Source organism: Lonchura striata, chromosome 14 (assembly GCF_050655825.1).
Source record: "Lonchura striata isolate lonStrDom1 chromosome 14, ASM5065582v1, whole genome shotgun sequence".
NCBI lineage: Eukaryota > Metazoa > Chordata > Aves > Passeriformes > Estrildidae > Lonchura > Lonchura striata.
The window spans coordinates 3,670,083-3,781,333 of record NC_140716.1 but is presented as its reverse complement, the minus strand read 5'-3'; the positions used below and the strand labels follow the sequence as shown (position 1 = coordinate 3,781,333).

Below are 111,251 nucleotides of genomic sequence, written 5' to 3'. Positions count from 1 at the left end.
TTTTTAATTTAGGAACCCCCTATTAGTTGGGATTGGAGCACTGAAGTTCATTTAAAGAAGGATTTGATTGTCTTAGAGGCCTGTGAGATAAAACTGGGGAGGGAGTAAGAACTGAAAGAGCTTGTACTCGAGAAAGGGGTTTTGTTTTAGGAAGTGAGTAAGAGGAAATGATCTCAGGTTGGCATCACAAAGCATAGCCCACGTGTGTGGTGGAGGGTTTGTTGGTTTTATTTTTTTTTCTTAACGACTTGTTCTTTTTGCAAGCAACAGTATCTTGCCCTGATGAGGGAGATCTGTGCCTGTCCTTAGCAGGCATATGGGAGTTGTGAAGGTGAGAAGGTTATTTCTAGTGGCTGCCAAGCAGAGTTACATCACAGCAGGACAGACTCTGCTTTTTAGGCTTTGAGGGGGGTGAAGAGATGAGCAGGTTTGAGACAAGAGACTCTGGCAGTAGATAAGTTGTGGTGAATGATGGGGGAGCAGTAGTGCTCTGTCTATTTGTAAGTAAATCATTATCTCTGTGTTGATTCAAGCCAGAGACTGTGCAACTGCTTTTTACATTTTTTCAGTGGGTGCCATATAGAGCTCACTCTGTCCATATAAAACATGCCCAAGTTTTGCTCAGCTATCAGTCCTTATCAAGTCATAATAACTAGGGGATTTGCCACCTCTTTTTTCTGCAACTTATAATGGCCATTATATAAGTTTTTGAAGTTCAGCTCTGTTCTCCAGTGTGGCACCTCTGCCTTTTCAGTTGCACCTTAGCTTTGTGGAGACCTTTATGTACCTAAAGATCACTGAGTTGTGACCAAAAAAACCCCCTGAATTTGAACAAGAGTTGCAGGTTGGCTTGAGAACAAAACCAAGACAGAAATAACAAGAAAACAAATACAGCATAAGTTTACCTAGGTTTTGGCTTGTACACCTTGAAATCTTTCTTCAAGGAGCTTAAAGGAGTTTATAGGGAGAGCAAAGGAACACCTGGCTAAAGATTTAATTCCCCAGCTGGTTGTGCTACTGCACTACTTTTCCCATTTCATTTTTGTAAATAACCAAAACATGTTCTTTGACAGCTGGTTTATTTTCTTTTTTTTTTTAATTTGGTGTTCTAATATCCATTGTTTCTATAGATGATGTTTTTAAAAAACAGGATTTATATATAAGTCACATTGAGATTAGCTGATGAGAATTTTGGTGATGTATCTTTTATGTGAGGCAGACCTGGCCCATAGATCTTTGCAATTCCAAGTTTTGGGTTACTAGGTCTTTTGTGTAATTTTTGAATATTTGTGAATTCAGGTATCTGATGTAGCAATGACAGAAATATCAAAAGGCTTCTGTTAGTATTTTTGTCTCAAAATTCTGAGATTAATTTAAAAGGCCACTTGATTTGAGATAAAATGAGGTGGATGCTGATGTGGAATAATCTCTTCTTACTAACAGTATCTTAAATAAAACTCCCCAAGAAAAGTAGTAAGTATAAGACCAGTTTTGCAGATGCTTTTTTGAGCAGCTTCTCACTGAAACACTTGTCTGATGTGCTAAGTTGCCCAAACAACCAAGTTGCATTCAAGTTCCTAAACTGAGTAGAATTTAGTGGTTGTGTACATTCTTTAAACAGAAGTTTATTAAATTTTGTTCCTGTTTCCCACCCATGATCTCTCCTAGTTTCTTGAGTGGAGAAAGAAGGCAGCTCTTTGAGTTTATAGTATACTAGTATATATTCTATATACTATTTTATATACTATAATATATATATACTATATAGAATATATATGCTATACATCTAGGAGATCCTGATTTACCAGGTGAGAAGAGCTGAAAAGAACTTATTAGAATTACTTACACTTTCTCATGCTGGGCCTCAGAAAGCTCACCTGTTTTCAACTTTTACAGGTAACTGGAGCCCTTCTCCAGACAGGCAAGGTAAACAAATGTATATTCTTTCAGGCACTATATGAAAGACAAGCTTTGTTTATGTCTGCCCAGTCAGTAGAGCTCACATCATGCTTTAAGGTGCTTCAGTAATTAGAAAAATTGCTGACAGACAAAACTGGAAAATAAATGACATGGGCTCATTGTTGTTACTACATTTAAAGCTTTTACCTTCACCCTAATAAGGTGCCTGTTGCACTCAGGCTTAACTGTCTTGCTTACCTGCACAGCAGAGCCAGTTCCTTGTCTTAGGAAAAGATGGGGCTTGTTACTGCTGAAAAGAAGTACCAAGCTAACTTTTCTTTGCTTTATGAAGATTTGGTAATTAGGTACTCTCTCCTGTAGAAAGATGAGCTTCAGGATGGCTCTCAGTCTTGGGAAATTGGATTGCTGGTAGTTAGAAGAATGTTGTCATCATAAAAGCTGCTGTTGCTTTTCACAGCTGTTGCAATCGCTGGTGACTGAAGCAGATATCCTCTATCCTGCTTTTAGTCGCTTGGTTTTCCCAGGCTTGGCTAATATTCATTCATGGATGCTGTGTGTAGTGACATTGTCTCTTGGAATAGTATCTGCATTATTGCAAGTGTTGTCTTGCCTGTTTATCCCACATTGCCCTAAGCTTTATTTACATGAGAGTTTTGAATTACTGGCTGGGACTGGAACCCTGCCTGAAAACGCTTCACCTATAATGCAGCAGAAGCGGTTGGTTTGTGGCTTCTCTTTGATATAATGTTTTCATTAGGTAAAAACACAGAGAAGGGTATTTTCAGAAGATGTTAGTGTGCTTGTTTTGGACTGAGCCCTTTTCCCCAGTGAATCAATCATTGCACAACTTGGCATGACTGGCGTTCCCTGATTGAGAGGCAGAAGCTCCAGCTTGCAGATCAAAGTGGAGCAACCCATCGGAATTTGGGTGTCCCAGCAAAACCAGGCAGTGGAAGCTTGTGGGTGGCCTCTGTGCTATGTAGGTTTTACAGCTGCAAATCTTTAACAGTGGATAGCTGGGAAGAAAAACCCAAGTGCAGTTTGTATTACTTCTGGGAAAACTGCTAAAACTGACCATAGATACGTTTATGAAAAATTAAACACCTCACAAACTCATAGAAGCTTTAAATCTCATAAGGGAAATGGTAATGGATTAGAAGTTTGTGACTTTTTAAGCAAAGCATAACTTCAAGATCCCAAAGCTTGTATGTATCTATATAATAGGTAAAACTTTCAGTATTTAAACTCTTGCACAGTTATTCTTTGGAAGTACTTAGAAATGGTGTTCAGATTCAATTTACAAATACGCACCCACTTCCCCCCACCCACAAAAAATAACCCCACCAAAAACCTGCTTGCAAAATAATGCGAGTGGGCAGACTAGAGAAGTTTTAGTCATCTTTTTTTAAAATAAGTAATTGTGTGACAGCGTTTGGAAACAAAGTAGTCACTGGAGTTTTGAAAGCAGACTCCTGATGAAAGGGGAAAAGAAAACCTTGTGTTCTGACTTCTAAGGAAAACACTGGTGTGTGCCTTATTGGCAAGGATTTCTTCAGCCTCTGCTTTCATTTATGTGTGGAGTTACACATGACATGTATCACTCCATGTATTTCTTCTTTCCAATTTAATTCTGCCCTTTATTTCCAAAATAAATCAATTTCATTTTACATTGTGAGCAAATGCTACTGTCTCTGTATGCACCTGGCATGCTTTGTATCCCAGAAGCTGTATTCTCATTCCCTTACTCTGTGATGTTTGGATCTCTGTAGTAAACTGATTGTGGTGGGAGGAACAAGGGTTAGATGCTGAGCATTCACTCCTCTGCCTTTGTTTCTCCTAGGTTCAGGTGTCCTTCACCCGTGATCCTTGAGGACAGGAGAGCTCTCTATTCCAAGGAGACTTTAAAGCTAAACACAGACCAAAAAAAGGAAGGACAGAGCGGGCACGTAGCTCCTACACTCAGGGAGGATAGCTGAGAGAGACAACCGTATGTTGTGTTTCTTGCTGTTGTTGCAGAGGGCACAGCAGCTGAGGGGGGCTGGTCAGAGGAACTATTCCTCAGTTTGTGACCATTTGGATGGGGATTTGGCCCAAGAATAGTGCTATTTACTTGGATTATGGACTTTCTGTTGTCCCAGCCTGTGTGTGAAGTGATGAGCAGGCATGGTCTCCTTTTGCTGTAGCAGATTTAAGTTTGAGTTTTCTTTTAATACAAGAATAATGGGAAAATCTCCTGTGGGTTGTCAGAAAGTTGCTGACAAAAATGTATGAAGTTCTGTATCTCTTTTCCAAAATAATGACCTTTGATATTACAACATGCCCATGAGATGTTACATCAGATATTTTGGAGGGGGAAATAAAGAAAGATACATTTCTTTAGTAATTCCTTAGCAGTTCATATGTCTTCGTTGACTTTTATTTCATCATCATCATTATTATTATTATTTTCCCCCTCCTCATCATAAGCCAAAATGTTTTGTCTGTGGAAATTTACATTGGTTTTGAAATGAGATGGAACATTAGTATAATGAGACTGTATCATAATGAAAGTAGGCTTAATTAAACAGTTATTTAAAGTAGTAATGACTTTTAGAGTCATGTTTATGCTGCAGCTGCAATTGATTTAATCTTTGGGAGAGCTGCCCTTGTTAGGAACTTTCTGATTAATGTAGAATATTTCTGATTAATAGTTAAGGTCCTCTGTGATATGGAAAGGGAAAAACTGGTTTTTTTTCCTTGCATATATATATTAAAGAAACAAAAGAAAACCTTAGGATTCTAACCCAGCTGAAAAAACTTGTTCCTAAAGAACCAGAGAGACTGAAGGAGCTGATTTCCCACTTTAGGTGAGTGCACTTAGAGTGAGTGCCAGCATCTTCCAATGAATGTGTGAAATCTCCTAGCACTGTTTGCTTGATGAGGATAGTTTTAATTATTTATGGTAGTCACTCTTCAAAATACTATCAAGATTTATGTAGTCTTGGATCAGTCTGCAGCATTATCTCTGCAAAAAGTGGAGAAACACAGTTCCATAAATCATAGCTATATTGATAATTTTGCACTGAGGAGACAGCCTTCGTGATGAAATAGCTCAGTCTACAGTCTAAAGTGTGTAATAGAGGCTGCACATAATAGAGCTAAAACCCACATGTGTATAGCATAACGTTAAGGGGAAAAAGCCATTTTAGAGAATATTTATTTTATTTTCAATTTCAGTCTCATCAGCTTCTGAAAATCAGTGATTATAAAGCATAACACCTATGCTGTAAAAGGAGCTTTTGATAAACCACAGCAGCTTCTTGTTGGCCACTGTCTATCTGAGCAAGAGCTGAATGGCTTATTGATCATATTTCTTCCCCATATGCTTGCACATTTTTGCAGAGGTGAGGTAATTTTGGCTAGGTCCTTGTTTTGTGGATTTGGCTGTGGGGTGTCTTAAGGGCTTAAGTGTAATATCAGTGCAGGGGAAGATGAGAGATTTAAATCACTGTGATTATGCTGGTATAATTCAGCCTAGTGGGTTCCTATTACATAGAAAAAGCCTTTTTCCAGTAGTTTCATATGAAGTAATTTAAGAGTACATTTAAAAAAAAAAAACCAAACCAACAAACCCTCCAAAAGCAAGACTGCTGTTCCAGAAGAAAAAAGGGTTATTTTGCAGTTACACTTGTACACTAAAATGGGTTTAATTATCTTGACTTGAACCGCTCTGTGTAAACAGATAATTTTGACTTCATCACCTCGATCCTGAAATAAATAACAAAAAGCAGTTGTCATGGATGGAAAGGTCCATTCTGTGCTTCTGCATTTTGGGTTCTACTCAGTCTAATGATTTTTATCATGTACACAATTCTTGTTTGCCATTGTCTACAGCTCATTTGAATGAGGTGTAGTCGTAGGACAAGAAAAATGGGCTTCCTTGCTGCTTTCAGTGATCCTGTCAGTAAAACAGTGATTCAGCAGTACTCTGTACTTAAAGCTGTAAGTACAATTCAGGAATCAGTTCTGCCTAGAAATACAAATAGCTGCTGTGTGGGGTTCTCCATGAGGATATCATCCTGTGTCTTTTGTGGATCATTTATATTGCAAGGAGTCTTGTGACTCCATTTATTTTTAAATAAGCACTCTGTGGAGTGCTTGTTTACCTTTGCAAAGTGACAGTTTTACTGTCATTCTTTGTTAAACTTTCTTTTGAGGAAAGCAGTAGATGATATAAGAAAAGCTGACTCATTGCTTTGTTTTACCAAATTAGAGGTTCAGGGTTTTGTTTTTTTTTCACATAATGTGAGTTTTTGTTGAGTTGTACAAAAGTAGTTGAGCAAAACCACTGAAGTGTCTTTGGTGATTAATCAGATGGAGACTGCTGAACATTGCTGATTTTGTCTGAAGGAAAATTAAATTCAATATTTCTAGGATAACTTAGAGAAGCAATCATAAAACAAAATTTTGTTGCTGCTCCTCTATCTTTAAGGCTAATATGCTTTTTTAATATCTTGGTTATTGAATCTGTGGAATTGAATCTCTTGCTTGCATGGTTCATGTTTTAAATTTGAAGGTTTAAACCCTTCTCAAACATAATTTCCTAACCAGATTGTGCCAGTTGTATTTTCTTCTAGAAGAGAAGGTCATACCATCCTACAGAAGTTGATTTTGTAGCTTAATTTCAGAGGGTGAACTATATGAGGAGGCATTTTTAATCTTCTGGGTATGCTGAAATTTAAAAAAGACTCACTTTGGAGCCACAAGTGAAAATACAGAAAGAACATGAAATCTAGGAATCTTCATTGTAGTCCAAATGCAGTATTAATTGTCGGTACATCTGAATTGTAGAGAATCATCTTGCTGAGTTCACAAAGGCATTTTTGGCAGCCTGACTGGCACGGTTGGATTAGAGCCCTGTGTTGAATGACTTGCCACAGTTTAGGGTATCAAAAATGTATTTTATTGGAATTTTTCTCCATGTCTCTTGGCACTAAGGAATATATTAATTATAAGCATATTAATGCACTTCTGTAAAACTCTATTGACTCTTAATTTTCTTTATCTGTGGCATAAAATCTTCCTCCAAAATGGGGAGGGGAAACAAGAATGAGCTATTGTCCACTGACTTGATGTGTAAAGACGTGCAAGACAGGCTAAAGGTTTTTCTAGCTTAAAATTTAAGACCTGCCTTTGACTCTGTCTGGAAAAGCAATTAAGTGGTCTGTGACCGAAGTGTGAAAATTGAGTAATGGAGGAAAGAAGGGGTTTTAGTCAGATTTTTAATGTTCTGCTATTGTTCAATCTGTTTAACATCAGTGACTGGCACTTTTCAGAGGGTGCCTCTGATCAAAGATTCAGTATGAGTATTTGTAAGACTGAAACCTGACAGTGGGGGTGCTAGAACATCATCACATAGAGCCAGAGAAAATTAGAGTTGGCAGTCTTTAATTACTTTTTTTTTTTTAATATGAAAATTCCTCTGGGATGCTCAGGGACGGTTACACTGTAAAGAACAAAAATCCCCAGACAGCCCAGTTTAAAAGGTCTTGGAGGTCACCTCTAATGATGAGGCAATGATGTAATTGGTTTGCATTACATTATTCAAGTCATCATCTTCCCTCCACACTAAAGCTTTTAGCCTGTGTAGAAATCACCAGTGAGAATTGGGCAGTAGGTTTACTTTAGGCTGTGAACTTTCATTTCATGAATGTGAAACACATTTCCACACCCAATTTCTGTAATTCTGAAGCTGTTTGGTCTAATCAGAATTGAGGAAGATGTCTGTGTCTGTTATGGCTTTTTTGGACAAATCTTTTATCACTTTCCTTACTGAGCTAACCCAGCTGGAGGTTTAGAACTGGGTAAGAATCTCTCCAAGGGTAATCACTGCTGGTGGAGTTGATGTTCCTGACTGGCTTGTTTCTTTTGCAGGTCCCTTGCAGTTGGCAGTAAATCAGGCTACAAATTCTTCTCTCTTTCTTCTGTGGACAAATTAGAGCAGATCTATGAATGCAGTGAGTATCTTTTTTTTTTTTTTTTTTTTTTTTTTCTCATTTTCTAATCCCCTTGGTTGGCTTAATGTGGGAAAAATAAGAAATGTTTTGCTTTTTCACAGGTTGTTTGAAATTGGTATAAAAGGAACCTTAAGTGTAAATATCACACAAATACAGTAATTGCCAGCAGGGTAAAACTATGAATCAGTGATCTGTATTTAAATTTAGCTGGTATGGTACAAAATTTGGTAGAAGCTATGAGCATTCTGCTTTTCTAATAATGTCCAGCCAGATTTTAGCCAGGTTATGTATTATTTACTCATGTGGGAGTGTCTTTTGGATCTTTATACTGGCTCTTGGGACATGGAAGCACTAATATACCCTTATCAAATAAGAAAACAAAGCCTTAAGTATATTTTTTTACCCTAATATTTCCTATTAGAATATTATTCTTTACCATGCTAGCTGCAGGCTTGCTCATCCAAAAGGGCAAATAACTCAGATTCCCATAACTTCTCAATGGTGATCATAGTTGAATAGGATCTGAGGTGAAATGGATAGAGGCCTGGGTGAGAAGTGGTATCCCCTGTTCTGGCAACAGTTCACAGACTTCCCTTTTTTGAGATGCTAATAAGTCAGCTATGAATTCTATGCATGAGTATCCTTGCTTTCTTGTAAACTCCATGTGAGCAGGTGGTGCCAATTGCTGTGATGTCAGCATTTATAGTGGGATCCCATGACAGAGCTGTCCTCAGACTCCATTCCCAAAGTGACCTGACCCTGTGGCATGTTAAGTTTGGAAATGAGGTGTGATTCAGATCACCCATTACCTGGGATGACAGCCTGCTTCTCTACACAGTCAATGGAGAGAAGTAATTGTGAGGTTCAAATTAGGCACCCGTGGTTGGATTAAACTGTGTTGTAGCTACATCTTCCTATTTGAGTCATGGTCTGGTTGTACTGGTTAATAAGTGCCTTGGATTCCATTTTCTGCTGTGGAGTTTATGTACCTGACCTCTGCAGTATGTCAGGCACTTACAGTGGCTGGCCTGGTGTCACCCCAGAAGATTCAGTGAAGATGATTCCCTGTTACACAAGACACTGAAAAATATCCTGTGAGGTCAGCTGCACTGGCCAGGACTGCATCTTCTGGGTAGTCCTTGAGAGAAAAAGTACAGATTGGATAAAGTGCCTTGTTCAACATCCTGCAATAAGCTGATAAAAGCAGCTCGAATTGGAATTTTGACCTGCTGATTCCAGTCTTGTCTTCAGACTGTTCTGGGATGCTTGTATTGACTTAAACTCTTGGGTATTTTAAGTTTTCTGAGCGTTAAGTCTGTGAAAGCTGAGCAGAGAGTGTGAGGTAACACTTAGTAGAATGTTTTGGGTTGGAAAGGACCTTAAAGATCATCCAGTTCCCCTATCCCAGGTTGCTCCAAGCCCTGTGCAACCTGGCCTTGGACACTTCCAGGGATGGGGCAGCCACAGCTTCTCTGGGCACCCTGTGCCTTACCACCCTCACAGGGAAGAATTTCTTCCATATACTGAACCTGAATTTCCCCTCTGTGAGTTTGAACCCATTACATTTTGTCCTCTCACGATAAAAAATCCAGTCAGTCTTGGCTAAAAGCAGATTCAAATATTGTGAGGCCTTAATTTTCTTTGTGTGAGTCAAATAATTTTCAGTCTTGGACTTGCAAACCATGCCTGTTAAAACTTGATATGAGGGTGGAGAGCTTCCTGTGCATTGGGTACCTCCTTTCCTCAAGGAAGGGTATCTTGAGGCCTCCCAAACACAGTGCCTCCCACTTCCCAATTTAGTTTAAGTGGATGTAAAGACTTCTTGTGTTGAGTGAGCACTGTTAAGGACCCCTCTTCTGGAAGACTGATCTGCTAACTCTTGTGTAGGTGTTTAAACTAAACTGCAGAATACGCCTCATCTGTCTTGTGTTTGAGAGAAACACAAAAAAAGGTGGGAGATTTGGCTGCTCCCATCACTGACTTCTCCTGTGACTGCAAATCTCCTGACTCCCTGTGCAGTTGATCCCACTGTAAAAACAAGCATTAGATTGGAAGGTGCTTTAAGGCTTAATGAATGCTTCTGACATGCTTCATGTTCTTGGATTAAAAATGGAATAAAGGCACAGCTGATCATAATCTAGCTGGCTCTAACCAGCTCTTGTCTGTGATGCTACATGCTTGTGTTTATGAAACTAATCTTGTTATGTGTTTGCTTGTTCTCCCCTTGCTGCTGATACTTAATTTGTTTTGCAGTTCTTTTTGTTCTTACTCTGTTTTGAATCTGAGTTTCTGGCAATGTTCAGTTGTGTAGTGTAAAGGAGATAATACTAATAGAAAAAAAAACCCTGTGTAACAGCATTGCTACAGGGCTTTATTGCTGCTAAACATATGATTAATTCAGGTCAGCTGAACATAGGATGGGCAGTATAGCCTGGTACCCTGTTGAATAGTTGCTGTTGGGAAGCATAAATTACTTGGCAGCTGTGAAGAGATTTTATCTCTTCTTCCTGTTAAAGGAAGACAAAGGAGCAGAGGTGCATCCTGTATTTTAGTGTGATTTTAATTAAATGCCCATCACTAAGCCTTTCTTTAAAGGTAACCGTCTGTATTATTGTCTGTGTATGGTGAGACTGAAGTATTATCAATACCTTTGAGGCATTTTGCTTATTTAAAATTTTTTCTTCTGTCTGGTGGCATAGCTGTTGATAGTGCTGTTCCCTGTGTGCCTTCTGTGCTGCCCACCCTTCCCATCAGTGCAGCATAGGACAGCACTATTTCCATCTGAATCCCTGCTGCTGTTCTTCTGAAATACCAGTTCTCCTGCCTGCCTGAGAGGAGGACAATTCCCAGAAGCTGTGTCTGCACACTTGTCCCTGGATGGGGAAAGAAGCTGTGCTCACCCTGGAGCTGGGAGCAGTCAGACTGTGGGGTTTGGGTCTCTGAGTGCTGATCTTCTGACTCTTTTACAAAGATGTCACCATTCTGAAGGATTTTAGATGGAAAGCTGATCATCCATCCTGTAAAAATATTCGAGTCTTTTATGTAGCTACTCTGATTCAAGGGACACAGACCTCTGCATTTCAAAGTCTCTGCGTACATTTATTGAAGCCAGTTTTTGTATTTCTTTTTCATGTGTTTTGTGTAGTATCAGAAAAATGGAGAGCAATTCCTTGAAAACAAAGTAATTACTAAAATGCATTATCCCTCTTGCATGAGAAAATTGAATTTTCAAAGCCTCTGTGAGCGGTTATGTCTTCTCTGGAAAAGTACCATATTAAATACAAGATGTAGATAAAAGTCAATTATGTATTGTGGAGTACTGAAAATGCAGATTGTAAACCTGCTCCTTTTTCATAAGTAGCCTGTTTCTCTCAAAAAAATGGAACATTAAATATTTTGTGTTCGCTTTCTTGAAATAACTGTCCAGAAAAAGCACTTTGAAAGCAGATGTGTCCACACTGATGGCAGTGTCATGTACTGAGAATGTTGAACAGAACTTTTTTCATGGAGTTTCTGTCACTGCTGATGGGAACAGTGCAAATTAATCATTTAATGTTTCTCTTGGCCAAAACAGAAGCCTTCAGAAACAAGCTCTTTTGGGTTTTTTTTTTTTGTTTGTTTGGTTGGTTTTTTGGTGGTTTCTTGTTTGTTTGTTTTGGTTGGTTGGTTTTTTTTGGTTGGTTGGTTGGTTTTGGGGGTTTTTTTGGGGTTTTTTTTTTGTTTTTTACTGGCTGTTCTATGGTTTGGAATGTGTTAAGCATTGAGCTAATCCAGAAGCTGGCTCCTGAAAATTTTGTTTTGATGGATCAAGGCCAAAGGTTCGAGTCACTTGTCTTGACTGGGCTCTGTAATAAAAGGGCAGGTGTAGCCAGTGGCTGTGAAAGAGCTGCAGAGCATGGTAAAACTCTCTCCAGCATCTCACTGCCCTGAAATCTGTATGCACTGTGTTCCTGGGGTTTTGGAGAAGAGCTTTATGGGATGGAGAGGGAGGCACAGATGCCCAGATAACTGGTGGTGGGACTTGGCCTCCTGCCAGCATGGTCCAGTGATGTGCTGTGATCAAATGCTCTGAAATTATCTTTGCCAGGGATCCTGGACTCTCCTCCCTCCTGCTGTCTCCTCATGCAGGGATTTGTGTTCCTCCTTTGCTTTCAGTGCTCCCATAGTAGAAGCACTTGGCAAATCTGATGTTTTATGGCTCTGCATGAATGCTGGGCATCAATGCACAAATTGCTCTTAGGGCCTGTCAGGTAAAAGACGGGATGTGTGGAAATTGCTAATTGGTGGCTGCAGCAGTCTTGTGGCAAATGAGTTTCACCAGCTTCTCTGAGTACTGTAACCTTTCTTTCTTCATAGAGGGGTAAATGGAAATGCCAAGGGTTTGGGTCATCAGAAACCCTTTCAAGCATAATACAGCTTTAAAAAGAAAACCCAAACCCACACACAAAACAAAGCCTTCCTAATTTTTCTGCAAAGATAAAGAAGATAATAAAATCTGGAATTTGACAATTTTCTTGGTCTTGTAGATTTGGGAATTTTTTTGTGTTGGATTCTGGGCATGGGAAGTAGACACTGTTCTGAAACATAAACTTGTGTGACACCTTGGGGAGAGGTTAGGAAATCTTTGGAAATCATTACTCATTGGGTAGATTTTCTGCTTTAAAAGCCTGTCCCATGTCCCACCTTGACTCTGAGCTGTTGTGGCAGAATGTTTGTGGTGTTAAACTGTATTTTTACATAGACTGAATCTATGATTCTGTGATTTTCTTAAACAGTATTTTCTGTTGATATGCATCATTCTTCTCCCCTGAAATGTCCCTCTGTATTTTTCCTCGTTCCTGTGATTCCTCAGCTGACACAGAAGATGTGTGCATTGTGGAGAGGCTCTTCTCCAGTAGTCTGGTGGCCATAGTTAGCCTTAAAGCTCCACGCAAGCTGAAAGTTTGTCACTTCAAGAAGGGGACAGAGATTTGCAACTACAGTTACTCCAACACCATCTTGGCTGTCAAACTCAATAGACAGGTGAGAAGTGGTTCTACCTAAGTGGAAATATGGAAAAGGGGTTGTGGATCTTATTTCCTCTGCTGATTGATGTCTCTTCCTTTAGCGACAGAATTGCTATTTGAAATTTAGTAGTACTTTTCCAAGTGTGGCTTCTGTATGGAATCTCAGTACTTGTATTTAGTTAAGTATTTTTGGTTCTTTGTTTATGTATTTACTTGGGGAAATACCCTAAGTAAGCTGGGCATGCTTTGACTAGGAGGTTGGACTGGAGACCTCCTGAGGTCCCTCCCAAGTGTGAATCACCCTTTCTTTCTAAATGTGAAAGTATGTAAGACTGACACTTTCTCTTCAGGCCAAAATTCAAAGTTATCTATTAAATTATTATTGTTCTAAGTGCTGTTTGCTGAATTCCTCTCAAAAAATAAAATCTAAAAAATGTCATGCAACTGGTGAGTTTTTTAAGCACCTGGAAGCATAGTTTGCTGTATGACTAAATCATTAGTAGGCTCTTCAGCAAGTATAGACTTCTCTGTCTTTAGCCAGTTCATTCAAACTACAGAGAATGGCATCTGGAGGAGAAAACCTTAATGTCTGACTTTGCCCCCAAAAAATGAGTGTGGGAGGAGGGGTTTCCTGTTTAAAGTCATGAGAGAAAGAGTGGGTAATTTGATTTCTGTCACAGGGAGTTAGTGTAAAATGAGTAATGTCTAGTTAGTCATCCACATGTAGTCTACAAAGTAAATGAGATAATGAAGAACTTGGTAAGAGTTTTTAAAAAAGGCCATTCACAAATGATTATGGATAAGTTATAGGTTTTATGAATGGTTAAAAAGTCTTGTCTGTTTTCTCTGTTTAGCAAAAGGAGAAAGTAATTTCCATTATTTCCACATGTAAATTGGTACAGAATAAGAATTAAGTGAAGGCTTCTGGCTTGCTGACTTAAACTCGTACTGGGCGTGTTTTCAGTTTGCACTGGTGAGGTTGAGGGAAGGGGGGTGTAGTGCTTGTGTCAAGAGCTGGATTTTGTGTATTATCTGTCAGACTCTTCTCCCCATCGGGTGGGTACAACCTCTTCTCTATTGGAAGATACCTACTGCATTTTGGGATAGAGTTTTTTTAGGATTGCTAGATCCGCATGAACTCCATTTTCACATCACCATTTTGTCCTGTTTCCCTTTTCTAGAGGCTGATAGTATGTCTGGAAGAGTCTCTTTATATACACAACATACGAGACATGAAGGTATTACATACAATCAGGGAGACACCTCCCAATCCTGCAGGTAAATGTGATGGTAGAATCAGCAGAACTCTGAAAAGTGCTTTTTGTGTCAGTGTATGAGGTTCTCTACAGGGAACTGTGGTGGTGTTAATTCTGCTTTCAAATACAATAACAAATATGAGTGTTGTCTGAAAGCCTTTAGTTAGATCCAGCTGAGAACAAGTAGCAGACTCTGCATCTTCCCAGTATTTTGGTCTCCTGGGGTGGATGTGTTGAAATGTTAGGAAAAAAACAGGAGAGATAAAAGCTGGATTTTGACAGCACTTGGTATAGTTAAAGACTTTGTCAGGTTAATACTTTAGGAATCATGGCAGACAAGGGAAGCTCTGCTGTTAATCAGTTATTGTAACTCTATTGGTATTCTTCCTTTTCTGTTTTATATTAAACAAACTTATGCTAAATAGTTGCATACATGACAGGTTGACTCTGAGATTAATCATCTTTATTTCTATTTCTGTTGATAATTTGAGTTGTTTTTGTAACATTCAAGCACAGGATCAGGAGGTTTTACTGCATAAGTCCTAGAATTTTCCTGTTTCTAATCCTGTATCTGCATCCCTTCTAGGGTTGTGTGCTTTATCAATAAACAATGATAATTGCTACCTGGCCTATCCAGGAAGTGCAACTATTGGAGAAGTACAAGTCTTTGACACCATCAATCTGGTAAGAATCTTTGTATGCTGTTTCCACCTGTAAAGATGCAGGTTTTGAAAATGTCTTAACTTGCTCAGGGAGGAACTACTGGACACTTAGGTTTCTGAGCAAGTTTGCAGCGTCTCTCACTTCACAGAATGTCAGCAAAGAAAATACACGTGCTAATACTAGATTTGATTGAGTAGAATTGGGCAAATGGGTGGAACCAAGTAATTTCTATTTGAATTGTCTTCCTGCTGCTTGTACTTGCTATGCATATGCTTCAGTGATAATTTTATGTACTTAGTTACTGGAAAAAATCTTGAAGCTGTTGTCCAGAAACTAAAAAACATATTTGCCTTGAATGTGCTTAAATATGCAGTCACTTGTAGCTTTTAACCTGTACTGTTCTAAAGTTCTGTTTTATTGATTCACTGCAGAGAGCTGCCAATATGATCCCAGCTCATGATAGTCCCTTGGCTGCTTTGGCATTTGATGCAAGTGGTACTAAACTTGCCACAGCCTCAGAAAAGGTAAGGGAGATTTTGATTGCCTTGCTAACAGCGATAAACATCAAATTTGTCATTAAGTATTTTAAGTGTGCACAGTTCCATATGCAAGTGCCAGAAAAGAAGGCTTACAGTTAAAATGGGAAATCTAAGTTAAGATCTGTTAATGATATTTGACACAATTTCCATGCTGAGAAATGCTGGATAATAAGGTTATTTAAATAAAACATTTTAATCTGGCTGTAATTAAGGCAGTCCTCTGAGTGTTCCTCCCTTTAGTGCAGGATATTTAATAGAAATTAGTTGTCTTGTTTTGATGCTGTCTTCCTAATGAAAACAAGACAGTTAAAATCCAGATAGAGAGAAGTGCCTTGCTAGTCTTTGGCATGTGATGACAAATTGTTCATGTAATGTGTGTAAATTAGAGAGTCTGAAGCCTCTGCTCTTTCAGTAATAAGCTTAGACTATAAAGGTGTAACTGATTGCACCTGATAAAGGCACAAAGTGTCTAGTGTGCTGGTTTTCATGATCAAATGTGATAAGAAGGGCTGGTTTGGATGCTCAGCTTGTTCTCTGCATTAATAGCTCCCACCTCTTGTTTCTGTACTCTTCAAACACATCCTACAAACCAGCTCTATAAATACGTCATGTAGTATCTGGGCTGCATCACAGCAATGAGTTAACAGCAAAGAGGTTTGCTGCTTCTAGTTGTGCTTACTAGAGCTAGTACACAATGAATGAACTTGAAATGAAAAATGATCTATTTATACTTTTTTTCTTTGCAGGGGACAGTAATAAGAGTGTTTTCCATTCCAGAGGGACAGAAACTGTTTGAATTCCGAAGGGGAGTGAAGAGGTAAAGTTCAGCTGGGTTAATTACCTGATGCTCATTCCTTATGGTTGGTTTCCAGTGTGTTCAGCAGTTGAGCTGGCATCCTGATTTTTTTGCCTGTTTCATCTTCATTCATCCCTGCATGTATGCTTAGAACAGTTTCAGCTTGAATGTTTTCCAATTTCCTTCCTTTGGACTTGACTATTCTACAAATCAATCCTGTCAGAATTGTACTCTCTCTTGCCTTTTAAAATTTATTGGTGAGGGAACTTGTTTAAAGTGGGTCACCTTTTGTAGGATACATTGTATTCTTATGGAAATTGGAGGCAGTACATCTAATATTCTTACTCTCTTCTAAATCCTTCTAATGCTGTGACCATCGATAGCCATTGTGCAATGGTGTTGTGATTTGTGGCAGCAGAGTAACTCTGTGGTTCTGCTGTACTTCATACAGGGTAAGACTGAGTTCAGATTGTTACTAATTGATCCCATATCTGGTAAACATAGAGCTGAACAGCATTAGTCTTATGCTTGAATAGCTTCAAGAAATTATCAGAGAATTCAGAATGCTAATTATTGAAGGGTGTTTTTTGTTACTTGCAAAGTAGTGGTGGCTTTAGAAATCTTCTTAACTAAGCTAAATAGTTTGACTTCTTTGTTTTTCTTCTCTTTTTGCCTTTTTCCCAGGTGTGTGAGCATCTGTTCATTGGCTTTCAGCATGGATGGCATGTTTCTGTCTGCATCCAGTAACACAGAGACAGTGCATATCTTCAAACTTGAGACTGTGAAAGAAAAGTAGGTTTCAAAGGGACCTTAGATTTTTTTCAAGGAAAAGGATTAAAAGTTGACTGTACTCAACAGAATGAGTTCTCAAAAGTGTGGACAGACTTCTTTTGAACTTTTATTGTAAAGTAAAGGGCATAAGAAGTCACTTATGAATCAGCAACTGCAGTTGAGCTGTGTACTGTTCTCCCACTGAGTAGAAAAGGTGTTTTCCTGCCAAAGAGAACTTGGCCATCCTTCACAGAGGAGTGTGGAGCAGTTTTAACATTTTCAGTTACTTTTGTTTCACCTCCTCTGACATCCACGTGGGAAGAGCTATGTCAGCAATGCCTTCCAGCTGCATATAGGGGGCTTTAAAAGACACCAAGTTGTAAAATGTGTATTTATGATTTGAGAGGACAGTCTTAATTCCATTTCAGTGGAAGTTATTGGAAACAATGATTTGCTTACTGATAAACAGATTAATAAAATCCTGAAACATGGTGCTTTCCAGTAGATTCTGCTCTTGTATAATGAATGTTATAAAATGGAGTCTTATATGCAGAAGTATCAGTTTACAATCAAACATGCTTAAATAACAAGCTGAGGGTATTGAAGGACACATTTTGTCCTGTAGTATAAATGAAGTGTGTTAGGATTCTCAAGGGTGTTAGTTATTTCTGAAGAGAAACAAATACTTATTATCTTTTAAAATAAAATGTTTTAAAGTGTTTACACACTCTTCTCTCTAAGGTGAAGGCAAAGTGGATCACTTTTCTCTTCTGACTTGTAGACCTCAGGAAGAGCCTACAACCTGGACAGGTTACTTTGGAAAAGTGCTGATGGCCTCAACGAGCTATTTGCCCTCTCAAGTAACAGAGATGTTCAACCAGGGTAGAGCCTTTGCTACAGTCCGTCTGCCCTTCTGTGGGCACAAAAACATCTGTGCACTTGCCACGTGAGTACAGAAATGGAGCCTGCACTCCCCACCCTGCTGGGTTGTTTGGGCTCTGGAGAGGCTGCCACTGTAAAACACAGCTTCATCTGCAGCAGAACACAGGTCACCTGTGATCATTGTAGTCTAAGAGCAACGTGGCACAGCTAACACCTCTCAGTCCTGTGAGAGAAGGAGGAAAGGGCATAACATTTAGATAGGAATAGCCCATTTCTAAGAGTTGTTTAAAGTTGTCTTTTAATTTTGAATCAAGAATATTGAGAACAGACCCGTGGGCTTTTATGGCATTTGTTTCCATTAGTGCTATGGGGAGCAATAGTGTATGTTGTTAGTGAATTGCAAAATTAGGCAATCCAGCCTAACCATTAAAGAAGTCTTTGAAAGCAAGTTCATATAATTCTGGTCTCTAAAACAGCATAGCATTCATTAAAGTTAATTTTGAGGACTAAATCTAATCTTTTATTCTGTCTTCCTCAAAGGCAGGTCCCATTTGGCACAGCTACCAAAGTAATAAGCTGAGCAGTAGTAAACTTACTTTGTAGGGGTTTTATTGTTTTTATGCTAAATTGACTTCATGTCTGTGCTCTCACTCCTCTGATCTCAAAGCACCCTTTAAGCAATAATTAAGCTTTGTAACATTTCTCAAATAAGTAAATCCTTCCCGTTAGACTATTTGTCTCTGGAATTGCACAAAGCTTGATAACAGGACGGTAACTTCTGAATCTGTTTTACTGAGTTATATGTAAATGCTTGATTCCTGTGGCATCCTGTTAGCCCCAAAATGTGGTTATGCTACAAATCTTTTACACACAGCTCTTTCCTGGGTGCTCTGTTAACAGCATTCCCTGTCCAGGAGCAAATATGTGGAAAATAATGCCTTAAAGTCATTAGAATCATTTAGGTTGGAAAAACCCTCTCAGATTGAGTCTAACCAGTAAATCATGGGAAGGGAGGAGAACATGTTTTCGTATGTTATTAAATCTTTTATATAATAATCTGTTATTTAATTACTTCTGCTCTAAACCTTTTTAGAATCCAGAAGATCCCTCGTTTGCTGGTGGGAGCTGCTGATGGGTATCTCTACATGTACAACTTAGACCCCCAGGAAGGAGGCGAGTGCACACTAATGAAGCAGCACAAGTAAGTCCATGTTAGCTGAGAACCATTGTATTTTATTTCTTCTCAAAATCCAGTTTCTTCTCAAACCTAGGTCTGTTCTGGAAAAGTCTAACTTAGAACAGCTCATTTCTTTAAACTAATCTTTTTCCAGACCTCTGACATGAATGAGTAACTTCAGAATCCCCCTGAGCCTTCCCTCCAGGTATCCCCTACACCAAGCACCACTTTACCAGCAGAAACTTAACCCTGTCCAAGTGCAGGGAGGGATCAATCGCTGTTCTCTCTGTGCTCCTGTTTCCTCTTGGCACTTTGAGTTGAGTTACTTAAACAAGAATTTGAAACGCGTGACACCGTCCTTTTCATCAATAAATGAAGTGGTTACAAACATGAGAACTTACTCTGACTTCACAGAGGGGAAACTGGCCTATGAAATTATCCCTATTCTCTCTCTGCTGGTGTCCTTATTAAACTTCCTTGCATATAGGCCAGGCAGCTGGTGTGCTGTAATAGTACTGTAGAACACTTAAGAAATAGGACAACAGAGTTTTTCAGTAAAGGTTGGCAGGAAAAGCTAGGGTAATACAGTCAAATTACTTGATCAATCATGGAACTAAAGATAATAATTTGTGATGATAATTCAGGTTTGCAGCTTTGGTCAACCTACAATTATGGTCAAAAACCATACATTTATCTGAACATTGGAAGACATGACCTCTGGTTAGAGATGAAGTGAAGCCTCATAGAGGGAAGCTTTTACCAAGTTGTTAATATTTGAAATGCCTGAATACTTTCTTTAAAGGGCTTTCTGGTATCTGTGTCAGAAGCAACCACTTCTATTGTGACAGTGCTCAAGATAACCTACAATATTGCTGATTGGAATGGGGTGTTTTACAATGCAGTCTTGTTTTGAGTCTTCTTTTCCTACTATGAGCTACTAGGATTTAGATCCTGATGCTGTGTCAGAGGCAAACATATTGCTGATGAGTCATCAGAAAAATACCAAGTGTCGTCAGGTACTTTCTGTCCAGGCCTCTGGAATAAAGGGACCAAGTTCCTCCTGTTGCACTTCTATGTACGTTATTCTTACACATCAGATGAAATATTTTGCTGTAAGCTGCCAGCTCGAGCTGTCTTGTGCCCAGGCAGATGACCTCTCCAGCTAACCCCTCTCTTCCTGGCAGGCTCGATGGCAGCATGGAGCCCGCCAACGAAATTCTGGAGTCTGCATCCCACGACCGGCCGCTGGTAGCGCAGACATACAGTGCCGCTGTGACTAAAGGTACATATGTGCCTTCCTCACCCAGCAGGCATGGTAAGGAGAGGGCTGGGAATGGGGCAGGGAGCACCTCTGCCTGTTGCTTCCTTCTAGATGGCTGCGTGAGCTGGTCCACGTCCGCACCGAGCTTTGCGTAACCGCGCGTGCGAGGTGGAGCCTCGGTGAGCAGTAGGAGAAGAGCACTCGTGGTGTGCAGTAGCTTTCTGTAGATGGGCCGCTTGTCTTTGCTGCTTTCTGGGTAGAATCTTGTCTTGAGTTGTGGTTGATGGCTGTAGTGATAGTTTCGGTTTTTGCCACATGGTTCTTGAGGCAGTTCTGCACCTGGACCTTGTGCAAAGCATCTGAATTATAGCCCTGCTCTTTTTTTTTTTAAAGAAATTTTTTATGAAAGGTTGATAAATGCTGCTGTTGTTCCTTTATGGGAACAGTGACCTTTTAGCCTGATTCACTGCTCTGATAAATCAAGAGGATGAGAACTTGGTTAATGCTGCAGCTCTCCAAGTCAGTGGAGCTTTTGCCACGTCTGGCACCCAGTTTAGTGCCTCGCTGCAAAGGGAGGGCATTCAGCACATGACAACGTCTGTATTGCATCAGTGGAGGCTGAAAACAGCAGCCCAAAGCTCCAGTGTGCATTGCACACACACAGAAGTTTAATTTTGATCATGAGCTGCTCTTGGCTTGGAGAAACAGTCATGAAACACAGTCATGATAAAAACAAACATAGGGTGGCAGTGAAACTATTTGAAGTAATGCCTGGTACTTCAACTCCACTCATTCACTCTGGATCCAAGCCTTAGTTTGTTGCTGCTGATTCCCCAACTCCTTGTTCCTTTCTCTCCAGCCTATACGGATGACCTGGGTGCTGTGGGTGGAGCTTGCCTGGAAGATGAAACCAACTCACTTAGATTGGACGAAGACAGTGAGCATCCCCCCATGATCCTTCGGACAGACTAAACTTGGACCTGTGAACTCACTCCTGAAGCAGAGAACACTGGCTTGACGTTTCTTGAGGAATCTCGTGTTATGCTGCTATGAACTTTGACATGAGTTGGGAGAGAGGATGACAGACTCTTACAGTTTTAAGTCATAGCTGTAGTTGTAATTCTATACAATTGGAAAAATACATGGTTTTCAACTCAGTGGCTTTTAATCTTGCTTATCTATTTTAGCTGTGTTTATTTTTTTTTGTTGCCAAAACCTGCTGTTTGTGCAGCCCTCAGAGCCTACTTAGCTTTGCATGCATTCATGTGCCAAGCAAGCATAGGAGGGGGAGAGAGAGAGAGAGAAGCCACTTTATAACAAACTCAAGTTTGTATTTTTTTAATATATGTATATAATATTTAGCCTATATAAGGAAGGAGTAGAGAAGTGGTTCTGGAAGCTGAGACTAGTTCTGCACTGACAAAGGTCCAAATGGTTCCCTGTGCATGGGCTTGCAGGCATACCTAGTGACTGACATGCAACCTTTCAAATGCAATGGCCTGTTTTTTTTGGGTTCTCCCTTCCCTTTCCTGGACCATTTTGTTAATTAAAATTCCTTCTGAATGTTGTGTATTTGTGGGACTGTTCTGTTTGTTGGGATGGAAAACTGGAAGTGTTTCCCTGCATAAGGATATAGAATATAGAAAGTGCCTTTACAGGGAAGGAAAGGAATTGCTGCAGGAAGAAGAGCTAGAATGAGGGAAGGATTGTTAGAGAATCGTGTCTGTACACCTTTGGTGCTTGGGTGTCTGTAGCCTGTGGTGGCTGATAAGCTTGTGGGTTTTTGAGAAAAGACTTGGAAAGCACTTTCTTTCTTTCCTGTAGATTGTCCTGTTTCCTTGGCAGAGTAGCAATAACCTTTTTTTATACCTTTTTAAATTATCCAAAGCAAGGATTCTGTCAGGCTGGAGGGAAGTCCCTGTAGAGTTTGGCAGCCCCACTCTCTAAACAGCCTTAAGGTTTCCTGCTAGAAGGCTCCCAATTCCTGCTTCTCCTCCGTCTGGGGCTGAGTATACTGCTCTAATACTGAAAGTTCTTGATTTTTTTTTTTTTTTTTCAGATTCTGATGTAAATATAAATGATTTGAAAATTTAATTTACTTCTGGGTTCTCTACTTCTACATAACAATGTTTTTCTTTCTGTTTTTTTTCCCCATTCCCCTTCTCATCAGAGTACCTCTTATAGACACATTCAAGGACTAATAGTTTCTTTGGCAGTTTTGGAATAAATCCTTAACTGCCCTGACACTGACTAGGGCTTTCCAAGGCTGAGTAGTGCTGCAGACTATTTTTAGGGTTGTAATGTGCCTTCTCTTAAGTCTTGGATAACAGTTATTGAGCAAGTGATTAGTGAAGTACTTGGTGAGTGTTACTTCCCTTTGCCAAAAGAGCCTGCTTTGCCTTCTGTGTAGCAATGTGGGTTTTTCCTTTCCCCCTACTGACTGCTTGCAAGGAAGTGAATATAAAGAGAGGCAAGGAAATGGCAGATCTTGAGAGGAGGACATAGGCTGAGTGCTCCAGCTGTGTGTGAACTCCCTGTCACAACTAGGCAGTGATGTTCTTTTAGGATTGGGTACCATGAACAAGTCTTCTGTGGAGCAGTAGCAGGCAGTAGGCTCTGTCCCCAAAGCCCTGTGTGGGCAGATGGGCTTCCCCTGCCTCTACAAGTACAAAGAAGGTGGCAGCTCCTGCCAGGAGAGCTCTCTCAGGGAGGCTGCTGTGAGTCCATGTCAATGGAAGGTGTTCGTACACAAGTGTGTGTGGGAGAGAAGGGATCAGGCTTGTTTATTCACTGCAAACCCTTGACTGTCCTAAGTAGTTGGTTGGAGTGGCTTGTGGTGTCCTCTCCAGAACCCAGCACATTCACAGCAAACCCCTGAGTCATGCTAAAATCTTACTTAATCAAGAGACTGTTCTGGCTGACAACTCAATTCCATGGTCTGCAGTTATTTATTTATATTCTGCTTTGCTGTGATGTTCCAAGCTGCAGAGTGAAATACAAGTCTTGAAGTAAATATAAGCTCAGTGAGCTTTGCTGGCAAACTGAACCACCCAGGAGATGTCTTCTCATTCCAGACTAAAGCTGGTTAACATTCCTGATAACATCCTTGGAGGTTTGGCCTAGACTCCACAAGCACAGTTAGCTGTAAACATGCACCAGCAACACAGGTCTGCTAAGCACACAAGTTTTACAACTCTTGAGTGTGGCAAAGGCCATGTTACACCCCTAAATGTAATTACTAACTTTACTGTTAAAAATTGAGATCATTTATTGTACTAATTTTATTCCCTTCTTAATTTCCATACCTTATTTTCCCCAGGTGAGTAGGAGAGCCCATAATCACTATATTTGTGTCTTCCATACGCTGTAGTGTGTTCCTGCTCCTGAGCCACACACTGTGGAATTGCTGTGCCCTACTTGGTTCACTCTTCTTAAATAGAAGCTGAAAGCCAGTTAAGAGTATCTTCTTGCTGTTATAACAGAGAAAATCTTTTTATAGAGCAAAAATATTCATGTTCTGAGGTTAGTGACCAGCTAGTAGGGTGGAGCAGGTCGTTTCTGGTCCCTGCTGGCTGTGTATTTGAGTGGTGACAGTAGTTTAACTGCATGAGGATATAAACTTTTTCTCAGATAAAACATGACTGATGTAATTTCCCTATGATGGCCTTGGGCCCTCAGTAACCACCCTGTTGTGGTGTGCTACCAAAGTTAGAAATCCTTTCAGGTTGGGGGTTTATCCCAGTGACACAAAGATGTATTTCTATTTTTTTTTTTTCTTTAAACATAACCAGAAATGCTGTTTGCAGCTGCATCCTCGCCTGAGTGTGGAGCATGTGATTGCACTGTTGTTCTCTGTGAATCAGGTGGTGTCTAAACATTTCTGTTCTGATGCTCTGACAGACCCAGGGTAAGCCAAGGAGGCTCGAGCCCTGTGCTGTGGCCACAAGCTGCTGGTCACAGGATATGGGAACACCTGTGCAGTCCCTCTCAGTTTAGACTGACCTTCCTTGGAAGGACAGTGTTTGTTCTGTACAGCCTGTCTCTCTCTCTCCATATGGGCTGCACTTCTTGATAGCTTTTAACTCAGTGGAGGGTTGAGACAGAGAACTGAAACAACCAAAGCTGGGGAGGGGGGAACACTGAAAAACTTGGAATCCTAAACTCAGGTCTTAGCTTGCGGTGGGATCAGTTCCCAGTGAGTACCGTAGGGAAGGAGCTGTTTCTCTTGATGTGCAAATGGGCACAACATCTGTCTGTTTACTCTGTATTTCAAGTTCTGAGGCACAAAGCTTTTATCTGCCCTGGTCTCTTCTTATGTCACTGTTTCCAAAATACAAGTGATAGATATGAATCTAGCAGTTAAAAGGCAGGGCCTGGCAGAGGAGGAGGAGGAAGTAGAAAGCATCAAGAGATTGGTAAAAGCTGTTTGTTCTGGTGCCCTGTTGAACAAGACATTGGCACGAGTGCTCCCTCTGAGATCAGGTGTGTGCTTGTACCTTGCTGCCCTAGGTCCTGCACAGCGAGTTCCTTGGCTGTGTTTTGCAGAGGATGGGGGGTAGAGGTGGTGGCTTTTCAAGTCTGCCTGAATGCAAATAAATACCTGAGAAGACCTTTAATGCAGTGGCAGGTGTCTGCACAGAGGGAACTTGGTCTGACCTGCGTGGAATAGTGAAAAGGGAGGAGTGAGCAGAGGAGCCCCGGGCTGGGTGAGTGCTGAGCCCGAGCACAGCACTGTTCCATCCCATGCTGTGCTTTCTTGGCTCCAATAATGGCATTAGCACCAGCCAGCATGCAGTAGGACAGTAGGATTTCTTTCCCTGTGGGTTGCTGAGCTGTTCAGTATCCCACTGGTGTGTGCAGATGCTCCACTGCTGTTTGCAGAGCGACAGGAGTCTTTGTCCAATGCGTTGGTGGGGATTAATCACTGCAGAGGTTTGGGAAGTTTTATTCTGTTTTATTCTAGCTCCAGCTGTCCTGGCTAAGAGTCAACTTTATTTAACCTGTTACTATCTGAGAGCAAGGCCCGAGTGTCTTCTCCACATGTGGAGAGCAGGCCTTTCTTTTCCTGGAATCTGCTGACCTGTGAGAGGCTTGCAATGAAGAAAGCTTGGCTCTGACTGTAAATAAATCCTTTCAGATTCCAGTTGTACAACCAAAGGAATTCAGCATATTCCTATTTTTCTAATCATGACATGCCTTCATTTTAATGCTCTTCTGACTGGCAAATCTCATCTTATGCTGCTTTGAAAATAACGGGCAAGAAGTTGTAATTCTGGCTTGCAAAGAGCTGCCCTTGTGCTCCTTACAGGTGTCAGTGCTGTGGCTTTGGCCCTGCGGCCGCAGGGACCCTGCATGTGTCCGACTCGGGAGTGGGGAGTTCTCCCCAAACCTGCAGCTCTGGCTTTCTGTGGGGTGTTGACTCAGCCCTAGGTCTACCTGGATCTATTTGCTCTTGCATTTGCTTCCTTACCTGGAGAAAACCCTGCATCCTGCAGTGCTCACTGCCTGTTTGGTATCTGTGTGGATAAGTGAAAAATCTGTCTAACATTCCACCTCACCAAGTGTCTGGCTCTCACTGCTAGCCCATCGCTCTTTGTAATTTTATAACTGCCTAAGAAATTAAATCTGTGTTGTGATAAGTATTCTGTGTCTTCTTCCTTTTGTTTGCTTCTTGGAGATGGGGCTGGATAAGATCAGGATAAGGCTACGTGGCCCAAACCAGAACAGCAGCAGTTCTGTGCCCTCGGTCTCACAGTGCTTTGTAGCTGCTCTCCATAGACACTGTCTGTGGAGACTGGGACTGGGAAAGGACAAGCAGAGTTTTTCCTGGCACATTCTGCTTGCAAATGTAATTTTCCCTCTTGTTCTTTCTTAAAGCTGCTCTTCCCAGGACTTGCATTTGTGTATTTTTCTCATGCTGCTCAGGTGAGTTTGATAAGTGCCTTTATTCCTATTTTTTCCATGGGATGCATCTCAAGCAGTACTTTCATACCCAGCCCACTCCCTGTGCTGTCGCTCCAGGCTTGTTGCTTCTCACATTCAAGCCCTGGAGGAAGATGTGGAGCAAGCCCCTGCAGATGGGAGAGGAGGCAGCTCCTGCTGCCGAGTCCTTCCTCCTGCAAAGCAGCGATGAGAGCTTTGATCAGGGTGGACAAGGGGAGCAAAAGCCTTTCTGCTCTTGTTGGCAGTGTCGGAGCACGCAGGATGAGATGAGTGTGAGACTCTCCCTGTTCTCCTGCGTGGCTGTTTCATGGCGAGGCCCCGGCTGAGGAGCTGCAGGCGCCACCTCCCCTGCTCCAGCTCTGGAGGGCAATGCTGCCCTGTCGCTGCTGCTGCTCTGTGCCTCCCTTCGCTCCAGGCAAAATCGGCTCTGCTGGCTCAGATGAGTGTCTCTAAACTGTTGGGGATGTTTCCCTGTCTCCTGCCTGGAGCAAACTCAAGATCTGAGGTGGGTTCAGGCAGTGGCAGTGACTTCCATCTGCTTCTCCTCTGTCCCCTGTGTCGCAGGTGGATCGAGTCATCCAGACCCACTGATGCTTTGGGAGGTCCAACAGCCCCTCTGCTTCTGCCCTAGAGGAGCAAAGCAGAATAATCTCCATTAAGCATGGGGAAAATTGTAGACAGTGTGTCATACCCAGCCCTGAAATTGGCAGCTGTGGTTGCCTTCAGGACAGCAGTTTCACATCTGTCTGCTGGTACTGAGTTTGGCCCACTGAGCATGAGTTTCCAGGGAAGGGACTGAGCAATCCCATGTCCAATTATTTATCTTACTACAAGGGTAAAGATGGACTCGTGCCTCTGTTCCTCTTTGCTTTCTCTTGGTGCTGAGCAGGCTTTTGGGTTCAGGTGTGATGGTCTGCCCTGACACCCTTCACTATGCAGGGCCTGAGTCCAAGATGAAACAACAGAGCAAAACCACAATCCTGGTGTGAACAGCCCCACTTGGGCTGTGGCTGAGCTGAGCACACTGCTGGGAGCAGAGGAAGGAGTGAGACACGAGCAGAGCAGCTCACACTGCCCCTGGCCTGGCTGGTTTGCAAGGTGGATGCAGCATCACTCATTTTTAGAGCCAGTGGGCAGAAAGGAGGAGCTGGAGCCAGAGGTGAGGACCAGCACCACTCTGATCCTGCCCAGGCTAGGGAGCAGCTTGTCCCTCTCTGCAGCACCCACACTCAGCTGGTCCATGAGCATTCACCTCTCCCGTGCCATATCCAGCCCACACCAGTCTCAGACAGGCCCTTGGCAGAGGTTTTCTGGCTAATTAATGAACTATGAGCTAACTGAGGGCATTGTGCCCAGCTTGCTGGAGCTGAGGACAGCTGATGCTGGCTCCTCTAGCACTGGGTTGGGAATTTTAGCAGAGTTCTACTAAGTTACAGGTTATAATAAAGGATTTGGAGATTGTTGTATCTGGGGTAAGTCCATAAAGTAAGCCAGAGGGTTTGGGGAGTATTTTGATATTTTGGATGCTGTTTTGCAGGGGCAAGGGACTCATTTCTCCACGAGCATAGTCCGGAGCTGGGGAGCACCAAGTGATGCAGGGGCACGGATGCACTTTGTCCATGTGATCAGAACCTCCTTGGCCACACGGTGGGTACAGAGTCACTTTTGGGTGCCAGCCTGCTGTGTAACTTCTCAGCATCTCCTTTGTCACTGCAGTCCCCTCCTCCCTGCTTGAGCGAGGCTGGTGACAGCATCAAGCCACTGCTCCTCAGTAGCTCCAGATTGGGGCTGATAATTTATTTTATCTGTGGAGGGCAGGCAGAGGGCTGGGCCAGTGGCTGGTGAAGGGAAGGCTTCTGGGGGCCAGCAGTGGGGGCTGTGCTCTGCTGTTGTGCAGCTGCTGGATGGAGGTGCAGTGGCCTGGGGCCACAGAACGTCCCTGTCCCTTCCTTGGGACCATCCCAGCCGTCTGTCCCCAGAGCATCCATGTTCTTTCTTCCCTTCTCTGGTGCCATCCCAGTCTTTTCCTGGAATTTCCATGTCCTATCCTTCCTCTCTGGGGAGCGGCCCTGCTCCTTCCCTGGGAGCATCCCAGCCTACATGTTCCCTAGCAGCATCCCAGCCTTTTTCCTCTCATAACCTCCCTATTTTTGCTGGCAGCATCCCAGCTTTTTCCCCTTGGTGCATCCACGCTGCTTCCCTTGTTTACTCCCATAACATCCCTCATGCACTTCATCAGCAGCTCTGCAGCACCTTCTGTGCGTGCTGAGGGCATCTGCCTTGCACTTGTGCTCCTTGACCCAGAGCCAAATGTGAGATGGGGGAAAAATACTGATCTGTGTTTGTCTTCACCTGAGCCAAAACTGCTGGGGGAGGCAGAGGGTGCTTGGCTGCTGTGTGTGCCACCAGCTCCTGCCTGGAGCTTGATCCGTGCTGGGACGAGGGGACTGTGGTGGGGCCAGAGCAGAGTGGGTCTGGCTCTGTGCCGCTGCTCTGCTGTGTTTTCCTGAGCAAATAATGCTGCAGCTTTTGGAATTGGGCCCAAAATTTGAATTCTGGCAGGGGAGGGCAAAGCTCTGGGCTTCACCTGGCCCCACAGCCTCTGCTGCTGAAGCCTGGAGCAGGGCTGGTGTGAAGGGAAATACAGACCCTCTGTGTCCCCTCCCTCTGCACCACTGGGGCACAGGGCTCTCTGCTCTCTGTGGGCACCAAGCACTGGGAAATCATGCAGAGCATCTCTCCTCTCCTTACCCGAAAACAATTTTGGAAATGAAAGCCGGGAGACAGAGCCAGGGACGTTTTCTCACCCCTTTTTACCGTTTCAGATAGGAAACAGCCTTTCATCTCTCCCAGGGTGAAAGGCAATTTGCATTTCAAGAGGTCAGGACGAAGCTTTTTCTCTTTGCGATCCAAAATTCGTTATTCAAAGTCTATTTGGAAACAAAACAACACATGCATGGGAAGATGGCCTCTGCAGGCTCAAATTAAGTGTTCCTGTCATCCCTGATTTCCCTGGCTGCTGCTGGAGGATGCGAGATCGAGGAGGAGGAGGCACTGCTGGAGATGTGAGTGGAGCAAACCTGTGATATCCTCGGAATGGCTGGAGCTGCTCCAGGGCTCGGGGGTCTCCCCTGGGAACTGGGGGGGCTTTTCACCCCCCTGCCAGGTCAGTTCCCTGAGGATAGCTCCAAACCTACCTCCCTGCAAACCCTGCTCCCTTCCAGCTCCCACACTCGCCTGGGCTGGACCTCAGCCTGGCTCCAGCAACCCAATCCTGCCCCATAAAAAGCCTCTGGCAGCCTGGAGCTTCGCTGGGCACTGGTGCTTTGTTTTCTCAGCTGCTGCCTCTGCCCTCACTGCTGCCACTTACTGATACCAGAGTTTGCATTAGCAGGTGCAACTCTGGGATATTCAATTACCTATAAAGAGCTGTAGCAACGCCAAGGCATTGCTGGAGGCATCAAGGCCGTTGGTTTCAGGGTTTTTTTCCTCGGTTTTGGGTGCTTTGTTTTGGTTTTTACCTTGCATTTAAAGGAGACGCGAGGATGGGTAAAGTGGCACAGACCGAATAAGAAACATAAGTAAAACATGGAGTAAGAGAGGGAGAAATAAATAAATAATCCTGTTTATTAAATGAAACAGCTGGGTAGGAAAAAAAATGATCTCCGGGAAGAAAGCAGCTCCCTGGGCTATTTTTAGCTCTTTTGTTTCTCCCCCCCTTTCCACCCCCACCCTCCTTGCACAGTCTGAGGGTTTGGTGCGTGTCAATCCTGCTGTTCTCCCTCACCTCCTGAGTGCCAGGTGATGTGCTCTTTTCTTATTTTCTTTTTTGTTTTTTCCCCCTCCTTTTTCTGCATCTTATTTATAGCATGGAGCCGGGGGAAGGGCAGCAGCATCAGAAGAGGCCGTGCAGGCATCGCCCTCGGTCCTGGCAGGGGAAAGGAGGGGGCAGCAGGGGCTGAGCCTCCCCTGCAGCATCGGGGGCTGGACACGGACCCTCCCTCTGCTCCTCGGCATCCTCAGGAGCTGCTGCAGCCCCCCCGAAATTCCCTTTGCCTGGATCCTGGGGGCTCCCAGCAGCTCCAGGGCAGGGGCCACGTTTGGTGTCTCCTCTCAGCTCTTGCACCAGTGGTGCTGGAGGAGGATTTCCACCAAGTCTTTCCCTCTCTAGGCACCATCATTCCTAAACCCATCCCAGTGAAGCTCCCCACTACCCCCAGGCACCCAGCCCTGCAACCTTCCCCTTTCCCAGCCATCCCTCCCACACCTCCCACCTCTTCTCCTGGATGCTGCTGCTGCCCCGAGGCCCCTCACCGAGCATCCCGTGGGCTCCCATCTTTGTGCCGTTATGGAAGAAATACATAATTCTTTTATTATTCAATTAGGAGTTTAACACACAATCAGGTGATCACTTTAAGAGGATTTCCTATAAGGCAGGATTTGAATAACGGGGCTATGAGTAATATATTCCCTTAACTGGTTTATTCCTTTATCAGATTTTTTTTTTTCCCCCTAAGCACTTTAATGCATTTACTTTCCCATTGTCGACACTTTTCTCTGGCTCTTCCTCCCTCCCCGAGCTTATGCAAATCCCCGTAAGGCGTTTAATGCGCCGTGTGTGTCAATAGTGCCCAAATCTTGCCACAGCATTAGGCTTCATGCATGCCCCGGCTGATTAACAGGGGTGGTGGGGCCAGCCTGGCTGCCCAAACCCCCTTCCAACCCCCACCGTGGGGCCAGCCAAGGGGCCTCTGCGCTGGGAGCTGCATTTTTCCAGAGAAAAGGCTGGAGCTGAAAGTAGCTTTTCTTTGCAGGGTGAATGGGGAGCGCCAGGCTGCCCTGTCCGCCGCTGTTTGCTGCCCTGTCGCTCAGATTTCGGCTGTGTGGAGGTGTTCGCTGCGACAGGGGGATGGCTGTGGGTGGGATGTGAGCAGGGAAGGAAGGGGAAGGAGGTCAAATAACCCCTGAGCCAGCGTCAGTGCTGGTTTGTGCACACACAGTCGAGCCTGTGTGGCAGAGGGTGCTCAGGGTTCCTGCTGGAACCCTGTGGGAATGGCTTGGGCATCACTTGGGCAGGAAAAACTAGGCTTTTCCCACTTTTTGTGCCACCAAGGGCTGAGGTCACGTCACCCTCACCACGCTGCTCAGCTTCCCTTGTGCTGTGGGTTTGCTTCCCCTGAGGCAGCCCCTGGGATTTGTTTTGGGGGGTTAAACAGCCTTTATAGACATGGAGTGTGATGTACTGTTACTGGGGGAGAAACCTGGAGCCTGGCTCAGGGGGATGCGTTTCCTGCTCAGCTTGGTGGAATGTTCACTCTGATACCCACAGACAGTGCTGGGACACTGGGGAAAGGGGAGCCTGAGGAGGAGGGCAGCAGGGATGAAGGGAGCACCAAAAAGGGTTGGCCTGTAATTCCTGGTTTTCCCACTGCCTGAGGGTTTTGTGGCTGCTGGTGAAGCACAGCACTGGGGAAAACACCCCCTCCAAGGGTAACTACCACCATTTTCTCCTTCCAGAGAAAAATCTCTCTCTCAACCTGTGTCTGTAAATAGCCTGGAGAGTGGGAGCAGGCTGGACCAGCCCTTCCCGGCGTTGTTTCCTCTACGCCCACCACTGATTGTCTCCTTTTTTTATCCTGTCCTGCCACTCTGCCTGTGCGTGCAGCAATTATGCAAAGTTGCAATCAAGGAGCTGAATTAGGAGCTCATCTTGGATTAATTAGTGATGGATGCAAATCTGTTCCAACAAAGAGGAGCGAGGGGAGTGCAAAGGCCATGGGTATCCTCCCAGGGTTTCTCCAGCTCTCCCAGGCTCGTCTGAGGGGAGGGATGCAGAGTAATGCCTTGTAGGAGAATTCGGGCATCCACGTGAAAGAATTTGGTTCTTGGCTTTGGGACAAGGCTTGGGTGCGCCAAAGCTGATGCTCAGCTCAGCCCCTGCATCTCCTTGGAGGTTTTAAACCCAGAGCTTTGGGCTTAGAGCATCTCCTCCCACCCCAGCCTTGCTGCAAAGCTTGGGGAAAAACCAGTTAATCCCTGCGGCCTCCAGAGCTGAGCTGCTGCCAGCACTGGGGATTTCTGTTCTCCTGCAATCGGATTGTGACAAACCCCTCCACTTGCATTGAACAAATTCCCTGGCTACTCCCCGCTCCTCGCAGGCCCCACTAATCCCCTGAGTGTGACTCTGGCCAAGAGGCAACATCCCTGATTAATCCCCACTGCTGCCGAGGATGCTCCTGGCCCGGCCAGTGCTGGGAGCAGACCCCGGGGATGGATGCAAAGGATGCAATGCTATTTAAAGGAGCTTTTCCAGGAGGGGATTGCAGGCTGGAGAACAGCCTCTTCTTCCCGTGAAGTGGAAGAGATGCACGTGCAGCGCACTGAGCCGGGGGGTGTGGGAAGGGGGTGCAGATGTTTTATCCCTTTGCCTGCCCCCCTCAGTGTCACCCAGCCCAGCTGGTGCAGAGGGGACACCCCTGGGGCACAGAATAGCCAGGGCAGCCTGGCAGAGTGAGCATGGCTTGGTTAAGGAGCTCCTTAGCCAAGGGACGGCTCGTGGCTGTGCCCACAGGGATGGGGACACTAGGGACAGCCCATTCCCATGGTCCCCAAGAATTTAAAGCCTTGGCTTGAGGTTTTTGGTGTGCAGACAGCTGAAAGGTCTCTCCTTCCTCTCACCTCTGCAACAGCAATGATTAATAAAACCTGACTCGGCTGGAAGGGCAAGGAAAAAAACAACAATACAGGACATTTCTGGAGATCATCCTAATCCAGCACCTCGGAGCCAAATGAATCAGCAGCTTCTTATTCTGCCAGCAGGATTAGTCAATGTTCATCCAGGCTCCTGGGAAGTGAGGTGAGGCTCTGCATAGCAAGGAGCAAGGTGGCCACAGGGTGTTGGTTGGTTCATGGAGCCAAACAAATCCCTCCTTGTAATCCTGCAAACACTGCTGGGATGCACCCACTCGTGCTGGGAGCCATGGGACAGCAGGGAGAGGCAGGAGAAAGGAATAATGAAAAAATACCTCTCAAAATCTGCAGTGTAGGTGAAGGATGAGGCTGTTGGATGTGGGGTGTGGGGGAAAAACTCGAGGCTAGGGCTGTATGCAAGGGATGTCCCTATGCAATAGGGACCAGGATGCCTGGGACCAGGAGCACCATGCCTGGCTGGTTTTCCTGGCTGTTAAAGTGGGTCAAGCAGAAACCAAAGGAGCATCTGAGCTCGCCAACCTTGAGCCAATTGTGTGGAAGCTGAATTATTCAGGGCCAGCTTAAAAAATTGAAGAGCCCAGCAAAACTCTAGGAGAGTGCAGCCCATGGGACCTCCATATCCTTGTCAGGCAGAGGCAGCTCAGCCCATGCTCAGGGGCCACCTTGGCATTTTGGGAGGGGAGACAGTGTTGTTCGTCTTTTGGGGATGGGCAAAGCAGAGTGAAAGCACCCAGAGAAGTTCACCCTGGTAGATTCCCCCGTATTCCCTGTAGAGCTCCAAGCTGTAGCAGCTACCTTGGGTATCCCAGCGTGGCTCTGTCACATCTAGAGCAGGAGCAGCTGAAAGAGAACTCCCTTGTCCCCTGAAACGAGGATGTCTTGATGGTGTGGTTTTAGAGAGGAGGTTAAACCTGATCTTTGCCACCAGCTGTTTGGTTGTGGCTTGGAGAAACCTACGTCCACTTGGGAGCTGAGGTGCTCCCCTCAGCTCGGTTGTCTCTGAAGGACCAGCCCTGCTTCTGCTCCCGGGGCTTTGGAATGGGGAGAAGCAGCTCCTGGGGGGATTCCCTGTGGTGAGTAACGCTGCCTGGCGAGCGCCGGGGAAAGGCGGCTGCACATATGCTGCAGCTCATCCTGCTCTTTTCGTGGAGCACTCTCACTGTCTGGGTGCCAACCGGCGGCAGACACGGCCAGGGAACCCCCCCCACACTCACCCCCTGCTTTGTTTTTACATTTCCAAGGTTTCTGGAAGAGGGTGATGGAGTCTGGTGTAGAGCAAGGGGATGTAACTCAAGGGGAGTGAGGTGCTTTGAGATTTTATAATGATACTATGAAATTAGAGCTGAACAAATGTGCCAAAGCAAACAACCCAAAGAGCAAACAGCCCCAAAAATCCCTTTTGCACCAGAGGGCCGAGCTGTGCAGGTGCTCAGCTCAGAGGGGAGCAGGGAAGGCTGAGCCCCGGCTCCAGGCTGTGCTTGGCACAGCAGTCAGATGCACTTTGAGCCAAACTCTGGCTATTTCAGACCAGGAGAAAAGATGGAAATTTCCACCTGGCCTGTTTTCTTCCCTGTGCTGAATTTGCAGGAGCCCCGTTGCCCAGCCCCGCTCCCTCAGAAGGGCTGAGGCGCTGCTGGCGCTTGTGTCTCTCATTTCCTCTGGCGGCAGCAGCGCGTCCCCGGCCCCGCACGCTGATTTACACATCGCAGCATTTATTGACTGCGAGGCGATTGTAATTCACAGCCCGGTGCAGCCACGGCCTGGAGCAGCGATGGTTCCTCTCCTCCATCCTCACACACTCCGCGGGGAGCCCAAGGATGGTTCCCAGGGATCTCACCCACTCTCTGGGAGGAGGCACCTGCTGAGTCCCTGCTCGGTGCCTTGCTGCTCCTGGAGAAAAGCATCAGATCCCCGTGATGGAGCCTGCACCCTGGGCCGGCTCACCCAGCCCAGGAGGGGTGGGGACACCCACGAGGTCCTTGCCTGTGTCACCCACCTTGGGGAGGCGTGTCTTCTCCCTGGGCAGACATCCACACTGCCCCATGTTGCTGGTTCCCTTCCTCCTCTGCTTCCATTCCCTGGTTTTGGAGGGGAGCAGAGACCCTCTTGGCTGTTTCCTCAAAAAGCTGGGGGATTGCTGTGTTCTGTTAACCAGAGCTGCAATCCATCCATCCCTCCATCCATCCATCCCTCCATCCATCCATCCATCCATCCATCCATCCATCCATCCATCCAACCATCCATCCCCCCACCCACCTGTCCTGCCATCCACTCACCCACCCGTCCTGCCATCTGTCCATCCATCCATCCTTATTCCATCACAAAACCCTTCACAGGGCAGGCATGGCCCCCTCCCTGAGAAGCTCATGCCCTAAATTAAATTACCGGGGCTTTCTTCCTAATTAATCTCTCTTCTCAATTAGCTCTGGACCTCCGAAATCCCTCCAAGGCACCTCTAGCCGGTACTTCAGGCGGTGCCTATGGACGGGGGTACGGGCGCGCATCGGGAAAGCCTCTCCGGGGCTGGCGGGGGGGCTCGGGGGAGGAGCGGGGGGCGGGCGGGAGGCAGAGGCAGAACCGGGGGGAGCAGAGGCAGAACCGGGGGGAGCAGAGCCAGAGCCGGGGGGAGCAGAGGCAGAACCGGGGGCAGCAGAGCCGGGGGGAGCAGAGCCAGAGCCGGGGGGAGCAGAGGCAGAACCGGGGGCAGCAGAGCCGGGGGGAGCAGAGCCAGAGCCGGGGGGAGCAGAGGCAGAACCGGGGGCAGCAGAGCCGGGGGGAGCAGAGGCAGAGCCGGGGGGAGCAGAGCCGGGGGGAGCAGAGCCGGGGGGAGCAGAGGCAGAGCCGGGGGGAGCAGAGGCAGAGCCGGGGAGCAGAGGCAGAGCCGGGGGGAGCAGAGCCGGGGGGAGCAGAGGCAGAGCCGGGGGGAGCAGAGCCGGGGGGAGCAGAGGCAGAGCCGGGGAGCAGAGGCAGAGCCGGGGGGAGCAGAGGCAGAGCCGGGGGGAGCAGAGGCAGAGCCGGGGCCGCCCCCGCTCCGCGCCGCCGCCGCGCTCGGTGCCGGCCCCTCCCGGCGGAGGCTCCGGTATGGCGGGGCCGGGGCCCGGCGGCCGCCGGGGCTGAGCGGGGCGGGCCAGCGCCGGTGCCGCAGAGCCGCCGCGGCGGAGAGAGGTAAGAACGGCCGCGACCTGTTGTGCTCGGCCGGGACCGCCGGGGAGCGGGGGGAACGGAGGAGAAGCCGCCGCTCCGAGCCCCTGCCCGCCCCGGCCCCACCGAGCATCTTCCCGGCTCCCCCGAGCATCCTCCGGGCGCGGCCGGGAGCTTCTCTTTCAGCCAGGGGACGTGGGATACTGAATTCCCCCCGTTTATGGCAACTTCGCCGCTGGCAAGATGTCGGGGGACGCTTTTGCCAGAGCAAAAATGGCTTTTGTGCCCTAACAGGAGGGCTGCGGTGCCCGGGGGTCCCGCAGAGCCGGGGGGCAGCGGGGCAAGGGCTCCTCTCGGGTGAGACCTCCCACCCCTGCCCGCGATGGAGAAACGCCCCCACCCTGGGGCCACAGGGGCGGCAGGGTGGAAATCCGTAGGGGCAGACGGATGTAAATCCAGCGGGAGGAGAAAATCCAATTTACGGCAGCGCAGGGATGCTCGGGGGAGCGAGGCGGAGAGCGCCGGAGGCTGGTCCAGCGCCGCGGCTGTGCCGCGCATCCCGCATCCCGCTCTGCTCCCGGCCCCGGGAAGTTTGGGGCACACACAGTACGTACGAGGCTTTTCCAGCTGGGATGCTCTCCATCTGGGATTCCTGCTATGGAAAAGCCCTGCAACAGGCTTCCCGGCATCCCGGGAGATGCTTCCCGCTGGGTTTTGTTGCCTGGGTGGCAGCAGGCGCAGGAGGGTGTGGGTGAAGGGGATTGCGGGCAGCTCCCCGGCAGCGGCACGATGGAGCGGTGACCCCAAGACAGCGTGCCCTGCCGGGCTGTTCTGCTCCGGCGCTCTGGGATGGGGTGTCGGGGTGAACCCCAGCATGGTGCGGGAGGGGGACCCCATCCCAGCCCCCCAGTAGTGCTGTGGCCTCAGCACAGCCTCGGGGCCGGGGCAGTGCTGCCCTGTGCACCTGCCCCTGCATGAGAGAAGCATTTTAGGCTCCAGGAACTCGCTGACGGGGTCTGTGGGCACCACGTTTGCCCCACACCTCAGGGCCCTCCAGCATCCAACATGTCCTGGCAGCTGGAAAACCTCTCTGCTCCTGCAAACATCATGTCTGGCAGGGAGACCAAAGAAATCACTGTCATTGATTTTTTTCTCCCTTGCCTGACTCAACCTACTGCCTTGGAGGAGATTATTTTCGCCACCACTACCACCACCCTGGATGTCAGGGAGATCTGCAAGAGGTTGGGCTGGGGACAGACAAGGAATTCAGAGCAGCCCCTTGGGGTTGAACCACAGGGATGAACTCTATTTTGGATGGCTTTGGTGGGTCACTGGAGGATGTCGGGTATTTGGAGAGCTCATTTTGGGATGCGCTCGGTGCAGCCCCTCAGGTGTGATGCTGGGGTCTCTCTGGCAGGTCTGTACTGGCTCTGATCCCCCAGAGAAGCAGATCTGAAAAAAGCAGGGTCAAATCCCATCCCCTCTCTAAAAGCTGCAGGAGTGTGTCTGCCCAGTTCTGCCCCAGAGCCAGGCACCAGAGATGCTAGAAGGGCAGAAAGCAGAGCAAATGTGCTGCCTGCAGGGAGCGAGGGCTTCCCGAGGCAGCCAGGATCTTCCCTGAGTGATTTCATCCATTAATTTCTCTAATTGCTTTTGGAAATCCCAGTGGCGTTTGTCTTCGGTAGCATTGCAGTGGGGTGCTGAGCCGGGCTGTGCCTCGGGGTGGCTCCTGTGGGTGCCCCACGAGCCCTGCTCAGCACCCCAAAGCCAAACTTCAGCTCAGAAGGTCGGTGGATCCCATCTGCCTCGGGGAAATCATCTTTCCAGGTGGAAAAAACATCAGAACCACTGTGATGCAGCTAGGTGGAGAAGGCTCAGGGCCACCCACGTGTGTCATTGTCCCTTGCAGACCCCTGGCATCACCCGGGGGGGACCTGTGCCCCCGGGGGTGTCACTGTCACTGCTCTGCCTCCCCCTCAGGGTGGCCGGGATGGGCTCGGTGGGAGCCGAGCGCCTCAAGGAGCTGAGCCCGGCGGTGACGCCCGAGGGGAACGTGGTGATGAGCTTCAGCTTCGACAGCTACCAGCTGGAGGAGGACGAGCTGCAGCGGGGCAGCCAGGCCAAGGCTGTCCTCACCTTCATGGAGCCAGGTGAGGGTGGGCACGGCCCAACCTGCCCCACAGCCAGGAGGAGGTTCCCTGCTGCTTTCCCCCCCTGCTTAGGAGCTTCCTGGGATGGGTTTAATAGCCACAAATAGCCTGAAATGTCACAATATAGCCCACTACCCTTTTTCATCCCTAGCCACCAGCACATCCTATGACAGCTCTGCAGGCTGGCAAGGTGTTGAGGATTGGTGCCCTGGTTCTCCTGCCAGGCTCACCCCCAGCCTGCAGCTTCATCTTTCTCCATGCAGGACTCAGGGACACTGCTGGGATTCACCCAGCTTTGCTCCACATCCTGAGGCAGCCCTGTCCACCTCCACACCCACCTTCGACCCTTCCTGCACCTTGACTTGTGCTGTCACCTGCACTGCCTGGCTCTCAGCTTGTTTAGCTGCAATTAAAATTCACCAGACCCCCAAAGCCCAGATGTTTTCCTGCCTCCTGGGTCTCCATGTCTTTATTTAGGGAAGGACCTTCTCAGAGCTGGGGCTGTTTATTTGTACATCTACAGGGAGCTGGGCTGTTTCCTTGCCTCAAGGCTGGGGTCTGATGTGGCTCCCAGGGGTGCAGCAGTGCCACTGTCATGTCTTTTTCTCTTTCTTTCCTTTTTCTTTCAGTTTCTGAGGACCCTGAGCCCCAGGATCGATACCATGGGATTTATTTTGCCATGCTGCTGGCTGGGGTGGGATTTCTCCTGCCCTACAACAGCTTTATCACCGATGTGGATTACCTGCATCATAAATACCCAGGTAGGTCTGGAGCAGCTCCAGCACATCCCTGACACCCCAAACCTTGAGAGAGCTCAATCCCACTTCCAAGGGAGCTGAACTCTTGTCCTCCCATCACCTTCAGGGACCTCCATTGTCTTTGACATGAGCCTCACCTACATCCTGGTGGCCTTGGTGGCCGTCATCCTCAACAACGCGCTGGTGGAGCTGCTGAGCTTGCACACCCGGATCTCCGTGGGTGAGTGGGGTCCCTGTACCCCCAGGCAGTGCTGTTCCCATGCTGTGCCCATGCCACCACCTCTGTCTCCTCCCCACAGGCTACCTCTTTGCCCTGGGGCCCCTGCTCTTCGTCAGCATCTGTGACGTGTGGCTGGAGCTGTTCAGCCGCAGACAAGCCTACGCCATCAACCTGGTGGCTGTGGGGGTGGTGGCCTTTGGCTGCACAGGTATGTGGCAGAGCAGCTGGGCTGGGACATGGCAGGTAGGGGTGGGAAACAGCCCCATCCCTGTCCCATCCTGGGACAACCTCCTGCTCTGATCCCTACAACCCTCAGGTCCCCGCCCCATCCCATCCACCTCTGTCCAGGCATTGTGGGACTGGCCAGGGGCATCAGCATCAAACTGGTCTGGTCACTGACACCACTGATCTGGGCCACCATGGTGGCATGCCAAGCCCCCACACCTGATGGCCACTCTGGGTGGGAACAGGCATAGTGGAGCATCCATGGAGGGGGAAAAAGGCCCTCCTGCTTTTGGAGCAAGGAGGCTGCTGGAAGGAGCAGCTCCCAGCTGCCACAGCACATGGGTTCCCTCTGGGATTTCTTCCCCCTTCCTGGAGTTTCGGCTGCAGCAATAATCCCTCCTTCTCCCCTCTGTGCATCTCTCCTGAAGTGCAGCAATCCAGCTTCTACGGCTACACGGGGCTGCTGCCCAAGCGCTACACGCAGGGAGTGATGACGGGCGAGAGTAAGTACCCACAGCCACTGAGCATGTCCCCAGCCCACCACATGGGCTTGCACCTTCTCCTGGGGCCCCAGTGAGCCACGCTCGGTCCCCTCTGGCCTCAGCACAGCCAGCAGATCAGGGATACCCCAGGGTGCTCCCCAGCAAACCAGGCAGTTTACTGGTTTATAAGTCTCTGCACTGTCATGCCAGGCTGAGGTGGGATGTCTGCCAGGAGCTTTATCACCCCAAAATCCCCGCTGGTGACTCCTCTACACTGGGAAGCACCACATCCACGTGGTGGGGGATGATGAGGATCCCTGAGCCGGGATTCAGTGGGACCCAACACTGACAGCTCTCCCACACCACCAGGCACCGCCGGGGTCATCATCTCGCTCAGCCGCATCTTCACCAAGCTGCTGCTGTCGGACGAGAAGGAGAACACCGTCATCTTCTTCTTCATCTCCATCGGCATGGAGCTGACGTGCTTCATCCTCCACCTCCTGGTGAAGCGCACCCGCTTCGTGCGCTACTACACCGACGGCTCCCGCAAGGGCCTCCCCGAGAGCCGCGGGGCCGGCGAGCCCGGCACCGGCTACCGCGTCCACCACGACGTCACCTCCGAGGACGTCCGATTTGTAAGCCGAGGGTGGGTTCCCCTGCCGCCCCCTGGGGTTCTTGGCCGCTGCACCTCAGCACTGCTGTCCCCTCTCCCCTCATCCAGGAAAACCGGGAGCAGGGGCAGCCGAGCTCCCCCCGGGGCAGCCCCGGTCTCGAAGCTGAGCTGGCTGGGAGTGGCACCTACATGCGCTTCGACGTCCCTCGGCCCAAGATCAAGAGAAGCTGGCCCAGCTTCCGAGGTGAGTGGTGGGCTCTGGGGAAAGCCATTCCCGTGGGGTGGGATAAATGATTGGTGATCCAGTGTTATGGGGGAGGATCATCCCCAAGGCTGGAGAGGGACTTTTGAAAAGGGCATGGAATAGCAGGACAAAGGAAAATGGATTCCAACTGAAAAGAAGACAGGATTAGATGGGATATTACCAAGAAATTCTTCCCTGTGAGGGTGGGGAGGCCCTGGCACATGCTGCCCAGAGAAGCTGTGGTTGCCCCATTCCTGAAAGTGTCCAAGATTGGATGGGGCTTGCAGCAACCTGGGATAGTGTAAGGTGTCAGCTGGGGGTTGGAACTGGATGGTCTTTAACAGTCTCTTCCATCCCAAACCATTCTATGATCCCTTTCCTAATGATGTGCCCATAACCATGGGGCAGACTCATCTTTGGAAGGCACCCCTGGGGGTCAGACAAAGCTCTCAGGCTCTGCAAGGGGGCTGGGCTGCAGTTTTGGCTGAGCTGTGCTGTCCCTGCCAGACATGCTGCTCTACCGCTACGTCGTGTCCCGCCTCATCTGGGCCTACATGCTCTCCATCGCCATGACCTACTTCATCACGCTGTGCCTCTTCCCCGGGCTGGAGTCGGAGATCCACAACTGCACGCTGGGGGAATGGCTCCCCATCCTCATCATGGCCATCTTCAACCTCTCTGACTTTGTCGGCAAGGTAGGAGGGAGGCCAGAGCCAGCACTGAGGGGGTCTGTCCTCCTTTGGTGCCCTCTTTCTAAGCCACTTGGCTCCACCAAGGGTCATCTCCACCCACGGGGGTCTAACCAGTGTGAGGCTGGTGCTCACCAGCATGGCCAAGGTTGGGTTCCCACAGCAGATGTGTTTCCCTCATCTCCTTGTTGCCCCATTTTGGGCACAGCCTCCTCATCCCCACAGTAGTCTCTGCTCCTCGCTGCAGATCCTGGCTGCCCTGCCTTATGACTGGAGAGGGACTCACCTCCTTGTCTACTCCTGCCTCCGTGTGGTCTTCATCCCCCTCTTCATCATGTGCGTCTACCCCAACGGGCAGCCCACCTTCGGCCACCCCGCCTGGCCCTGCATCTTCTCCCTCCTCATGGGCATCACCAACGGCTACTTCGGCAGCGTGCCCATGATCCTGGCCGCAGGCAAAGTGAGCCCGGAGCAGCGGGAGCTGGCAGGTAGGACTGAGCCCTCCCAGGAACCCCCCATGGTGTGGCCACAGCACCCTGACACCCCCTGTCCCTCCCCACAGGGAACACCATGACCGTGTCCTACATGACGGGCCTGACGCTGGGCTCGGCCGTGGCGTATTTTGCCTACAGCCTCACCAGTACCTCCCACAGCACCTGCTTCTACACCGAAACCTCCAATGGCTCCTTTACCTCGGGCTACTGAGCCCTGGGGCGGGCAATGGGGACAGGATGGGACCTGCTTCCCACCACGGTCCCCAGCGCCCCACGTCCCTCCTCAAGGAGGGAGCCTGGAGCCAGAAAGCCACCCCAGCATGGACAAGGACTGGCATCCTGTTGGCACAGGGCTGTGGCATTCCCAAACGGCCTGCGCTGCCCAGCCAGGCACTGCGCAGGGCCGCTGCTCGGGGTGACATTCCTCCCACCCCAGGGGACAGTTCTTGTTGCTTTTGGGGGTCTCCCCATCAGCAATCTCCAGTGAAGGCTGGGGATCTTCAGTTTGCACCAAGCCATTGACAGGAGGAAGAAAATACTGCCAAATCCCAAAGGGAATAGGACCAGCACTAGGGAGGAGGGTGATGGAGGGCTGGTGAGGAAGAAGAGGAGCAAGAGAGGAAACAAACACTCCTTCAGTACCCCGTGGCTCTGGGAAGGTGGGTCTCAACTTCCATTGATGGTGCTGCAGGTTTTCACCAGGAATGGCTCGAAATCACAGTCCCTCCCTAAATATGCGAATCATATGGTTGGGGAAAAGTTTTATTGTAAATTGTATCTTAACTCTCCTAACTGCAACAGAGGCAGGGTCTTGCCTCCCCCCACCCCACACTGTGAATCTGCTCCTTTGCAAGGGGAAAAGGGGGGGTCCCAAGGCTACAGCACTGCCAGTGCCACCTGCAGGCCACTGCTGAGCTTCAAGATTTATTGCACAGGATGTAAGTGAAGCTGATTAAATAATTAAATGTCTTTGCAACAATGGCTGGTCCTTAGCTGTGCCACTGGCACTTGACTGCTGTTGATGGGCTGGGCTGGCAAACGCACACAGGGTGATGCCTGCTGCCTGTCCTGTTGGGTTTTGGGGTGCCCCTTGTCACCTTCAGTGCCCCCTTTGTCACCTGGGGTGTTTGAACACGTCACTGGGTTACACCAAACCCCTGCCAGCCTGCAAACTGCTGTGGGCAGCACACAGGAGAGGGAACAGGCCAAGAGGAGCAGAAAACGTCAGGAGGAAGTGCCAACACCACGTTTTGGGACCAGCTGTACCTCACTGTGCCAACTGGTGGGTGCCATCTCCCAGGGAATCGAGCCCAAGGAGCCAGCGAGTGCCAAGCCTGGCCCCAACCTGGCCCCCACAGCACAGGCGGGTCTGGCCATGCCAAGCTCCTGCCTGTAGGAAGTGCAGCTCACACCAAAAAGAGCAAATCCAGCGTTTCATCCTCAGCACATGGTGCCCCGAGCATGGTGGCAGGGGGAGGACTCACACCTCCAGCCCACAGGGCCTGTCCAGCAGACACCTCTACTCCAGTGTCCAGTCCTGTCCATCGGTGCCACCACATCACACACATGGGTTCTCCCCAAAAAGCCACCAGGCACCTGGGTTGTGTCTTTCTCCAGGGCAGGGGCCGAGCCAAAAAGCCATCATTGCCACCAAGGGGAGAAGAACCCTGTGGTCAGGACAAGCGAGACAAAGAAAGATGCTTCGTTGGGTTGCTTTTTTTCAATTAGATTTTTTTTTTTTTTTATGAAAAAAGATCACACGGAGTTCTCCAACAAACAGAATGCCAAAAAAATTGTTTTAAACAAAACATAAACAAAACAAAACAAAAAGACAAAAACCTGGCTCTCCTTTCCTCTCGATTGTCTGAAATATCCTTGTGTTCCATAGAAGGCAGTGGGTTTTAAGTGCTTTCTATTTAACATTAGCATAAAATCTCTCTCGCGCGCTCTCTCTCGCTCTTTAAAATATGCTCACACAATTTGCTTCTAGAAGTACAGTACACTTTGAGCGTGGGGGGTGTGCCTGTTCCCAGATCATTTACAATCACAATCCAACAGGAAATAAAAAATAATATTCTAAACGTCAGACTGTGTTCATTTCTGCCGTTGTGGGTTTTTTTCTTTTTTTGTTTTTTATAATTTCATAATTTTTTTCACAGTTTTAAAAAGTTTATATTTATATATATATATTTATATTTATATTTATAATTAAAAAGTTGAATCCATTTAAAGACTTATAATACAGGAGGGCTAAAGAGTCTTTTGGTACATTAAAACTGTACAGGCTAGAACCGTCACTGTCCGCCGTGCCGAGGCGCCGGTGGCCCGGGGTGGAGATGAGCTCAGCACCATGTGGTTTGTTAAAAGGATGAGGGTTAACTCTGTGGGGCTGTCCCTCACCCCTGAGCCCCGGCCTCCAGTCTCTGGTACGCAGCCAGGGTGGAGAGTTTCCAATCTGTCCTTGGCTTAAGCGTCTCCCCAGCGGAGCGTGGGCCGAGCCGGGCCCGCTCCGCGTCCCGGCGATCCGTAGTGCGAGTCGGGAGTTGCAAAGATCAGTGCGTCTCTTGGAGTTTTGTTTTAAGTGCAAGGATGGTGCGTCGTTCTCCTCAGGTTCTCCTCCAGTGTTCCCTCTGGCCAGGTGTAACCCTGGAGCAGCAGTGGCGGTGCCCAAGGGGAGCTCAGCCCCTCTGTGATGGAGGGAGCTGAATGAAGGGTGCAGTCCCTGAGCCCGAGGTGGCAGCGGGGCTCTGGCTGTGGGAGCGCCGCGGGCAGGCACAGCCGGGTGCACACACTGCCCCTGTTCCCTTCAAATGATGGGCAAGGCTTCCCAGCAGCTCCATGGCGGGTAAAGCTGGGCGAGGGATGCCAGAATCCCGTGGCCTCTGATCTTCTCTCCTCCAAGCACCAAGCAGCAGCTTTTCCCAGTCGTTTCCTGCCCCTTCACTGCATGTTCCAAGATGAGGTCTCAGTTTGCACCCCCCTTGCCACCTGCTTGCTCTCTCCAGCACCATTGCAGAGCAGAAGGGGTGCAGAGCTGCAGAGGGTTCAGACTGTTTGTTCAAGGCAGTGGGAAGGCAGCATCCCAGACTGGATGTTGGCTCCTCTTCCACCTGGCTCCTCCCAGGCCAGAGGATTCTCTTCTGCCATCTCTGTGCTGGGGCCAGCCCTGCCCTGTCGTGCTCCACACGCTGCTGGAGGAGCCTCCAGGGAACGGGAACGGCAAAAAGGCGCTGAGAGGATCGAGACGAGGCGCTGAGAGAGACTCATCTCCTTTCTCTTTCACCCTGTCCTTCCTATAAAGGTCATGCGAAACTAAGCAGGAAAGGGAATATAAGGACGGAGAGGAGCGCACGCAGAAGGCCAGAGGGTCCTTCCACGCGCGGGCGGCTTCCGAGTTACTGATGGGGAAAAATGACACAAAAGGGATCCCTCCTGCCGGGGGGTCCCGCTGGTGAAATGATCACGAGACCCATGTGCTTTCCTGGACCAAAAGGAGGAAGGGAGAAGTTGGTCAAGTGTAACCTTACTTAAAGCCACTTCCAGAAGAGCCTTGGGGTTCAAGCACCACCATCACCACCATCCCCCCAATGGCATCTTCCTTGAGTCCTGTAACTGTTTCCCCGACCCCTTTCTTCAGCCTTCTCCTTCCTCCTCGCGTCTCTCGCGCTCTCCTGTCTGTAGTGTGACACAGAAATGAGCATTGAAAGAAACAATCATGTCGTCTGAACAGGCACGTCCTCAGGTTTGTCCCATCCCTTCCCAGAGGGTGGCATGTGTCCCCTGGGCAGTCAGCAGATGACAGGGACCCCGTCGGTGTTGAAGATCATGCCCGTGGTGGGCTCGTAGGTCCCTGCAAGGTAGTAGAGGTCCTCACTGTCTTGGTATTTCTTTGTCTTCAGCATCTGCTCATATTGATCCAGACCAACAACAAGACACTTGTGTGAGATGGTCTGGACATCATTTTCATCCACGTGAGAGGACTGGTAGAGGGCTCTCTGCACAACAGGAAGAGAAGGAAGGAGGTGGGAAAAAAAGGAGCCATTAGATCACACAGCATTTACAGCATCTTCTTCCGTAAGTAGGAAAAACACTCATCATCATGGGCTAGAACTCTGCTCACACTCAAGAACATCTCACTCATCCCAACAGCCAGCCTAGGGGAGGGACACCAGGAATGTGCAAGGTCCATGGCTGGACAGTCCCTCCAGCCCACTGAACCTGAGCCCTGGCTTTCACTCGGCTCCCACTGATGGGAATGCTGCAGCTGCCCGGCACACATACAGGGAAATACGGAGGCCAGGAGTTTGTCATCCTCATTTCGAGGATGCAAATGCAAAGATGGGTGCTGGATACCAGCTCCCTGTTCTTCCCCACACCCAGCACCTGCAGCTACTCCCACCCTCCCAGAAATATCCATCCCAAGTCCTGGGTAGTGCAGACTTTGCAGCTGAGGCAGGAAGAAAGAGCCAGAGAAGTTTGGGGGGCATTTCCTAGCAGTATTTACTTGTTACAGGGTACCCAGCATTCCCTCCCAGCCTTCTCCCAGTCTCACCAACCTCCATAAAGTCCTTCCTCTGGTTGGATGCTTGCAAAGCTGTGGCCAGACTCCTGCCCGATTTCTGATCCCAGCGCTGTGCCAAAGTAGAAAAGAGGAAACAGATGAAAACCTGGTGAATTTGTTGTTTTTCCATGCCATCACCTCCTGCCCACTACATGTGCTTTTGGAACTTCAACCCCTGCCCACTGCCACTAAGAATAAATCCTGCTGTAAACCAGCTGCACACATGTGCAAAATTAAGCATTTCTGAGCACCAGGCTCATCATTCTTACACTTTAAAAGCTTGATCTGGATCTTGACACTTTTTTTGGATGCACGCAAAAGTCTTTATTTCCTAATACAAAGAAACCCACCCCTCCCTTCTTCAAGAGGCCAACACTGGGCTTGCCCACACCACAGGCAGCCCTCCACAAGATGAAAGAATGGGGCCACCCCCTCCAGGGTACCAGTAACAAACTGGGCCTTGGGTGTTTTCTTCATTGTTGGAAACAAAAAGGGAACAAGGAGCTTTGCAGCCCTCTCAGCAAAGGAGACCAGCCTACCTTGCCTTCATTGAGTTTCTTCCCAGGGTTGGTTTCTTCTGGGTGATAAAACCATTTGACTCGGACCACCATGTTGTTCCCCCAGGATTCCCACATGCTCTGGATCCGGCCAATGTAGGGCAGGTTGGGGCGGCCAGCAGAGAGGAAAACGGCGCAGTCTCCGATGCGGATGATCTCCTTGCCCCGCACGATGGCTTTGTAGAACAGCTTCCTGGCCTTCCCTTTCATTCCTCTTCTCTGCCAAGAGAGGATCATGCAGGTGTTCAGACAGGGATTACCCGTATTTTCCCTATACACCACTGTTTGCCCTGTCCCACATGCATCCCTTTGCTGTTGACAGAGCCACAGTATTCCCAGAGGACTGGGACAGAGGGATACACCACCACACAGAACGGCTTCCCCAACACAGTGAAATCCAATCCCCATCTCCTCCCTGCACAATGGACACCTGGCACACCACGCCAGCAGTTCCACCACCCCAGGAAAAGGGAAGAGGCACCAGAAGGCAAAACCAGTGCCGAGCACTATGGTGCATTTACCTGCGTGGGCTTCCCAAACCACTTCCAGAGCTGCCGTGCCGGGAGGAAAGCAGCGATCTTGGGCCTGTTCTCCACGGAGGGCAGGCGCTGGCGCTTGGCCAGCTCCTTGGTGGTGGGCAGGTGGATGCCCTCGCGCTTCTTGGGCCGGCTCTTGTTGCCGCTCTGCGGCGGTGCCGGCTGCTGCGCCGGCTGCTGCGCTGGCTGCTGCGCCGGCTGCTTCTGGCTCTGCGGGTGGGAGGACGCCCGGGATTTCCCTGCCTGCTTGGTTTGCTTGGGTGGGAGGGTTTGCTGCACCGAGGAACTCGGCTGGGCCTCGGCTACTTCGTCATCAGAGCTGCAGGAGGAATCTTCATCCGTAGTGGAGGAGGAAGAAGAGCTGGAGCTTGATGAAGAAGAGGTTGATGAGGTGGAGGAAGAGGAGGAAGATGAAGATGAAGAGGAGCTGCTGCTAGAAGAGGAAGAAGAGGAGGAGTTGGAGGAAGAGAGAGGGGTGGATGCTCTTGAGCTGGCTGAGCTGCTGTCCTGGGCTTCCCCTTGGTTCTTCTCAGTCTCCTCTTCTCCCTCTGACTCCGAGCTGCTGTCACTGCTGTTGCTCTCAGACTCCTCCACACCTGCTGGACCTGCTGACTTTTCTTCCTGGTCCTTTGAGACAGCAAGGCTCTCTGCTGAGGCATCAAACTTTCCTCCAAAGCTGGCAGGGGAAGGGTCTCCCTCAGCCACCTTGGCTCGGGAAGATTTCTGCTTGCCCTCCACACTCACTGCAGCAGAATAGCCCAGCCCCAAGAGACTCTTCCCATCTCGGCGACTGGCCAGGTTCGAGTCCTCCAGCATCCTCATCGCCTCCTTCATCTTCTTTGTCTTTGGAGACATCACACCCTCATGGTCCAGCTTGATCAGGATTTCGTTGTCATGCTTCCTCTGAGCCTTGACCATGGTGCCAAACTCTTGTGTCTCTTCAGTGGGCCGCCCTTTCTTGGCCTTGGCTTTGGACACGGAAGCATCACTGGAGCCGAAGGCTGCCAGCGTTCCCGGGAGATCGCTGTAGGGCTCTGTGCCGAGGATGCTGCCGAACACAGCAGGCTGGTAAGAGGGCTGTGGGGGGCTGTGCAGCTTCGTGGAGATCTTCATTTTGCTGGCTTTTGACCGCTTTTCCTCTGTGGGAGCAGGAGAGCCTCCAGTCGGCAGCGGTTGCGATTTTCGTGACCCCTTCATGCTTGGTTTGCTCAAGCAGGCCGGCTTCTCTGGGACTGAGGAGGTAACAGGTGAAGAGTCCACCTGATCCTTCTCTTCAGGCAAGGCAGCCTCTTCTGCAGAGGAGAAGAAACACAAAGACATGATGTTATCCCTCCAGATGGGCTTTATTAGCTCAGACACAACCAGACACCAGCGCTGACTGGTCTCTGGCCAAGCATGGCTTGTTCCTGCCTGCTCAGGTACCCCCAAAGGAGCACAGGGGGTGCCCTCACTGCTCACTGAACAGCCTGGCCTGGTGCCAGTACTGTGAGAAGTGACTGACAATGCCCAGGGGTGCTGCTTCAACTTCAGGAGAACCCAACTACAAATCTCCTGCACCTCTGGCCCTATTGATGGCTGCAGAGATGCTCAGCTGAAAAAGGGACTCTGCTCCATATCCCTGACTGACAGAAGGAGGCTGTCACAGCACAGGCCAGCATCCGAGCCAGACTCCTGTAAACTGTAGCCACAGCAGAGTGAGATGCACGGGTGTTTTGCACTCAAGCAGCGCATCCATCCTCATCCAAATCCTGCTCCAAGCAACAGCTCTGACTTGGGGAGAACAGTGGGGAACAATGCAAAGATTCCCTCAGCTCCAGGTCTGGCAGTGTGGCAACTTACCAGCTTTGGCCTTGACACTTGGCTTTCTCCCTCGCCCTTTGCCCTTTGACACAGGCTCCTCTGACCCCAGTGCAGCTCCCTCTTTTCCTTCTCCAGTGTCTTTGCTGGATTTACGGCTACGGCGCTTGGTGCTGGGCACCAGAAGGGCAGGGGAAGGCTCAGCACCTGGAACAGGTCAAAGAGATGTTCAAATGCAGTCAAGTAACACACAAAATAGAGATGTGATATAGTGAAAGTATCCCAATCAAATCTGCAATAGGAACTGGCCTTTTTCCTTATGGGTGATATCCCACCCCAACACTGTGTTCTGTAATTGATGGTGCAATCTTTGTAAATGAGTCTGTGAACCTGTCCCAGAGTTTGAGGAAAGGACCCCAAAACTCCATGTATATCAGAGTGGGAGGAGTATTGCAAAAAACTCAACAGCAAGACTCACACTGGATCTTGTAGTCAGGTGGGAGAAGCCGAATGTGAGACAGTGGGATGCGTCCCGTGTCCCCGTCATCGAACTCTACTGTGATGAGATCACCATCTTCCTCCAGATCCAGGGTTCCTGTGGGATGGGGGAGAAGATGGGATTAGGAACAAACATCAGAGTACAAACCCCTTGGGGTAAAGGAAGTGGGGACACTGGAGAAAGATAGGGGTGCTACACCTGCTGCAAAGCATCCCACTTCACCTTTCCTAGGCTGTGCAGGGAGGGCACAGAAGGCTCACTCTGCAATGGAAAGTCCCTGATAACAATAAACCAGCCCACTCAGTGTGAAATTCCCCATCAACAGCACTGCTCCAGAACATTAACAGCCATTCCAGTTTGACTTCCCACCTCTCTCCAACTGTTTCCCTTTATTCTTGCAGAAATTCACTTTTCTCCTTTTACTGAAATATCTTTTTTTTTAACTAGTATTTCGTAACTACTCTCAGCCATCATAAGCTGCTGCTTTTCACTTTCTCCAAGAGAAATAAGCTGTGTTCTCACCCTCTCTTCTTGCATCAGCATTACTGGTTCATACATCACAAGTAAGTATTCCCTTTAACACATGTGGTATGACCAAGACCCCAAAAAACAAGACCAGCCATGAGAGAATTGTCCAGAACCATTCATTAACTTTTTAATGAGATCAGACTAGATAGTTTTGTGTCAGAGCAAAGTTGTGAGTGTCCAGGTGATTTAGAAATCTTCACAGCCTCAGAAATAATTGATGCCTGGAATAAATTCTGACTTTCTGAAATGTATTAAATGTCCTTGATATTTTTAAGCTCCTATATTGCTCAAACCTCTTCCAGAACCTGCAGGATGTTACTAAATCTGCATCATTAATGAGAGAGGCATAACCTGGGCAGAGATCAGGGCTTCCCCAGACAAGGCTGACATCCCTGAGGACACACAGGGCTGAGACATCCCAGCTTCACAGCAGCCAGGGCGGCCTTACCTCGGACAACTGTCCCCGGGTAGAGGCAGCGGTACTGCTGGCTCCAGTAGGCTGCAATCCTCGTGCCCTCGGGCAGGAACCGCACTGAAGGGGGCTTCACATCGATGATCTGCTCAGGGCAAGAGGAAGGCAATTACTGACCACCCTGGCACCAGCACAGACCATCCCACCACACCTGGCAGGAAGCAAAGCAGCTCTGGAGAAGGCAAGGAACAGCTTCCATGCTGGGGAACAGCCTCCTGTGTGCTCACAAGAGGAAGGAAGGATCACCCCTGCTGGAATACAGGACTAGTGCCTGCTGCCAGCGGGGAGCGAGCACACCAAGGGGAGTTCTGCCCACACTGACCATGGGGGCAGGACCAGGACACCCCTGCAGCTGGAGGAGGAGAGAGCTCCCAGCCAGCCTCCCCCCACCCCAGAACAGGCCAAGGGCACGGAGGACAGGCAGCCTTTGGCAGCACATACCGCTTCCTGCAGGAGCTGCTCCAGGCAGTAAATGTGGGGACGGTTTCCCCTCTCACCCTCCACCACCACCCGGTATCTGAAACACAAAGGCTGGGTCAGACACAGCACATGGGAGACACCACCCCAACCAGGTAACGCCTCCCTCTGATGGGAGAGGATGTGAGAGCACTTAATGAGAGATAATTGGATTTCCCTCAGTGCTGATAAACCAGAGTGAACTCTCCTTCCCTCCCTGCCAGACACTGTCAGTCTCTAAGCAGTCAGCTCTACACAACCCCCAAACTGATCAGTGCAGCAGCTATGTCCCCATTTTCTGGCAGATCTCAGGTGGATATGGCAGCCCCATAACTCACATGTCTGGTGAATGCACTGTTTTGACATGCCCAGCATAGAGCAGTTTGTCATCCATGGGGATGAGGACACGCAGGCCATCCTTCAGCTCATCCTTGTCAATGATGCAGGAGCGGGGAGCTGTGAGGTGTTGGAGCAAGATGGGGATTAGAGAGCACCACACATGGGAAGGGACAGTAAGGAGAGAAGGAAACTTCATACTCCCAGTACCACTGTCCCCTCTCTTGGTAACAGTAACATACCAGTAAATGAAAATAAGGCAACTGAGAGACTGGGCTTCGACTAGATGTCACAGTGAGCCATGCTGATCAGGCTTAGTTTTTATTGAATTGACTGAAAAAGTGGTATCTCCACCCCAAAGACTCATGGCTTTGGATGAGGAATGTGTGACAGCAGCACAGTTGTCCTCTGAGCAGCCCTGGGAAACCTGCCCAGCTCCCCTACCTACAAAATCCTGCCCTTACCTGGTGTGGGTGGCCTCTCAACCAGCATGCTCAGTGGGATGTTCTCATCCTCTGAGAAGCTGCTGTCTTGGTTGGGTTCAAAATCCTCCTCTGCTGCCATGCTCTCCATGAGCTTGCTGACAGCTCCTCCTTTCCCTCGGTTCTGTGGGACAGCAAGCAGCACATCAGCTGGATCACCACAGGAAACATCTGATCCCATCTCACCACCCTCCAGCAAAAAAATAACCTGAGGATATCAGGACAAACCTGCCTCCAGCCTCAGGAATGTTCATCTCACAAACAGTTAAGTATGTGTACCCAGACTTTTTGTTGCCTTTATCCCCAAGCATTACCAGCAGCTGACTAAAAGCTATTCCCCACATGCTCAGTCTTGCAGGTTGGGAGAGATGCTGTGGAGCTGCAGTTTTGCTCTGCATTCACCACAGTGCCCCTGAGCCTGTGCCTCCACTAAGGCACCAAGCTCTGTTCCTATTTCTTCTCCTGTCTCCATGATATGTTCCTTGCTGTACACACAGACCATAATAAGCATCACATAGAAATCATGTGAGAAGACAGCAATGTGTGTTATGAGATGCAGTGGAGCAGGAACCAGCTGTGATCCAGTGCTGAGCAAGGCTACTCCATCACCATCTCCACGGTCCTTGCTGTCCATGCAAGCTTTCCTTTCACCTCATGGCAGCCTTAGAGAAAATCCTGCCTGCTCACTAATTTGGGGGATGAAGGCAAATGAACAGCAGATGGTAGCAGCAGGTACTATCAGAGTCTCCTCTGGATTTTAGGCTTTTCAAACCAGCCCTTTGCGTGTAACACACCCAGCAAAACCTGCACCTCTGTTTGCCCTCTCTCACACTGCAACAGTCCAGGTGTTCTGCCAGCCACACTAGAAACAGCCCCTCACCTCTTTTTTCACCTCCTTGGCTTTCACCTTAGCTTTGCTCTTCTTGGTGGAGCCCAGGGCACTTGCCAGGCTGACCCGAACATCAGAGGGGGAGCTGGGGATGCCAGGGGGAGACATGGATGAGGAGGAAGAGCAGCAGGGTGTTTCTTTACCCTTCTTCCGCTGCTAAAAATAAAAACAAAACACTCCATCATTAAAGAGAAGATTGGTAAAGACTTGGGTCCAAGGAAAGGGAAAAGGTGGAACAAGGCAGGCTATGCACAGGTAGGATTATGTTTAGCCAGCAGTTAGTTCACTGCCCACATCACATCCTACATCTCTGCTTTCTGGCTTCACACGTCTTGGGAAAAGCTTTTCATTACACTGGAGAGCAACTCCTGCCCATCAAATCTTCCTCCAAAGAGCTCCAAGAAGATCCCAGCTGGCCTCATGTCACAACTAACTTGTCTAACTCTCCCCATCAGTGCTCTTCCCATATGAACTAAACTGGAGCCAGAGGGAGCCAGGCATTCAGCTTAGATGAAAAGCCACTAACCCAGAGACCACTGTCACCCCCAGCCAGGGACAGACCTCAGAAGTCACCATGGAAAAGGGGAACAGCCTTAAAGGCCAGTGTGGGTGCCACAACTCAGCAAGAGGACAAGCTCTTGCACAGAATGGGAAAGAGATTTCACAGGATCTGTTTTAATGCAGGATCATCAACTCTGGCCACCCAAACAGAATAGATTTGGTAAATAGAGGGCGACAGAAGTAACCAGTCCTATTCAAACACAGCTTTTACTCCCTGCAAGTCAGATTCAAGTCTGACAGAGCCTCCAGGTGTACATGGGGTGACAAGGGGCAGACAAACAACTGCTGAGACAGGACTCAACTCTCCTGTGCCTTAGCGGAGTTACTCGCCCTCCCTTCACCCTCAGCTCCCAAGCACCCCAACACCAATCTGGCCAGCACATTCCTCACCTTGCTTAGGTCCTTCCTCTCCTTCCCCTTGCTGCCCTCTTTTTTGGGGCTCATGGGGGCCCCCTTGCCACAGCGCCCAGGTTTGGAGACAGGGGTGGAGCTGGCAGGCGCCGTGGATGTCAGCATGGCCGAGGACGTGGTGGCGTCGTGGAGGAAGATCCGCTCGCTGCGGCGCCGGTTCCACAGGTCATCATCGCTGGCCTCCAGCCCAAACTCAAAGCTCAAGTCCTTAGGGGATTTAAATTTCTTCAGCTTGCGGCCTTTCTCAGAGCCCAGCTTGGCCTTGTCAGCGCTCCCAGACCCGGAGTCAAGGCTGCTGGGGGCCTGGCTCGGCGGGATGCTGCTGGGCTCCAGCGGCCCCTTCTTCCCGCGCAGCAGCCCTGAAGGAGATTTCTTCCTGATCTTGATCTCACTCTCCGAGTCGGTGTACTCAAACTCTGTCCCTAGGTGCAAAGGATTTAACCATCAGTCAAAGCCCTGGCTGAGCAAAGAGGGGACACATCCTGCTGGAAACTTCTGGGCTCCATGGAAGATGCTGTGCCTGTTCAATAGAGCTCTTGCTTGTTCCCCTTTCCAATCCCCACATCTCTCAGGCCTCCATTTCTGACCCATAAAACACAGTGCAAATTCCCTGGAAGTAAGCCTGCCCTGCTCCAAACCAGAGCCAAACAATTCAGGCAGTGTGGTTCAGTGTGTTCCCTGCCTCCATTTTCTCCACAAGCAAAACCCTGTAGGGAAGCTCTGAAAAGATACTTTAACGTGCCCCTCCTCAAAAAGGAGCTGCTCAGCTGAAACGAAGCATAAACCCCAAGCTGATCCCTCCTTCTTCCTGGTGGGAGCCCTCTCCAGTTTCACCTTTGTTTCAGGAGAACAATGTCTTTTAACAAATGGAATAAACCCAAATTTCAAGCTTATTTTTTCCCATTGGCTAACAGACACCACAGATCTTTTAACTGGCTCAAGGAGTTGCCTTAAAGTCAAGAGAGGTAAAGGATCTTTTGTCTGTGGCAAATGGAATTCCCCTCACACTGGCCTCTGCTCAGCACCATGAGCACAGCAGTACCCAGAGGCCTGAAATACTGTCATAATGCCAAGATGTTCTCCACCTTCACTGTATTCCCCTGAACCTGAAAAAGGAGAGCAAGATCATGTTTCCAGGGGCAGAAGAGAAACTGAGGCAGCACCTACACACCCAGCAACACAGGCAGGAGGTAGGCAAACAACTTTCACATGAGAAAATGAAAATAAATGTGGCACAAGCAAGGAGAGCATCTTCTCTTGGTCCTTCTCTCAAATACACTCACTCTCCTGGGTAAATTCAGTCTGCAGGAAACTGCTCTCATCTTCTACCCAATCCTCTTCCCGAGACAGCCCCAGCATGGAGAGAAAAAAGAGCCAGCGTGTCAAAAACAAAGCTGGCAAAGCTCAAAATGAAAAACCCATTGGAAGTTAAAACACTCCTCTCTCAGTACTGTATGAGGTAATTTCTAGATGCTTCCAGTTTCAAGGAGGGCAGATTACAAGACAATAAATTCTTAGCAGAGGCTGTTGGAACAAGTTGGCAAAAGCCTAATATAGCATGGAAACAGTGCTAAAACAAGCCAGGCTCCTGAGGAGACATCATTTTCCATTCTGAAGCATGCTATAAATTCCATTATCACTTAATAAATATTAATAGAGAATTTATAAATGGAACCCATATAGATCTGTCTGACCAGGAACAATGTCACCAATGGGCACTTGTGCAGCAGGGCATGGGGAGGGGAAGAAATAAACTCCCAACACATTGAAACTGAGACAGAGGCAGGGCAGAAACCCAGATTCTGGCACTGCAAACACATGAGCAGAGGAAGGAATGTTTGTTTCAAGTCTCTCTGGCTGGCTTCTATAAGTAACTTGATGGGATGAGCTGATGGAAAGAGTTTTTCTTCTGCTTGGGTGTCTGTGCTTCCCTTGGGTATCCAAGATCAGCTGCATTTAGCACATGCTTCCTTCCCTAAAATTTAACAGCACTTCACTGCCTTCTGCACTCTGTCCAAGGGGATGCAGCATCCCACTGCTTGCCTCTGCAGCGTGTCTTTTTGAGAATTTGCCAAGTAGGAAAAGAGGAAACTTTGACAAAGCCACAGCTGTCCCTAGGGAAGCCACGGCTGCAGCTGCTAACCTGCCATGTCCGTGACTGGCTTTTGTTTCCCTATCAGCCACTTTCTCCACCTTCAGCATCAGGACCAAGCTGCCAAAGCAAAGAAAGGGCAGCTCAGTGTCTGGGTACACAACATGCTCTCTTGCAGCACAGCTGGGACCTCCCAAACCTTCCACCTTGCCCCCACAGCACCACCCCACACCAGGGATCTCACCCATCAGGCTCTGCCGCTCCTCCTTCTTCTTCGCCTTCTGCTTGGCCTCCAGCTGGATGATGGACAGCGGAGGGGGCACGATGGGGCTGGGCATGGCGCTGGCAGCAAACCTGGCCAGAAGGCCCAGGCCACTCTCATCCAGGGCAGGTGACGACAGCCTGTCTGTGCCATCCGTGCCATAGTCCTCTGCTTCCTCCTCTTCCTCATCGTCATCATCCTCCTCCTCCTCCGAGCTGGAATCTGGCACGCAGAAAATAGGGAGCCCATTACGAATCTCACGGAGTTGTGCACCAGCCACATTCCCAACCCGAACTGCAACTCTCCTGCTGCCCTGTGCCCAACAAAGTGGCTCTGAGCCAGCCAGGACTGAGCCACAAGATGCTGGCCATGGGCATACACGTGTCCTTGCAGCCATAGAGCCAGTGTCACCCTGCCTGCCACCACCCTGGAAGGACACAGCAATACAGGGTACAACAAAGACAACCCACTCAGGGTAAGGGAGGGAAGAGCAGGGTGTTGGCAGATTTGAAAAGGATGCCAGGCACCCCTTCCCTACAGCTTTCAGGAGGAATTAAAAGTTAATTCCTTTGAAAATCCCGACCTGGGAGCTGTGGGATTCCCCTCCCGCCCACCAAACTTCCTCCATAACGAAATCTATTAAGTGTAATCAGAACCAGAGATCAGCATGGAAGGGGAATACCAGAGAGCAGTCTGTGCCTTGGCAGGAGGCAAGGGGAACACAGGGAGGAGAAGGGGCAGGAAGCAAAAATGCAAAGAGGGGAGGAGAAATAATAATTTGAAAGCAATGGATTTGGAATGCATAAGGGAGGAAAGTGTAGGTAGTGTTGGAGACAAGGAGCAGTGTTTGAACTCTCTGCCTCAGAACTCTCTCCACGCCTTTCATTTCCCTTTCTACAGCTCAGGACAGGGAAGCCCCAGCTCAGCGCAGGCAGAAGAGCTGCCCACAGCCAAAATCTAATTCTGGCAAAGAAATCAACCTCACTGCCTGCCTCAGCTGACACCTGCAGAGCAGTGGGCTGAGGGTTTCCTCTAGGGTGTGTACACAGCAGGTATTTTGGGGTAGATGCTCCGAGAGTGGCACCTCTCCCTCCCTTCAGCGCTTCCCAAGAGTCTGTCAGCAGCTCAGAGGCAATTAATTTTAACAGCATCTCATCCAATGAGTGCTGGTGAGCAAGCCACTTCACAAATGCACATATACCACACACACACTTATACACACACATATATGAGCACAGAGATCTATAAAAATGTATACATTTAACTCTGAAAAGTGAGTCTGGAAAAGATATTTCATTTCTCTTGAAATTGAGGGCTTAAGTAGGATCATTGAGGCTGCTGGAAAATTTCCACCACTAGCAGGAGCCCTGTTCTGAGCCCACTCCCCAGCTCCTACCAGCCACTATCCTTGTGTCTGAAATCCAGCCAAATGAGAAACCAGATCCCTTCAAAATGAGCTGGAATGAACATGAAAATCCTTTTCTTTTCACATATGCCCTCAGGGATAGATAAAAACGTCCTCAACACTTGATTGCTCAGAAAAAAAATACAATAACACAAGTGTTATTTTTCAATTATATTAGAAAGAACAGGAATTTCAGAAAACAATGTTCTCATACTTCTGTTTTATCAACTGAGGTAACTGGCAGCTTTTTCTTGTCTTTTTTTTTTAACATGGATAGTTTATCTCTGTAGCATATATCTGATAGTCAGAGAATGCTGATTTTTAACTGCATAAAAATTCCTTCCCCATTTCAGTTCCTCAGACTCGTTCCTTGTGATATAAAAATGCTACTAAACCTACAGTCCTGCAGTCAATACCAAGAAATCCACAACCATGTTCACTCCTTGCATAAAAACCACATGCAAAAAAAAAAAATTCCACAGCAAACTGGGATCAGATTCCTTCCCCTACCAGAAAACGGGTCACAACTGCTGTTTTTACATCACATTTTGCCAAAAGACAAAACAAATCCAGATGAACTTTATTCTGAGACGTGAAAACCACCTGCCTGAAAAGCAGCAAAACCTTGCCTGAGTTCAGTGACACCTTGTGGGATAGTGAGACCTTCTCCATCCATCCCATCTAGTTCTGAAATTCAGCAATTTCCAGCAAAAACAGAGGAAGAAAATTTAAAAACTCAACCTGTACAGCCCCTCATGCCAGACCTGAGAGCTGGCTGAGCAGCGAGTGACTCAGTGAGCAGCTGGGGAGGAAAATGCGAGGGGAAAAAAAGGGGAAAGTTTGCAGGAAAATCCATGACCAGTTCAGCCACATGGACTGCCCAGCAGCACCATTCCTTCAGCACTTACATGCTGCATGTGCAAGGGCAAAAGGGTGCCCAGCAGCTCCAGTAGTTCAGAGGCACTCAAGTAAAACAGATTTAAAAGCCAGGATGGCAGTGGCTGCTCCTCAGGCTACAGAAAATACACAACACAATGAGGTGCCTGATGGTTATTCCAACTTCCTGCTCATACACAGTGTCACACTACAACAAGACAACCGAAGACAGTCCCTTGTCAGCATTTTTACCACAACACTTACATTTTTATCTGCAGGAGATACAATTTCCAGCCTGAAAATAACCCCATTTTAACACATTCACAGCACAGATCTATCCTCCTCCACCTCTCATGGCGAGGATAGATGTTGCTAACCCCACTCCACACGCACAACACAATCCCTGCTCCTCTTCTTTCTGATTTTCCAAGGGACAAAAAGTAACAAATGAAGCAAAAAGAAGGCATCTGGGGCTCTGCTCCAAGCCCACATGCTTCTAAAGTAAGTCCCCAAACTTCTGGCCATAGTGGCAAATAAGCTGCTGGTGCTCTCTGTCCATCTGTACAGCTCCTTGGAGAGACTGGTGCCTGTATTTAATGCAAAGCAGAAATTTTATTCCTACTGTACCCAAACTATGTGTAGGTTTAAAATTAACTATGTACAGATGCCATTACACAATTGAAGCCTCAGTATTTTTTTTTTTTGTCCTGAAAAGGTGATTTTTAGCTAGCAAGGGGGAAAAATATTTTTTTTTTTTTTTTAGAAATCGTTTTTTCCTTCAATGGTAAATCTGTTAACAGTGGGAGAAGGCAAAGGAAAAAAATGCTCAAAGTTAAAAATATCTTTTCTAATTGACATTTTTAAGAGCATGTATATGTGTGTATATACCCACACACACAACCACACGTGTACATACACAACTCCACAGCCAAAACAAACAATACATTCATATCTAAATGCAACTGATGCCATAAATGGGAGCCAAAGATTATTTTAATTTTTACCTGCACTGAATTAAAACCCAAACCCAGTTAAGAGTACTAAGTTTTCTCATTGCTTTTAACAGCTAAGCTGCCATGGTATTTTACTGTAGGAGAGCAGTAAATGAAGATTTGTTAATGATGAACAGAAATTGAGTAAGCAATTTGGTTTTTAGAGACTGATGTATGTAACAAGACGGGTTGAGGCAGGGGTGTGAAGAGGAAAGGCTGGGGAAGGGAGGGAGTAAAAACACACACTTAAAACAGTCATTTCACATTGTAAAAATAAATAGCATGATTTTCTCGTAACACCAAGCAGGTCTACAGCATACAAAGCAGGCTAAGTACAGGCAGACTTTAGACAGCTACTGGGTCATTAACATCTGATTTCTGAAATCTGTCCAAATTCTGGAGGTTACTTATTTTTGAGTGTCCAATTGAAGACTGTACCTTTATTTTTTTTTTTCCAGATAAGCCAATTCTCACCACTGGAAGATTCTTCCCCTCCACATGTGCTGTGCTGTTGACTCCAGAAGTGCTTATGAAAAATTTAGAAATATTACAACTATCACATGGGAATGTGTAGGGAACTGGTTACCCCTCATGGCTTTTTTATTTTTTTAACTGGGGTAAAATCATCCTCCAAGTCACGAAAAAGAACAAAGAAGGCACTAAATTCTTAAAAAAAACAGAGTATGGAGGAGGAGGACTTACGGGTCTTTGGTTTCAGAAAGCTCAAGGAATTACCTATCCTGATGGGCTTTAACCCACATTAGCAGTTTCCTCTCCAAGGTCACTTGATTAAAACCACAAGTTTGCTTCTTATCAGAATGGCAATGTGATGTTTGGTCTGTAAGAAAGCAGCATTCCCCCCACAATCTATGTCTAACCGGATGAAAGAAAACAGGTCTTCCTGCAGCTAATCCCACCTTTGACACAGATACTGCAGAGCCAGGCAATATCCCTGACATGGGGACATTTCTACACCATGGCCCAGAAACCTTTAAGGTTTGCATCTTGGACTCATCTGCAAATCCTTGCCCTGGCTGGGCTAATGGGTTGTCCAAAAGTAGTTCTGCAAGCAGCAAAGCATTTCTGGAGTCCTCAGACACACACACACACGTGCAAACCTTCCATGTGAGACTCTTCATGGACAGAAGAAAGCTGGAAGCTGACAGCAATCATTTTCAAAATTAAAATAACCAAGAGAATGCAAAGAGCTACGTGTCATTATTCATGGAGGCAACATCGAAACGTCTGAGGCTGACAGATGACATAAAGAAAAGTTATTTTGCCTACCTACATAACAATGGTCAAGGTTCAGGCTCATGGCTAGTGACCCTCGCTGAGAAGTGTCTGCCCTACAACCAGCCAACCACTTTGCTTCTTTAGTGCAGCGTGAGAGCAAATGCAAGAGACCGACACAGACATTCAAAGCATCATGGATAGGGGCAGGGGTGAAAGGGTTGGTCAAGCAGCTGCAAGGAGAAAGCGAGCACTTCTAGAAAAGCTGAGGTTATTAATCGGTTTAGTATTCAGGGAAAGCCATCAGAAACCCTATTACCCAAATATCCCTTCAAGAAATGTTTCTGACAAAAAAATTAAAAAAAAAAAGCCCAAAAAAAAAATCATTTGCAGGAAAAAAACCCCAAACTGTAACCAATAATCCCTTCCCGCCTCCCTCTCAGTACCCACCTCCCACCCCAGGGGGTTTTGCATCTTTGGTTTCCCCACCATTAAATGACACCCCAATGGGATTTACAATGCATTTCCCCACTTGTTCCAGATTCCCCAACCTCCTCCCATACCCCCTCCCCTCCCCAGATTTTATCCCATAAAACTGTGATTTTTTTCTTCTAATAAAGCAGACAGGTAACTTGAAAAATAGACAAAGGGACAAGTTACCTCTCTGCTTACCTGGAGCAAAACCGAAAAGCAAACCCAAAACCCCCCTCAAGAACTTGGCATCTAAAAGGGATTGATATCCTCAAAATTTCCAACAGCAGCAAAACAAACAAAGAAAAGATGCAGGAAGGAACAAGGAAGGGAAGAATGGAAGTTAACGCAGACTCTTCATGGAAATGCAGCAATCTCAGCCTTACATAAAATTCCCACTGTCCCCACGACTTTTTGGGCTCTCTAAAGAACAATTTTTCTTTTTTTTTTTTCTTTTTTTTTTTTTTCCTTTACACATGTATTTCTCTTTTGGGTTTTCTTTGAAATGCATTGGTGGGTCCAGCCCAGAGCCACATCAAAACAAATCAACATTCTGTATCTTTCTGCCGTGTTTGATAATTTTCTTTTATTTTTAAGCTTTAATTTTCTTTCTTTCCAGGTTGGGTTTGGAGGGAAGAAAAACCAAACAGGTGCACGGAGGAAATTAACATCAAAAAATTCAGAAAATAAAAAAAAAACCCAACAAAACAAAAGCCAAACTATCCAGCCCTGTTTTTCAATTAACAGCCCTGAGCAGTGTAAAACACTAAAAGGCTTTTGCTGGGCTACATCCAGCTCTGCCATGTAACTTAGATAACAACTGGGGATGCTCTTGCTTTGCATTCAGCCCAGCCGAGCTAGTTTCTTTCGGGAGCTGAGGGCTCATTAAAATGACCTTTCCCCATGATTATTATTTAATGAGTGCGCTCTAAAACAGAAACCCCTTGTGTCTCTGGAGGAAAAGTCTCAAGTAATCTCTTTTCCCACTGAAGTACTAATGACAAGCTGACAAGAAAAAAAAAGCTGCAAGAAAAAAATTGGGGTGAGGGTGAGGGAGGGAAATTGGAGAGTCGAATTTAATGCAGTAATTGCCACATCCTTGAGCACCGTGGGTTATGTCTGGGCATCTGAAAAAAAAAAAACCTACCATCCAAAAAGAGACACAAAAACTTGACATTTACATTTTTAAAAATTAAACAGAAAAATTTCTGGCTGTTGAAAACACCCTGCACCCTTCCTGCAGCAGCAACAAGGAGTCAGTGCCTCCATGTTTTATGTGCCTGCCTGGAGAGAGTCTATCACCAAACAAACTAATATAAAACTAAAGATGGGTGAACAAAAAAAAAAAAAATTAACTTAAAGGGGTTGGGGGGAAAGGGGGAAGCCTAGGCTTTATCTGGACAAAGGCAGCAGAGATATTTGAATAACAGAGAGTACCCCAGACTAGGTTAATTCCAGTTCTACTGATGGGGAGTGGGAGCAGGAGGGGGATGCAGAGCAGGATGGAGTGAAGCAGCAACCTAATCGCCTGATAAGAGACACAGCAAGAGAGACAAGGTACACAGGTTTAGTTAAAAATGAACTCGGTATGTTTAATAAAGCTTGGTAAACCAAATCGCAGTACAAACATCAAGTCACACGGCCACACAACAGTACCCCGGTAATGAAAAAAAAAAAAAAAGAAAAAAAAAGGGGGGGGAGAGAAAAAAAAAGAGGGGGGAATCAAAGAAAAAGGAGAAATGGAAGAAAAAAATGGGGGGGATAAGAAACAGAAGGCGGAAGAATAAAAAGGGAGAAGTAATAACAGAGGGGAAAAAAGGGGAAAAGGAGGAAAGTAATTAAAAAACTCCTTTCAAACTTCGACAAGGCTCATGCCAAAATAAAATAATAATAATTAAAATAATAATAATAATAATAATAGTAATAATAATAATATAATGGTGGTGGTAGTAGTAAGGAAGGAAGTGAGGTTAAAACTGAAGGGAGGAAGGGAACAGGAAAGCAGGGAGAGGCGGACACTAAAACCCAGTCAATATAAAAGCTCGAAAAGAGCCAGCCAGTAAAAATATCACAATGATACAGATACAAAAAGGATAAAAAATAACTGTTGGGGTGATAAAGCAGGCTACGCTGCCAAGGACAAAGATGGCCGCCCTGGCTGCGACCATCAAAATGGCTGACCCCGGCCCGCCAGCCCCCCGCCCCGTCCCACACGGCCCGGGCTGCGCTTGCTATGAATTAATAACCTTGATCGAACGAGTCCTCCGAGGAGTCGCTGAAGGAAGATCCCGCCTCGGCCTCCCTCAGCAGCAGGCAGAAGGGCTGCTTGCGCCCCGCCGCCGCCTTCGGCCGCAGCGGCCGCGCTGGGGCCGCGGCGCTGCGCGGGGCCGCGCTGGGGCCGCCGCCCGCCCGGCCGCCCTTCCTGCCCGCCGAGCTGTACAGGCCAGGCGGCCGGGCCTTGGCGGCGGGCGGGGGCTGCGCCGGCCACTCGTCCCTCAGGGATCCCTCCTCCTCCTCCTCCGAGTCCGTATCTGTGGTCAAAGCGGGTGGGAAGAGCGTTACATCACCGAATGGGGGTTTGGGGATTTTGGTGCCACCACTGTCCGCCCCTGCCCAGGTGGTCCGTCATAAGCTCAACGAACACAGAAATTCACATTTCCTTCTTTTCATCACAAATGGACATTCTCCACCTCCTTGTCCTCCCTTAAGGTCCAAGGAGGGTTTTTAGCTTGGCAGCAGAAAAATGAAGCAAACGTTTCCACTATGAAAATGTCCACTGAAGGCACAGCACTGGCAACAACTGGACCATCAACCTGAATCTGTCTTGGCTATGGTGATGTTCAACACTCTTGACCTGAATCTCCTTTTCTACATGAACCAGCCCTCACAGAGGGTTTTCAACACATGTGGCTGGAGCAAGCCCAGCTGCCAAGAAGGCAGGATGTCTAACTCCAAATGTCTGACTCGGAGCAAGCTGCCCCAGATGCTCCACAGCATACGCCGCGAAGGAGCAGGGACCAAGCCGCTCCTTGGTCTGCGAAGCATGGCTTTACAAAGCTGCTAATCCTTGTGGGTGGTGAGAAGTTATCAGGCCATCCCCTCTGGCATCTGATGAGAGGGGGAAAAAAGCATATGGTACCCCTGGATAAAACAGCAGTGGGTATAAATTGTCACCTGCCCGTTTGTGGACATGCCCTCAGCTCCACAACATTACACATTGTGGCATCACTCCACAACTCCACTGCACTGGGTTGTGGAGAGGAAGACACGAAGAATGGCAAGTTTAGGAAGCTCAAAGCCCAAATACGCAAATTATTTTAGACACCTGACTTCTCTTAAAATTTTTGGGAGTAAGATGCTCAGTTCACCCTTTGGATCTATGCCCAAAGTTTTCAGGACTCCAGGAAGAAAATCCTGAGGTCAGGAAGCAGAAGAATTTGGCGCCAGTCCCGCTTGTCCTTCTCCACATGAGCAGCCCAGCAATCATAGGAGGTGCTGCCATATGCTCTACCTGCCTCCCCAAATTCACCATGCCTGAGTGACCAAATGACAGGCTGAGGCCCTTCCCTTGAACCTGCAAAAACCAAAGCTGAGCTGTTTCCTCAGTCACAACAATCCTGAGCTGAGACCTGAGGGACAAAGGGAACATTCCTACCCCAGGAGACTCACTGGACAGTGGTCAGATAGAAGCTCTCTTAGTTCTGGGAAGGAGATTTTGCTCATGAAACCACAGTGCCAAGTGTGAAGGCACTGTAAAAGCTCCCTGTGCCATGAGCCAACAGCCCATCCTTTCTCTTCCCATTAGCTCCAGAGCCCACAGTTCAGGAGACACGTGTTTGTTCCTGAAGAACAGAACTGCTGGGTAGTATGTAGAGCACAATAAGCCAAAGGCTGTGTTCAAGTCCAGTGGACACAATGACTCCTATTTTGCCATATAAATGGCTAATTTCATGCCAAACATTTGTTCCATTGGAGAGTCACTAGCTCATCTTCCCCATTAGTGAAATTTCTAAACTAGTGTTGCACCAAGAGATGTATTTGTTATGCACACAAACACCCCATAAAGGTTTTAACATGGCTTTAAATAGCTGCAAGCAAAAGGAAAGATGCGTGTGCAAGTGAGCTGAGACCATTACGCAACTGTCTCAGACCATAAACTCTGCCCCAATGTCTGCCTGAACTGTTAAAGACTCTCCTAATGTTTGGTTCTACTGTTTTCCCAACATGGTCAGCAATTCAGATTTTTCCTTCTGTAACAGGGGTCAGTTGCTGGAACCGTCACCTCGGGCACACTCTGGGTTCAGAAATAACCATCGCCACACTGATGGGGTGGGGACAAAGACTGATGAAACCAATGGGAAGGCTCAGCACAGCCAGCTAGGAAGCAAGCCGTGACACTGAAGGGCAGGAGGATGCTCAGAAACATCAGTGTCCTAAAGCCAAGCCCACTGAACTCAAAAAGGACTTCTACAGTCAACTGCTCCTAGAGAAGTGGCTCCACCTGCTCAGCTGACAGGTAGGAGAGTGTCTACTCCCACCAAAAGCAAGAACATGGGTCAACTTCTTTTAAGTGTTGAATAGAACAGGTCAGGAAGAGACACACTGATTGTGGCTTCCCCTTGGACAGCAAGATGGGCAGACAGCCCATGCTGACCCCAAAGATGCAGCAGCAGTCACTGGGAGGAGGAGGTCGCTTTTCATTCATGAGCAAAACCAGACCCATCTGCAAGACCCCTTTCAATAGGCCAGAAACTCCCACCAGAAGCCCTCCTACAGAAAGAAAATATAAAAAAGAGGTTACTTACTATAGGAGTAGCTGCTAACTTCAGATATTGCTGGTGAATGGGAAACCTTGAGCTGATTTTTGACTTTCAACCCCACCTCCATCTTCTTCATTTTGGCAGTCACTTTGTTTTTACCTTCCTTGGCAGTTTTCAGTGACAGGCCCAGGTTCTTGGCCAGGCTCTTCTCCTCCTTGCTTGGCAGAGCCTCATGGGCTGAGAGGTACCTGCTGCCACCTCCGCTGGTTTTGAGCTTTCCCCCAGAGCTGTCAGCAAACTTGAAGGGGGATTTGAGTTTGTCTTGTTTGGTGAGAGACAGAGCCTTGTCAAGCTTGCTGGCCAGCTGCTCCTGATCTGATGGCACCTTCTTCTTTTTGAGCTTTAACTGCCGAGGTGAAAGGAGAGACAAGGTGAACATGGAGCAGATATCACAGTAGACCTGAGGGATTTTACTAGCCCTCCAAATTGCCTCATGCATCTAGTTAATAAAGCCTCAAGGTGATAGTCTTAGCCCCCAGTTCATAGCCCACTATGGTTCTAGGGAAGAAGAGGAAGATGTCAGCAAACAGTACAGTTTTACTGAGCACTACAAAATTGCAAGATTAACTTAGAAAACTTGAATGTTCTTCCAAAAGACCTATGTTCATAGAACAACATATTTTGGAGTTTTTTTTTTTTCTACACTACCTGGTTTATGGGTATGTTTGGGTTGGTTTTACAAGCTTTGCTCTGAATCACAAGGATTAAAAATCATCTTTATCCAAGAGCCAGCCAAATAAATTCTGATTTCCACATAATCAACCAGTTCCAGAGGCTGGGATGCAAAAAAACCCCAAATACCTCTCAGCATGAGCATCAGCACCACAGCCAGAGCTGTTACATCCTTTCCAGTATTTTCTCGGTTCTTGAAAAAGGCAAATATATTTTACATGTGCTACAGCTAGATAACAGCAGCTCAAACTCAGTACTTTGCCTGCATGCAATTTGGATTTCATCAGCAGCTTAAAGCTCCAGTAAGTATCTTATTGCTTCAACAGGAGCAGAAAACCCTGCATTTGAAATAGCAAGGTTGTGCTCCCATTCCTCCTTGCTTCAGGAGGTCCATTCCCCTGTGCTCCCTCAATAGACAAAGGGGTAAGACAAGCCCTGCTCTGGACTCAGAGCCAGTGCAGCACTGAATGCTCTGGCTGGCTCCAAGGCACTTGACTCGGACAAGGAGGTTCAACATGGCTCTGTAAGCCAACATTAGCCCCTCCACTGCACACAATCCTCTCCTGAGGAGCATCTAAACCCATGTGAACTAAAAACAGACACTGAAAGATCAGGAGTCCAAGCCAACACCAGCAAAGCAGGAAAGAGGTGGGCTTTTGGCCTGTGGCTCCATGCTCCCCACGAGGGCACTGACCTCATTTGAGAAGCTGGGAGCTGCATCATGCTCTTCCCAGCTTGGGTTCTTCCCTTTTATCTTGCCACTGCTGCTTTCCACATCCTCGTCTTCCTCTGGGAGGGCCCCTTTGTGCCTCTTCTTCATGCCCTCACCGGTCTCAGAGTCTTCAGAGAGCAACAAGGACTTGCTCAGTCTGCAAGCCAAGCACACGATGGGTCAAGGTGGGGGAGCTTTCCTCCCTGTGATCCCCACCAAGCTCAAAAGTGAGGTTAAATGCCTCCCAGACAGTGGGGATCCTCAGAAGGAGCCAAGTGAAGTGACAGCAGTTTAGACAAGGTTTTCCACCAAACTGGAGAGCCTAAGAGCCCCTTTGTGCACACTCTTGGCCACCAGGACAGGTGAGGATGCCTGAAATCAGAGACCTGCAAGATGGTCTCCAAAAGGAAGTGCTTGGTGTTTTGGGAACAGCCACCAAGAAGTGCCTGATTTGGTACAGAGCAGCAACAGGAAGGACTGACAGCTGAGGTGGCCCTTAAGATCTTTTCCCACTTCTACTTCCATGGACTCTGCAGGTGAAGAGGGATACTCCTGAGGCCCAGGGGGGTGCCTCACTGCCCAGACACTTGCTTTGGTATGAGCAGGAGGTGGCAAGGAAGTGCCACTTGAGGTGACAGGGAGGGACAAAGGCACTGCAAGGACTGACTCACTCCAGACTCCAAGTCGGGCCCCTTGTGAAAGGCACTTGTGATCTACGTCACTGGACTTGCTTTGGGATTTGGGGGAAAGGAGAGGGTAAATAAATAAGAAAAGAAAATAAAAAATGAAGTAGGTGAGACTATAAGCACATCTTTCCCAGCTCCTCAGCCATCTCCAGTAACTATCTGATGGATGCTCACTCAACACCTCAAGATTCCTACCAAGCTTCCATTTCAAGCTCTCATACGCTGTCTCCTTCACCCTAAGCCTGCTGGTCAGACCACCGAGACAAAGCCACTAACACGGGGCAGCTTCCTCAGCTTCCAGGCACTTCCCCTCCCTCTATCCTCTCTGCTGACCTGCACAAACAGCTAAACCAACACCTCAGGCCCTGGATGCTGGCTGAGGGTGCATCTCCATCTCCCAGAGCAGCCTGCTCCAGCATTGCTGTGATCCAGAGACATGCATACGCAACACGGTCACACATCCACACGTACACAACTCCAGTTGCCTCTGGACACCTCCAGCCTGCCCAGCCACACAAACACAAAGAGCAAAACAAGCAGCCACAAAGAGGACAGATTTTCAGAAGCGTTGGTCAGTGGGAGCTGGGCACCTGAATCTGATTTGCCGTCTTGAAAAGGATATTTGCAGAAATATGGAGCACACAGGGAGGCAGCTTGGAAATGCCTTCCCTCTGGAGAAGCCATCTATGGTAGGGTAGTTGGCCAACAGAGATCCAAACAAGAGCAGTTGGACTCGCAAAAGAGAAAAAAGCAGAGTAGAGGATAATCCAGATGCTTGAAAGAGAGATGTCAGGCAAAACCAACTCCCACTGATTCAGGGAACAGAGAGGAAGACAGAAGAAAGACAGCAGAAAAGTCCTACAAAGTAGATAACCTGGAATAGTCCTGTCCTTCCCAGTTTTGACATCAACATCCCTACAACTGGCTCTACAGCACCTGATTGCACCATCTGTTCTCCCAAAAGCACACGAGGACACATCCCCCAACTCCAAAACCTCACCTAGAGCTCCCTGCCAGCCACATCACCTCACAGCTGCTCAACTCCACCTGTCCTACCTGCACCCAACACCAGACAGGTGCTCCACCTGCAGGGAGGGAGGAACTGGCACTGCATTCCCACCCTAAGGACACACTCACGTTAACGGCACGCGCTTCCACCGCTGCGGCCAGCGGCCAGCCTGCCAACACAACGAGCCCCCGCTGCATCCGAGATGCTCTCCCCACGTCAGACCCTGGCGCAGTGACCCTGCCATGTTCCCGTCTTCCCCAAATTCCAGCCTTACTTTCCACTTTTGCTGTCACTCTTCCCTCTCTCCTTAATGGGTGACAGAGCGCTTGATCCAAGTTTCCTCTTCCTGGGCCTTCCAGGGCCTCTTCTCGCCAAGCTTCTACTTTTCTCGTCATGCTTTTCCCTTTAAAAAAACCATACGCTTCACTGTTAACCAAGGCAACAAAAAAAAACCAAAAACGAAAACAAAAAAAAGGCAAAGGAAAAAAAAAAACAAAACCAAATTTTGCAACCAAAAAGCAAACCAAACAGGGAAAAAATAAAGAAAATAAATCCAAAAAAGAAGAAAAAGGGAAAATAATTAAAAGAAAGCAAGCAAGAATGGGAGCCAACCCAGAACCTTTGCCTGCCACCAAACTGCTAAACTGAGCTGCTGAAGCCAAGGTTGTCTCTAACACAGTCTCCCAGCTGCAGTCACCAGTTACCAGGTTGTCGTGTCACATAGCCTAGGAGTGTGCTGTGCAAAGCTCTGGTGGGATGTACCAGGAGGAGAGGAGAGGAGAGGAGGCAGGGAGGGATGGAGGGCAGTTTTCTCTCCTGGGCCGAGAGGCAGTGGAAATGCCCAGCTGGAAAAAACCAAGACTTGGGTGAGCAGCCTGTGACTTACTCGGAGTCCCTGCGGCGCTGCAGCTTCACCAGCTCCCGCTGCTTCTCCTTGTAGCGCCGCTGCAGCTCGGCCAGCCTCATCCTGTAGTCCAGCTCCATCGCATCCATGTTCTCGATGGCCGATTTGATGGAGTACATCTGGGGTGGGGAGGCAACAGAGTGTCAGGACACGTCCAGGGGGGCCACACTGGGTGCCCTGGCAATGGCCAAGGTGTGCAGCCTGGCAGAAAGCCCTTTGTGCTGAGAGGGGAGCAGACACCAGCACAGGCTCAGAGTGGCACCAAAGAACACCAGCAAAGCAAAGATGTTCTGTGGCTTATGCACAGGATGGCATCAGCTCACAGGGACTGCAACTCTGGAAGAGAATCTGCAGGATAAGATGCTCTTTTACCTCATTTAAAAAGACAGATCATAATACACCATATCTTGGAATACTTACTTGCTCTGTACAAAATAATTTCTCAGCCTCTTCCACAGGGAAGGACCAGCAAATTAAAAATAAACAAGGAAAAACCCTGCTGCCAATATTTTTATTTATCCTCTGGCCAAAACAGCAACACACAGGTTCCTCTGGTTTCACATTAGAACACCACTTCCAGGGGCTGACAAGGGTCCTGCTGAACCTTGACTAACAAACAAGGCAAAACCCTAAACTGCAGCCCACTGACTCCTGTGCAGCCAGGAATGTGACATGAAGGAACAACCAGATCATTCTGCTGAATGCAGAGGGGCAGCACAAGCCAGCATGAGCCCCCAGACTGGGGCTGGGACAGGGAGCTGTGTGAGTGGGTGCACTGGGGCTTTCCAGGCTCAGCCACACTAAGAGCTACTTACTGGTTCATCTTTCTTCTGCATCCAGCTGTACTTTTTGTTGGGATTCAGCTCTCGAGGCAGCCGGATGGTTTTCAGACTTTCCATGAAGGGGGTGGAAAGCACTTCCATAAGCATGTGGGTGCTGGCAGCCAGCAAACTCTCCAGCGTTGGCCGGACAGGGAAACTCTCTGGACCTGCTGAGAAGGACAGAAAAAAAAGCTACAGAAGATCACATTCCAAGACTGCTTCTCCAACAGGCACAAGGAGAGGCTGATGGCCCCTTCTTGACCATGGCTGCTCAAGGAGCTCCACAGCCACCCTTGGCCCCCACTTGAGATCTCCTGTTGTACTCAGCCACAGTGTAACTGGCAGTTCCCATCATTCTCACCTCAGGAAGTTACTGGAAGGTGAGATTCTTTTCAGGACCTGCCAAGCTCTTGGAAAGCATCATCTGGAGCTACTGGGGGCTCTGGTGCCAAACCCCAACAGACTGTGGACTCAGTGCCTGCCAGAAGGGTGTTACCCTGGCAGCTCTCAGCCACTGGGGCTCCGTTTCCGCTACGCATACCACAAACTGTCTAGACATGGCGAGGGCCTTTGGAAGGGAGAGCAGTACAAAAGCCACACGTAGCTCAGCCTGCTGCAACAAAAACTCTGCTCCAACCCCAGCTGAAGTACTAGCCACTCCTGCAACTCAGAGCAATGCTCTCCTTGCTGCCTGGATGAGGCTGCAAGAGGTTCCACCTCTGACTCCACTTGTCTGCCCACACAGAGAGCACAGGGACCATAAGCTGGGAGACCCAGCATGGTCCAGAGTTGACCAGACTCCCCACTCACAACTTACTTTGCATTTCTTGCTTCCGTTTCTCCAGCTCCATCTCTGCAATTTCACTCAGCAAAGTGATCCCTTGCAGGAAGGAGTGCTCCAGGGTCTGGTCAGTCAACACCTCCACCTTCATCTGGGGTGGAGTGACAGTGGTGGTAGTCAACAAGGAACAAGCCTGAGGCATTTCTGTAGCAGCCACCAAAGCATTCATCCCAGCCAGTGGGTCACCCGGCTTGATGTCCAGATCTGGGATTTGGCAAGTGATTGCCTCTTCTGTGTAGGAAGGGATCTCTGGCCCCTGCTCCCCCTCCTCAGGAGGCAGGCTGGGAAACTCCCTCGCCCGGGCCACATCAGCGCTCTGCAGATCCATGGCCACAGAGGCCTCCTCCCGCTGGGGCGCCAAGTCCATCTCCGGGGGCTCGCCCTCCGCATGCACGAGCAAACCGTCATAGTCCATGTGCATGGAGCAGGTTTCTGCTCCACTCCCGCTCTCTGCCTCAGCCTCTGCTTCTGCAGGACAGGCCACAACCTGGTAAGGAGGTGGGCAGCTCTGAAGGTCTTCCTGGTCCTGCTCCATAGCACCCAGGGCTTCGCCTTGGTGCAACAGGAGATTGCAATTGTCCACGTTCTGCACTGGGACGGCTGCAGAGGAGGTGATGTTCAGAGTCCCCATGTCCTGCTCACAGATGCTTTCTTGGCTTTCCTCCATCTGCACCTCTGATTTCACCCTCTCTTCCAAGGATTCCTCTTCTGCTGCTGCTTGGATGGGCTCTAGGATTTTGGACGGAGACAGGTGGATGGGCTTGACCTCTGAGGAAAGGTCCATGTGCTCAGAGCCTTCAGCAGGCAGCGGGACGTCAGGAGCCAGGCCGTCCGCATCAGATGCTGCGGGGGGCTGGAGGAGGTAGGGATAGTGTCTTCCAAAGGAGGGAGGAAGGGACTGGAATGGGTATCCAGGGGGGATCTCTGCAAGATATCAGAAGGGACAGACTGTGTAATGGCTGGGTCTCCAAAGCACCTTCTCTCTCACTAAGGCATAGAGCTGGTTCCCTGTGCTTCCAGCATCTCTGGTCTCTTCCTTTATCAAGCAATAGCTGCTTTAGGCATCTCTCTCCTGACCAAGCAGGCAGCACCCCAGAGGACCTTTCTCCACCTTTCCAGCACTTTCATGCAACTGGAGAGAGATCTGCCTCCTGCATCCTCTCCCACTGGGACTCCAGCCCTGGAAGAACCAACCCAGGCTTGGCCCAAGGGAAGAAGAGAGCTTACAGCACCAGGCACCCATCACACCAGCCCTGCTCCTTCCCTCTCCCCTGCCTTTTAGAGGAGCTATGTGGCTTTCCCTAGGGGAAGGGACAGAAGCAGGAAAAGAGCCGAGGAGAAAAAGGGAGGCAGGCACAAACACAACAGGACTCTGTCAAAGCAGGGCTCTCTTACCTGGGAACAAGGCCTGATATGGACCAGCAGCCTCTTTTTCCAGCTCCAGGTCTTTCTTCTCCACGGTCTCAGGTGCCTCTTCCTTTGGAGGGATGGCAGGGGCAGGGGGTGGAGAGGCGGGGGGCGGGCTGGAAGGATGGGAGCTGGGGGTGGCGGGGTAGGAGTAGGCTGGCTGCGAAGGTGGCTCCTCCATCTTTTGGATCACCTCAGCTTTGAGGACAGACACGGGTGAGGCCCTGGGAGAGAGGGGAGGTGGACTCACAGCCTTGCTGTAGGACGTGGAGGCGCTGGGAGACAGCACAGGTGGTTTTCGGTGCACCAGTGGGGCAGAGGAGGAAAGGCCTGATTTGGCACTGTCCAGGCTCCGTTTTGTCACCTTCTCCTCCATATCCACACGCTGCTCGTTTGCCTTCAACCTCTCCTGTGACAAGAACAGAGTAGAACTCAGCACAACATGTGGAAAGTGGCACTGACCTACCACCAAGCAAGAGCAAAACAAGGTCTTATCAAGTATGCAGTGGAATAAAACACATCCCCAGTGCAAGACCATTTGAAGACCAATCTGATGGAGGGTGACACTGGATTTACAATAGCTTCATTATGAATTCCCAGCTCCAGGAATCATGAGAAGGATGGCTTAGCTTTCATTTGCATCCAAAGCAAACCAGTTCTATTTCCAAGCCTCCAGCCTAGCAAGCACACATGTAAAATGAAGCCTGAAAATCAGAGGACCACTATAAAAATGAATGGGTGTAGAACACCCAAATGAAAGCTCATGACTTCCAAAACATTTTCAAGAATGGGAGCTCTCTCCAGGAGCGAATTGTGACTGTTGCAAGTCCTGCAGCTGCTCCTCTGAGCTGCTCAGGAGGTTTGGAGGTGACCAGGGATGAAACCACTCAACTATACAGAGACATCCCATGGGAAGGAATCTAGGTCACACTGCTGCTGCTGGGGAGCTCTTCTGACAGCACTGCTCGAGGGTTCTACACCAAACACCCCCCCCAAAACCCATTCTAACTGCAGGATACACCAAATGCTTCATATCCCAGAGACCAGGGCAGAATCACTCAATGCATCCATACCCTTGAAACACACTTGCCATACAGGCACAGCTGCATTTTCTCCCCAGACACTCCAACTTCAGGCTCGTTTCACAGCCAAGCAAGAAGTTCTTGAAAACATACCACGAGCTGGGCACTCCTCTGCAGCTCCATGGCGTGGGCTGCTTGCTGCTGCAGGATGTACAGCTCGTGCTGCCGCAGCAGCTGCTGATGGGAGAGGAGCTGGAGCTGGTGAGCGTGCTGGAGGGAGCTCCTGGTTGGGGGGTACATGGCAGGCCACAGCGGGGGTGCCCGGTCCATCAGCTCTGCTGTGGAGTGAGCAGAGATTCAGTCAGGGAGGCAGCAGGGTAAGGATGAATAAAGGATTCAGGATCACTCAAGGCAATGGTCTCTACAGTCCCAGAGCACAGAGGATGCCAAACACTGGGCTGTGCAGAAATACAACCAGAAACCAGAGAGGAAAGCGTGCTGTTTTCCCCTCTGCAGCCCCAGTCACACCACCCCTGTGCCCCAGGGCCATTGGACTTGCTTTGCTCTCCAGCCCTTGGTTTGATTTCCATGCCTGAGCCTATGAATAGATTCTCCTAACCAAGGACTCAAACTCTGCAAGGTCCTACAGGGGATGAAGAGCCACTGCTGAAGATAATATGTTTCTATCTCCAAAACACACCTAATGAGAGGCCCACTCACCCCCACCCTACAGCTGTGGCTGCTGGTCCCCACAGGTAGGTATGCACCTCTTTGGCCCTCTCCAAAATCTGTTTTCCCCACAGCTGTCAAAGAATGGTCCTCAGGCACAAGCTCACATCCTTACCAAAGTGTGGCAGGTGCTCGCTGGGGATCACAACAAGCTGCCCTGACTGTGGGTCTCTGGCAAACTGGTAGGCAGAGGGGAGAGCTCCCCCCATGGCAGGGGGGAAGCCTGGAGTCATGCCCTGGTGCAGGGAAGGGTGACCAAGTCCTGGAAGAAAAAACACCGAAATCACAACTCAAGAGATGCAGATCAGAAGTCATCTACTGCTCTGAAACACCTCCTTCCCTTTTCTCTGAGCTCATCAAACAGCCTCACTGGGCTGTAGCAACACTTTTCCCTGGATTTCATCGGTGTGAACACCCTCTGGGCACAGCTCCCTCCCAGGGCACTCACCGTAGGGATGGCCAGCCAGCCACATGGAGGGGCTGCCAGTCCTGGGGAGCCAGGGGTGGGCTGCCAAGTGCGAAGCGGGGTCTGCAGACCAGCGCCCGGAGCCCGCCAGGGCTGGGCCTCCCGTCACCATCAGGTTGGAGTTCAGCCCGTTGGTGGAGCAGCTGGAGGGGTGTATTCGGGCAAAATCTGCCAGCTCCTTGCTTTCTCTGGGGATGAAGGAGACAAGAGAGACACAGTGAGACAGGGCTCGAGGGATGGAGGAGCCCAGGAGTATGGATCAGCCTGCAGAACCAGTGTTTACAAACCAGGGGCAGTCACTCAAAGAGAGCTGTGATGGAGGTGTCACATCTAGAATAAAACACATCATCTCTCCAGCCCTTTGGAACAGGCATGGATTTGCAACTGTCTATTAGGATTGCTCTGCTGAGGACTTAGGATCTGCCTATAGCTCCGTGTACCCCACTCAGCATCCCTCTCTACGCCAGCAAGTTTGGTACCTACACCAGGATGGATGCAATCCTGTCTCCTCTTTGGACTGGTTGTCCCTGGGCTCAGCTTGTGACACTATGGCAAAAGATGTCACCTCCTTCCAGCCCTCACCTGAGCAGCTTCTCCTGATCCCGCTCCAAGCGCCCTGCCAGGAGGTGGCTGTCCCGGTGGCGGCTCCTCTCGTCCCCACAGTCATCTTCAGAGCGTCCGTGCCCTAAGAGACAACCCAGCACCATCAGACAGGAGAAATGGCCTGGAGAAAGCTGTCCCCTCTCCTCTGGGCATGGAGCAGAGTACCTGAGAGCCACTCTACCCAAACACCAGTGTCCCCAAGGATGTTCCAGTATCAAATCCTGAAAGACCATGCAAGGCTCTCTGAGTGATCAAGATATTCTCACTAAAGCAATATTCTCTTGGTAGCACCCAAGTGCATGTGTTTCAAAGTTCATGTCTCCAAGACATCAAGAGACTACTTGCCACGCCAGGCTGGTCTCCCAGGACAGCACAGCCACCAGCCTGGGAGCAACAGGACCAAAGGGACTACTGTGTTGGAAGTCAGTGCAGATTTCTCACCCCAGCAAGAGCCAAGATGCAGCTAAATCCTGCATCAAACCACATAGTCCTGCTTAGCACATCTCAGAGAGTGGAAGGATTTTATCTCTGCACTTTCTGAAGCACTTTCTGATCTTGTAAATTAGTCTCTGAATGCCTGTCCCTCTGCAACAGGCTGAACCAACAATACAGACCCTCACAAAACCAGCACGCTCCACTCCACAATTCAACCATTACCAGGAATCTGCATCCCCCTCGAGACATGCAACAAGAAAGGGTCTGATGAGGCAGGAACACATATGGCAGATGAGGGCAGGAATCCAAAAAGGAGGGCTGGATGTTTGGCTGGAGAAACCACTTGTCCACAATCAGCACAGCTCTTGCAAATACAGCCTGGCATGGTAGCAGCTGCATCTGCGAGAGGTTAAGGAGGCACCTCCACAGGAGCAGCAAGCAGCAGAGCCTCGCTTGGCTCTGCCAGCATCAGGTATTGGGGCCACCCTTCCCTTTATCCAAGATCTTCACTCCAGCTGCCTAATTTTAAGCTTGCTTTTCTCCCTAGTTTATTCCTTAGCTTCTTTCTTGAATGCTCATTTTTCATACAATTCCCTGTTGCCCCTCTCTGCACTATGCTTTGGTGATACGCTCCACTCCTAAATCCCAGCCCTGCCTGCAGAGAGCACTCAGCCTCGCAGGACTGCACCCCAGCAGCCCTTCCCAGGGTCCTCGCTCTCCTGTCTGGATATGGTTTGGCACATGGGTAAACATCTCGGAACATCAAGTCTATTCTGCTGACAGGCAGTCTTTTCAAGGAGAGCTCTAGTGTGTATTTCCACAAACCTGGACAAGCCCATGGGTTTTTTGCTGTCATGTCTCCAATTCCCTCAGCTTTTACTGTCAGAAGGAATCCAGGAAAAAGACAACATCTCTCCCAGCTCCTTTCCCCAAGGCTTCTTCACGGGCTCCAGGCAGAAAACAAAGATGCTTTAAAACCTGGCACACAGCTCTGCCTCCCAAAGGACTTTCCAGGGTCACCACGTCTCCCTCACAGCCTGCCAGGACACCACGTGCAGCCCAGCCAACCCCAGCCAGCCGCTCCTTGACTCACTGAATGATGTCCCACACAGCCTCTGTTGCTCACTTTTACTCCCCAACCACCACAGCACGGGGGCTCACAAATCCCTCTGGAGCCCAAACATATTCCCCTGTCTCTCCGCCAGCATTCCCTTTCCACACCCTAGCCCAGGTTTTTCCCCTTTAGAGCCCCTTTTCCTCTTTCTTTCCGCTAATCAATGCCCAGCTGTCTTTTTGCTGTCAGCAATATGGAGCAATTCCTTGGAGAGCTTACAGCCTCCCTTCCTTCCTTGGCCTAAGGTGAGTAGACGCCCTCCCCCAGTCTTTCATTAGAAACGCGTTATTCGTTATTTTATCTTTGCTCCTCCCTCTCCCATCTACACTCCTTGTGCTCCATTATTTCTAGACGAGTTTATCTTTTTTTTTCCAACCCCCCAATCCAAACACAAACACTGAAGGACCTCAAATTCCCACCCAGCCTCCATCCCACCAACGGGACAGTCCCTTTTCTGGACAGAACGATGATTGTCCAGACAGTGAATGATCATTCTGTCTATATATATGAACATGACGCACGGACTGCATAGAAAAATTCAATCAGTTATGCATGGAGGAAAGGCTTAGGTCCGTTCCCTTGACAACCAATGCCCAGTACTAAATACTTGCATTTTACTTGCCAAATACTACAGATTAGGCAACTAAAGCCTGCTTTCTCCTTCTTAAAAGGTCTAAACATTCAAGCACCGTCCACTCAGCGCAAGCAAGCTAATGTTATTAGACGAATATCTCCTGGCACACAAAGGGGGGGCAGCATTTGGGGGGCGAGAGGAGGAGAAAAGCAGTCTTGTTTTCTGTCTGAAAGCCAACTGCATCACTTAGCAACGAGCCCAGAGGCCTGCCAGAATTCAACCCTTGTTTGCAGCCTTTTAGTTCAGCTCAGTAAATTACATTTAACGCAAGCTGGGAGCGTCTGGGATGATTGAACGGCTGAACAAACAGCTCCCTGTGCTGCCCACGAGGTCCTCGGCCAGCTCCTGGCTGTAGGGAGGGCACTGGGAGGGGATGGGAATGGGGAGAGGGGGCTGCTGCCTGAGGGAAACTGCTTCTTGCCACTGAAGTTTGGGAGAGGCGGGCAAAGGCAGAAAAATGGGGAAAACAAGGGCTGAAACTGGAAATCTGACCATTGCTCGCCAGCCGCTCGCTTTGGCATCGCTCCTTGGCACAGCAGAGCCCCGTGCCAGGCAGCCCCCGGGTGTTATCTTGCTATACAAGTCAAGCAGAGAGCTAAAATCTCCCTGGCGCCATCCCACTCCTGCCAGCACCATGGCTTAAATCAAAATCATGAGATTACAACACCAGCACAAAGGTGGTTCAAGAGGTTTCTCTGTCACTCCCTCTGCTAATGGATCAAACTCATGGAGCAGGACTGTCCTCAGAGGTGGCCAGAGGGGACGGAAGTGGGGACAAGGGGACGGACTGCCTCTTGCACAGAGGGTCTTGCTTCCCACTGCGGTTTACAACATGTCCTTGGCTGGCAAGGGAGGCAAATGCAGTTGAAGATGACAAACTCAGTTCATGGCACACAGCCTGCACTGAGTGGCTGCCCTTCCCAGGGAACAGATCCTCCAGGGAAGCCCTGAAACAAGCCCCAGGGAACCTACCTTTGATGCTGCTGAGAGACAGCGAGCGATCCCGATCTGCCAAGCTGGGCCCCAGTTTGCTGCTGCTGCTGCTGCTGCTGCTGCTGTTGTCCTTCTGCCGGGCCACAGCCACAGCAATGCCCACAGGCAAGTGCCTCACCTCCACCTCGCCCTGGGAGCCGATGCTCTCACGGCCGAAGGATTTGGCACTCTCGGGTCTCTCAGGGTCCCTCTTTAGCTGCTTCGCAGGCTGCTGCAGCAGCAGCTGCTGCACCTTGGAGGCTCCCAGCTGTGCAGAGTCCAACTTCACGTTGCCCAAACCCCCAAAGGGGCTCTTCTTGCCGCAGCTCTGCCGGGACGCCGTCTCCTTGGCAAAGCTGCCGCTGTACTTGATGAGGCTCTGCATGGCCGAGCCTTCTCCGTGTGAGGCAGGGTGCAGGACGTCTGCGGCGCCCCGCGAGCCCACCACCGAGGACCGCGGCAAACCGCTGGGGTCAAGGTAGACCTTCTTGGCCTCCTCCTCCACCCGGCTGACGTGGTTGTGCTGCGCAGCCAGCACCGCCATCTGCGTGGTGGCAAAGTTGCCCATCTCAAAGGGCTTCCACTTCTGCTCGGGCGGTTTCAGCTGACCATGGTCGAGGTGCTGCCGGGAAGAGTCCAAAGTGCCATAGACCTTTGCTGCTTCTTTGGAGCTGGATCGCTGGAAGCGGTCCCGCTCGCAGGGGCGATGCTCTGCCTCTGGACTCGGCTTCAGCAAATCCTTGGAGGCCAGGAACTCCCTGCTCTCCGGAGAGCCCAGCCCCGGCCGGTTGAGGAAGGGCTCTGAGGTGACCTGTCTCTTCAGTGCCATGGAGTTTGTCCTGATCACCGAACTCTTCTCTCTCAGAACCTCCATCCTTTTGGCATCACTGTGACAAGGAAAGTCCTGGGACAAGAGTGTGCGGGAGGCATCTGCAAGGCACCGCTCCGTGGGTGACTGCAGCACCCCCACCTTGCCAAGGTCCTTGTCCTTCCCCTTGTTGTCACGGGCCTGGGAGGCGATTTGGATGGGCCCGCTCCTCTCGTCGTAGGCTTCGACCGAAGGCACGAAGGTGGGGGCGATTACTTTGTGCTCCCTCCCCAGCTCCTTGGCCGGTGGGAAGATGGTGTACATGCTGGAATGGACGGGCTGCGGAGGGAATGTTGTGGCTGGCGTCATCTTCCCCGTCTGCGAGGGGTGTGGGGATGGACAGCTACAGGAGATGTGCAAAGCGCCCACAGAGGGCAGGAGGGGCTCCCCCCGCTTCAGCCGCTCCGCGTGGGCGTGCGCAGAAGGCCTCATGTTCTCATCGTGCCGAGCGGGATCCTTGGCACAGCGGTCCTGCTCGCCACCCAGGACCTTCAGCATGGGGTCCCCGCCGCCGTTGCAGTTGCTGAGGGAAGAGCTCTGCAGCGGGTTCTTGGACTTGGGCTCCCCACTGCCTGCGCCCCGATTTGGCATGTGCTCGGCCAGGAACGGTGAGAGACGCTCGCCGACCTTCACCGCCTTCTCCACCACGCTCACTTTCCGGTCACTGTCGGGCTTGGTGTCCTGCGTGAGGTCGACCACACTGCGGGGTCGGGGCTCCTCCTTCGGCTTGCTCTCCTTCTTGGCAAAGGGCAGGGACAGATCGCTCCGGCATGCCCGCTCCTTCCCACCGGGGTCTTTCAGGCCTTCTTTTGAGCTCTTGTGCAGCTGCCCAAGGTCCTTTTCCCGGAGCAAAGTGCTCGATGTGTGGCTGCCCATGGTCCTTGAGAGGGGAGGCTGCGGGTGCAAAGCGGACTGGCCTGCATGGCTGGACAAGTAGAATCCATCTGCAGAGTAAAAGCAACGAAAATTATCACAGGCTTTCAACCCCTGCAGTCCTACAGAGACAGGCAAGATGTGGCAAACTAGGAAAAAATGGATTCAAGGATGTCTTAAACAAAAATGCCCAAGGCAAAGGAGACCAAGTAGGTTCTTCCTTGTGGGATGCACTACAGCCCTGTCTCATGCAGACTGGGGCTTCAAGGAGGGACCTGGTCAGCCACATCCAAAACCTTGGTACGGCTCAGCCCAGGAAACATCCCAGCTGATCACCCTGCTCTTCACCCCCAACACTCCAGCATCCAGGAGCTCCAGCAGCCAAACAAGCCCAAAGGACAGTGTAAGTACCCAGGGGTGACCGATGGGAAGGGCACACAGTGTCCCAGACTCACCTTTCTGTGACTCAAAGAGGCTGTGCTGTCCCAGCTGGGCCAGGAGTGGACTGCCGGCACTGGGAGGTTCGAGGTGGCTCAGGGGAATGTACGATGGGTAGAGACCGTTAGGCAGATGGGAAAAGCCTGCAGAAAACGGGAAACAGAAGAGGGAAACATGTTTTATCCCATGCAGCACGCTGCCTTGGAACGAGCTCTGCAGGAGCACAGACTGTTGTGGCTGTCAGTCCCTCACACGCCAGGAGCGGTGGTGGCGGCGGGGACACAGGCGGTGACACACAGCACACACAGCCCAGGGCAGGGACCCCTGCTCAGGGAGCCCACCTCAGGCACTGACCCCCACTGCGGGTCCCCCAGCTCAACACGGGCACCTCTGTGGGGCTCCAGCTCTGCAGCAAACGGAGCATGCTGCTTCCTGAGGAGAGCCTGACACCTGAGGGCTCCGTGACCAAACCACCTGGCTGATAAGATGTTTCATCACAAGTACAGCAACCTGTGGGTGAGAGCATTCCCCAACCTGCTTCCAGAGCCATCATAAGACCTTCTTGCCAGCACAGCTTTGCCAACACAGCTCATTCCCGCTGCAAGGCCTAGTACTGGGTACAGGCTTTGGGAAAATGAGAGCATCCTCCAGAGCAGCTCACAAAAAGCATAGTTTCATATATCCAAACTCAGCATCTTATCCCAGAGGAAGGCAAAACAGAGGAGAAAGTGACAACCACCCAAGAGCTGATATGAAAGCAGCATATCCTCACAACCCTGCTGCCAGTGGTCTAGATGTCCTGGACACTGGGTCCCCAGCAACACCCTCATGCAAATCGTCCTCATCAGCATTTCCTCAATGAACACAACCACCATAACAGTGGTAATAACACAGTGCTGGCTACAGGCAGCAATTCCTCTCCAACACTGCCACCAAACGACACCCGTGCAACACTACAAACCCAACCCTCCACCAGAATCAGTAGCCCAGTCCATGCCAGAATTTAAAAACTGAGTTAAAGCCATCAGGAGAATCTGAAGGAGCCAGTCAAGCCCTCTGCAACCCTCCTCCCTTACCCCGAGCCTGCATTAACAACCAACTTCCCCCAGATTCAACGATCCCACTGAAAGCAACCAGGCAACAAGTTCGTCAAGAGTCCAGCATCCAACTGGCTCAAAACAACATCACACCAAAACCCAAGGGGAGACGGAGAAGTTCAGTCCCCGAAGCTGCACGTGGAGCACCATCTGCGAGAGCTAGTCAATATTTCACATTATTTAGACAGCCAGGATCTCTTTCGCGTACATGTTTGCATCCCGGCATATGTGCCTCACCGACGCGGTGCTCCGCACAGCTCCTGGCCCGCGTCCATCACCCGACAGATCCCAGCGGCGTCACCCGCACACGCCAACCTCCAGCAGCAGGACCAGGGGAGCTGCTGTGCCCGTGCACTTCAACACAGAGCCCGTTCCCAGCAGGTAAAACCTGCTGCTAAACCCTGAGTGCAGCCCTGCAAAGGCGCTAAGCCTGTGCGCACATTCGGGCCTCTCCTTGGTAACCCCAAAACCTCCACACCGAAGCATTTCCAAACACCTTTTCTTATTGTGGAGATGGAGAGAGCTGGGTAGAACCCAGCTTAGCTTAGCTGTGAGCAGCTCCACTCCACGCAATAAACGCCTCGGCCGTGTTACTGTCACCGCTCCGGCAGGACTGGACTGGCAACAAGCCAGCATCTGGAGCAGGAGTGACACACTTCCAAGGGAACACGAGTCCCATCTGGCAGAGCACATGGCTGCAGCATGGCAAAGCCCCTGGAGCACTCCATGCCACACCAGCCCGGAGGCTCTGGCCACAGACGTCCCCACGTGAGCCCCTTCTCCCAGGCAGACGTCAACCCCAGCTGCAGCTGCTCCAGCAGGCGGAAACACCAGCATGGGGATCACGGCGAGACACATCCCATACTGCAGACACCACGGTGCACAGATGCCCATGGCATGTCCCCACTCGCACGTGGTGCAAGGACATGAAGCCACCTGCAGGGCTCCAGGGAAGGGACACACGCCAGCACTGCCATCAGGCAGAGGGACACCTGAACACAGCTGAAGTTATTGATACCCAAAAGGCATTTCAGTACCAGTTACATCCCTGGTGCTATGAGGGTATCTCCCTGCTTTTGGCATCATATCCTGCCCAGGGATAAGACAGGCTCAGTCCAAGCTCCAAATGTTCTGGAGATTCCTCCCCAGTCAGCATCATCACATCCTCCTACAGTGACCCAGCCTCAGCTTGGAGCTGCACAAGCAGGATGGGGGAATGCAATGTGTCCAAGCTGGGGACAGGTTCAGATGGACAGGTTGGGAACCTTGCAGGGCAGTGTCACCATGCCAGCTGGGAAACAGCAACAGAATTGAGCTGATGCCACCAGCCAACCATCAAAGCCACCTCACACCTCTTCCCAGGAACTTCAGAAGCCCACAGCTGGTGTTCCTTGGAGAGGTGTAAGCACATCCCAAAGCCCTGCAGGTGGAGAAACTGAGGCACAGGCAGGTGCAATGACTTGGTGCATCATGCAGCTGACTAGCTGCAAAACCAGAGAATCACTCAAACGCCAGTCTCGGGTCTACCAGCAACACTGTTTTTTCCCTTGCAAAGTGCCTGAAGAAGCTGCACAGGCTGTATTTACCTGGCTTGTTCCCTGCCAGGAACCAGAGCTGGAGTAGGGAGGAGGAATCTGAACCACAGCTTTCCGAGGATGAACCCAATGCAAATCCAGCCTCGAGGCACTGCCAGAACATCCCTTCCTCCGTACAGCCCTCCAGCAGCCACACTGACAGGCTGCTGGCGTACGACTCACACAGAGCCCAAAACCTGCTGCCCCAGTGCCCTGGGCAGGACCTGGAGGTGAAGCTGCTCCTCCATGTGCTGAGAAACTGCAGGAGGCGGCCGCGGGTGAGTCGCTGCCTCCTTGGATCTCTGTGCCAGAAAGCGATGCCAAGGGGAGAAATTCTACCGCAGTGAGCAACGCACAGCTCACCCCAACCATGGGCATCTGCCAGGAGAAAGGGAGGGGAAAAGGGGAAACCACAACCATCTCCATCTGCCTGGGGCCAGAGTGTTTGCTGAACCAGCACAAGATCCGCTTTGCCCAGGGACATGCCGACAGGTCTGGGCAGGCTGAGCCACGCTCCTCCAGCCCAACTACTTGCCCAGAGGCGGTCTGGCAACACAGCAGAGGCAGGGAGGTGTGAGGTGGCAACACTGCCAAGCCCAGACTGGCTGTGCCCCCCCTTCCCTGCCAAGTTACACCACACCAAACACATGCGTGTGCCCATTAGCTCGGCCTCTGACCGCCTGGGAAAGGCACCACCAACACTTACCTCATGCCAGCAGGGACACATATGATCCAAAGCAGCCCTGTTCTGAGGGTAAAAGGCTTCAGGGCACAAAGATCATCATTCAAACCACCTTATCCCTATAGCCAGCAGCCAAAATGCAACCCCTGTGATGCTCCAGGTGGTGCAGTGGATGAGCACACCTGTCCTCCTCCTTCCCAGCTCCAAGATTATAAAACATATCTGTTTTGCACAATTGAGACATAAATCACTAAGGGCTGTTATTAGAGGAACTTGGCGGGCGCAGATGTGTCAGCCCACTTGAAAACATCTTCTTCATGTTTGCTCAGCTCTCCAAAACGGCACGGGTTTGGGGGAAGAGGTACGGCCTCGGGTGACTCACCACCGAGAGGGGATGTGACCGATGGGGAGATGAGATACCAGCGACCGCACAAACCACACACCAAACGTCTGGAGGCCGGAGGTCACGCTGGGGGAAGTGGGAGGGAAACAGACCCCACGTGCTCAGCCCGCTTGGGGTTGCCAAAGGTCCCTGTGAGGACGGAGCTGACAGAAAGCACCGCCAGGCAGAGATGGAGCAGAGGGGACTGCCACTGGTCACCAAGAGTTTTAAACCTGTGGGGCTTTCTCTAACTTGGCCCCTCACACTTCAGGTCTAAAATTCAGTCCCAGCTGGACAAGTCAGTCAAGCCTGGGTTGTGAAAGAGTCAGACAGGAGGAGAGCATGCTGAAGGCAATATGCTGGAAGTGAACATATCTCCCCCATGGACATAGCCCTGGCCAATGAGCCAGGCTACACGCCTGAGGTGACACGGGTGTGTGCCAGCACTGGGAAAGCTGCTCCACCCCTCCTCAGCTGTAGGTGACTGGCTGGCACCTTCAGCATCTCCATGCTGTCCTCCACACTTGCTGCCAAGATGCTACAGAGGAGACAGCTCACTTGGACACCCTGAAGAGTTATGGGCAGCAAGCAAGACCAACATGGACACACCGCTCAATGAGGAATTCACTCTCCCAGTCTGGTTCCATGTTTCCAAACTAACCAAGAGCATCAGCACACCAGAGAGAAGCAGTATCCACAAAGCCTTTGCTCATGCCTTGGGACAGCTTTCCAGTCGGGAAAGATATTTAATCAAGTCCAGCACAGCTGGACAACCCTGTTGGCTGGTGTGGGTTACCAGGTGACCACATGCACTGCTGCCAGCAAAGCACACCCTGAAGCTGAGCCCTGGGCACGAGCCATCCTTGTCTGAGAAGCCACAACCCTGGCACCGGAAGACCAGTAGCCTCCAGCACCCCAGGAGAAGTGAAGTAAGTCTCCCCCATCAGCCCCATCTGCCCGTTATACATTTCTGCCACTTATGAAATATTTCCAACTGCCAGCATCTCACCCCATCCTCCCTGGGCCATGATAGACAAACACATTGCCAGGACTCAGGCTGGCACCACACAGCGCTCTGCAAGGGGCTATGGCCACAGAAGAGCCTGAGCTATAAAGCCTGACCCCTTGGACCCTCCAATCTGAGCCCAGCAAGGCTGGGAAATACTGCAGTGAGAATATGGGTTTATTTCCATGCGATATTTTGAACTCTGGGCACTCAAGGGAGATTTGCAGCCCAGCTGCAGCCAGTTCTCAGCAGGCTGCTGGGCGCAGCACAGAGCAGGAGCTGCAGTCGCCCTTGGCCAGGAACACAATTACCTCTTCCCCAGTCCAGCTCGCAGTGCCTCACAGGCAGCCAACTGGGACAACAGTCCACACCACAAACAGCTGGATAAACGCTTACATCCTCCCCTCAGGGAGGGAGGGGAGGAAGGCAGGGAAGGTCCAAGCACAGTGAGTACCTTCCCATCACTGGCAGGACAGACACCACACCAGCTGCCTGTGCTTACCACCATCAGCGCATCCCTTATTCTCTCCCTGCAGAAGCAGCAGATTCCCAGGAAAGACTTCCAGGGCTCCCCCTCCAGCACACACCTCCCCATCTCTGCCCCGTGCAGCTCAGTGAGGCACAGCCGCAGCTATTCCTCATGCACACATTTATGGCTGCAAACAGCTGCGAGCCCGAGTGCTGACAGTGTAAATCTTTGCCACCTCCTCCCCTGCCTGCCGGGGCAGCTCCAGTGACACCCGAGGCACCAGAGCCGCTTTGACTCTGTGCCATGCACGAGACACCAGCGATACGAGCCCCTGAACATGCTGGGCTGAAACCAAAGCTCCCGGATCAGATGTGCCTGGACTCCAGTGGTGGCTGGTCTCTGTCCCCAGCAGCCACAAGCTGCTGTCACAATCCACCACTCTCCGCACCAAAAACCACCCCAAAAGCCATATTTACACCCCATGCCATGGGACTGGCAGCAGCTTCAAAGCACTAATTTACAGCCTCAATTCTCTGCATCCCCTGAAAGCCTTCGATCCCATCCCCGGGATCCAGAACAGCCAGGGCAATTTAACTCCCCATTTAATCTTCTAAGGGCCCTGGCGAGCTCGGAGACAGCATCCTCCAGTGGGGGGTCCGCACTCCCACACTTTGCTGGCTTGAACAGCGCCGCGCCGCTTTCCTTCAGCTGCAAAAATCACTACCTTAAAAGCCAAGACGAATTCTCCCTCCAGCTCAGCACAGCTCTCTATTGTTTCTTTTAATTTTATTTTATTCCACGTGGGAATCAGTGTCCAGGCTGCTTTATTTTTAAGTGGCTCTTGCTCAATATTTACTATCGCTCGCAGCTGCGTCAGCACAGAACACTGCGCGCTCGCGCCGGGTTTCCGACCAGCCCTGCTGCAGCCATTCCCCCCGTGCCAATGCCATGCCATGATTTTCCTGCCGTGTCACCCTACTGGTGAATCACCAGCCCCCCACAGCCACAGGACACTGAAAGGCAGGGTGTGAGCACAGGGGTTGGGGGGGTTCCCTGCTTCCATGGAAATAAATATCTTAAGGCTGAGCCCTGCCACTCACCTCCTCACCCAGGAGCTGGAACAGCCCCAGCAGCCAGGAGATGGCAGAGGAGGAGAAAATGGGAAGTGGCTCAAGGGACTGGTGTTCACGTCTGGTTCTGCTCCAATGTCCTGGAGATTTAGTTTCCACCATGCAACAAAACAATGGCAAGCCAAGGTAAGCCAATGCCTCAGGAAAAGGACACCAAAAAGACACTCTGAAGATCCCCCACAAGGTCACCTCCCCATTAACAGCATCTTCATGGGGACAGCAAGAAGCCACCCAGGTGGGGACACAAATCACTCTGGCAAAGTGAAGGTGGCCTTTCCTCACACTGGAGGGATCAAGATGGAAACCATCTCAGTGGGATTCTTGACATGATGTGCAGCCAGTCCACTCAGCCCGAAACACGGGGTCTGGGAAGCAGTGATCTGGTCCCATGCTAATCCTGACACTCAAACCAGTGTCAATGCTCCTGGGTCACGGCCAGCTGCTACAGCAGAAGCTTCTCCCACATGCCCCCAGCCTGAAATCCCCCACCACACTGGTTGTCTCTCCTTCTTCACTGGCATAATTAAACCTGACACCCCAACTGGGGTCCAGCAAAGTCTCCAGGCCCCCACTACACAACCACACAGCTCTCCTTAAACAGCAAAGAGTGACATGGCGAAGGTCTTCAGCTGTACATTCAATAAAATGCTGTATGGAAATTGAAAAAAATAATAATTTTAACTCTCAAACTGATTCATAGAATTCCCAGGAATGCAGAACCTAGCTGCTAGACTGCAGTCTCACCTTCCTCCTGATTTTCTAGTATAGCATAAAAAATGCCTTTTCTCTGGTTCATCCTTCATCATGTTGAAGATTCTTTAGCCACTGGTGTCCAGCACATGGGTCCTAAGGCTGACTCTGCTCCTAGCACTGGATGCACACTTTTAGTACAGGTGCTCCCCCTCCTTCCTAAGCACAGAAATTTAACCCGCCCCATTTTTATAAAATGTTTTTTTTTTAAATCACCCAAACTCACTGCAGAAGACAATACAAACAAGTGAGCCCCCCTGCCTCCCTGAGCCCTGCCCGCATATTTAACCAGGCACTGTCCTGCCTTCATTAGAGAAGAGCTCGTTAGAGCTACAGGAGCTCAGTGGGGAAGGTTATTGTGGGATGGCACTGATGCTGGTCCCCACATCACCTGCACCAAGTGCCTGCCAGCAGCAATTAAATCAGCCTTCAAAGAGAGATCCCAGCTTTCCCAGCACCATTAGCCGTGCCCTGGAGGGAACACGGTCTATTTTCAGCCACAATGACTTAAGATCAGGTCACTAGCAGGTTAAATGGGACTGTGCAGCATCATCTCCCTGCCCTCCCATTGAGAAATTTAACTCTGCTGTGTGATGGGCAGCACCAGCCCTGGACACACACCAGGTGCCCACGGAAAGGTAAATGCCACCTGCCTGCTCCTCTCCTCTGCTTCCCATCACTGGCCATGGACACCCACTGCCCTGGCTGCCTTACCTCTGTGTGGGGTGGTGAGAGGGGGTTCACAGCAGGATCACCCCGGGTTCCTCCCAGCCTGTCCTCCTGCCCAGCACAGTGACAGCTCACGGCCATGCCCAAGGCCAAGGGTGTTGGGAGAAGCCTCAGCACCCCTCATCCTGCAAACTCAGGCCTGCACAGTGCCAGACCAGGGCTGCTCATCTCACCCCTTCCTCCCAATGGCCCAACTGCAAGTCCCCAAGCAGGGGACTGCCCCAGGCCACCAGTTCCACCAGGGTTTCACCACAGCCACCAGAGAGGTGGCATCTCCCCGCAGCAGCTCCATCTGCTCCACTGCTGGCTCCACCACCAAAACCCAACCAGCCACCCCACCACGAACATCTGGCAGGGAGGTGGCAGCTGGATGTGGGTTTGTTTTGCCTCCCAGGCTCCTGCCAGGCGCAGTCAGCACGAGCCGGGATGACTCAAAGCCCGGGAGACGCAGCCTCCGCCGCTGCTTATTTTAAACCCTCGTCTGCAAAGCGGCTGCTGCGGCTCGGCACCTCTCGGGGTGCTTGCAAAGGGGGTGGCACTGCAAGGCAAAACTGAGGCACAGCCCCACGATCAGACCTGGGCAACACATCACCACTGCCTGTGTGATCAGCAGTCACTGAGCTCAACACAAGGGGCCAGCAGCAAGAGGGGATCAGCTCTGAGGAACACACCCCAGCAAGGGGTGCAGCAAGGACCCAAATGAATTCTTCAGCTCTGGCTTCACGGTTCCCCTTGGATACAGCATAGCCAGGACACAGTCAAGTGCACGATGAAGCTCGATGCTCCTGCATGTGCTGCTCTGTGTGCCACAGGAGTGAAGGCATCCCGCTCCCAAAGCCCAGCACCGACTTAAACAGCATCTGCAGGGACTGAAACCACGCTGGGAAAAATTCAGAGACGGGCTGCAAGCATTTAGGGGTGGAAGAGAGGGATCCACACACAGATCACAATCTCGTAACAATCTTTTCCTTAGGAAACCAGGCTCAAAAGCTCAGCCTCTGCCAAGCCTCTCCTCGACACCACACTCAGCCTTTTTTCCTTCCAGATGCTCCTGCCCTTCCCACACTCTCTTGAACATCAGCCCATGCCACCTCTTCTGCACCAAAAAAGCAGTGAACCATGAAGCAAAGGTGTATCTGCAGCCAGCAAACGCCCAGGACCCCAGACCTCCCCACTGCTGATAATGAGAGATAAACGCATGGACAAATATTATGGCAGTAAGGTTTAATTCCTGATGAATTATGCAAATCCGTATTCAAATTGAAGCACAGCCCTTGGGCTCTTGACAAATTGCCAAGCTGGCCTCGATGACACCAGGCAGGGACAGCCAGCCCTCCATCAGGTGAGGCACTGCATGGGTGCCCTATATATGTACATACACACACGTACGTGCTTGCACATGTCACCTAGGGAGACCAACGAGTACCTGCAAGAATGCTTCAAGAGTGACTTTTGCACTTCTCCTTCCTCCCAGCTATATTTAGTGTGTCCAAAGAAGGCCACAAAGATTTTGTGTCTTCCACAAGATGGAAGCAGCTTGGGGTGATGGCAAGATTCAAAGCAGGACATGAGATAAAATCCACCATGTTCGGGTGATAGGAGGGGAAAGCCTGAAACAGTTGTGCCAATATGACTGTCAGCCCTGAAGCTGAGGAAAGGAAGATCTGTCCACAAAATAGTCACAGAGAGGGCTCATCTGATGAAAGTAGGAATTTCCGATCCCACACAAACCCCGAACATCCATTAAAAGTAGCAGAAGAATTACTGCTTTGTGTCACTAATCTCATTACGGAGAAAGCCCTGCTGCAGCTCCGGGATTGCAAAGGGAAACCCCGGCACGCTGCACACTCCAGGAGCCTGGCACAGCGTGCCCTGCCCATCCGAGCGGAGCCGAGGCTTCCACAGGCACCCCGGCAAGCTGCCTGTACCCTTCTCTACTCACCCGCCCGGATCTCTACTCGCTGGAGCATTATCCGCGTAGCCTGTGTGTGACACGGCGTGTGGGATGTCCCCACACCCAGCAGACCAGGATGCAAACACCAGGATGACACACACTGCCTGGCGATAACACGGGAGCCGCTTCATCCACACACAGCGACGGCACTGCCTGCGAGCAGCGCGCAGCCCAGTCCCTCCAAAACCCTTCCTCCCCAGCACAATGGCCACTACCGTTAATATTTTTAATTATTTTTTCATTAAAAGCAATTAAACCAAAAGCGTTAAAAGCATATTCAAGTCACAAGGAATTCTGCTGAGAAGGGATAAGGGCATGAAGGGAATTAGAGGCAAAACATCCAACTACCGAAGGTAAAAAGGACTCTTTGCTGGCAGGGATGCATGAGGATAAAGATGGAAGAAGGCAGAAGCAGGAGCAACCTTTGCAGAAGTTGCCGGGAATACAGCTCCAGAGAGACAGAGCTGAGTGCCCTAAAATTTCTGCTATTCCTCTAAAAAGACATACTCCCTCCTTAATATTGCTTCTTCCCCTGCTTCAAGCCCACCATGTTTGGCTTGCCTGCCTGCATCCAGCTCCCTCAAAATGGCTCTTTGGCCACTGCTACGCCGGCAATAAAATTTATTCCCAAGGTCACTTCAATCCTTTTGCCACTATTTCAATCTGACTGGATTTAAACAAAACCCAGCCTCAGACATACAGAGTCCCCCCTTCGGCCCCTCCTTTCTGCCCATCACTCCCCTGATTTAGCGCTGCCAAACTCTCAACTACCTTTCGCTTCCCATAACCGTCAGCAGCAACAGCTGGAGAGGAAAACGGGAGCATATTGTGCACCCAACAGCTGATCCTGGCGGCGTGGGGAGCGAGCCCAACTGTCTCTGCCGCGGTGCTGCCGCGTCGGGGGCTCCTGCCGCGCGTCCCCCAGCCAGCGCCCACGGGGACACAGCTAAAGGGGCTGTGTGGCTGCTGTCCCCCTGGTGTTTAAGAGCTGGGGAGAAGAGAACAATAAGCAAAGCAAATAAACAGCACAGAGGGACGGCGTCGGTGGGTGCGTGGCGATGCCTGCGGACATCCAGCTGTGGCATCCCGGAGCGAAGCCGGCCAGTAATGCGGGGATGGGAGGAAACCCGGGGGAGAAGGAAACCGCCAAATCCTCGTGGCGAGGGTGAGGCAGCCACAGTGGAGCGATCCCCTCCCAAACTTTGGTTTTCAAAGAGCATTCCCAGCTGGAAAAGCCAGCGAGAGGCTGTGCAGCTGGACACAGCTCCCTTGCCCCAGCTCCAACGGGCAGGGAACTCAGGGCTGCCCTGGGCTCCTCCATCCCGCCTGCATTTTCAGGTTGTTCAGGGCGCAGCGTGCTCTCCGTTTCAGCAGCGAGGCTGAACAAAGCACTCCCTTGTCCTCGGCACCTCGATCAGGCGATGCTGGATCGCGTTACCTAACCCAGACCAACATCTCCTCGTCCCGGCACAGCAGCTTTCGTGTCAGCACATGCCAGGCTGGCCCCGATTCCCTGCACCACCTCCTGCCTGGAGCTTTAACTGGACCAGTTTAGTACACGGTGAAAACACACGGGGCCTTGTTTGGACTCGTTGGGTGCTAACCCCAGCTCGGGGAGGTGATCCGACACCCTCGCGCCGGTCGCAGCCGCGGCCCAACCGCAAGGCGCTCACCTGGAAGGCTGCCATAATGACGTTAATTCCCATTAACAATGTTCATTTCCATATTCATCAGAAGATGGTGAAATGACAAGATGGGGGGTTATTTACTATATAATTATAAACTAATTTCAGCTTTACCCTGGGTTATCCTAGGAAGGAGATCTAAAATTTCCCTTACGAAAGCCCTACTCTGCTAACCACGTCTGCAGTGAGATTAATTCCCAGCGATTTCCATTTCTCCAACAGCTGTTCTGCTGGGAAAGAGCAGGAGCTTGTCCCCAACACCAGGGACCTGCCCAGTGCCCCATGCCACCCCCAGCTAGGATTTCTAGTGCCGGCTCTTCCTCCAGATCAGATTTTCTCTGGCACACCATCAGTCAGGGATGAGACCCGTGGTTTTCCAACCCTACCAAGGAGACACCCTACTGGGTAGGAGGCAAGGTTCGCTCCAAGTGGGAGAAAGGCTGCTAGAAACCACACTAATAAATGACACTTTTACCAGCCTTGTGTTACCAGAGGCAGGGACAGACTCCGGCCCATTCACCTGGGAAGGTGTTGGAAACACTCACACGGCAGAGGATCCCACAGGACCTTGCTCCAGGCAAATTTACATCACCACATTGGCCCTTGGGCTCTTGTCCACGTTCCAAGCCCAACATCCCTACCAGCTACCACTGCTTGCAATGGGCACTTCAACAGAGTATGCAGAACAGGCTGGACAGTCCTTCCCACTGCTTCTGAAGGATGGAAATGCAACCCCACAGCCCACCAGGACATTGGGAAAAATCACTGGGACATCAGAGAAACACAGGAGCTCAGGGTGGGAGACTCCCAAAAATGCACAAATCCACCACCATTTCAGCCCAGACACTGTTCCTGCCTTCCTCCCAGCCTACGAGTTGGCTGCCAGCCCGTGGGAGCTGCAGGGACATCACTCCATGGCCGAGCACTTCCTCCACCCTGGGGGATGCCGGGTGTGAAGAGCAGAGTGTGACGGGACCCAGCACAACATCGCTGCCCAGCACCACCTCCCCGAGCCCCACTGGGACAGGCACACTCCCTGCTCTGCCTGAAAACACATTTCCAAAAGCAAGGCCCCAAGGGAGGGAAGGCATCCTCCCAGGCAGATCTCTGCACTGTCCGCATTCCTCCCGGTGTTACACCGAGCCCCTGCCCCAAGGAGCCCCCCGCACCACCCCTTGGGCGGGCAGGGAGGGGGAACCGCGATTTCAAGGGCCATTAAACACCGATAGTATTTTCCTTACAGCATCAAAACAGAACAAAAAAAAATCATGCCGAACCACGGGCAGAACCCTGCTGCTGGTCTGGGAGCCATCGTGCCCCAAGAAACACAGAGGAGCGGAGCACGGACCGCTGCAGCACCCAGTCCATGCTGTCCCGGTCTCTCTATCAGCGAAGCAAGTTTAGCACGGATGCAGTTTGATGAGTGAATTGTGCTCCACTGGCACTGCCGAGAGCAAGGCCTCCTGCAAAATCCGCGGGCTCAGCAGAAGCACCATTTTGCCATTATAAGGATGGCTACAGCAGGATTTTGCTGGCACAGCAGCGCTGTCCTGGGGGATGGAAGGGTATTTTTATTTCTTTTCCTATGCTCCTACCTGGCTCAGCTGTCTGGAAAACTTCTCCCCGAGCACAGCAGGCCTGGAAGCAAGGACAGTCTTCCAATCTGCTTTAAATCCCTGCATTTGAATGCACATGCTAATGTGAAGTAGGAAAGCAGGGAAAGCAAAATCTCTCCCCTCTGTCTGCCCGCTTTCCACCCAGCCACTGCTCTGGAGCTGGATTAGTCAGCCCTGCCCATACTGGTGTGTCCCTTTTCCCGAGCACTGAAAAGTGTTTCTGAAGCGTCTTTTAATGGAAGAGGCTGAGCATCCTTTTATATAAACACAGATCTGTTCCAGCAGCCCCCCCACCACCCAAAAAAGGATACCTCAGCACAGAGCAAAAACCACATTTTTATTAATTACGATTAATATTATTTTAGATTTGGAGAGTTATCTTGGATATGGGTGATCCTTGCTCACACACAGCCCCGCTGCTGCCTGGCAGGGACATGGTCCCAGAGCAGCCCTTCGCAATCGCGTCTGAGGAAGCCTTTTCCACCTCCCCCAAAACACAGATCCTGCCAAGAACAACACGCTCCTCCGGGATGGAGCCGAGACCAGGACCCAAAGACAGTGGCACAGGGAAGGTGCAAAATGATAAACCTCTGTATTTTGAGCTGCTGCAGAGCAGAGCGAGCCCTTGCTTTAATAGACTCAGCTGCCTCATTCCATCGATTGCTGCCTTTTTTTAAGCCTTCCAGCAAGCTCCAGGCATGAAATTCCATTGCAAACAGTCCCTTCCCTCCTTTATCCCTCTGCAAGGCCCATGGGGGGAGCACCCCGCTCCCCTCCTCGGGGATGGGGAGATGGCGATGCCCAAGAGTACAGGGGGGACAGGGAATGGCATCCCCGGCTCAGCTCCCGCCTCGGCCTCCAGCTCACTCCTCCCTCCTTGCGCTTCCAACAAAGGGGCTTCTGTCCCTGTCCTCCCCCCGTGGAGCAGAAATCGCTACCATGGAGCAGAAATCCCCCCGAGAGGAGCCGAGGGTCCAGGGGTCACTGGACACAGCCCAGGCGCCCGTACTCTGGCGCTGGGGCAGAGCCCGGCTGCCGGAATGAGCAGAAGGTACGGGAAAAACAAGGAGTCGGTGCCGGCCATAACTGGATTCTCAAATATGGCCAATAGTGCTATTTTTACAGGGGCGTATTTATTTTCAGAGGACGCTGGGACGGATTCAAGAGTCTCTTTCTTCAGCCCGGCGGTATTTACGGATCGGTTTGAACTGGCTCTATTTAAAGGCTTTGCCTCCTGCCCACTTTTCTTAACCCCTTGCACAAGCCTTTGCATTCCACCCCTCCTAAAAACAAAACAAACCCCTAAAAAAACACAACAACAAGGAAAAAAAAAACACCAAAACCACACACCAACAGCACAGCAAACGAAAAGCTACAAAGGGTGCCTTGGTAGCAGGAAGCAATCATCATTTCAGGCGATATTGTTAAAGCCGTAAAAAAACAACAACAAAAAAAATATCCCTGCCTATCCCACTGCTGCGGTTTAATGGGAGTTTCGGCTGTTAATTGTACAGATCCTTTTAATGGAGTTTAGCCTGACTTGGAATTGCCGTGACAAAGCTGAGCTTTGCGAGGATCGTGCCGGGGAGCGGATGGGGAGACCGGGCACCACTGAGGTGGAGGGACAGGCATTTCAAATAACTCCCAGAAAAAGGAAAATAAAAATAACTTTAAAAATAAAATAAGAACACAGTAAAAAAGAATTGGAAGTATAACACACTCCACTCCCACTGTGAGGGGACTCAAATCTGAGGCTTTCTCCCAGTGTGGTAGGAAAGCTCCCAGACGGCATCACGGAGCTTGGTCAGCTTGGAGAGGCCAGAGCTCTGTGCCTCCCTCCTGACCTGCCTGGATTTCAGAAAAGGAAACCTTGGGAGGAGAAATAAAACTTTAAAAAAAATTACCCAGTGAAAAATAAGAGTAATTTTTAAAATTTCCAAGAACCCACACTCTGTTTGGCCTGAGATCGTCCAGATGCATTTTTGCTAAGATCACATTCAGCTGCAGTAGGAGGTGGAAGAGAGAGGAAAAAAAATAACCAGGGGGGGAAAAAAGGGAGGGAAAAAAAAGACAAAAGGGAAGGAAAAAATAAGGTGTTTGCCCATGTGCTTGGCTTCATAGCCCCGTTCGCTTTACACCTCTCCTCTTAGCACCTGGGAAATTGGCACTGCCACCTAGTCTAAAACTAATAAATCTTTTTCCCTCGATTCAGGCTGCTTCCTTCTCTGCAGATGTTGGCAATCAGGTTTGCAAATTTCAAAGTCATTCATCCCGGGCGGCTGGGAGAAAAGCAGGTTTATTATTGCAAAACCTGTCACCCTCCCAACGCCTAAAGTAAACTCCGAGTCACCTCTCCACGCCCAGGGGAAAGAGAGCGGAAAAAAAAAATTAAAAATAGAGCCAGAGAGGGAAATCAAACGGTCAGAAATCCCTTGTGTCCTCCTACAGGACTGTGGGCAGGAGAGAGCGGCAGCGTCCTCCCAGCAGTGCCGGACTCTGCGCGCCGCTAAGAAAAGGAGCTCGGAAAAGGGGAAAAAAATGAAAATCCTCAAAAAAAAATAAAGTAATTTAAACAAATAAATAAAAAGCTGACTGTGGGAAAAAAAATAAACTGCGTATATTTCAGCGTCTAGTTTTTTGTTGTTTTTTTGGGGTTTTTTTAATGGATATACAGCCGTGGGGACCCTAAGGATGAAGTGCGTCGAGAAGGGGGAAAAAATTCAAGGAAGGAGCAGTCACTGCACACTTGCATGGAAGCTTTGTTCGCGAGTTTAAAAAATAAGAATTTTGAAGGGAAAAAAAAATTAAAAAATAAAAGAAAAGAAAAAACAGCATCAAAACCAGCGGTGCCGGCAGCGCTACCCGGGGGCAGCGGGACCTCAGCGGGGCTCGGGCTGCACCGGGCAAGAAATCACAGAAAGATCTCCATTTTACCCCTTTTTCCCAGCCCAGGGATGGTTTTTTTTGGCTGTCCGGGAGCGCAGCGCCGGGCAGCGCAGTCCCGTCCCTCCGCAATCCGGTCTGCGCCTCTCCCAGCTTTCCCGAAAATCGGATTTATTCCCCGGATTTATCCCGCAGCCGCCGCGGAGGGGATTTTCCTCAGTGCCAACAAAACCGTACGCTGGAAGGGGGGACTTCTATCGGATAGGCGCGATTTTTTCCCCTATTCCCTTATTTTTTACTCCATTCTCTTATTTCTCCACCGTCACCCTATTTGTTTTCGTACTTCTTCCCCATTCCCCTATTTTTTTTTCGCCAAATCAAAACCACGCGAAGCAGAAAACACTTGGGAGGGAAAACACGCGAAAAAGCTGCGAGCACATAAATGTATAATTATCCTGACGGTATTTATATTTTGGGGCGGTGGGGGGGGGGGGGGGTTAAAGCCCGATCCCGGGTTCGCCGCCCGCGACCGCGGAGGGAAGGCAGGGAAGGCGCGGGGGGTTCCGCGGAGCCTTACCCGGGTGGGAGTGGAGGCTGATGCCCGACGCGAGGAATTTTCCGGGCTGGAGGGCGGCGGGGAGCCCGGCAGCCATGGGCCCGGCGGCGGGGGCCAGGCGGCCCGTGGCTCCCAGGCGGTGGCTCTCCATGGCCAGCCCGGAGAGCAGCGGAGGGGGGCCGTGCACCGAGCGGGGGGGCCCGAAATCTCGGCCATCCATCATCCACTCGCCGGCTTCACGGAGTCTCCCGGATCGCTGTCGATGCCCGCCACCACCGCCTTCCCGCCCCCCCCCCCCCGCCCCCCACCCCCCTTCTCCTCCTCCCCCAAAAAATCAGATGGTTTTCAAAAATAAGGCGTCCAAGCGTCCCATGGCGCGGTGCAGGGAGCCAGCCCCGGCGCGGCGGTCTCGGCGCTGCCTGCGAAGGAGAAAAGAAGGGGGAGGTGCGGTGAGCCGACATGCCCCGACACCCCCCTGCTCACAGCCACCCCCAAAAATACCCCCCAAAGCCCACCCTCAATCTTCCCGGAGTGGAGGATAGAAAAGGGGGAAAAAGCGGGGAGAAAAAAAAAAAAATCTAAGGAAAACTTGTGGCAAAAGGCAGGCAGAAAAAAAAAAAAACTAAGTACTTAAAAATAATATTTTAAGAATTTAAACTTTTGTCCCCAAGAGTTACATTTGTCACGGCCGCAGCCCCGGCCGGGCAGGGCAGCGCCCGCCCGCAACCCGGGACCGACCGGCGGGGACGCGGCACCGCACTTCGCCCCGGAAAACAAACACACAAATCCCAAAATAACAACAACAACAACAAAAAAAAAACCACCCACTCAAATATTTCCTCTTTTCCTTTCTTTCCCCACCTTTTTTTTTTTAGTTCTTTAATTTTTTTTTTTTATTTTCCCCCTCTTTTCTTTATTTCTCCCCCGCCGCCGGCTCCGGCGGCGGCATCTCTCCGGTAGCCGAGTTTCTCGCTTCTTTTGGAGCTCATTCCCACGGCTCCAAACCACCGACTGGGCTTGTTGTTTAGGTTGGGGTTTTTTATTTTTCCTTTCTGCAGCGCCACTTTCACTCGGGAAAACAAAACCCGTATTAACGTTTCCCGGCACAGCTTAAAAAAACCAAAAAAAACCAACCCAACCGTATACATAAAACTATCTATATTTGTACTCGCAGCCTGATGAAAGGCTCCACTCGCCCGCTGTATTTTGTATAGCGAGAAGTAACAAACAGTGCGTGGATGAAGTGGAGGTTCTCCCCCTCAAACCCTCTCCAAGCGCTACCGGAGCCCCGGGAGCCGCCGCTCCGGCCCCGCCGCCCGTCCCGGCTCCCGGGCGGGTGCTCCAGCGCGGGGGAGGAATGATTTAAAAAAAAAAAAAAAAACTAAAACAAAGGAAAAAAAGAAATAAAGAAGAGAGAAATGCTAAATCACAAAATTCTACCCCAAAAAAATCTCACTGCTTTGCTTTGTTGGGGGTTTTAAAAAATTATTTTCGAGTGGATTCTAAAATTAATTAAAGCCTGCCTGCGTGGCTGCTCGGGGCGAGCCGCACCCCGAGGGCTGCGGGAGCGGCCGGATCCCGGCTGGAAAGTAATCAATAATGGGGGAAAAAAGCTAAAAAGGGGGAAAAAGCGGGAGGATGCGGCGGAAGAGAAGGGTCGGGGGTGGGGGGAGATGGGACCGCCGCCCCGGGCTCGGGGTGCGGATCCGGGTGCGGGTCCTACCTCGGCGCGGTCAGGCCGCCTGGTCGCGGGGCATGGCGGCGGTGCGGGGCTGGGGCGGGGGGTGCCGGCTCGCCGCCCTGCCCGCCGCCCGGCTCCTCCGCTGCTCCGCTCCGCTCCTCAGGGGCAGCAGCGCGGGAGCGACGCGGTGGCGGCCGCGCCATGGAGCGGCGGGGCCCCGCCGAGCTGCAGCATCGCCTCCACAACCCCCCCCCCTTCCCGGGCCGGCCCCGCGCGCGCGGCTCGGCGGCGCTTAAGGGAAGAGGAGGGAAAAAAAAAAAAAAAGAAAAAAAAAAAGAGAGAGAGAGGAATAAAAAAAAAATTAGGGAGGGAAAAAAAATTATTAAAAAAAAAAAAAAGGGGAGCGCGAGCGCGGGGCGGGAGGGAGGGAGGGAAAAAACGGGGGAATGGGGGAGGGAAAAACGGCGGCGGCGGGGCTATGAAACACGCATTGTTCTCGGCGCGGCGGGGGCGGGCCCGCGGCTGCTCTGCGCCTTCCCATTGGTCGGCCGGGCTGTCACTCAGCGGCGGGTAAACAGGCGGCTGTTTCCAGGCCCCCCGCTCGCCCCGCCCCCGGCGCTCCCGCTGCTGTTTCCAGGCCGCCCCCGCGCTGCCGCCCGGAGCGGGCGGGCGGTTGGCGGGAGCGGCCGCGGGTCCCCGCTCCGAGCGGGGCCGTGAGGGGGGAGCGCCCCGCGACCCCCTCCATTATCTGTGGGGTTAAATCCTTCATCCCGCCCGGGCAGGGCTGAGGGGGAAGTGCCGCCGGGCCCTCTCCCACGGCCCCGCCGCGGACAAAGCGGCCTTTCAGGGCCGGGGGGGAGCGGGGGAGGGTCCCCTGCCCTCCCTGAGGGCCCCGCCTCCCAAAAAATTCAAAAATAGGGTGAAAAGGGACGCTGGGGGAGGAGACATTGACACATTCCCCCCCTCTGGATTGTGAGCGGGGCGGCCCCCCCTGCACTGCCACACTAACTTTTACTTTTCTTTCCATTTTTTTCTTTTCCTTTCTATTTTTAATTTATTTTTCTCCCCCCCCCCCCCCACAATTTTTGATGTGTTTTTCCCTTTCCCCACTTCTTCCCCTGGGAGAAGTGGGGGGGAACACCTCACGGCTGCCAAACCCCCCCGCTCTTTTCCCGCTTCTTTACTTAATCAAACAAAAATCGGCTTTTATAACGAAAAAGGAGAGGAAGGAAAATACAATCTAATTTAATCCGGTATAAATTAAAAGTAATAATAATAAAGCGTCCCCCCCCCAACCGCCCGGACAGGAGTTTCGAGGAACCCACCGGGACATCGGCCAGAAAAGAAGAGAAACAGCCCCAAAAATCTGCTCATTTTTAAACATTCCAAGCAAAATCGAGTTTGTCGAAAAGCTCTCACGCTGCTCAAGGCCCTGGTTTAACGCGAAAATAATCATAATAAATAACAATAATATATATTTATGTTTTTATTTATATTTAAGAGCAAAACTGCGTCAGAGGCGAGGGCTCAAACCCCGCTGCCTCCAAGGGGAGGGCGCTTCTTTTCCCAGTCTCCTTTAGTAAACCAAAAAAAAAACCAAAAAGAAACCGGGGGAATTGGGGGTGAGAGGGGGAGAAGGAAAAAAAAAATAATGGTTTGATCGCTTTTATGTGGCTTTAAAAGCGTATTTTATAAATGTTTAATGCCTTCACGCCCGGACCTCCCCGCCGCTGTCCCCGGGCCGGGGGGTTGGCATATCATAAATCAGGGAAATGATAATAAAAAATAGAAAAAGCAGGTTCGGGCGGGGCGGGGGGGATCGGCCCCCCCTGCCTGCAACTCCAGCCCTTCCTCCTCCTCCTCCTCCTCCTCCTCCCCTTCCCCCGGCCGGGAGCCATCTTGTACAGCAGCTCCTGGCTGGGGTATCGCTGCTGCAAAACACCCTCAAAAAAAAAAAAGAGTGAAAAAAAAAAGTACTTCCGACCTAATATACGCGTTTTTCTAATTATTATTGTTATTGTTATTGTTGCGATTATTCTCCCCTCTCCGGCGCGGTGCTGTTTCCCCGCTGTTTTCCACATGGAATCTCAGCCCCGCTTGTTTTCTCCCTATTATTTCCCCCACTGATCCCCCCCAACACCGCAATGGGGGGGCTGCGAGCCCCCCGTAAAATTTGGGGGGGATGGCGGCCGCTCCCACAATTTCCCCCCCGCGCCAAAGCTTTTCCGCAAGCAGCGCTTTCTCCAAAAATACCTATTTTTATTAAAAATAACATCGGGGCGGGGAAGGGGGGGGGGTGGGGTGGGTTGTCCCGCGAGCAGCCGCACGGTGTTGTGGCCCCCCCATTCCCATTCCCATTCCCGTTCCCGTTCCCATCCCGATCCCATTCCCATTCCCATTGCCATCCCGATCCCATTCCCATCCCGATCCCGGTGCCCCGGGCTCCCGGCAAGTTCCCACGGTGCCGCCCGCCCCCGGGCCGCCCCCCGTCCCCCCCGCACCCCCCTCCCGCCCGGCTCCGCTCCCTCCATCTCTTCCCTTCTGCTTTTTCCTTAATTTTCTTTTCTTTCCCCTTCTTCCCCTTCCCCCTCCCCCAGCTATTTATTCTCCATTTTGTTTTGTTTTGGCGTTTCTTCCTGGTTCGGTTTGGTTTGGGTTTTTTTCCTTCTTTTTTCCCATTCTTCCCTTCTCTCCCCTCCCCGGGCGAACCCGAAATTCCCGGTGGCCGCCCCCGTCCCGGTGCCCGCGGAGGCGGAGGGCAGCGGGCAGGAGGCAGCGGAGCGGTGCAGCCCCCAGCCCCACACCGGGCACTGCCCCCCGCTCCCGGGATGCAGGTAGGACGGGAAGGAGGAATTTGGGAGTGGGGGGAGCTGGGGGAGGCTCTCTGGAGACGTGGGAGGCAAAGCAAAGCGATGCCCCCCACCCCCAACAAATCTCCTCCGTTTTGGGGGACTGCCAAGGTGTGTGTGGGGGGCTGGGGACACTCACCCCTTCATTGCCAACCCAGCTCTTGACTTCAACTCACAGACTGGGCACAGGCCCTGCTGCCGGACCCCCATCCCCATCTGCTGGGACCCCCAAAATCCCCTTTTTTCCCCCCACAATAAACCCCCCCATCCCGTGCTCCCCATCCTTAGCTGGGGGGGGGTGCTGTGCATCCTTCCCGCCCGCTGTTTTTAACGTGCTTACTACACGTTTTCAGGGTGTTTTTGGAGCTATATTTAAAGCGTGCAGTCAGTGGCTGGATTTAGAAATCCAGGCATAAATCACATTAAAACGCGGACGGCGACGATCCCAACGCGTCGGCAAAAGCTTTGCCCTGATTTCATTCCTTCCTTCCCATCTTAAAAGCAGAACCAAGTCTGACAGCAAGGTCCTATCTCCCCCCCCCTCCCCAAAATAAAACCCTGTAGGGACAGAGGTGGGATTTGAAGGCAAGGGGGGCCCTGCTGGGGTTTATTCTGATGCATCCATGGCGATTTATTATCGATGGGGGGGCTCGGATAATTCCAAAGCCTGGGGTCTCTCCCCACCCCAGCCCCTGTGAAGGAGCTGCCATCCGTGGGGAGGGGGCTGCGGAGTGGGGGGGTCCCAATGAGGAGATCCCCAAGGAAACGGTTTGGGAACTGAGCGAAGAATTTCTGATTAATGACCAGAACAGCTCGGGATTTCGGCTTTCTCCATAAATCCTGGCTGATTACAACCCTTGTGCTCAGCCTGGCTTTGCATGGAGGGGGGAGCCCAAAAAGCGACCCCCGCCAGGGGCTGTACCCAGTGCCTGGCAGCAGCTGGGGGCTGCAGCATCCTCACCACCCCAGCCAGAGCAGGGAAGAAGGGAGAGGGGCCAGGGGGTGCACAGGGATGTGGTTGGTGCCCTTCCCCCCAGTTCACAGCAGTTCTGATCCCGGAGCTCTGGGGTTTGTAAAGCCAAACATGTCCCAAACCAGGCTGGTTTCGAGTCCAAATACAGACCGATGGGTTTTTTTCCCTTGCCTGGTGCAGGAGGGTGGGTATTTATGCACAATCCCGCCCTGTTTTCCTGCTCTGCCACCTGTGCACTCACTGCCACCCCAAATCCTGAACTGGGATCCCCCAGTGCCAAGACCTGCCCCATGCTGGCTGCCCTTTGCTTTCCACGAGCTCCACCAAGCCCCTCTACTGGGCTTTTTTCACAGCTAGCCTGGCTCTTGGATACATCAGACTGGATTTTTTTTTTTTCCCTTTTACCCAATAATAAGCTTTTTTCATCCAAGATCGGAGGAAAAAATAGTCAGGGAGGAGGGTTGACATTCACAACCCATAGAGAGCTTTGAGAAGAGCACCAGCCCCAAAGCTGTAATTACTGCCTGCATTTTTTGGCTAGGGATCAGCTGCTAAATTGGTTGTAAGGCACGGAAACGGCAGTTACACCTTTCAGCGGAAAAAATGTGGTTTAGTGGAGAAACGTGCACGGGAAACCTCCCCAAAACTGCAGTCCCCATACAACACTCCACTGTTACAGGTTCTGCATTTGGGAGCTTAAAACAACCCTCACCTCCAGGTGAGCTGAGCTCAGAATGACAAGACCTTCTGCATCAACACAGTAAATTGGGGATTTTTCCCTTGATCTTTCAGTTAAATCGAAAATACCCTCCTGGATGCAGGACACAAGCAAGAGGGAGGCAGGAGCATGTGCTATTTTGAGGTTTGATATAAAATAGATACCCTTGGCTCCAGCATTTCTCCATAGCCCAGCCCACTGGAGCTGCAGGTACTTTCGTATGCATACAAAACATTCTAACATGGAAAATATTCACAGCTGCTCTCGCTGTTTTGACAGGGGGGAAGGAATCGCGGGGCATGTTAAGGAGATATTAAAAGCTGTGGTTTGAAGCTCCTAAAGCATTTACTCAGCGGGAGAGCCAGAGAAAGAAGTTTAGAAGTTAACTGCATACTTGTGTGCCTTTGCTCTGTCCTTCTTAAAATTCACCTCTCCTATCTGCTTCTAATTTAAACAAGCAGAGCCCTCCAGGAACTGGAAAATCCAGATTTGCAGCATCTCCCAGGGAAAGACGATTTCCTACGTGCTCCCCCCTAGCGCGAGGGTCCTGCTGAAGGTTAAACTCGTGAGTGCCTTTGGTTTTGCACCAAGTTAATCTCCCCACAAAATAAAAGACTGGGGAAGTGTTGGTGAAAACTGCACTGATGCTGCTGGCTGGTCCCCGGCTTGCTCCCATCCCTGTTCCAGAGCCAAACATGGATTTCACCACCTCTGCCAGCACTGAGTGCTCATCCCCACACTGCACCCTGGCCTGCTTCAGCTTCCCTGCCTGAAAACAGGGTAAACCCATCCACCTCCCCGGGGTACATTAGGGTGGCTTAAAATTAAACACTCACAAATGTATTTTCAAATCCCTTCATGAAAGGCATGAGAAGCACTGGGTGTTAACAGAATAGATCCTTCACCTTTTAACAGCTGTTAATTGCCATTAAAACCAAACCTGCACAGCTTTATTGGAGCAGCATCTGAGTTTCCGTGTCGCATGCCGTGCGTTGCAAAGCCCTCGGTCGTGCCCTCCTGCACGTGCCCGCTGCCAGGACGAGCTGTGGTGGATAAATCCTGCCTCACCCGTGGTTATCTTGCATTTTGGGGCCTTTTGGAGGGTTTCCTGGTGCCAGGTTTTTCCCTGTGCCGTCCTGCGAGTCGCTGCAGCAGTTGCAAGGAGCTCATCGCACCTGCCCTCGACTTGCAGCGGGAAAGAAGACGGGATGCAAGACGTGTTCCCAAAAATACCCCGAGGAAGCAAGCAGGAGCCTGCCCTCGAGGAACTGGGTCCCTGGGGCTGAATCCAGCCCGCAGCTGCCAGCAAAAGCACGTGCTGGGTGTCACAGGGCTGGGAATAGCTCTCTGTGACCAAGGTGGAGTAAATCAACAGGCAGGGCTGGGAAAAGGCTGCCAGCACTGCTCCCCCTCTCCCATCCACCGTGCTGGGGGGTCCCTTCCCTGCTGCTTTTGGGGTTCATTGACCTGATCCCTTCCGTGGCATCCCCCAATCGCCCTGCAGCCTAGATCTGAGTGCCAGGCAGGGGGGAAAACCTTGGGAAAACGCTGTGGCAGAAGCTCTCCTAGGGAGGTTGTGGAATCACCATCTCTGGATGTGTTTTAAAAAAAGACTGGACTTGGCACTTGGTGCTATGGTCTAGTCGTGGTGTTAGGGCATAGGTTGATGATCTTAGAGGTCTCTTCCAACCTCATTATTCTGTGATTCTGTGATTCTCTGTGAAGCCGCTGGCTCGTCACATCCCTCACAGGTGCTTTGTGCACTCCCAAACATCCAGACCCACCTGGGGGTGCCCCGTGCTGCCAAACTGCGGGTGCTGAAGCACACGAGGTGCGTTCAGCAGGGCTCCCTGACTCTGAGCATCTTGCCAGACCCCAGGGTTTCATCTCCCCTGCATCCAGCACAAGGAGAGGATGTCCAGGGCTGGCTCCCAGGGCTATCCCATCTCTGTTCCCATCGCCCAGCCCTCTGCGTGGGGGAAGGGGAGGTTGGACAAGACGAGCCCTTTCTGCTCCACAAAGCTCGTCAGCCAGCAGCGCTGGGCTTATAATTATTATTTGCTTAAAGACGAGCCGAGCAGCTATAGACAAAAAAGTCCCCTCTTGTCGGAGCTGGAATTTGATGTCCTAACGACTGTTTTTGTACTGTGCCTGTTAGAGGAAAGAGCTCGGCAGGAGGGGGAAAGAGAGATTTAATTATAGAGCTGCATTGTGATTTTGCACACATAGCTGGCTGTTGTAATCAGGTTACAAGTGTATCTGATTTTCTTCCCTCCCCTCCCTCTTCCTCCTCTTTCTCTTTCTTTTCTTCTTTTTTTTTTCCCTCCCCCTTTTTCCTTTTGGTGGTCCAAATTAGTTGCTTATGTTTGGGTGTTGCAGAGATGAGCTGTTACTTGCCTTCAGTGAAGATCTTGATCTAGGGAACAGTGTTTCCAAAGAACCTCGGCAGCTCTTTGCCAAAGGAAGGCAAAGATTCCCAGCTCCAGCAGAAACCCATGAGGATGTGCTGGGCATTTGCATCCCACCCTCCCAGGACTCCCTTCCCACCATCTAATTAAGGGAAGACACCTATATAAATATGTGTGTGTGTGTATGCAATATATATATATATATATATATATATATATATATATATATATATATATATATATATATATATATATATATATATATATATATATATATATATATATATATATATCCTCCTCCATGCTCCCCACCAAATTCCTTCACATCCAGGATTCCCTCAATAAATTGATGCACTTGAAGAAGAGGAGGAACCCAATTTAACTTACCTGGGGCAGGAGAAGAGAAAGAGAGGAGACAAGAACCTTTTTAAAAGAAACTTAGTCTTTTCCCTATCTGAGGCAAGTGATGCCGCACTGGGATTGGGGGCTGTTGTTGGGTTCATTTAGGAATCCATTGTTGTCCATGTGAATTCTTTTTTACATTTCAAATAACAGGATTATTTCCCCAGGGGGTAATATCCTGTAATTTGAACACAATAATGGGAATAAATTACTTACTTAGAACTAATAACGACAGCCTGATTCCAATATATATAGGAACTGTAACAGCTTTGGTTAGTTAAAGTGTAATTGTGTCGACGGATGACATTTTCTTTCAAAGGAATCTGAATGACTTTTAATTAAATTTGCTGGGGGTGGGGAGGAGAGGGAGAGATACACTGGGAGATCTCAGCTGCTGAGGCTGCGGCTGGTCCCAGCCTCGGTGGCCCAAGCCCAGCTTTGCCCCAGGCTGGGTGTCCATCCACGGTTGTGGAGTTTTAAAATCAGGCACAGAACGGAGGAGAAACCAGCACCAAACCCCCACAGCCCAGAGATGGAGGGGGTGGGGAGGATGAAGAGGACACTGAGGCTGGAAGGATCCAGGGGATGGAAGGATGGAGCCCAGCCCATTTCCCAGCCTGGCAGAGGGCAGGGCAGTGCCCAAATCCTGCCCTGGGGCACCAGAGGTGCCTCTACCTTTGCTGGGAAACAGAGGAGCTGATGCAGGGCGGGAGGCACCAGCAGCCAGGCAGGGCAGCTCTGCTGCTCGCACTGGAGTCACAGAATCCAGGATGGTTTGGGTTGAAGGGAATCTCAAAGACCATCTTGTTCTACCTCCTGCCCTGGGCAGGGACACCTTCCCCTATCCCAGGTTGTTCCAAGCCCCATCCGGCCTGGCCTTGGACATTGCCAGGAATCCAGGGGCAGCCACAGCTTCTCTGGGCACCCTGTGCCAGGGCCTGCCCACCCTCACAGGGAAGAATTTCTCCCTTATACTCAATCTAACTCTGCCCTCTGTCAGTGAGAAGCCATTCCCCCTTTGTCCTGTCCCTCCATCCCTCGTCCAAAATCCCTCTCCAGATCTCTTAGAGCCCCTTTAGGCACTGGAAGGGGCTCTAAAATCTCCCTGGAGCTTTCTCCTCTCTGAGCTGAACACCCCCAACCCAATATTGTTACCTCAGCCCAAGGGTTCTCCAGGGAAGGCAGCTCTGATGAGGGGGATCTGCAGCAGCAGCTGTGCATCCCAGCTCCTCGCCCTCACCCCAAAACTCCAGTGCAAGCCCCGGGCTCTGCACATCTCCTCACCGCTGCCTTCCGTGCCCACCGCTCCTCAGGTTTATTTCTGAATCAGCAGCACGCGAGGTTCCCTTCAGAGGCAGAAAATAAAAAGAGCTGCAGTGTGCAGAAAGCCAAGTTCCTGCCCCAAAATAATCCTGGAGAGGAGCGGCGTGCTGCTGCCAGTGGCTCCGGCCTCCTCCAGGACTCATTTTCCTCTGTTTATCTTAAAAATATTTCTGTGCTGAGGTCCCACCCCGCGCGGCGGAGCCCTGCGAGGCCGCCTCCAGCCTGACACACGGCCTCTTGTTTATCCACAGCCAGTTTTACAAATAGCTTATTAAGCCCAGAGGTCTGTTTGCTGGAGGAAAACCTCACAGAGCAGCTCCTGCAGCCCCTCCCGAGGCTCCTGCCAGCTGTGCCCCCTCCCCAAACCCCTCTGATGTGCATCCAGGGGCTCGGGCTTCTGTGGCTGCAGACATCAGCATCTGCCGGGGTTGGGAGTCGCTCCTGCTTTGATAAAATAACCAGAGTGCTGCTGGTGGGTCCCCCAGCACTCTCAGGCTCTCCCTGTTCCCAGGCTGATGTCCCAGATGGGATTTTGGCATGGCACAGGAATGCTGTGCCATGATTTACTTGATTTATGATTATATGATTTATGTGATTTATGCTCCCACAGTGGAGCTGCTGGGAAGTTTTTTGCCTTTTGCAAGACCCTCCTGCAAGGGCTGCTGGTTTTGGCGTGGGGGGGTTTGAAGGGGTTTGGGTTGCAAGAAGAATATTTTGAGGGTTGCTGGAAACATGTCCAAAGCCATGAGAGATGAGGACAGTTGGATACTGTGTATGGTGGTCCTGGCAGGAGCCCAGGGGGACAGTGACTCAGATTCCCCCTGTGCCTCCACTGCCCACCTGGGCCTGGCATCCCCAGGAGGGAGCTGGGATGGGAGTTTCAGCCCACAGCAAATTGTCAGGGATGTCCCACCGGGCTCAAGCCTGACCACGGGCACCTCTCTGACCACAGGGACCATCAAACCCTGCCCAAGCACCTCTGTCCCTGCTGCCACCGCTGTGCCCAATCCCCAGCATCCCACCCCACCCTGGGATGCCCATCCTGGGCATCCCCTCCCCAGGACCCCCCAGAGCATCGCTCCCGGAGCACGCGGCCAGGCAGAGCCCCGTAACACAGCAACATTCATAGCCCAGCCGAGGAGATTGAGTTACCTGCCCCTGGAAGAATAAAGGAGGCATTCAGCCATTTTTTTAAAGTCTTTTCCCCTGCCAAGGCCAGACACGGCGGTGACGGTGGCGCACAGAGGCAGGGAAACACGAGCCCCTCTCCTCTCCCTCCGAGGGTGACCCCAATCTGCCCCACATCCCCCGCTTCCCCGACCCTTTAACACCCAGGGAAGCACATGCTTGGCTCACCCGTCACGAGCTCCCTTATCTTTTAATAAAACCTTTAAGAGCAGAAGTCAGGCAATGCCGGCACAAAGGCAGCTCAGCCTCCTCCCGGGACATTAATCATTTTCTTTGACACGTTTTGCTAATTAGCCAAAGCGTTTGCCTCGACAGGGGAGAAACTGGGGCCTGGGAAAAAAAAAAAAAAAATTAGAAGAAGGGGGAGAGGTGGAAAGGGAGGAAGAAATGGGGGAAGAAGGAGCTGACGCCACCCCTGTGTGATCCAGCATCCCTGGGCATCACCTTGCTGGGAGAGAGCCCAGTCCTAAACCCATCCCAGGGATTTTGAAGCACCATGAGCTGCAATACACATTTTACCTTCCCCATCCCACTCCTGGTTACCCCAATAGTGCTGATTGCAGCCGTGAAGGGTTATTTGAAACGCGCTGTTTGGAGGTTTAACTCCTGCCTCTATCTTTTACACGGCTGTTAATCCTCAGGACACATGTTTCCTATCAGCCCTTGATATTTAACATATAACAAGTGTCTTATTAAATCCCAGGGACTGGCTCCATGCAGACCTCTCCCCCCAGGACCTATCCTGAGGACATCCCAAAGGCAGATGGGGCACCCTGCCTTGGGCACACTTTTGGGGTGTAGAGTTTGTTATAATCAGCAGGGAGAGAACTAGAGTGGGGTGAAGGCTCCTCTGCACAGGAATTCAGCATTTAAATTGGCTGAGCAGCTATCGCTCCCACACGTGAGGAAACCCCTCAGAATTTTAAAAAACACGTTATTCTTAAAGGTTTTCTGGCAATGCTGTGGTGGCCAGTGAGCCCATCTCAGGCAGGAGCTACTGCCTCAGCATGGCTTCTTCTCCTGAGTCCGACTCGGTTTTCAAAGGACTTGATGTTTTCTGGGGGAGAGATACCACAGAGAGAGCAACTCGCAGTGAATTCCCTCTAATCCACAGCAGCCAAAGTAGAAAATCCCAAGGAGAAAGCAACGCCTGCTCATCCCTCCCTCCAGCCCAGCATGGCAAAATACTGGCTCCTGTCCCATCCCTGAACATCAGCTCTCCATCCCAACTCCTTAGGGAAGGGCAAGGCAGAAAACCACACAGCACAATCCCCTTTTCTCCACAAAACCAAGGGTAAGAACAACAAAATTGGGTGATACAGCCCCTCACATGATGTCAGGACACCCCACTGCCCACAGCAACTGTCCCATCCCCATCCATGGGTACAAGGGAGCAGGAGCAGCATCCCAGAGCCACGTCAGTCCTTTGGGGAGTGTAAGAAAAACAAATCACAGCTCTTTGCTCCTCTCCAGCACAAGTTTCTCATTGCTGTGGGATGACACACACCACCTCCTCCAAAACAAGGCTCTGTATTATTATTCTGTTTCTAATTTGGGGGTTGGAAATGATTTTCCATGCCAGATTCCAAACTAAACCAGTGCCCCCCCCACCCAAAAAAAAAAAATTGCTGATGTGCTTTCCAGAGAGCAGTGGCACAGTCAGTGCTCCGTGAGGAAAGGCTGAAGGTGTGGCACACAGCAGTAAGCACCACAGAACATCCCTCTCAATGCCTATTTCCAAGAAAAAGCATTTTAAAAGAGCCAATTCAGTTAAACAGAGAGCTGGCCCAGCCTCCTGCTGCAACCGAGCCTGGGAT

The 111,251-nt window shown here is 50.2% G+C and overlaps 3 protein-coding genes and 2 long non-coding RNA genes across 12 annotated transcripts in view; 4 read left to right on the top strand and 1 right to left on the bottom strand.

Annotated features, from left to right (window-relative positions):
- The window catches only part of WIPI2 (WD repeat domain, phosphoinositide interacting 2), a 22,713-nt gene extending 878 nt beyond the window's left edge, over positions 1-21,835 (top strand). Inside the window, exons 2-12 of one of the 3 annotated variants that reach the window (XM_021549481.3) lie at positions 7,834-7,916; positions 12,769-12,938; positions 14,104-14,200; positions 14,765-14,862; positions 15,273-15,365; positions 16,127-16,197; positions 16,861-16,968; positions 17,729-17,893; positions 18,923-19,030; positions 20,191-20,288; positions 21,127-21,835. In XM_021549481.3, the coding sequence (XP_021405156.1) occupies positions 7,834-7,916; positions 12,769-12,938; positions 14,104-14,200; positions 14,765-14,862; positions 15,273-15,365; positions 16,127-16,197; positions 16,861-16,968; positions 17,729-17,893; positions 18,923-19,030; positions 20,191-20,288; positions 21,127-21,239 (1,204 nt within the window). In that variant the 3' untranslated portion in view covers positions 21,240-21,835. Of the gene's footprint in view, positions 1-7,833; positions 7,917-12,768; positions 12,939-14,103; positions 14,201-14,764; positions 14,863-15,272; positions 15,366-16,126; positions 16,198-16,860; positions 16,969-17,728; positions 17,894-18,922; positions 19,031-20,190; positions 20,447-21,126 lie in introns of all 3 variants that reach the window. The other 2 variants (XM_021549475.3, XM_085592147.1) reach the window with 2 other exon arrangements.
- Positions 1,893-3,907, top strand: LOC146766059 (uncharacterized). The gene is made up of 2 exons (XR_014958512.1): positions 1,893-1,926; positions 3,761-3,907. It is a non-coding gene; the product is annotated as an uncharacterized LOC146766059 (long non-coding RNA).
- LOC146766060 (uncharacterized) lies at positions 2,867-3,224 on the top strand. Its single transcript, XR_014958511.1, has 2 exons — positions 2,867-3,004; positions 3,043-3,224. It is a non-coding gene; the product is annotated as an uncharacterized LOC146766060 (long non-coding RNA).
- Positions 21,836-35,960: 14,125 nt separating the features above from the next.
- SLC29A4 (solute carrier family 29 member 4) lies at positions 35,961-44,023 on the top strand. Of its 2 annotated transcripts, none has more exons than XM_021549514.3 (11): positions 35,961-36,086; positions 38,043-38,212; positions 38,842-38,973; positions 39,077-39,190; positions 39,270-39,398; positions 39,844-39,918; positions 40,267-40,532; positions 40,619-40,754; positions 41,262-41,449; positions 41,691-41,931; positions 42,006-44,023. In XM_021549514.3, exons 2-11 carry the CDS (start codon positions 38,053-38,055, stop codon positions 42,146-42,148), a joined length of 1,584 nt encoding a protein of 527 aa, XP_021405189.2. In that variant the 5' UTR covers positions 35,961-36,086; positions 38,043-38,052; the 3' UTR covers positions 42,149-44,023. The 2 variants fall into 2 exon arrangements, with proteins under 2 accessions (XP_021405189.2, XP_085448271.1); XM_085592145.1 differs by lacking the exon at positions 35,961-36,086 and adding an exon at positions 36,170-36,668.
- On the bottom strand, positions 43,715-99,766 carry TNRC18 (trinucleotide repeat containing 18). 5 transcript variants are annotated; one of them, XM_031506163.3, is made up of 29 exons: positions 99,616-99,766; positions 97,914-98,311; positions 81,397-81,522; positions 79,201-81,012; positions 76,025-76,127; positions 75,425-75,630; positions 75,092-75,238; positions 74,401-74,585; positions 73,214-73,634; positions 71,795-72,742; positions 70,972-71,147; positions 70,139-70,275; positions 69,527-69,655; positions 67,540-67,714; positions 66,159-66,519; positions 63,600-63,884; positions 56,359-56,598; positions 54,002-54,444; positions 53,042-53,206; positions 52,144-52,285; positions 51,682-51,799; positions 51,329-51,404; positions 50,864-50,972; positions 49,867-49,983; positions 49,431-49,595; positions 47,577-48,883; positions 47,038-47,274; positions 46,494-46,568; positions 43,715-45,932 (listed from the first exon to the last, which is right to left on the bottom strand). In XM_031506163.3, the coding sequence occupies exons 2-29, from the start codon at positions 98,113-98,115 to the stop codon at positions 45,726-45,728; spliced, it is 8,814 nt and encodes a 2,937-aa protein (XP_031362023.3). In that variant the 5' UTR covers positions 98,116-98,311; positions 99,616-99,766; the 3' UTR covers positions 43,715-45,725. The 5 variants fall into 5 exon arrangements, with proteins under 5 accessions (XP_031362023.3, XP_021405168.3, XP_077643019.2 ...); XM_021549493.4 differs by having other exon boundaries at positions 53,042-53,203; XM_077786893.2 differs by having other exon boundaries at positions 70,972-71,144.
- Between the last annotated feature and the right edge of the window lie 11,485 nt (positions 99,767-111,251).

Coding starts and splice junctions, on each gene's coding strand:
- SLC29A4 (XM_085592145.1), top strand. CDS start 36,445: ATGGAGAAACGCCCCCACCCTGGGGCCACAGGGGCGGCAGGGTGGAAA. Junction 39,191..39,269: donor GCACACCCGGATCTCCGTGG/GTGAGTGGGGTC, acceptor TCCTCCCCACAG/GCTACCTCTTTGCCCTGGGG. Junction 39,919..40,266: donor GGGAGTGATGACGGGCGAGA/GTAAGTACCCAC, acceptor CCACACCACCAG/GCACCGCCGGGGTCATCATC.
- TNRC18 (XM_031506163.3), bottom strand. CDS start 98,115: ATGATGGATGGCCGAGATTTCGGGCCCCCCCGCTCGGTGCACGGCCCC. Junction 76,128..79,200: donor GTCTCTCAGCAGCATCAAAG/GTAGGTTCCCTG, acceptor GTTGTCTCTTAG/GGCACGGACGCTCTGAAGAT. Junction 51,800..52,143: donor TGAGAGGCCACCCACACCAG/GTAAGGGCAGGA, acceptor AACACCTCACAG/CTCCCCGCTCCTGCATCATT.